The 144179-nt window shown below is 35.1% G+C and overlaps 2 pseudogenes; one reads left to right on the forward strand and one right to left on the reverse strand.

Moving 5' to 3' along the window:
* Positions 1-335: 335 nt before the first annotated feature.
* LOC117025598 (RNA-binding protein with serine-rich domain 1-like) lies at positions 336-972 on the reverse strand (annotated as a pseudogene).
* A 26157-nt stretch (positions 973-27129) lies between these two features.
* LOC117025599 (sorting nexin-19-like) lies at positions 27130-110289 on the forward strand (annotated as a pseudogene).
* Positions 110290-144179: the final 33890 nt, after the last annotated feature.

Below are 144179 nucleotides of genomic sequence, written 5' to 3' on the forward strand. Positions count from 1 at the left end.
AATGGCTTATTTGCTGCTTCCAAACCTGACACCGAGAATTTTCTTTCCTATCCATCCTCCTATGGCTTGAAAAGTGACAAAACTGAGTTGGATGCAGTATGAGTTACAGGGCCAGAGTTTCAGTGGCCCAGCTAGGGGTGGGAGTTGGAGCTAGAGCTCCTGTGGCTGCTGTACAGCCAGGCAGGGTTCTGCCCAGCAGAACAGCGCAGGGTGGCCAGGCAGGAGGACTGTGTCACCGGGAGCACAACCTTCTCCACATCTGCAGGGGTGACCTGGCACATGGGAAGCAGTGGCAACATTCTCCTGGGAGGGCTGCATATTCTGGGGATGTGGCCTCAGCAGGGTCCTGCCAGGAGGCACAACAGCACAGCACTGGCCGTGACCTACTGGCCACCAGTTTATCCTCCATCTACTTACTTCACCTTCTGGCCTTCACGTGGGATCTCAAAGTCCACACCTGGCTTTTGGATTGATGAGGGGTGTGTCCTTTCTGTAGGAATGCCAGACATTTAAATTTTCCACAGGTGGAGAACATCTCCATGATGTGTTTCTTGTCATATTCCTGGTGAGCCTCCCAGTGGGGGTGGGTGGGTACAGGAGAAGGGTTCCCCTTTTCCTTTCCTTTTCATCTCTTTTGAGTGGCTTGATTTGGAGTGGAAATGTGTCCTGTAGTCCTGTCTGTGCTAAGAAGGATTCGGAGAGCCGGAGCGCTGCTGGAGCAGTAGCTATGGGGGGAAGTGTTGGAGCCAGAGCTGGTTGCAGAGCTGGTGGGAGGCCTAGAGCAGCTGCTCCCTTGGGAAGCACTGCACCCCCGTCGGGTTTTCTCCCCGCCACATCCTTCTTGCTCCAAGTCTTGGTGGCATCTTTCTCTTTAGAGTGTTCCTTGGTAGGAGAAGAAGCTCTAGTGCTGGACTTCATGATATTTTCTTTGATTCCCAGCAAGTTCTCCTTCTTCTCTCCTGATAAATCCATTCTCTCTTCCAAGGTGTTCAGAGCAGCCATGGCAGCCTGACTTGTTGAACGCTCAGTTACAACTTGAGTCTGAGAAGTGATTCGCAGTTGATTGCAGTTTATGCCAAAGTGCAGCAACGGCCCAGTCCAGGCGCCAGGCCTTGAGTGCCTGCAGGATCTCCAGGATTGCGGTCTTGGGTCTCCAGACAGGAGAGGGTCCCGGCGGCCTGACTGTGCCTCAAGAGTAAATGGAGTGAGGAGCCCTGTCTTAACTCACGGGAGGTCACACCATTTCAACCCAGTGTTTTTTATTCCTTCAATCTTTTGGTTATTTGCATATATTTAGTATTCCATTCAATTTAGCATTTCTTTTGACTTCCTCTAACTTTTTGTATTGCTGTTATGTTTTAAGTTTTCATTCTAGGGATTACAAGAAGTGCTCCTCATGATAATTAGCTTCCTTAATTAATTATAGTTTACTTAAAAGTAATACTCTCTACCTGCATTAACTATTTATTTTAGCATAGCAAATTGCTCCAAAACTTAGCATTTTAAAATAATACATCTCTATTATCTCACAATTTCTGTGGATAAGGCAACTAGACATTGATTGGCCAGTTCCTTTGTTTCAGTCTTGCAGGAAGCTTATGAGTTGTCATTCTGGGCTGTAGTCATCTCAAGGCCAGATGAGGAAGGGTCCTCTCAAGCTCACTCACATAGTGTGGGATGTATTCATCCTCACAGTGTGAGCACTTGGTAGTACCTCCTTCTTCACTCATTATTGATCAAAGATTCAAGTTGTCTCAGCTTTTGCTACATGGACCTCAACCATAATATGACACCTTGTTCTATCAAAGGGAGCAAGCCAAGAAGACAATAGAAAAAGAGGGCGAAAGGAGAGAAGGGGGTGGATGTCACCATGATATTGTCAAGATTTTTGATATTTATTTCAAACATTCTTCAAAGATATCACTTGTTTTTCCACTGTTATAGATGTAGTACAAAGGGACTGCAGGCTCTCTAGTTCATCAGTTCTCCAAATCTGCTTTTTGATGAGCTAGCACATATTTCATCATGCTTCAGAAATTTATACTCACGAAAAAGAATATCCAGTAGATATGAAAAATAAGTCAGTTTTTCATGGCCAGGGAGAGTGCCACATTGTTTTTCCAACTTTGGGTAAATTGTCACAGCCTTCATTTACACTAACCCATTCCAGCATGAACTTTAAATCCAAAATATTTTCTTGCTGTTATCTAAATCAAGTATGGATGAGACTCCAGGTACAATTCATTTTGCAACAAAATTTCCCTCAATCTGTGAAACTGTAAAACCAGACATCAAGTTGTCTGCTTCTGAAATACAATCTGTGGCAGGCATTGGATGGACATGCACATTCCAAAAAAAAGAAATTGGAAGATAGGAGCCATGGGTCCCAAGCAGGTCTCAAACATAGCAAGGCAAATTCCATAATATTTTAAGGCTAATGAATAATTTTCTTTAGCTCCAGGCTCTGTCCTCCAAGCCCAGTAATAAACTGAGTAGAGCTAAAGAAAATGTCAACAAAGTTGCATAATACAAGGTCAACACACAAAATCAGTAGTATTTCTATATACTAGTAATAGACAATCTGAAATTGTAATTAAGAAAATTGTTGTATTTATAGTAACAGCAAGACAATAAAATACTTGGAAATTAGTTTAACCAAGAACATACAAAATTTGTACACTAAAAAATATACAAAATATTGCTGAAAGAAATTAAAGTATACCAAAATGAATGAAATATATATTGTATGTTAATGTACTAGAAGAATTAATCTTGTTGTATGATTACTCCCAAATTAATCTCCAGATTTAACTTATCTATTAAAATCTAAACAGCATTTTACTTTGTGTCTCTCTCTCTTTTTTAAAAAAATCAATGGAAAAGCTGCTGCAAAAATTCATATGGGTTTCAAAGAGACCGAAATAGCACAAACAATTTTGAAAAATATTTATCAAGTTGGAAAATTCACACTTCCTGATTTCCTAATTTACTACAAAACTACAGTAATTAAATCAGTGTTGCCTGTCAGGATGCTGGAAATACAGGTCAAGGGAACATATCTGAGAACCTAGAAATAAATCCACAGCAAAATAATGAACTTGGACCATTACCTTATACCATATATAAAAGCGAACTCAAATGTACCAAAGACCTAAATCTAAGATACACACACACACACACACACACACACATATATATTATATATACACATATACATACATAAAATATACCTATGTATATGTATATATATAATATATATGTATATGGGTGTGTGTGTTTTGTATATATATATAATATACAAAAACCTTAAGGAGAAAACACAAGAGTAAATCTTCATGATTTTGGATTTAGGAAAGTTTATTACATATGACACCAAGATCATGAGCAACAACAACAGAATATATAAATACATAAATAAATAAATAAATATATAAATATGTAATATAAACATAATATAATATATAAATATATAATATATAATAAATATATAATATATAAATATAACATAAATATAAATAAATATATAAATAAATAAATTTTGTACATGAATGTTTATAAAAACACTACTCACAGTAGCTAAAACTCACAAAAACTGGAAACAACCCAAATATCCATCAACTGATACATTTATAAACAAAATATGGTATATCCATACTGTGCAATATTATTCAGCCATAGAAATGAATGAAATACTGATGCATGCTACAACATAATTCATGAAAACATAATGCTAAGTAAAAGAAGCAAAGCACCAAAGGCCACAAATTATATGATTCCACGTACATGAAATATACAGAATAGGAAAATTCATGGTAATGGAAAGATTAGTGTTTTCCACTGGCTAGGCATGATGGGCCTATGGAATGATGCCTAATGGGTTCATTTTGGGGTGAAGGAAAAATTCTGGAACTACATAGTGCTAATAGTTATATACCATTTTGAAAGTACTTGATGTCATCGAATTGTATTGTCAAAATTGCTAAAATGGTAAATTTTGTGCTATGCGTATTCTTGCCTCAGTGAAAAAATATGTACATAAAGAAATTTCACTACTAAATCCTCACTATAGTTGAAATTTTTAGAAAATATTTTTAGCTGAATGACAGTCAACTTACAATGTAAAACAATGTAATACAGAGTTAAAACAATATGTAAAGGAGAATGTTATCTCTTAAAGCCCATGTTAAAACATAAAAAAGTTTAAAAAAACACAAAATTTCTACATCAAGAGTCAAGAACAATTAATTAAATCCAAAGAAAAAATAAAAAAGAAAATAATAAAGGTAAGACAATAAACCAATAAAATAGATAAACAGTAACAAAAATTAATGAAGCCAAAATTGGTCAATTAAAAAAAAATTATTAAAATTGATAAAGCCTTAGCAAACCTCATCAAGATAGAGAAACCCCAAATAACCTGTAGTAGAATGAAAGGACATCACTACAGATCCTCCAACATTATGTCAATGTATTTGAAGATTTTTTTTATGAAATGGAAAAATTCCCTGATCACAAATAAAAATAAACACACACAAAATGAAATATAAATATTGCTATTGTTTTAAATTATAAGAAATTGACTATAATTAAAATATTTCTCATTCAGATAATTTCACTGGTAAATACTTTTAAAATTTGAGGATAAAATAATTTCAGTCTATCAAAACTTTTCTAGAAATTAGGAAGACATTCTGCTTAAATTTATTTTATGAGACTTGCATAATCTTGGCATCAAAATTTACCAGATATTATGAAAAAAGTAAAACCACATCTCTCAAATGAAAATAAATGCAAAAATCATTTCAAATATGAGCTGTTCTGATACGATGATATATTTAAAAAGGAGATAATTTATTATTAACTACTGGAACGTTTTTTAAAAATGCAAAGTGGTTTATAATTTGAATATTAATTAGATACAAAACATGGAGGAAAAAAGAAAAATCACATGTGTACTTTAATAGATGCATAAAACACTTTGATAAAATTCATCATCACTTGTTTATCATAAAAGATTATCAACCAAAGAATAGATGGGAACTTCTGTAATTGGATTAAATATCTGGGAAACAGTGTAAAGCAAAAATCATGTATAGGATGAAATACTGAATATTGTTCCCTTAGAGGCAAGACAAGGGTATTCCTATAACTACTTGCATTCAGTGTTTTGTGAGACACCTTGGCCACTAAAATATGATGAGGAAAAGCAAAAGAAAAGTTATACTGTGTGGAATGAGAAAAAAAAATTGTCATAATTGCAGATTACATAATTGTGTACATAGAAACAGCTGCCGCCTGAAAAAATTACAAATTATTAGATACAATAAATGAGTTTAGCAGAGCTAATATACAAATGAGTTCAATACACAAAACTTAATTGCATTTCTATATATCAGTAATTAAAAATGAAATTAAAAATATCTCATACAAATGGCATTAGAAATACAACCTATTAAAAAAATGATGTGCAAGAATTCCACACAGAAAACTTGAAAACATTGCTAAGAATCATTTTCAAATAACTTACTAGAAAAGAATGTGATGTCTCTAAATTGGAATTTTAAATTTTGCTAAGATTTCAATTTTCCCAAAATTTATCTGTAGCTTCAACAAATCCTTATAGAAATCCCATATTTTTTCTAGTGATTGACAGATGACTTTACAATTCATATGGAAATGTAAATGCTGAATATTAGTCAAAACAGTTTGAAGAAGAATATATCTGGAAGTCTTGGTCTACTAGATTTCAAGACACTACAAATTTACAGTAATAAAATTATAATATCAATGCAAGGATAGACAAATAGAACAATGGAAAAAGATAGAAATTAGAAATCAAGAAATTGACCCTGTACATGTATAATCATTTGCTATACAACAAAGTCACCATTTTAAGGCCAAGAGAAAAAAAAGTAGTTATTTACACAAATCATGCCAGATCAACTGGTTACTATATGAAAATTTTTAAAAATCTTGATTCTATACTTATACTCTACACAAAATCATTCCCAGCTATGTTAAAATATATAAAATTCTGGAAAAGACAGGAAAGCATCTATATGACCACAGTGTTAGTTAAATCATTTCTTTAACTGGATACAATAATACTAATAATCATCAAATAAAATATTTTAAAATGCACTATTTTAAAATGTAAACTTTTGTTAATCAAAGACACTGTAAAGCAACAGAAAAGAGAAACCATAAACTGTATGCATATCCATAATACATATATCAAAAAATGCCAAACTTTTTAATTTGATGTAAAAAATTATATCAAAGTATAAGAAAAATATAACTGCCTATATTTTAATAAATTGAAGACTTGAACAAGCAATCCACACAAGTCAGTATTGAAATAGATTGTAATAGATGGTAACATTTTGCAACTAGTGGAATGGTTAAACCTGAAAAACAAACGAACAACTTTTATATTACAATTTAAAAAGGAAAATGAACAAAATCCAAGGTTGGTAAGAATGTGAGGCAACTAGGAACCTAATATAATACATAGCTACTTCCTCTATAGAACACAATTTTTATAAAACACATTTTAGCAATATAGTATAAAATTAATATTACCATATTACCAGCAATCCCACTCCTAGAAATATATCAAACCAAATAATCACATGAGTCAGTCAAAAGATATGAACAAAAATATTTATAGCTCCCAAATTATAATACCAACAAACTTTCAGTAACCTAAAAACCCACCAACAGAGCAGATACACAAATTGTGGTATATCTTTAAAATGAAATACTACACAGATTTGAAAAATAATGAACCAATCTACACACAATAGTATAGACAAATGTAATACATCATGATAAATATAATAATCCAAATAATGGAGTAATAACTATGTGATTCCTTTATGTGATGTTGAAAAACAAGCCATATCTTCTTGATGAAGATGTACTCATATATTCAAAAGAATTCATAGATAGCAGAAAAATAATTCAAATTATTCTAAATTAAAGGAGGTAGTGACTAGGTGTATCATTTCTATTCTTCATGCAACCATCATTTGAGCATTTATAGGGGTTTTAAGCACCTGATTACACAAAACATTAATAGCTTGACAATGAGGTAATTAAATAAATTGGAACAATGGTGAGTAGTACAATTTGCAGTCAAGACCTTAAAAGGTAGCCCTGATCCCAGTTGGCAACAGCTGAAAATATCAGAAGATTTAAATCCTTATCAGTTCATGGTGCTTGTGGCAAAAATGGAATGTCCCTTAAGAGGTTCTGCAAGATTAAGAAGCTTGGATGTTTCTAACTCTACCTGGAAAGAGGTATTTAACCAGACATAGCAAGAGGTATTAGCTATGGTATAAACTCCTCCCTGAACTGCAAATAATCTAAGGCAACTGTATTTTCAAGGACTGCTGGAGCCAGGGAGTGTAAAGATATTTGTTGAGTTCTGATGACTATAGAGGCTGAGCAGGCTATTCTGTTAACTGTTCTGGGCAGATTTCACATCATTATATCTAACTGAGCAGTGCCAAGGCCAGTTCATGAGCCTGCAGAGGTGAAGTAGGAACTATTATTTATATATATGTATATATATATATATATATATATATATATATATATATATATATATACACTACTTTTTAACCATTTTTGCCCATTCTCTTGAACCTGATATAGTGTTATTACAGCTTCTAGATTAAGGTAGGTGCTCTAAAGGATACAACTAATTGAATTTCTAGGTTCCAGAATATTGCTGGTTTATACAATAAGAAGCCTGTCTGCCAGAAAGTCATGTCTGGTTCAAACATTTCCTGAATCAATGATTGAGAAGTTAAGACTAACTGCCAATGAAGACAGATTCTTCCCTAATTGTCAGATAACAGTTTGATCTTTTCTATCAAATTAAAATTTCTTAGTGAATATGACCAAATCTCATTATTTTCCTGAATCCTCTATAGTTCCTACTAAAGTATAGTGGACATGAGTACCATTTGGTGGATACATCTGGAAAAGGAAATTTTTTCTGCCTCAAAGAAAACACTAATCCATCACATGGCACACTTTAACTCCAATAACTTGATTTACAGAATCATTAACCTTTACAATTTCATTAAATGCTATCCATACTAATAGATATTTAAAATGTTGGGCTTCTTCCCTCTGACATCACATGAATTCATTTCAATTTTAAATATTGGCATGAGGTAGAAAATGAGGAACTCATAAGGCAAGTAATCTTCAGAATACTGAACTCTACTCACTGCAATTAGCCCTGGGAGTGAAATAAGAAAAGTGAGAGCCTTAAGCTGGCAGACCGACTATTGTCGAGATATTACTCCTTTATGAAAGAAATATTCTTATATTTGAAATTACCCCTTGAATATTCAGTTTAAGGTGTTAAGAAAGGGACAATATGCATTTTAAAATTTTCATAAAGATTGTACACATTTTTTTTAGTCATCCATTTTATCTTACCTAGTTGCTCTAAGTCACTCCAATTTGAAATACAGGTCCTTTCCTCTTGAATAACTGATTTATATCGGGGTTAAAAATCCTTCTAGCAAGATAAAAAAATGATTCACATTTAAAATAATGCACATTTCATAAACCAGCAGCACTTCATTCTACCAGGACTTAAAAATTTTGCTTCATTGACTGGTCAGAAATAAAAGAAAATGAATGTATGTCAAAAACAGCTCCTTGTACAATGGAAATATGAAGATAAGGTCTTCACAATTAGTCAGAGGGTTTCCTTAATAAGGCAGGTTTGTACATTTCCAAATCAAGTCATCTATTTTCCGATAATGATTTCAAATGGAGACAATCGATGTTTACCAAGAGGAGTAGATCTTACATTAAGCAATACCAAGGGAAGGGCTTTAGGCCAAAGCAAAATAAAGGTTTAAGAAATTTTGCCAATTGAGTTTTCACTGTCTCATTGGTGTGTTCTACAAAGCCATAGGGGTGTGGATGATCAGCACAATGGAAATGTTGCAACTGGTCAATTTTTGGACACCTGGTGTAGAAGCAGTGTTATATAGTGGATTTCCTAAATTGCTATGGGACTCTGGGGAATTTTCAAGCAGAGAAAAATCTTTTCTCAAAGTATTTTTGTTACTATTGTGGCTGTAGCTCTTCAACATGTGAATGCTTCTCTCCAATAATAATACATACAAATCATCACCAGTCCATTTTTATCCTTGAAAAGGGGGACAATTGGATTAAAACCCACTTTCCAAACCTCAAATAAGCCTAATTAGTTTCACTTCCCCTTTTCATAAAGAGTATTTCCTTTACTTTAGTTATCTATTTAATCGTGGTAACATTTAAAGACTTTACCAGCAATTATAGAAATTTAAATGGTTAGTCGCAAAATTTAGCTTTTTTAATATTAAGACTATTTGGTTTACCCAAGCAATTAAAGACCTGATGATGCAGAGCACAGGAAATAATTTTCATAACACATGAAATCTTTACTTTCCCATGATAATTTCTTATTAAGAGCATACCAATAGTACAAGGAAAACTTTGTCCTTTTAACAGGAAAAAAAAAAAAGAACTCTAAGTTTGCATCAGACCACTTCTGATATTCAAATTGACTTATTTAAATTTATTTTAATCTTATTTAGCTTGGCCATATATAAAATTACTTTCCCAAGATCCCTTTTCCACAAACCTTCTACAACTTTCCTTGTCCCCCATACTTTGTCTTTATTAACTCACTCAGGAACAACCAATGTATCTTAGAACAAACCATTTTCCTCCAGTTCCCTCAAAAATGCATTTCCATGTCTTAAACCTCCCTTCACTGAAAAGATGCATCATTTCCTTCCCAATTAGTTAGAATTTCTAAACTTTAACAAAGTTAACGTGTAGTGACAACTAAAAGTACATAATCAGCATTCTTTAGATTGGTAAATTCATGAGTCTCTCTCATAACCTCTAGAAACACAGGTCTTTTACTGGCTAATATATTTCATAATTTTTAGAAATATACGCTTCCTCAATAAAGAATAAACCATTTTCATTAACAGATTCAAATGCATCTTTTAGTTTCTCTATAAGTAGTCAATAGTAGATAAATGTAGACTTATTTAATAATTAATAATTAAGTATTTTATCTTACCTGGTAATGTTTTATATACTCAATGACTATAACTTGACTCATCATTTAACTTAACTTGGCTCTAAGGTTTCAAGTTACCAAAAGATTTTGGAAACTATTTGCTGAAAAGTTCACCCACAAACTCTTATCTCGTTTATATATAGTTAAATAATTTGTTTTTAACAATTATATTTAGATTGCTCCTGAAGATTTTAGAGATTTTAAAGACATTCTTTGAAGTTATTTTTTTTGCTGACAAATTTTGTAAGAGGAAATGTGAGCTTTTTAGACTAATAAACCAGATAAAATGAAAGCTGTATGTCCCCATTATTTCTCAGTTTTGATAATCAAAGGCATGACCATTTTAATCAAATCAATGGCATTAAGCTAGATTTATTTACTAAAGACTAACCTTAGATTATGTGCACTTGAAAAGCATTTTGGTTAGTTTCTGATATTTCTCCAATTTTTATTAATACACATTTTTAAAGTAAATTGAATAAATTTCTTTTATAACCTAATTTTGAAATTACAAACCAATTTTGGCACTACTGGCCAGTGGTAGAAATATGCCATATCTATAATATACATACACAGACACCCATAGACAACAGACACACAGACAGAGATCTCACAGCTTTAATTTTACAATGCTAGCTTTTGTGACCCAGGCGCAATATAAAACTCAGACGAAAAACTGGATCCAAACTATGTTTCTAGCAGATGGACAAAGTTAAGGTTTTGCTCAGATGCCAAAGCTTTTGCATGCTGTAAGAATTCCTTTAAAATCAAAGAATAGATTCTATTGTCTCTGTGAGTTCTGAGATATTCTCCTTTAAGGAAGCCCTTTAAGGTAGACTTATCGACAAAACCAAGCAAAAGATAGAACTAGAAAGCAAGTGTTCACATTATAGTTGTGAAGCTCAGAAAGTAAAGGGAACAGCTTCAGAAAGCATGATTTCAAAGGGGCAGATTTTCCTAGAGGAAGATGTTGCCGAGGTGGAGCCTGAGCGAAAGATGCTGGTTGCCTCATGTCTGGAAACAAAGAAGACGAGGGATGGAAAGAAGCCTCAGACTCCGTATTAGGTATAAATCATCTTGGGTTATTTGTGTTCAAACAAAACTACTCAACTGTAACTTTAAGAAAGGTTACCCACTTGCACTCACCTGATGAAGGCATCTCTTCAAGTGCACCTTAAGTGTGAGTGTCCTTGCAACCCTTATGACAGGTCCTAGTCCAAGCTTAAGGGACAAGTTCCACCCACCATATAGACCAAACCTGAATATGGATGAAGGCTTCTTTCCTTGGTCTGGAAAACCATACGGACCAAGCCCTAACCCAAACGAAGGTTAGTACCTTCTCTGAGGTACTCAGTATAGACAAGTGTAGATGAAATAACTGAAATCTGAATCGCCGACTTGTAAACAAAAGAAGACAGAAATCTTTGAATCTGAGTCTCTCACTCAGATGATATAGAGAAGCTGTTGAGGACAATTTTCCTTCATTGGCTGATGTGAGCTTTTGTCTGTTCATTTTTATTCCTTTATTTTTCCACACAAGAGAATGCCTGTGAAGTTCCCTCCCATACATGAGAGACTTCATGCGAAGTATTAGTTAGCTTTTAGTTACTGTTTATTCCCCCACATGAGAGACTGCATTTGGGGTTCCCTCCTGCGAGAGACTGCACGTGAGGTACAGGTTAGCTTAGGGTTAAGAAAATTTCTCCCTTGTCTAGTTCTCAGCAGGAGAGATATAGGAAGATTTTGCTTTCTGTCTGTGTTGCACACATCAGGAAATGAGGTGGAGAAGTTACTAAATTATATCAGAATGACGTGACATGCATGTTGCCAAGCTTTGGAAGGCCTTGGGCCAAAGGCCCAAGGCGAGAACAGCAGGTGTCGTTTGTCCCAATGAACTGGACCCTCCTCCAGATAAGCAATATTCTTATCACAGTAACTGCCAGACCCTCCTGGAACTGGCCATTCCTGGAGGCGGAGGCAGGAACAAGGAGCTTGGCTCTATGGAACATCTGAATAAATATATAAGACAGACCTCAGTTGGCAGTGTAATTTTCATAATTTTGTCGTTTGTCATTGGTGATTCTCCATCATTCTAACATTTTGAAAACTTCCAGCAACATGCAGCTTACAACACCAGGAGAAGCCCTGACTTCCAGCTGAGAACCTGGTGAGGTCTAGCTGGTTACCGACCTCTCCAGTGTTTTTCTCCATGGTTAGCTTTCTTGAGAACTGTTAGTGTTTTGAAACTTGCATGCAGTTTGCAGCTTGCAGCATCGGGAGACACCCTAACTTCCAGCAACAACAGCAGCAACAGCAACGGCAACAGCAGCAACATTCTTGAGAACTTATTAGCACTTTAGAAACTTGTATGCAAGTTTAGAAACAAGTTTGCAGCTTGCAGCATCAGAAGATGCCCTAACTTCCAGCAACAACAACAACAGCAATGGCAACAGCAGCAACATTCTTGGGAATTAGGGAGACCTGCTGCAGACCTGGCAAGGTTTTGATTCTTGACCTTTTCACTTGTTTTTTCGATGGTTTGGGGAGTTTTGGTATCTACTGTAATAGTTGCTATCCTATAGTTTATTACTGCTTTTGGATACTCCTTATTGATGTTATTTGTGTATTTAGCCAAGTGATTTTTGATCAATAGTAAACATATGTTAGGATCTCTTATGTACACTCCTTTGACATGACATTGTTATCGATGTATGCAGTTTAGTCTTAACCACCTTTACTTTCTGTCATTAGCACATACTTTTAAGTGACTTTGTCTTTTGCTATTGCATATTGCTAAATAAATTGATTAGATATTGCTAAATAAATTCATTAGTCCTACTCTAGTGTGTACCTCCCTCTTTTTTCCCCCCCGCTCATCATTACAGATGAGTGGAAGCCAGCAAATAGGAACAAGGATGCTCAATTAAAGGCCAGAACCTCAACCAAAGAGGAAGGTTAGGATCCAGGACTTACCACCAAAAACTGGAGCCACCACAGGAGATGGTAGTGATAGTCTCTTGCCAGTACCTGGTGTGAATCCATGGAGGTGCTGAGAACTGCAGAACCATCACTCTATAATCCCATTGCTGCCACCATTAGTGTAAACCAAAATTAATGTTTAATATTCCTAATAAAGCATAAAAGCATTTATTTAATCAAAAAGGAGCTGCAGCCCTGGAGACACAGATTCAGGTAGCAATCTTAATTGTGTTCCACCAAGACAAAGGAGAGGCAGCCTTTTATAAAAAAGTACACACCCAGGTTCTCAATTAGGTCCATTTTATGTAAATGAGGTATCCAAATTGTGTAGCTCTCATTAGACAGAGCAGGTCTCAGTCTGTAGGCAGAAAGATAAAACCAGAGTTTCCCTGCAGTTGTTGACTCAGACAGCATAAACAAGCAGATGTACTGCAGGAAGTCAAGAGTTCAGTGTGAGGTTTTCTCAAGTATACCCAGTACACGATGATAGTTTGTCAGTACATGGCCGCTAGACTCTTATTGTTTATAAAATCTGGTCCCTTTGTTGACCATGAGGAGTCCATCTCAGCAGATAACTTCCTTCTCATCAAATGAACCTTTCCTCTGGGGGGTACAGACATACATGAGACTAGATCAGTAGTTCTCAACCAGGGGCATTTTGGTCCTCAGTAAACATTTTGCAATTTCTGGAGATTTTTTGATTGTCTTGACTGGGAGCAGAGCTTGCTACTGGCATCTAATCAGTCAAAATCCCGGGTTGCTGCTAAACATCTTATAATGCACAGGACTGCCCCCAGGACAAAAAATTAACTGAACCAAAATGTCAATAATGCCAACATTGAGAAACTGGATTAGATCAATGAGTGACCTTGAAGTAAGATGAAAGACACAATTTTGTAATCATGTCTGAGCAGACAGAAACAAAAACACAATGTACAAAACACAAAAATAACTAAACTTTCTGATTTACCAACAACTTGAAGGACTGCTACATTACCAATTACAGATCTAGTTCCACTCCATTCTTCTTGTCTAATAAATATCAATTATTGATATATAAAATCATGGAATTGCCTCTCCTGCACCTGACATCACTCAGTTTAGAGGAAATTCTGCTTCTCTCTCACAAATCAGGTAAAGTAAGCTCAAATCCTATAATACGCCCTTCCTACTACTGTCACTGAAAGGTGACATGATTCCCTATAGTGTATGTTGTTCTTTGCTGCCACAAGCAAAAGCCTAACTTTGAGTGCCCATTTGTGTGTTCCTACTTTTGGTCCTTAGCTGGTGACCACTTTCAGTTTCTGTGACTTTTGGTTGACTTTTAGAACGTTATATTTGTAAGAGAACCTTATAGAGCAGCAGAATATTCCTCTTTGGCATAGAATTATTTTTAGCTGATTATTGTGAGAAAGAGCAGAACAGGAGAAGCTCTGGAAACAAAGTAGAAGTCATCCTCCTTTTATAAAAGACATTTACATTTATAAAAGGAATTTATAAATTTACATTTTTGAAGATGTCTCTCATTCTGTACTAAAAACAGAAAGGTGGCTAAATCACAAGAAACTTACTGATGGATAAAGTGGGTGCTTAAATCTGCATAACACATCTTACTCTTGTTTACCATGCTTGTCCTAATCATCTCCCCATAAATGGTCTCCTGCATCTTTCTTTCTTTTGTCTTTAGCTGAAGATGACATCTAAGCTGCAGTTCTAAGCCACTTACCAGAGCCCCTCTTTTTTCCCTGGGTATCTCCCATGTACACATGATATACAGTATACAAGTTAGCACATTTTTGTTTGTTAATCTGTCTATTATTATAGGGGTCTCAGCCAAGAACTCTGAAGAGTAGAGGGAAAATTATGTTTCCTCCCATGACACATAAAGGTTTTCTTCCAAATATGGAAAATGTCACTCAAGATGAGCTATATCTGCAGCTGTTTGCCTAGAAAGAAAAAGTATTCAATTACTGATCAAACCATCTGGACTGAATCTAGATGAATTAGTGGTTAATCAAAGAAAATATTAAGACTTTCCTTCCCATTAGATTTGTTCCATTAGTTTAAGGTTTATACTTCTGTAGGGTACTTCTTGAGCAATTCTTTAATTACCTGCCTCTTGTTTGTCTCCAGATTAAACTGTTAGGTTCTTAAGGAAAACAACTGTGTTACATTTAATTTATCTTGTGTCTAACACAGTGTTTAGAACAATTTAGGACATGAATAAACGTCTACTGTTATATTTTAGTTATAATTCTAGTTAAATGTTCATTTGTTACTCCCAGCAGTATTTAAGTGCTTTTACAGGCCAGAATATGTTAAACTTTATAGTGCCAAACATAGGGGTTTATTCTTTTAGGAGACAAATAAATTGTCCTGATTGACTTATATTTCTGTACAATTGCATGGTATAATTTACTATCATGCTGAAGAAATTAATGTGATGACATTTGAGTGTAACCACAGGGAACTGGAAATTTAACAAGCCTCATCCTTAATTCATAATTTCATTAAGGAAATTGTTGAGCACTATATGTGCCACACACTCCATTTGGATTCATAAGTTAGGAATGGAACCATAAATAGAATTACCATTGTCTTCAAAGACCTATGTATAATTTTATATGGGAGTGAGATATAAGCAAGTAAACTAAAAATCACAAGTGAATAATGCATGCTAAAATACAGTTAGTAACAATTTCTATGGGAGAAAAAGTATAGTACATTTAACCCAAGGAGGTAGGAATGTGCCAACCAGGAAGGGTCTTCTAGAGATGTTGACATGCTAATTGAATTGTTGCTCCATGTAAGCCAATAAAGAATAAGTTTGTGCATTCCAAATAATGAAAAGTTACCTTCAAAGTAACAGAGATGATAAAGAGGGCATGGTACTTTTAGTGAAATGTTAACAGAGTTAAGTTTGATATATAAGGTAAAGGAGGGAGATGGGCTGGACAGTTAGGCAGAAATGGGATCACGATGGGATATGTGCCATTTAAATATGTTGAATTATATCTGGAAGGCAAATTTTTACCTGTTTAATTGAAAGATTGTGCAAAGTCCCATGGGAACGCACTCTTCAAGTCCCATAAGCTAGACCTCTCCAACACTTACTATTCAGCCTTCTTTCCTAGAAGAACTTAGTTAGCTTCTGAATTTTTACCTTTTTTTTTTTTTTTTTTTTTTTTTTGTATATTGCCAGAGGGAATGAGACAATGTGGATCTTTCAGAATAAAATGCCAGGCATGTAGTTAACTTTCACAACAAATGTTCCATTTGGTGTTTCATTAGAGAGGAAGCATTATGATAGGAGGATTTACCTCAGATCCTAATCTGATACAGTATGTTAATAGAGGGAGTGAAACAAACAAAAACAAAAACCCAAAAGCCTCTTTTCAGATTCAGCAGTGAGTGACTCTGGGAACAGTATGATGGACCTTCTTGAACCCCAAGCAAAGTAAATAAGCTCATGATATTTAAGTCCCTTAGCTGTAAACCCAAATGCTCAAACTCCCAATTAAAGCAACATCACCCATTTGCTTCTGTTTCCTACACTAGTTTTATTATAAAATTCCTACAAGAGTGCTAAATTGTTGGGAGCTTCCTTCATGCCTGACTTTCAACACTAACCTTTAGGCTATCAAATTGCCTAAATAAAGTACCATCAAATACTTTTAGGGTATTATATTGCCTAAATTATGAACCATAAAATATCAACAAAAAATTAGACTTCAAACATAATTGCACCCTTGTATAATTTGTAGAGAGAACTTTCTATATAACATGTTTTATATTTATTGCAAAGTTGCTGAAACATATTTCATATGATAGCTCACTTCTATTTGATTCAGCAAAAAAAGAGCTAAGGGCTCTTTTCCTATTATTTTATCCTCTAAGCCCAGAATGAGGATAGGAAATGCTTTCTGTTAACTAGTAAGATGGGCTGGGCTGGGCTGTGACTGCAGCAATATCTTGAATTATAGCGATTTATCCTTTTATTGCTAAAGACCTAGTTATAGACTTAACTGTATTTCCCCAAAATTAACATGTTGAAGCCCTTATCTCCAGTGTGATTATATTTGAAGATAGGTCCCTTAAGGAGGTAATTAAGGTTACATGAGGTCATAAGGGCGAGACCCTAATCCTATAGGATTAGTGTCCTTATAAGAAGAAGGAAAGACATGAGGGTGCTCTCTCTCTCTCTCTCTCTCTCTCTCCACACTTACACAGAGGGAAGGCAATGAAGAAAGTGTGTATCTATAAGCTAGGAGGAAGAGACTCACCAGATACCAGCCATATTGGCACCTTGATCTTGAACCTCACCTCTAGCACTGTGAGACAATATGAGACAATAAGTGTCTACTATTGCTTAAGCCACCCAGACTACGGCATTATGGCAGCCCTAGCATAATAACATAGACTTCTTCAGTGTGGGGCTGAGACAACTTAGGAAAAATGTTGGAATGCTTTACAAAGACCCAGAAGGTATCATAAAGGACATGATTAAATACCTTTCTTTAGTCACTGCTGTAGGCAGCTTATAAGATGGCCCCAATAATCCCGACATCCTAATGTTCACACCGTTGTATAATTCTACCCCACTTTGAGTGTTAACTGGATCTAGTGATTCATTTCTAGTGAATAGAATGGGGCAGAGGTGATAGGATATCACTAGCTTAGGTTTGCTAGATTCAGCAAGCAATAATTAGAATAACCAGTTAAATTTGAATTTCAGGTAAGCAACGTTTTTAGTATAAACATATCCCATATAATATTTCAAATGTATTTATATTAAAAATGTCATTTATCTGAAATTCAAATTTAATTGGGTATCCTGTATCTGACAACTCTAAACGAGTTCAACTAGAAGATGAAAGAAATGATGGAATGCCGCTTTCAGGCTTGTGTTACAAAAAGATTGTGCTTCCATCTTGGTTGCCCTCTCTCAGGCGGAAGTGAGTTGCTTTGCGTTGATATTCTCTACAAAGAGATTTTTTTGACAAGTAACTGAGAGATGCTTCTGGCCAACAGACACCAAGAAATGGAGGCCTGGCAACAGACATGTGAGTGAGCTTGAAAGCTGTTACTTCCCCACATCAGACTTGAGATGACTGATTCCCTGGCCAAGGTCTTCATTACAGCCCGCCTGAGTCAGAGGGGCCAGCTAAGCAGTGCTCCTCGTCCTGACCTGCAGGCACAATGAGATAAGTATGTGATGTTTTGAGCTGCTAAACTTTGATTAATTTGTTGTGCAGTAATAGATAATTAGTACAGTAACTGAACCTTCCCAAATCAGTCATCTGATTTCTTCTTTTCTGAAAAGCAATGGGAAGACTCTGCAGAGGTAACACCATGGCACCCTGAACATGCTACTTCTCTGCTAGGACTCCCTGTTTTCACTCCAATCCTTCCTCCTCTTTACGTGGTTCTACAACTGGTTTTACTTTTGCATACAGCTCAACTAGCACCTCTTCCAGGAAACTTTCCCTGAATTTGAAGGTCCTCCTTATACATATCTGTAACACACTTTACCTAGTCTTATTGCATCTACTACTATACTGTATTGAAATTTCACTTCTTTCCCCTTTTGCTCTCTCACTGGTTGCAAGTTTTCGCCTAATACTGTGCCTGGTACTTGGTAGATACAAATAAATCATTGATAAATAAAAAGGATACAAGCAACATTTAAAAGGAAACAAATAGTTTTGGCCAGACTCGCCCAGAGTTTTGAAGGAGGATGAATCCTAATTGTGTTCCTTCTGGTTAAAATATAAGGAACATTCATGGGTGAGCTGTCTGGGTGTGGAAGCTCTAGAAGGAGACTGGATTGAGTAGAGGACTAGGAGAAACCACGAAGGGTTACTGCTTCAGCTTTCCAGAAAGCTCAACTTAAAATATGAGGAAATGGTATATTTGGTCAAAATATGAGCCAGATGGTCTGATACCGAAATCTAAATCCTGCATCATAAGGCAATGTTGCCTTGAGAACATTTATTAAATTGTCTGTAGCTTGGCTTTCTCATCCTTAAAATAGAAGTAATGTGGAGAAAAAAAAAAGGTAATGCATAGTAAGAGTTTAGATCATTTACAGAGTAGGCTAAATAAAAATTCCTATTATAAGGAATATTACTGTGAATATATATATATATATATATATATATATATATATATATATATGAAAATATATATATGAAATAGTATAAGGATGAACAGTAAAGCAACGGAATGGACTATGTCATCATAATAATAGTAATAGTCATCCAGCCCTTGCTCTATATGGAGCATATGCTATGGACTTCACATGTATTAATGCAAGCCTCATACCTAACTCTGTAGTAAGTATACTGTCTTTCTTGGTATTGCAGACGATTTAGAAAAGCACAACATAATTAAGTATAATTTGTCCAAAGCCACAAAACTAGTAAATGTCAGAATTAGGACTTGACCCGACATAATCAAGATTCAGAGCCTGAGCTATTTATCACTTCACATACCCTGTCTCCCCTGAGTGGTCAGTTTCCATTTCCCAAAGACATTCTAACATATGCTGCCTGGTTATATATCTCATTTATCTCACCCTACTAATAGGGCCTCACCCAGTTACACTATCTTCTAGGCTCTGTACTTCTGTAACAATGTACATAAGTATGATTTAGGGTCTTGTAGGCAAAAGAGGAGAATATAGGGACAACTATTGATCTCAGTAAACTCATTACTTTCAAGAGTTTAAGGAAATATCTATCTGATCATTAGCTTACTGCTAAGCTAACTGATCAGAGAATTCAATGAGCATACATGATTAAGAATACACATATTAGTTCAGAAGCAAGCAAACTACAAAATCAATAACAACTCAACAGCAAATGATAACAGCAACAATCCCAAAGGCGAGAGAAGAATTTGATTTCCCATATATATTTCACAGTATTATATAAAATGTTTAATTGTTAATAAAAATCATATAGTCTGCAAAAAAAAAAAAATTGGCAAAATTAAAAGTATGGACCACACACAGTAAAGAAAACCTATCAATTGAAATTGTACTTGAGAAAGCCAGTACTTTGGACTTACTGGAACACAGCTTTACATCAGTTATATTAAATATGCTTCAAGAGCTAAAGGGAATAATGTATAAATAATTTTTAAAATGTATATGAATGATGTCTTAAAAATAGAGAATATAAATAAAAATAGAGATTGTTTTTCAAAAGATCAGAAATTCTGGAGTTAAAGAGTACAGCACTGAAAAGAAAAAATCAGCAGAGGGACTTATCAGCAGATTTGACCAGGCAGGAAAAAAAAAAAAAAATCAGTAAACTTGAAGATACATAAACTGAGATTAACCAGTCTAAAGAACAGAATAAAGGTAAATGACCAGCACAGAGTTTCAAGATATCTGGGATGCCAAGGAGCATATCAATGTACACATAATGGGAGCCCAGGAAAAAGAGAGAAGACAGGGAGGAGCTGAAAGAATATTTAAAGAAAGAATGGCCAAAAAAAAAAACACACCCTCTATATTTGAGGAACAATAATCTATAGATCCAAGAAGCTCAACACTCCAAGTAGTATAAACTGGAAACTATCTACACCTACGTATATCATGAGAAAACTGTCCAAAGCAAAAAACTCAGAGAATTTTAGAAGCATCAAGAAGAAAATGACGTACCACATACACATCACCTTCAATACAATTAAGAGCTAATTTCTCACCAAAACCACGGAAGCTGGGAAGCAATAGGAAGACATTTTAAGAGTAGAGAAAGAAAAATTGTCAACCAAGAATTTTATATCTCCTAAACCAGCTTTCAAAAATGTAGGCTAATTTAGGACTTTCCAGATTAAAAACAAACAAACAAAAAACTGAGAGACTAATAAAAAACAAACAAAAAAAAATTGAGAGACTCTGTCACAGTGAAACTGCCTTATAATAAATACTGAAAGGTTTTCTTCTGACTAAAATGAAAAGACACTAGAATGTTGACTTGAATTCCCATGAAATAATAGAGTACTTATAAAGGTAACTGTATAAGCAAATACAGTATAAATGTATGAAAGACACTATAATGTGCTTTTGATTTTTGTTCTATCAGATTTAAAAGAAAACAGCATAAATTAATAATTATAAATATGTGGTTATGGGCATACAGAGTATAAAGATATAACATGCAAAAAGGAGGAAGAACAGAGCTACACAGGGACAAAGATTTTGTATAGCATTGAAATTAGGTTGGCATTAATTCAATTAGATTGTTATAAATTAAGGTGTTCCTTGTAACCCCAGGGCAATCACTAAGAATGTAACTATATATATATATATATATAGTAAGATGAATAAAAATGAATTAAAATAATACCTTAGAAAGTATCTATTTAATGTAATTAAACTTTGACCGTGCATTGAAACCCATTTCTCAATTATTCTCTTTTTCTTTTTTAACTACTTCAATCCATAATGAAACTGGCATTCTCTGAATACTGGTTGCTGCCTTCAGCTCTTAGAGCCATGCAGCTTAACAAATAAGAGTCTGATACAATGCAAGGAGACTAGGCTTTGGAGATACAGGGATCTGATACTCAGTTTTTCAGTTCTTGCACTCTCAGAGGAGTTTAGGTTAGCCCAAGGCTAGGTACATTGTCTCATGGGCTGGTAATTTAACGTCTCTTCACTGAGAAATGAAGTTAGTACTCTTGACTGTGCATGTTTGGAGAGGACTAATGATAGTCAAGCACATGGCATATGGTAAGAAGCCAATTGTATTGTGACTGTGGTCTGACTGTTATATTTCAGAACTCATTCTTGCCTTATTCCTATTCCTAACCTTTCATTATTTTGAGTTCTATCAATTACACCAAGAAGAATGCCCATTAGCTTCCAATGACTCACAGTACATATAGGTGTTTAATTTCCCCGGGAGGCCTTGCCTCGGTTGGTTTCTTTGATAATAACAACAGTGGCAAAAATTCACGGTGGCATATAGAAGTTTGGGTGGAAGATGGAATCATGGAATCCAGGAGGATTTGTTCCTAAGGATTAAAAATAGCAGCTAAGAAATTAAAATCATGTGTTTCTAGTTAATTTGCAAAATTGCATTCTACCTATGGACCTTTATGTGCAATGCAGAGAATTACTGTGTTGAGAACATAGTAAACAAGAGTTTTCACATGCTTAAAAGTAGGTTAGCCCACTCATTTCACTCTTATTTAATAAGGTAAACCCAGCATCTAATGAGTAGAAGCTATTTAACAATCATAGGGGACAAATTGGAAATACAATCAAGGTATTTGCATTCCAACTTATGGACTTAGTCAAGTCTTTCCTTTTTCGATAACTCAGCTAAACCCTTAAATCATATGTTGATAAAATATTAAGATTGAAGAAAAAAAAAGCCTTTCACTTGTATGATATAGGAAAAAGGTAAGAACTTTTAAATGATTGCAGCTAATGCTGAGGACCATTAAAAATGTGGTTGGGTTATATTCATATTTCTCAAAGGACATTTAAAAGTAAATGATTTTATTACCCCCAAATGGGTTGGATAATTAATTATGTATCTTACTGTGATTTATTAATAGGTGCTGAGTATTAAATAACATCAGCCCTTATCCACAGGGAATTAATTTGTACTCTGAGCAACCAGAAGGAAGAAAGATATGAAACGAATGATGTTTCAGTAGCAAATGAAATGAGCTATAGTAAATTACATAAATAAAACTATTTTAAGCCTTTCCTTAAGGTGTATTTGTGTCTCCCCAAGGTAGATTGCTGTGCTCTGTTCCTGTGGGAGGCCAGACGCAAGAGAACATTGATTACATTTTCAATAACCTCGAGTGCCTCATATGCATCTTGTGATATGTTATACTTTAGTAACTGAAATGAAAAACAACCTGGTAAAGCCCATCACTTAGCACCGCTTCTGCACTGGGAGGGGCCAGAGCTCCAGACTCCTTTTCAGTACCACAGATGTAAGAGACTTTAACCCTTATAACCTCCCTTATAACCCTTATAAGGGAGAAGTGTAAGAGATGCAAGTTTTGGCAAATGACCTCAAAATTCTTAGTGAAAGGTTTTGTGCATGTTTGAGTGGTAAATGAGGTGACAGCTAAATGTTGAGGTATGTTGATACAAAGCCGGGTGTCAAGATGCTTCTTAATGGGGATGCCAATCCCAGCATGAAAGGCCAGCCATTGATATACTTAGACAAGTAATGAAGAAAATAATATTTAATTGGCAACTTTTCATCTCCCTTTTGTCTCTTCTCTTTTCCTCATGCTCAGAATTCTCCATGCTACCCCCCCCCCCACACACACACACACTGGTTACCTAGGTAAGCGGCTATTCTGTTTACCATTCTTTTATTTTTCCAGTTCATTGCTGACACTTTCCTGGGCAGGAATTTACTTATACTGAAGGTGTTAGATGTTAACTAAGGGCAGCCAGCACATCGTGGTATATCATGAATTTGCCTCTGCATGAAACTTCAGGTATGATGCTCGATTGCAGTTTTTGCACTTTAAGTAAGAAACAACAAAACCTACCAATCAGCAACACGGGTTTACAATCAGAAAAGCTAAGGTTGAAATATTAATTCTGTCATCTGTCATTTACAAGTTGTATCCTGAGACGGTGACTTATTTCACCTGTTCTTAAAAATTATTGAATTTATTGAGAAATTACTATGTGACACACACTGTGATAAGCACTTCATAGGAGTTCATGCAATCCCTATAACAACCTACTGAGTAGTATTAGTCTAATGTCTGTTTCACAGATAACGAAGTGAGGCTTAGAGAGGTTAAATAACTTGCACCTGCTTATGAAACTTACAGTGATGAAGCTGGAGTTCTAAACACTCTTGTGTACATAAGCACCTTACACTCCTTTTATACCAGCACTATTTCATCCTTATCAGGCAAATGTGGGTAAGAATGCTTCTTTAACTATTTTGCTGTGAACTTTAAATGACATGATGTGTTCTAGATACCTTAGAATAGCTTTGGAACATAGTAGCCAGTGATTATATACAATGCCTAACATCTTCTAATTTTCCAAATTCTCTAGATACACAATGAGTTAAAACAAAACAGCATAATAGCTGGGAGTGGGGATTATATTATACTCTAAAAGATTAAAAATAATGTAAATATGTTACATTCACTTGTATAGAATTAATTTTCACACGATTCTTCTTTTAAGTGAAATATCATTATCCTAACTCTATAGATTAGAAAGATACATTTTTGCACCTTCAGTATGCTTTAGGGTTTATGATAAATCTTCGGGGGGTAAAGTTCAGCTTTTGTAACCAATGAATTTATAGGATAGTAGAATAAACAGAAAATTTATTTTAGATGCTATATATTAAGTACTAAGGTTGAGATACGTTTGCTTAAGCATTATAATACAATGCAGAGATGCTCAATACAAACTTTGAAGTTAAAAGAAGCCTTACAGGTGGAAGTAGGGAACCATGAGTTCTAGAAACAGAGATACAAAAAAATAAAAAAAAATAAAAAAAGGTATTCTCTACAGAGGGGAAGGCTATTCAAATATAAATACTTGACATTATGGTAATTGAATATGGTAAGAGAAATAGTTTCCTGATCTGCTGAAGAAGGGTGGATCATAGTTTGTAATTTTAACAAGCTAAAATTTTGATAAAATAATGGGGATCCTTTAGCAATGGCAGGATGATATAGGAAGGATTGGTGAATATTGGTTGACTTTATTTTCCAAGCATCAGTTATCCATCTTTATAGTAACAGATCTCTTATTTTTCAAAGAACTCCACTGTTAATCTCTATGACTTCTATCTCAGCTCCAGGGATTGTCATGTAACCAGGGCTAGGCAATCATAGTATCTTATCCCATTGGTGACAGCTCATAGGTCACAAATAAGACACTGGTAAACAGGAATCAGCAAGATCCAATTGTAAAATTTTGAGAATGTTTGTATGAGAGAATCTGTATTTTTCCAGTGGGGCTACTAAGGAAGTCTAAAATTGTCGGTGCCAAATTAAAATTAACAGGAAGAGTTTCTGTCTCAGAGTTGAGCCACTCGAAAAAATAAAACAAAATAAAAACACCATTGCCAGAGAGCCTGCGCTTAGGACACTGTGAGCCAATGAAGTCCTCTCTATATTTACCTGTGGACTCCAGCTATTGCAACTAATTAATTTAGTACTCAGAAGTAAGACTAATTTTGTATCACCTTTAAAAAGCATTCTGACTAATAGAGAAGACTAGCAGTGTATGTTTTAGCTGCCACTTTTAAAACAGATGGCCTTAATTCATGTAAACAAGAACTACTGATGGGTTTATATATTAGATCATAGAGGTGAAAAGCTCTTTGACAAGAATCCTTTAAAAAATGCAATCACATCTAACTTACAAGATAGATATTCATAAAATATGTACTATTCTCTTTATCCCTCTGAGGATATAACTAAGTTTCCCTTTTTCTATGTTATAAATTATGTATCCCAGCAAGTAGAGGTGTCTTGACCGGCAGTTATCCTCAAATGCTTTACTGCCTTATCAGCAGAATATCACTTCCCTTCTCACAATCTAAAATTTGACTGTTTGCTAAACTGAAAGAAATTGGTCTCTGTTGTGTCCCATTTAATTCAACAAACAGTTGTTGGTCTGGGTCACAGGATCTATGATAGATGTGGGGTACTAATACAGAAGATGTTTTGTGCCCTGCTGCTGTTCCAGTTCACCGGTAGAGAGCAAACAGGTAAACAGATTTATGATGTATTAGGAATATATATACAAATGCAATCAAGGCGGACTTACCTACACATACTAGTTCAGAGGAGGGTGAGTCCTACCAGTGAGGAGTGAGGGTTCAAAAGGACGATTCCATACCCTTCAGAATTACAGAGAATGTGTTGTTTTCACTTACGGTATATCAATATGAATCTCAACTTATCAGCATTATCTCTGGCTTCCTAAAAAAACAGAATTACTTGTATCTTGTATTAAATCCTTTTTCTCTAAGTTATTATAATACAACAAATACTAGGTTTAAACTCTTCCTATTTTATCATTTGTCAAGAAAAAAGGATAGTAGGTATGAAGAGAGGGACAAAGATCTAAAACATTCCTAAAGATTCTTCTGAATTTGCTAAAATTCAAAGCTTTGCTGATCCATTGTGATTCTTTCAAAAAAAAAAATGGTGACAAGGCAAAAATTGGAGCAAAATTTTACCTTAATTTATGGAGTCATACATTTTTTGGAACATAAATAAAATTCTAAGGGGTGAAATATTTAGTTGGCTATAATAGGATGTTTAATTTTGGTATTCAGATTTTCCTTTAAAAGAAAAAGAGTTATTTTAAAATTGTTTGAAGTGACAGAGAGAGGCCTTTCTGAACTCACGGGACTTAAAACTGCATACCGTAGTAGCAGGACCTTGGGTTAGAATTGTAATCAAGTCCAGCTCTCCTGTTGATCACTTAATTACTCTGAAAGTTCTTTCCTTCATTTTAAAATTTTCTCTCCTAGTTTACACTATTGTCTAGTAGTGCTGTTTCTTAGATTCCAGTAGTGGATTCAAAACATTTGCACATACTGTGCTTTTAATGACATTTGGCTCACTATTTAATATATTTTATTTTTGAAATGTGCTGAAGTTACTATTGACATTTGTTTCATCATTATTTATCACAATCACCATTTGGTGTACTTAGAAATAGTCAATCATATTTATAGATATTTAGCTAATACTTTTATTTTAAAAATAAAACTGTCACTCTTTACACAATGCATAATGGAACATACATAAAAGGCAAAATAATATATTGATAACGTTTTGAAATTAATGTTAATGCAGTGAGGTCACTGATAAAAAGTTAATATAAAATTTTCACTTTTTATATATAAGCAACTACAACACGGAAAAGAAAGTATCATTTATGATAGCATCTGTAAAAAATAATAAATAGAAACCTTGTCTAAAATGGAGTTGAGAGGGTAAAAGAGAGAACTCTCACGCACCAGGCTCTCACTGCACATTACTGATTCCAACAGGAGAAGATGTACATTGACTCTCTAACAGGAAGTGATGCTCCTTTAGTAACTCAGCAGGTGGAAGAAAAGATTCCTCCTCTTCCAGCAACAGCTCAGTCTATGGGAGACTGCCATAACTCAGCCAATGAAAAGTCACTGAACTTCAAACTTGCAGTTCCCTCCAGTGGATTCTTTGTTTACAACAGCTCCTCTCAGGTTTGTTTCTTTCCTTTGTTTCTGTGGACTTATTCATGGTTCGCCCTTAGACCTCATGTCCCAAGTAATAATTCTTCGTTGTTCCCAAATAAGCCCATTTTGCTGGAGAAATATCTGGCTGTCTGTTTCTTTAAGATCAAGACATCAAAATGTCTAATTACTGAGAATAAATCTAAAGATATACATTCTAAATCTCTACGGCGCTAAACTATATGACATAGGTAAAAGATATTAAAAACCTAAAAAGGTGAAAGTATATATGATGTTACAGTATTGAGGGACTCAATAGTAGAAAGATATCAATTTTTTCATAAATTGATCTATTAATTCAATATATCAATACATTTTAGCATCTTTTAAAATGGACATGGCAAACTAGTATTACAATTTATGTAAAATATGTTACCTTTGTATCTGGCTTCTTGTACTTAGCATAATATTTTTAGATTCATATAAGTCATTTCATGCATCAGTACTTCATTCATTTTTATAGTTGAACAATATTGTATTTTATATATATATATCACAATTTGTTTTATCTATCCATCAATTGATAAGCATTTGGACTGTTTCCACTTTTGGTTACCATAAATAGTACTTCTAAAAACAAGCATGTATCTTTATGTCTTACTGTTTTTTCATTTATCTGTACATATATCTAATAGTAGAATTAATGGGTCATATGGTAATTCTATGTTGAACTTTTTGAGAATCACCAAATTCTTTTCCACAGTAACCGAGCCATTTTAGATGCCTGTTAGCAATGTATGCGTATAAGGGTACTCATTTCTCTTTCACTCTCTCTCATATTTTTTTACTATTAATATTATATTAATTCTAGTGTGATATGGTATCTCATTGTGGTTTTCATTTCTTTAATGATTAATGATGTTCAGAAGCTTTTCATATTCTTATTGGCCATTTTTATGCCTTCATTACAGAAATGTTTGCTCTAGTCTTTTGCTCATTTTTAATAGGATTGTTTGTCTTTATCTTGTTGAATTTTAGTTATTTACATATTTTGGATAGTAGGTCTTTACTTTATACACATAAAATATTTGAAAATATTTTCTCCCATTCTTATGCTGTCTTTTGAGATTCTTGATAATGCCGTTTGATAAACAAAAGTTTTTGTTTTTTGTTTTTTTATTTTAGATGATGTTCATTTTATCTATATTTTTCTTTTTGTTGCCCACGTTTTATGCCTCATATCCAAGAATACATTGCCAGATCCAGGCATTCCATATGAATCTGAGGATCAGCTTTTTTTTAATTTTTTACTTTTGCAAAATGGTCATTTGAATCTGATACAGATTGAAAATTTCTATGAAATATGCAGAATAGGTAAATTAACAAAGACAGAACACAGATTGATGGTTGCCAGGGGACTAGGAGAGGGGAGAATAAAGACAAACTGTTAATTAAATTTGAAAATATTTTGGAATTATGAAAATGTAGTTGCATAACTTTGTCAATGTACTAAATGTCACTGAATTGTTCGTTTTAAAATGGTTATTTTATGTTATATGAATTTTACCTCAATACATTTTTAAAAATAATTCAGAAATGCTAAATTGAATAAGATAATCTAAAAAAATAGAATAAAGTTGAAAGACAGACATTATCAGATATTAAGACTTATTACAAAGCTCCATAATGAAAAATGTGATGTTAAAACAAGAATTAAAAAATAAACCAATGGCATAGAATTGTCTGGAACTAGAAATTACACATTTAGTCGAAGAGCATTGGAGAAAGCCAGCTTTTTAATTCATAGTCTTCAGTGAACTGTAGGTCTGTACTGGAAAAGGAAATCAAAAAGAACTGATCCTATATCATATTATGTGTAAAAATCAACTTCAGGTGAATTTAAATACAAATATAAAAGGAAAAATAGCAAAGGTTTTGAAATTTAATATCTCCCATAGGAAAATGTTTCTTAAATGGAAATCTGAAAATATAAACAAATTGAATTGAACTGAGATTAGTAATTTTGTCTGTCAAAAGATCAGAGTGGAAAACAGGAAAAGAAAAATACAAAAGTAATAGAAAATATATGTAATGCATTTAACTGACAAATAATTTGCACGTGGAAATTATAATGAACTATAGTTTAATAGGAGATTAATGAGGCTACCAAATAGAAAAAAATGAGCAAGAAAATGCATTTTGTGTTTTATAAGCTAATCCTGCAAAGAAAATAAATATATGAAAAATTCTAAAGCTTCATTAGCAATCAGAGAAATGTAAAGTAAAGCAACAGTGAGATACAAATGCCTACAATAGTATCCAAAATTAAGAAATAGAAAATATCAAGTTTTGGAAAGAATGTGAGGCAACTGGAATTACACTCTGCTGAAGGGATTGTGAATTTGTATAATGTCTTTGGAAATCTGCTAGCAGTACCTTTGAAATTTGAACATGTGTATTACTTATGTTTCAGCAATTTTACTTCTAGGTATATAATCAACCGAAATATGTTCACCAAAAGATATGTGCAAGGATGTTCATTTCAGTTGCTGTTTGTTTTAGCTAAAAACTAACAATGGACCAAATATCCATCAATAGTAGAAGCAATAACTAATTTGTGGTATCTTGATAACTTGAGTTTTACACAATATTGAAAATAAATGCATTGTTATCTTAAACCATATGGATGATTATTGCGACATAATTTTGAGTGAAGGAAGCCAGCACCAAACAGTGCTGTTCTGGGATTTCATTTCTTAAATGTTCAAAAATAGGCAGAATTAGTCAAGAGTGTTAGCAGTGAGGCTGGTGTTTAATTTAACATTGGGAAAATAGAGCGGCATAGTGATTGAAGAGGATGTAAGGAGGACTTTGGAGGTCATGTTCTAGGTGGTAGTTACTTAAGCTTGCCTTGTGATAATCCATAGATCTCTATTCTTACGATGCACAGTTCTCTGTGATTGTGTTATAGTTCAATTAAATGCTTTATTTTAAAATGTTGATCATTGATAAATACATTAGGATCTCTTTAATAGAAATGGTATTACATAAATAAGCACTGAATTGAATGTCAACAGTCACATACTTTTCACAGTAGTCTGATAGATTTTGTAGATGTAAACTGCTTTATCAGATTCTAATGTTATACACATTCTAGCATATACTAATCATAGCAATAAACTAATTTAAATACCTGTATTGTTTATTTTGACTACATTGGCTCATTTTCAATTGGTTTGTTGTCAGAATTTTCTTGTTGATCTCTTCTTGATTCTTAATTATGCTTTAAAAATTATGTTTGATCCTGAAACTAAATAGATTAAAATATATGTATGTGTATATATATATATATATACACATACATACATATACATATACACATATTGTTATTCCCAAAATTATGTTTCTACTGGAAAACACATAATTCTAAATTTCTGAATAGACAATTATCACAAAGTATATTACGAGCTATAGTAAAATGAAGCAAATATACAATAAAGAAAAGAATATTTTCTATAAATTCATGGTTTGGTAACTGAGTAATTTATTAAGGTGCTCAGTCATCTGTGTCTGAAAAGATAAATGTGGAAATGATGTTTCTGACTTGGAAAAGTGCCAGGAATAGTGACTGGTTTATTCTCATGCCAGGCAACTCCCATGAGGGGAATTGAGTGTTAACATCACAACTCACATCGGTTACTCAGACAAGGATTCCATCATATACCCCTGTGAAATGGCTAATTATCTGTACCACAAGATTCGTTTCTGATGACATTTCAGAGAGTGCTAGCACATTTAAAGTGACACTGAAATACCTAGATTTTTTGATATTTGGAGCTTTAATTTTAATTTGGAATCCAATTAATATCCGAAGTGAACTTGAGTAATTTCCAGTTAACAAACTGAGGCTTGTAAAAGACGGAAGTTATTGCTAACTGGAAGTATTGAAGGGCTTGTCTTTACGCAATTAGGTTGAAAATAATATTATATTGCTCACTTGTTTGATTAACCTTGGAAACAGACTATTTCATCCATTGTTTCTAAACTTGCAGGTATCATACTAGTTTGCGCTGCTTTTTTAAAACAAATTTTCCCTGAATTAAAGTTTCCTGATTTTTATAATAATTTTGCAAAGCAATCTTTCTATAACAGAGATTTTTGAGTCTCTTCAAGACACTGCATAATTATTTCTGTTTAATTAATCATATATTAAATGCCTGTTAGGTACCAGGTCATGGTGAGGGATGGGAGAAACAAGAAGATGATGATGTTATATTCCCTTGACCTCAAGAAATTCATTATGATTACAAAGACATTTATGTATGTATGTATGTTTGTATGTGTGCATGTCCATACAGGCATGTAAAAATATATGTATGTGTATACACACACACATACATTTATGTATATCTGTGTGTATATACATAGATATACATCTATGCAATATGTCAATATATACAAAAGTAGGAAAGATGATTGAATAAAAATGTTGGCTTGCTGTTTTACCCACCATTTATAAACGCTAATTTAACTGAATACATTACAATGATATCTGCTCTTTTTAAAGAAAAAAATAATCAAACCACAAAGTAATATGAAGAGGAAAGCAACAAATTACTTTAAATGCTACCGTATAGAAGTACTCTTTGCTAAAATGTGGTAATATGTCAGTAAGAAACAGAATCCATTTCAGAGAATTTAAGTACAAGGCATTTTATTAAGAATCTTTGAGAAAGCTGAAGAAAAATTCTAAGCTGAATGCCCAGCCACACAATAGAATTGCATGGCCAGCGGAGGGACTACTTTTGTCCACAGGAAGAAGAAAGTAAATCAGGAAATTACCACGACAGGTCCTTTTTCAAAACAATGCCCCTTATATCAAGGTGGGCATTAGCAAATCAGAGGCTGCATATTACCTTTGTCTCCCACACTACTTAGTCCCGAATCAAAATTTTGTCCAGCTGTCTTTCCTTCCACTTGACTCATTCTAAATCAAGGTCTTGGATCTCGTGTGCTACGACTGCTGGGTAGAGTCTAAATCATATTTAGAAGCATATATAAAAGCATATCTGTAATACAGAGAATTTTATCTTTCTCACTTCTCACTTAAATAGGGTTGGAAATACTGTTGAATAAGCCAACACACTGGTCATAAGTGTAAGCATAAAAGGTCAATAAATGACTGGATAGATGGATGTATGGGTGGATATGTAAAGAAATATTGATAGGTGAGTAGGTAGGCAGACAGATAAATGAATAGTAATGATTAGCAAAATGAAAGCATACTATGCATTTTATTTCTAATAAACTTATTAAAGTTAATTTCACTTGAAACTTAAAGAAAAATACAATACAATTAAATATAATGCTAAATTTAAGACAATTGTTTCTTGACCATAAAAGAACAAGTCTTCTAAAAGAAACTTTGAAGGTGGAAATGAGGGGTTATACATAACTTTAAGTCGTTATACATAATTCTAAGAGATTAAAATTATTTGGAGGTAAATTTTATGATTTATTTATAAACAATATACATTAACTTCATGTTATCGAAGACAAAGTAAAAAAAAATATACATTTTTATGAAACCTCTTGAATTTTCTTGAATATATTATATAACTAGAATTTTATGCAGGTTTATATTTGCATTCTATTCTATAAGGCAGACTACCCCAGCCATTTAGTCATTTTTAATTAAGCATATTTAGCATAAAGTAAAAGACGCATACCCTAGTGGCTGCTTTAATGAGTTTTGAGAATATGTACACCTATGAAGCCACCACCATAATCAAGATATAAAAATTTCCCATGTCATCCCAAGAGTGCACTCTCATGCCCTTTTGCAGGACAGCCTCAATTTTAGCGCCTATGTAGGGCAGTCTCCAATACGTTTTCTTGTTACTATAGTCAACTTATACTTTTTCTATAATTTTATGTAAACAGAATTATGCATTATCTCTTTTTATAAATGGCTCTTGTTCCTCAGTCTAATGTCTTTGAGATTCACCCGCACTGTTACAGCAATCAGTAGTTAGTGCCTGTTGATTGTTGAATAGTATTCCATTATATGACTACATTTCAATTTGTTTACCCATTTACCTCCTGATGAACATTTAGGGTGTTTGGAATTTGGGGCACCTAGAGTAATGCCTATATAAATACAATTCATACATAGGTCATTTTTTTGGAAATATGCTTTAATTTATCTGGGGTAAATATCTAATTGTGTAATTACTGAGTGATACGCTTATACTATACCTAAATTTATAAGAAACTGTTTCCAAACTATTGTCCCAAGTGATAGTACCATTTTATTTCCCTCATAGCAATGTATGAGCATTTCATTGGTCTACATGTTTTCCATCATTTATTATTTCTACTCTTTTGAATATTAGCTGTTTGGGGGGCATGTGCAGTGCTATCTCATTGTGGCTTTAATTTGCATTTTCTTGAAAACTAATGATTTTTAAACACATTTTCCTATCCTTATTGGCTTTTTATAGGTCTTCCCCTGTGAATTGTATAAGGTATATGTAAATCTTTGACTTTTGTTTTTAATTTTGTTCTGTATTTTCCTATTGAGTTGTATGAGTTCTTTATCCAGTCAATATATTATTTTTCCATTGTGTGTCTAGCCTTTTAAATTTTTTAATGATGAATTTTGATAAGTAGAAATTTTGATTTTAAAAGTCCCATTTTCAGTTTCCTCTTTATTACTATTACTATTATTATTATTATTATTATTATTATTTAGTTCTTTGGGGTAGAAATCTCTAATTCAATGTGATAAAGGAATCTCTCTCTGTACCTTAAAACTTGATGGTTTTAGGTTTTACATTTAGAGTTATAATCCACTTTTTGGTTGAGATATAATTGACATATAACATCATATTAGTTTTAGGTGTACCACATTTTAGTTGATACATACTCGTATGTATATTTCAAAATGATTACCATAGTACATTTAGTAAACATCAATCACCTTAAATAGTTAAAATATTTTTCTTGTGAAAAGAACTTTTAAGATTTACTGTCTTAGCAATTATGATCCATTTTGAGTTAATCTGCTTAATATAGCTCTCCATGCCTAGGTTCTTTTTTTTTTTTTTTTGACACATGGATATACAATCTTTTGATTGGAGCTTTTAATCCATATACATTAAAAATAATTGTTGATAGATATATAATTATTGCCATTTTATTATTCATATTTTTAATCTTTTCTTTCTTCTTCTTAAATAAGTCCCTCTAAGATTTCTTGTAATACTGGTTTGTTGTTGATGAACTCCTTTAGCTTTTTCTTGTCTGAGAAGCTCGTTATCTATCCTTTGATTCTAAATGATAGCTTTGCTGGGTAGATTAATCTTGACTGTAGGTCCTTGCTTTTCACTACTTTGAATATATTGTGCCACTCCTTTCTGGCCTGCAAAGTTTCTATTGAGAAATCAGCTGACAGTCTTATGGGAGCTCCCTTGTACAAAGAAAAAACTACTTTTATCTTGCTGTTTTTACAATTCTCTATTTGTCTTTAAGTTTTGGCATTTTAATTATGATGTGTCTTGATGTGGGGCTATTTGTCTTCATCTTGTATGGGACATGCTGCACATTCCTGGGTTTTTATGTCTATTTCCTTTGCAGGTTATGGAAGTTTTCATCATTATTTCTTCAATTTCTTGCTCTCTCTCCTTCTTCTGGTACCCCTATGATATGAATGTTGGTGTACTTGATGTCATTCCAAAGGTCTCTTAAACTATCGTCACTTTTTTAATTCATTTTTTTTCTATTTCCTCTCCTGATTGGGTGTTTTCTGCTACTTCATCTTCTAAATTGCTGATTCAATCCTCTACTTCACCTAATCTACTATTGATTCCCTCTAATGTATTCTTCATTTCAGTTATTGTATTTTTCATTTCTCACTGGTTCTTTTTTATATTTTCTATCTCCATTTTTATGTTTCCTATCTCTTTTTGAAGTTCTCACTGAGAACACTGAGCATCCTTAAAACCAGTGTTTTGAACTCAGCATCTGGTAGATTGCTATCTCTATTTTGTTTAGTTGCTTTTCTGCAGCTTTGTTCTGTTCTTTTATTTGGGATATGTTTCTTTGTCTCCCCACTTTGGCTATCTCCCTGTGTTTGTTTGTATGTATTGGTAGGGCTGCTGTGTCTCCTAGTCTTAGTAGAGTGGCCTTATGTAGTAGGTTTCCTGTGGGGCCTGATGGAGCAATCAGGTGCTCCAGGTGTGTCCCTTATGCAGGTTGTGTGTACCCTCCTGTTGTAGTTGAGCCTTTGTTGCTGTTTGCACATCAAAGAGAGGGAATTGACCATTGGGCAGATTGGTTGTGAGGATAGGCCATGACTACAGTGGGAGAGCTATTGTGCAAGGGTTAACACATGAAACAGGATTTACTTCCGCACTGCTCTGCTGCCTGCTCAGTCTGTCTTTTGGATTTGTTGTTCTCAGAGGTGGCCAGGTGGTACTCTGACTTTGTTAGAAGCCAGCCATCAGGTATGCTGGCCCAGAGCTTCCAAGGAAGGGTTCTGCTGCAGGCCAAGTTCAGCCACAAACTATACCCTGCCTGGGGCCACCTGGAATAAGCTACAAAGCAATCCTCAAAAGGCTGCCACTTGTGCTGGGCTTGGAAGTACCTGAGAAAGGCTAAACTATGACCTGAGGCTGACTGCTGCCAATGCTGGGCTTAGCAAGTGGTACAGGGCATGTTGAGGCCAGATGCTGCTGCTATGGGTTTTGTGAACCTTTGAGAGATTTTAGGAAAGTCTACAGCATGAGCCAAGACAGATTGTTTATATGGAAAAGCCACGGGAAGCATCTTGGGTGGGCCCACAAGTTGGGTGGTGCAGGGTCTCAGAGAATCACCAGTGCACGGTGAAGAATGTTAGGCAGTTTGATGGATACTTGGATATGGTGACTGACTGTTTCTGCACACCAGAAAAGGGGAGGGCTTAAGGAAAGAAACAATGGATTCTGTCAGGACTTCTCTCTGGGAGAAAGCTGCCCTTCCAGCCCTTGCCCTGAAGCCAGGCAATTCAGTTCCTCCCTGTGTCCTTGACACCTTTCAAGCTGCTGCCCCGGTGTGGGAGCTCAGAGAGAGTGAATCTGTCAGTGAGTATGCCCATGTGCAGATCCTTTAAGAGGAATGCCTGAGACTCCAGAGGTCTTCAGTCTCACTCAGCCAAAATCTCTGCTGTTTTTCACAGCCAGAAGTTGTAGGGACTTCTCTTCTTGGCACTATAACCCGGGGCTGGGGAACCTGGTTTCGGGTTGGGATCCTTTGCTCCTCCAGGAGGACATATGCAGCTGAGATATCCCTCCTGATTTTTAACCACCACACACAGGTATGGGACCATCCCGTTCTGAGTCTGCACCGCCTATCAGTCTGGAGGTGGATTGTTCTGTATGTCCTTAGTTGTAGGATTTTTGTTCAGCTAGACTTCAGGTGATTCTCAATAATGTTTGTTCTGTAGTTTAGTTGTAATATTGATGTGGTCATGAGAGGAGGGAAGCACACTGTTTACCTACTCTGCCATTTTGACCAGAAAATCCAGGATACCTTATTCTTGATTAATAATGTAATATTGCTATATTTGGAAAGTGTATTTTGCATGATTTTAATTTCTGGGAATTTATTAGTTTGTATCTTATGACCCATTATATAGTCAATATTGGTGAACATACATGTGAATTTGACAATATTGTCATTATGGTCTTACACAATTATCATCTACATCCAGTTAGTTGGTATTATTGTTCAAATTTATATTCTCCAGAGTCTGGTCCTTTTGATTTTAAATACTGAGAAATATGTGTTTAAAACCTCCAGCTATTATTGTGGATCTGTCACTTCCTGTGTTAGCATCTCTCAATTTTTATTTAATAATTTGCAAGAATATTTAGTACTAATGTGTATTTTTGAATAATTGATATTTTCATTAAAATATTATTACTGTCTTGGTATAATTATGTTTTCTTGAACTATTTCTTTGTTATTAAGAGATTCACCCCATCTTTTTATGTTTATGTGATAGAACTTTTGCCATCTTTATTCTTTCAACCTATTTAGGTCTTTACTTTTTTTTTTCTCAATTACAGTTGACATTTAATATTATTTTTTCTGGATTCCATTACATATACGTGTGTGTGTGTGTGTGTGTGTGTGTGTATGTATGTATGTATATGTATATATATACATATATATATATATATATATATATATATATGTATATATATACATATATATATATATATATATATATATATATATATATATATATATGTTTATTTTCAGTTAGAGTTGACGTACAATATTACATTAGTTTCAGGTGTACAACATAGTGATTAGACATTCATATAACTTACAAAGCAATCACACTGATAAATCTAGTACCCATCTGACATCATACATAGTTATTACAATATTATTGACTATATTCCTTATGCTATACCCTACATTCCTATAACTACTTTATAGCAACCAATCTGTATTTCTTAATCCCTTACTTTTTTTCAGCCCCCAAGTCCCCTCCCATTGGCTAACCATCAAAATATTTTCTGTATTTATGAGTTTCTTTCTGTTTTGTTTGTTAATTTTGCTCTTAGAATCCACATGTAAGCACAATCACAGGCATCTGTCTTTCTCTGCCTGATATATTTCACTCAGCACAACATCTTCCAGGTCCATCCATGCTGCCTCAGATGGCAAGAACCCATTCTCTTCCATGACCAAGCATTATTCTATTGTATATATGTACCACTTACTCTTTATCCATTCATCCATCAACAGACACTGAGGCTGCCTCCACATCTTGGCCATTGTATACAATACTGCAATGAACATATTGATGTACATGTCCCGTCAAAATAGCATTTTGGGTTTCTTCAGATGAACACCCTGAAGTGGAATGACTGGGCCCTTCATTGTCTCTTCTTATAGCCTTTGTTTTAAAGTCTGTTTTGTCTAGTGTAAGTATTACTATCCCAGATTTTTTTTTAAATGAAGTATGAGCTTTTTTCATTCCGTTACTGTCTGTGTGTGTCTTTCAATTTGAAGTGAGTCCCTTGTAGGCAGCGTATGTAAGGGTTTTGTTTTCTTATCCACTCAGCATCCCCATATCTTTTGATTGGAACATTTAATCCATTTACTACATTGAAAGTAATTGTTGATAGATACCTAGCTATTGCCACTATTCACACACACACACACACATATATTTGTTTTTTTCTTTTTTCTCTTAAAGAAGTCCCTCTAACCTTTCTTGTAATACTGTTTTGGTGGTGATGAACTCCTTTAGCTTTTTCTTGTCTGGGAAGCTCTTTATCTGTCCTTCAATTTTAAATGATAACATTACTGGGTAAAGTAATCTTGATTGCAGGTCCTTGCTTTGCATCACATTGAATATTTCAGGCCAATCCCTTCTGGCCTGCAAAGTTTCTGTTGAGAAATCATCTGACAGTCTTATGGGAGCTCCCTTATAAGTTACTAGTTACCTTTCTCTAGCTGCTTTTAGGATTCTCTTTTCGTCTTTAACCTCTGCCCTTTTAATTATAATGTGTCTATAATTAAAACTATAACTTTAATTATAATATACCTATTTGGGTTTATCATGTTTGGAATTCTCTGCACTTCTTGGACTTGTATGTCTAAGCAAATACAAGTCCTAACCTTCACCAGGTTAGGAATGTTTTCAGTTATTATTTCTTCAAATAGGTTCTCAGTCCCTTGCTCTCTCTCTCTTCTCCTTCTGGTTCCCCTGTGATGTGAATGTTGTTATGCTTGATGTTGTCCCAGAGGTCTCTTAATTTATCCTCATTTTTTTATTATTCATTTTTCTTTTTGCTGTTCCAGTTAGGTGTTTTCTGCTACCTTGTCTTCCAAATCGCTGATTCAATCTTCTGCTTCATCTAGTGTGCTGGTGATTCCTTACAGTGCTTTTTTCATTTCGGTTATTGTATTCTTCACTTCTGACTGGTTCTTGTCTATGGTTTCTATGTCTTTTTTAAAATGCTTACTATCTCTTTGTTGAAGTTCTCACTAAGTTCCTTAAGCATCCTTATAACCATTGTTTTGAACTCTGTATCTGGTAGGTTACTTGCTGGAATATTGTCCTGTTCTTCCATTTGGGATGCATTTCTTTGTTTCCTCATTTTGGCTGTGTTTGTTTCTATATATTAGGTGGATCTGCTATGTCTCCCAGTCTTGGCCAGTTGGCCTTATGTAGTAGGTGTTCTGTGGGACCCAGTGACGTAGTCTCCCTGGTCACCTTAGCCAGGTGCTCCAGGAGTATCCTTTGTATGGGTTGTGTGTGCCCTCCTGTTATAGTTGAGTCTTGATCGCTCTTGGCAAGTCAGTCATTAAGACTGACACTTAGACTGGCTGTGGGGTTTGGTGACATCTACAGCTTACAGGCTGCTGTGCAGGTGGTTTACCCCACTGAGTGGATTCATGTAAGTAGGTTCTGGGGTCTGTTGACACCATCCTCTGTGTATGCTGCTTGTGGGGCTACTTGGATGGTGCTATGTTGTGGTCTGAAGCCAACTTCCAACTATGTTGGTTCCGGGGCCTCTTGGGAGGGGCTGTGATACAGGCCAAGGTCAGCCACTGCCTATGACCAGCTGGGGGCTACCTGGTAAAGCTATATAGTGATCAGTGGTTGTTCGCTGCCTATGCCGGAACTGGAGGCATGTGGGAGATGCCATGCTGTGAACTGAGGATGGCTGCCACCAGTACCAGGTCTGGGGTAGCTCTTCAAAAAGCCAGGATACCCTGAGGCCTGCTGCCACCTCCCTTAATTTTCAACCACTGATAACACCTTGTGCAGTTCTGGAGTTGGGTGAGTCAGGGTCTCAGGGAGTCACTAGAGTGGCAAGAATTGTGGTCACCAGGTTAAGGTAAATTCTGGTTGGTGCCAGTGCTCAGGCTGGAGTGATTCAGCAAAAGCCTCAGAGTACACTGAGGCCAGTTGCTGCCCATCTGCGGCCTGCCACTCTCTGATAATTTCCAAGAGAGAGTGCCATACGCCTGGGAATGGCTGCTAGCAAAGTGCTTCTAATGGTGTGGAATTTGGGTGGGATGGAGTCTCAGTTGAGTGAGCAAGGTGGAACAGCCTATTTCACCAGGCCAATCAGATTCAGATTTGGCTTGTGGGGGGCAGGCTCACATATTCGCTGCACAGGAGAAGATCCCCTCACAGGGAAAATATCAACTGGTCTCCAGTCCTTCTCCCATTATCATACACTTCAGTCTGCACTCCGTATGTCTCCAAGGCCCCTCGAGTCACACTGCGCCTCCGCTGGAAACCAAGGTAATTACCTGCGAGCAAGTGAACCTGTGAGCAGACTGTTTAAGAGGATATCTGGGTTTCCAGCAGCCTTCTGTCCCACCCAAACAGTCAGTATCACCAGTTTTTCACAGCCAGATATTGTGGGGGCTCCTCCTCTCAGAACCAATATTCCTGCTTGGGAGCGTGGGTGGGGGGCTGTGGTCTCTTGCTCCTCCAGGGGGAAGCAACACAGCCTAGAGACCGCTCCTGATTCTCAACTACCACACACAGGTGTGAGGCCCGCTCTGTGTCTCCACCCCTCCTTCCAGTCTCGATGTGGCTTCTTTAAATTTTTAGTTATAGGACTTCTATTCGGATAGACTTCAGATGGTTCTCAGGGTTTATTGTCCTATAATTTAGCTGTAATTTTAATGTGTTTATGGAAGGCCGCAGACACAGTGTTTACCCACTCTGCCATCTTGGATTTCTCCTCTCAATATTCTGTGTCTTTACTTTAATGTTTATTTTTTTGTAAGAAGTATAGAGTTTGGTCTTATGCATTTAAAAAAAAAATGTTTTTTCCTTTATTTCAGTTCTGTTTAATCCAGCCAATAATTTTTGCCTTTTATTAAATGTTTGATCCAATTACATTGAATGTAATTGTTGGTGTGCTTATATTTGCATTTCTCATATTTGTATTTGTATGTATTTGTTACCCCTTTGTAGTGTTTTCGTTTGTTTGTTTCTCTTCTCCTACCTTGTTTTGAGTAAAATACACTTTGTGATCCACTTTAATATTTTTATTGAGTATTTTTCTTTACATTTTTACATTATTATTATTTTATCAGTTGCTGTAGAAATTATAATACCTTCAAGGTATAAAGGGGTGTCTTTAGATAATATACTATCTTCTACACAATGTAAAAAGTTACAGGAATATACCTTTGTTGACCCATTTTCATCCTTTAACTTCTGTTGTCTTAAATTTTATTTTTATAACTACACTAAAAACACTACTATATATTTTTATTATTTTTATGTTAATTACTCAGTTGTCTTTTTTAAATTTAGAGATATAATTATAAAAGGGCGTTTTATATTTAACAAAATAGTCATTGTTTCTGCTGTTTTCATTTCATCTTGAGTATCTGGATTTTTTCCTGGTATCATTTCATTTTAGCTTATAATTTTTATTAACATTTTGTGTTGTGCAAATGTGCTTAAAAAAAATACTCTCAGATTCTGTGTATATGAGTTTGATTTAATTTTACCTTAAATTTTGAAGAATGTTTTATCCAGAATTCTACTTTGACAATTTTTCAGTTTTTCCCCCTCTCATGATTACCTTCAGTATTTCACTCTGTTACCTTCCAAACACCTTTGATTCTTGTGATGGGTCAGCCATGCTATCATTGTTTCCCTGTATAAAAAATGTGTATTTTTCCCTGGAAGATTTTAGTATCTGCTTTTGTTTGTTTGTTTGTTTAATTTACAACCATTTTCCTAATGGTGAAGCTCTGTGTTGTTTTTCCAATCTCATCCACTATTTTGGGTACCTCTGATGATATCTTCTATCCGAAAACTTTTGAAAAGGATATGGCAGATGTCATAGACCCCTTAAAGTTCTTGAGGACTTTGTAGGGGTTCTTATTTCCTCTCTTGCCCCATATTCATTATTCAGTGATTGAAATACTAGAATTCCAGGGGAGGTTACCTCAACTCTTTTGCCCAACTTTCAGTTTCCCTCAACTGAAAGTAAAATGCCTCTGATGGATTTCTTTCAGTTCTCCTGTTGTCCCTCACCCTTATTTGGGACTTCATAATTGGGAGAGGTTCCCCATGCCTCAGGGGAGGTGTCTTTTAACTGTTCTTTGTAACCCAGCTACCTTGACTACCCTCTGCCAATGCATTCATTGAAATTGACTGGTGACTACAAACTTATTCTGCGGGTGGAACTCTTCTGAATTCAAATCTGTCACTCCAGCAGACGTGTGATTATTAAATTGTGATCAAAAATTAGCTTTTTGTTACCTTTATTCTTCTATTCATTTACTCATCCATTCATTCAACAAATATTTTCTGAGTGTCCATTTTCCTCAACATGACTGTGATGGTATAACAATGTGCAAGATAAAAATAACTCTGGCTTTTAGAGGCTTAAAGAAAATTGGGTAATAATAGCTTTCAATTTAGCACTTTCTTCATGACAGCTTTCAAGGAATAGTGAAACAAGATAGAAATGAGTATCCTGAAATTCCTTGTACATGGCATTGTCTACAATTGGTTTCCAAAAATAGGCAACAAATAAATATTCATAGGTTTGTGTTGCCTATGTAATGATACTATAATTAAAATATCATGTTTTCATGTGTCAGTAAATATTCAATTCAAATTATGTTTCCTTATTCTCCAGGATGTGTGTATTGTATCATTATATATTAATTTTGTGATGTACTTTTTATAATTGGCAGGATTTAGTTTCATGGAGGGGTTTCTTAGTGTGTTCCATCTACATTCATTCACCTGTGATCAATAGCCTGTGGTAACTGAGGTGACCAGCTATGGTTCGTACTGTGATCTCCCTCACCAACAGATTTCTTCATAAATTCTCTGAAAGCGTATCTTAATAGACTGTGTATAGATACCAGTGTATAATGTGAAATGTCTCCCAATGGTATTGTTCCTCAATAAATATAAACTATAATATAAACTCTAAACCATAATAATGATGCTAATGAAGAGTGTAGCCCTGGTGCATAAAGACATGGTTGGTGTTTCACAAATTAACTCTGGTGACTGGATTGATATCAGCAAAATGGCACAGTAGGCAGTTCCAAGCTCTTGTCTCCTTGCAGAAATATTGAAAAGCAAGCAGAAACTGTCAGATCCAACTTCATCAAAACTTTGGAAAATAGCCAAAGATATACCTTATCCAACTGTATGATGCATAGAGAAAAAGGCAACTAAAAATGGGTAGAAAGCTTTGTGGCATTGTACTTTCCCTTGCCCTACTCCTTCTCCAGTTTGCAGTGGTCTTGGTTGAATCACTGATCACTGGCAGCTTATTTTCCCAGTGTGTGACCCTCCTCTCTGGTTACAGAAGAAGCAGAGCAGATCTCATTCACAAATTATTATTATATATATATATATATATATATATATATATATATATATATATATGTCTGTTCTAACTCATTTGGGGGCTACTTGAAGGACTGACACAAGGCACTCTTCTCTGTTTAACCTAAATGGGAACTCAGATTTTAATATATACATATATTCACATACACAAAAATTCATGAGTAGGATGTCTGCTTTAGGATAAGTATCAACTCTGCTCTATGAAACTTTGATTGAATTTTAGTGGAGGGGTTTTCAGTGGAGCCAACATTTTGATAGTTCTGTTATACATAAACTCTATCCATTCATTCATTTAATTATTAATGAGATATTCATCAACTAGTTATATTTTGCTACACATTTCTAAATGCTGGTCATAAAATAATGAATATGAGAGTTTCTTTCTTTCCTTGGAGTACTTACAGCACTATGGAATGATTCATACATAAGTCAACTGTTATCATGAAGTATTCTAAGTGTTATGATACAGATAGTGGTAATAAAATAATTATATGGCCCAGGTACCGATCATACAGAATGACTACCAGTTGTAGTACTAGAGTGAGTCCATGTAGGCCTCATGTAGTTGTGTGATTTGAAAGCAGTGTGGCATATCCTGGGAGAGAGGATATCCTCCTTCACTTGGCCAGGAAGGACTAGGTTGTCATGGTGGGTCACTTGTAGAGCTTGAGGTAACAGTTATTTATCAACTGGCATAGAATTCTCTCAACAATTTTCCAGTCAATATATGTCTTCCTGGATGCACGAATGAATGTCAGCCCTAGAGAGAACTAAGCAAGTTCTCCTACGAAATAGAGTTAAGACACACAATGGGGGTCAGCAGGTTTTACCATGAGTATTACAGCTGTGGTAAGGCATAGGCAAGAAAGATTCACATGGAAAAAGAAGAGTGTCCACATCCAGTGAGTTGGTGGTGTGCACATGCAAATACACTGGAGAGAGCATTGAGTGGTTAAATACAGCTGGCCTGGAGTGCAATACGTGTTGGAGAAAGTAGAAAGAAGCCCATCAGGGAAGCTTCATAAAGGTCTTGTACAAAAAGTTAAATTTATTTTGTAGGAAAGAAAAAGTGTTCAAGAATTGACTGAGGAACTGATATATAACATTTGCCTCTCAAAAATATCACTTTTAAAAACATATAGAGGGTAGTTTGAAAAAAAGGAAGGGCAAAGTGGAAGCAAATGATCTATGATAAAAATCCAAGTGATATTTATCATATTACAATATATAAATGTATTAAAGTAGCATGCTTAATTTATACCTTAAATTAATACAATATTACATGCTAAATTTATTCGATAAAAAAGAAACACTTCATTAAAACAAATTTAAGTGAGAAAGTCTGAGGGACAAAATAAAGACTGGAGATGAAAATGAGAAAACAGAGTTTAATAATATTGAAGCAATGTTAAAATATTTTATTTAAATCAATTATTTTGGTCAAAAAAAAATACACAGTCTCTAATCGGTGAGACAAAATACATTACTTATCCCTATGCCATTCTTATACTAACATACCTCCCTGATGAATTTATAATGTCCTCTAACCAATAGCGTAGGTTTAACAATTGCTTTATGAGAAATGTTGTTTGAGACTTGACAAGATGGTGTACTACAGGAAATCATCACTTGGATAAGTGGGCAGAATGATAGGAAAGTGAGAGCTTGTTTCACTAGGCCCCAGAGACCTGTTTGGGATTATGAGTTGGAGAGTTATAGGTCTACAGCAAATCTTCAGGTGGACTATAGAGTCATATATCTGTCAAACGAGAAGAAACGACACGAGAAGACAGGTCTGTGAAAGTTTGACCTGTGTGTTAGGACATCTGGGGGAAGTTGGCCCCAAATAGGGGTATTCAGCAGAGAACAAAATGATCAATGTAGTCATGAAAATATTTGAACATTTTTTTCATGGGGACAAACACATAGCTGAGCAGATTTTGAAATACAGTAGTACCTCGGTTTTTGAACGTTTCCGTTGACAAACATTTCAGATTATGAATGCCGTAAACCCGGAAGTAAGTGCTTTAGTTTTCTAACATGCTTTGGGAAGTCATGTGGCTTCCGCTGAGTGCAAGATCCTGAGGCTTGGCTGTCCGCTGTTTGTCACCATTTAAGAACTCGAACAGTCTTCCGGAACGGATTACGTTTGAAAACCGAGGTACCACTGTATTGTATACGAAACTTAGGAATTGGAGGAAGCCTGCCTGGCCTTACCTCTGCTTTTTCTATATAGTAGCCATACAAGGTAGGATTGATTACTTAATCTTGTTGACCCCAAGAAGGAATATACCTGTCAAAAAGCACACCCTGTAGCTGATTGGGCCCAAATTCATAATAAGTCTAACAACTTTGTTTACAGTGGGCCTCTCATACATGCTGCTTTTCAGGGAAAAGCCACAGACTGGCTGCCAAGCTTCCTGCATTGTGTTTCTGCCTTCTGAGCTGACCCTTATAAAGGAATTCCTGGAATCATGTTTTGACCAATGGGCTGAGACCTGTCCCTCAATTGGATCTGCACAGCTATGACCTCATTTCCATCTTTAGTGACTAGAGTGGCTTCATTATGACCAATTAGGATGCACAATTCTGACCAATCATGACAGTGCTATGTGGAAAAATCAAACTGCAAAATTGGGCTCCTCGTTTGCATAAAAATGGACCAATCAGGGACCAGGGCAGGCATTTTCTCTATATAAGTGGGGTTTCCCTGGGTCTCAAGGGAGTGTGCTTTCAGTTTCCACTGGAGGCTGTTTCTCCTGTTTGCAAACTACTCACCTAAATAAAGTCTCTCCTTTTACTGCACCACAGACTGGGGACTCCTGTTGGCATAAAGTTGGTGTCAGCGACCTTTTATTGACAATCTCTTTGACTTTCAGTTTCTCATTTGCAAAATGGGTACATTAATGTCTAATATGTCTCATTATTGTTAAGGTAAAATAAGCTACTGTATATAGAGGTTCAGCATTTACAGTAGGGGCACGTGGAATAAATCAGTGCTTGTCTTCTCTCCCCCTCAGCTCATCTCAAATCCAACCCACCCAACGTCTGGCTATACAATGCCTCTTTCTGTGGTGATACTGGTTTATTTAAGTTTTTATAGAGTCCGGTTGTCTTAACTCAGTATGTAAGTACAGTATTTATAATCACCTTGTAGATTTAGAAATTAAAACTTAGGGACACCACTTGAGAGATAGATTTGAACTTATTATAAAAATGGCTTTTAGTAGTAATCTTTAGTCCACTCTTTTTGACATGTTAGCCCCTGACTGCTATGACTGAAGGGACTTGTGTTGATTCTTCTTTATCGGGAGTTCTCTATAATCTGTCCCAGGAGGCAGCTCGGTGTCTCCCCATCTTTAATGTACACGTGACTCCACAAGCAAACCCCAGAGAACGACAGGCTTCACTAGGGCTATGAAAACCCCAATCAATTTAAAGACAAGTGGGAGAAATGTATGTATGACAAAATCTGTTAGAAATTCTCATCTGTCATAGACTTACATCTTTACAATTAAACCATTGTTTTCATTTTGTTAATTACAGAGCAAGTTACATACACAGTATGATGCAAAAAAAGACTTGAACCTAGAGCTCTTTAATTATAAAGTCCATGGTCACACACCATATATATCACTAAATTGGGTCTGTGATAAAAAGACAAACTTTCTTAGTGTCCAAGAAGTAATAATCCGTGCAATGTCCAAAAGACAGTCTGTCTGGTTTATCAGAACTCCTAGTACAATTAAATAATATAAAATAAAAATAACTATTCTATTTTTTTCACTCAGTGTTCAAAGACATGATTCATGAATTATAGCAATAAAGTGGGAATTATATAGACATCTATAATATATCTTAAATAGGTATCTAAAAAATGTGTATGTATGTGTGTGTATATATATATATATTCATAAGCTTACATAGATAGCTAACCTCTAAACTTGTATATATATATATATATATATATATATATATTCCAGCACTTATACAAATATCTAGCTCACTAACTTACAGTGACAGTTATCTATTTCCCTAAGCTTATATAGATAATTATGTACCTGTAACTTAGATATTTATACCCTTAACTTATATCGCTATCTATACCTCTAATTTACATAGATATCCATAATCCTATATTTATATAGATGTCTAAACCCTTAAGTTATGTAGACAGCTATGCTCCTAATTTAAATATTAGGTTGTTGCAAAAGTAATTGTGGTTTAAAAGGTTAAAAATAATTGCAAAAAATGCAGTTACTTTTGCACCAACCTAATAAATAATAACATTCTTAAAAATATAGATATCAAGGTATCGAATTAATCTACACCTCTCAAATCACATGGATATTTAGACCCTTAAACTTAACTATGTGTGTGTATTTGTGTGTATATATGTATATATGTATACATACATATGTATATATGTATACATGTATACATATCATGATGCTACAGAATGTATCCCCCCAAATTCACATGTTGAAGCCTAACCCCCAATGTGATGGTATTAGAAGGTGAGGCTTTGGGGAGGAAATTAGGTCTTGAGAATGAAGTCCTCATGATAGAATTAGAGGTCATGTGAGAAAAGATAGGTCATTGTGCTCCTGTCTCAACGCATATATACATATATATGGATAGCTATACCACTAAACTTATATTAATATTATTCTAACGCTTTCATTTTTACAACTTTAAAATGGGGAACAAATTCAGTGGCAGGAAATGGATTTCCGTACTGTAATATTCTTATATTAGAAAACAAATATTCTCATTGATGAGTAGCTATACTGTCACTTAAAAGAAACAGTTTAAAAGTCATGACTTCTTTTTTTTTTCCTAAAGCTCATAATTTCCATCTGCATAACTTTCATCCCATTTTCCCATCTGGTTGGTCCAGATGGAATATGTTGCTGTTATAGCACCATCTGTTTTGGAAATTGACTGATATTACTTAGATTAATAATTAGATGAAGATATATAACAGTTTTGAAAAATCACCTTGTGGATATGACGACTTTGTTTGGGATAAGTTTTGATTTGTGACTTAATTAAATACAGCTCGGGCTCTCCATTGAATTTGAATAATTACTTATCAGAGAAGGAAGACAGAGATGTGGTCCTGAGTCTCCTAGAAAAGGAGGAAACTCAGGAGGCTATCCTAGTCACAGAATTCTCCTCCTTCCTCACTCCTTCCTCTCCGCCCACACAAAAAAAAAAAAAAAAAAAAATTGTTGGAAGAAGGCTGAGTTCGCTCTCTCAGGGTACATTGACAAAAACTAAGCAGCAATTACTATGTGTCACTTCAAGTCCTGTCTGTGCACTTCACAAAAGTTCTAAATTGGCCTTCTCTGGGATGACTCAGCGTCTGAGCAATGTCTTTAGGAACCTGGGCTCCCCCATCTTTCTTATTGGCCATGAGTGTTACCTGGTCTCTGTTTCTAGGTTGGTTGTCTTGTGCCCATAAGGTGGCTGCTGCCAAACTCTGCCTCATGTGTTCTCGTAACAGCTTTGCATGAGGGAAAGTTATTCCCAGGTACTGTTCTCCCTTTTTATCAAGGAGTCAACTCCTTTCTCAGAAGCCTGTCAGCAGACTCACCTTACATTTTACTGGCCAAAAGGGATTCCATTCTTACTGTTAAGCCTGTTATAAGGACTCCTATGGTTGGTCTGGGCAATCATGATTCACTCTGAGGCTGGACACAGTCACACAGATACTTGAAATAACACATCCTTATAATAACGGCAAATTGAACAAAGGGGGTGCTCAGAAAATTTAGCCTCTAAAATTATTCAATTTGTTTGGAAGGCACATATATTCAAATACTAATTTTTCTTTTCACAAAGCTCTTCCTCATTCTGCTAGATGGCACTGTCTTCTAAAGCGTTTTTAGAAAACTAAACATTGGCTAGCCTTTTCTAAGTCATGAACTGTCTCAACGCAGTAAGCTGTGAGCAGCAGGGCAACAATCCAAAAAGAGCTAAAGTGGTTTGTAATGCTTAGAGCATCAAAAGTTGACAGCCTCTAAGATAGCCCTTTGGATTAATACCTTGGGTTTCTGGCTCGTTTGAGAAAGAACAGAGCATTTTTTTGTGGATAATCACGATGCTACAGAATGTATCCCCCCAAATTCACATGTTGAAGCCTAACCCCCAATGTGATGGTATTAGAAGGTGAGGCTTTGGGGAGGAAATTAGGTCCTGAGAATGAAGTCCTCATGATAGAATTAGTGGTCATGTGAGAAAAGATAGGTCATTGTGCTCCTGGTCAAAGGGTGGTCATCTGAAAACCATGAAGCTGGTTCTCACCAGGAACCAAATTGTCTGGCAGCTTGATCTTGGACTTTTCAGCCTTCAGAACGATGAGAAATAAATGTTTGTGTTTTAAGCCACCCATTCTATGGTACTATTAGGTTGGTGCAAAAGTAATTGTGGTTTTTGCAATTATTTTTAATCTTTTAAACCACAACTGCTTTTGCACCAACCTAATACATTAGCTCAAACTGACTAAGCTACATTACCAGAATAATCATAGAAAGGCTAGCTGGTCATTAGCTGGTCACTCCATGCACTCAGAAACACATGAGTCATTTTCGCCTGGGCACCAACCTCGCTTTTTGTTCCTACTAGTGAGTTGTTCAGGGTCCCATTGTATCTCTGACTCTGGCATCTGGCTGTCCCTTACTTCCCAAGCAACCTTCAAAAACCACAAGTTCTAGTTCCAACAGTTAAATGTGCATGAGGCAAAGCCACACAGACGAATTTTGGACTTTAGGTGACAACAAAATTTGAACTTTGTGTTCTTGCATTTTTGTCTTCTTTCCAGGGCCAATATATAAAGAAAAAAACTATAGATTCATAGAAGTAGAAAAGTCTCGACAAGTTTCTATGGTAACATAAAGATGTCAAATCTTGTCATCATTAAATTACTATGGGCTACTAGAAGATATGAATAAGCTCTGTTACTATCAATTGATTTTCAGATAGTCTTGCATAAGATAAATCAGTTTAGTATTTTTAAAACTTATGTAAAATAAGAGCTAAGTAATTTCTATCTTCAATCATTTGGATTTGTTTATTATCAAGGAATATTGAAGGGAGATCTTTTTTCATTCATTGGCTGCAGCTCTGGAAAATCCCATTAATAAGTAAGTATTTCATACAAACAAAACATTATTTGGGCAGCTGCACACTTTCCATTTCTTTCTAGTTAAATGTCCTTTCATTTATTCTGATTGTATTATGGATACATGTTTCAATTAGGCACTAATGACTTTAACAGTCCGGTTCAAAATCTGGTAACCTTTCAAAGGGAGAAGTATACCTAGAAAAAGGCAGTGTGAGACAGAGTGGAGGAGAGACGTGAAAGGTGCTGTTAGAATAACACCAGGAAATGACTTTGTTAAGTGTTTGAAACTAGATTTATTGCACTTGATTTCAATGGAAGACTATCTGAATAAATACATGAGATATATAAATTATAAACTTTTGGAGATGGAAGAGATCTGAGAACTCATGTGTTCTATTTTCCTGCATTTTGTATATTAATAAATTGAGGTACAGAGTGCTTGAATAACTTACAAAAAATAATTCAGGCATTTTCTGACAGAACTTTGTCTAGAAACTTGAAGCTTCATTCACCATTCTTTCCATAACGCTATAGTACATCTGAATAAGAAAAATTGATGAACCACTAAATAGATTTTATACCTTCCCTTGTTCATATATTCAGCAACACTTGCAGAAATTATGAACTTTTTCACCTAAACCTCTCTGATGCAATACAGTCACACATACAAAATGACATTCATAATTTGGAGATAGTTATAGTTTCTTACTCATTCACCTCTTCACTGAGCTAAGTCACCCCAATAAATCATTGCTACAGGAAGAAGCTGTATTTCTTCTTCTTCTTCTTTTTTTTTTTTTTTAGTAATTCCATGTGAATCTCGATGTCCTATTATTCTACAGGATCCAAAAAACCATCTCTACCCTTGTGCAATACAACTGGGAGGGCAGATTCTGTTTGTTCACAATGGATTCAGAGAAGTGTATTTTCAGTTTATACTCATATATTTTTATATCCCAAATTAAGAGAATCACAAGTTTTTTGTGTATACAATAATGATATTGACTAAGAGTATTCACTCACGTGTAACTATCCTCTTCTTCTGGGCCAAGAAAATACAGGCATATTTCAGAAAAATTGTGGATTTTGTTCCGACCACCATAATACAGTGAATATTGCAATAAAGCCAGTTGTAATTTTTTGCTGATGGAGGCTCTTTCCTTCCATGCGCAAAAATGCAGCATCTGTGAATCATAATAAAGCAAACCATGATAAGACAAGGTATGCCTGTATTACACTTCCCCTCTGTGGGGACAGAGCCCCCAAAAGCAGTTTCCAGGCTCTCGGCCTCACATAGAAAGGTGCTGGCTCAGGTAGTAAATGGCCATCGACTGTGATCAAATGGCCAGCAGCTGTGGCTAGTTGGCCGTCAGCTGTAACCAGTGAGCCATTAGCCATGAATATAACTGCTGTAGCTAGGCTAGTAGCAAAAAGAAAAAGGGGGGAGCTAGCAAGAAGATGGTGGCTGAGCCTGCAAGTGGCGCAGTGAGGGTTGAGAATTGTGTGGCTCCTATTTCCTGTGTCTCCAACCCAGCCACCAGCGAGAATATAGTGGTATGACTTCTCTACCTATGGCTCCGTGGGTGTTTCTTTTTGGCCTAGCCATATCCTGCGTTTTTGTGTGGGGAGCGGGACCAGAGACCCTGCCGGGCGCCCCGCATGACACCCTCCCTGTTGTTGTTTGGTGTAGCCATGCGACAAATTTCAGATTATGGGATTGAGTGAGCATGTGCTATATCGTTTCTGTAGGCAAGTATTTCACAGACTATACGGTACCCTTCTACACTATTTTCCCCAGTTGTGTCAACTGAGGAGGTCACAGATTCCAAATAATAAAGCCATAGTGTCATGGAGATACTCTCTGCCTGGGTCTTTGAGAAGATGAATGGTCTATCTAAATAGCTGTGGCCAACTTTACATGAGCAGAAAATAAAGCTGTAAGATTTGGAGGTTCTTTGTTCTTACAGCATTATTTAGCTTATCCTGATTAACAGGCTTTAGTCAGAATGTCTTGTCTTTGGCCAGGATATTTTTAATATTTAAATTTGAAAGAGTAAAGTTTGGTCATTCATTTATTTAACCATTTATTCATGAATCTGTTTGATTTCAAGCATTTTACTAAGCTTAGGCACTGAGAAGAACATAATTCATCTATGACCTGTAGTGCTTCACGATCTGGGGCAGAAAACAAACAAAAATATAATAGAGAGATAGATGCTAAAAATGAGGCATGAACCCAGCACTCCAGTTGAACCAACAACAATAAAAGGATCTTCCTCGAAGGCTAGTATGGCTTTATGGAAGAGTTGACATGTGAGCTGAAAAAAGAGCTGAACATGAATTCACTTGTTGGGTAAAAGTAGCCGGGAGGACAAACCACAGAGAGGAAATAGCATGCATAGTGACACAGAGTGAGAAAACAACATATTTTAGCAAAGCATTCTGGCATGGCTAAAATGAGGAACATCATTAGAGATGAAAGGGCCAGATCATGGAGGGTTTGTGTGATATACCATGAAATTTGGTTTTGTAAATTTGTGTTGGTAGTACTGTTTACCTTGACTGCCATCTATGACAGATTTGCAGTGGATACCTGAATCTTTGAGCTAAGATGGATCCTAAGTGTGTTTATACGTAATCTTTAAACTATGGGAGAGGATAGCAGTAGCACACATGATCAACTCTTTGCAATGAATTAGCATCAATTTAATACTTATACATATGAGAGTAACTCACTTATTGAAAACCACACGAATACTCAGGTTTTATTTCTCATTTCATGAAAAAACAAATCCAACAATAACCAAACACACTCACAAACCCATACACACACACACACACACACACACACACACACATACACCACACACTCCCAGAGACAGTTCTATAACTGTTAGATCCATGAGAGAATGAGACAGAATTCTGATCTAAAGTCTGAAGATAGAATACCTCTTTTCAAAAACAATAAAGAAAAAGAATATGGTCCTCAAGAGATATGTAGCCATTTCCTTCTTTTTTTGGCTCTCCAAAGTAGAAATATATTTATTAAAAAATAAAATAAAATAGGAAAGTGCAAATAAGAACATGGGAAAAATACCTGGTGTCCGAATGTCACGAATCAGGAGTAACTGGCATTAACAATTGAGGCCCTCATTCCAGAGAGTGTTCTATGTGTAAACACAGATGAAAGATTGCGAGATGAATGGTCTGAAGATCAATGTGTTGGGGATGCAAAAGTTGTGAGTATGAAATTCTATACTTAGCTATTGCATATTTATTTACTGGAAGTTTTACTATTTTATGGGACATTACTAGATGGAAAACTTAATGGCTACAATGCAGGCAATAAAACTAATTGCCATAAACCTAACAGGTTGTCCATATAATATATCCATTCTGCAGATTTCAAGAACTGAGAGGTTGTAGAATCAGCTTCTTTTTTCAGGTCACACAGCAAATGAAGACAATAATATAATCCATGCATGGCTTAATGTTATATTTTACTTGCCCACGTGGACTATGTGGTACAGATCTTTGTCAAACCTACTGCTTTGAGATTTAGCTCCACATATGCGTATAGAGAATTTATTTCTGAAAAACAAAAGAAACATTTGTCTAGGGAAATCATTTCTTTCTAAACAGACTTTTAAACCATCACAAGCTGAGATACCAAATCCTTATCATGTATTTTCCTTTAAAAACATAATCTATAAATATAAACATTGAATCTAATAAAGAACATCTGGATTGCCTAAGTAGACCACTATTTATTTGATTAAATCATATAATGATAGACTTGAATGATTTCTATATTTTGTAAATTATTTGGGATATAATTATTCTGATTGAATTTCAATAAATGGTTTTTACAGGTTCCTAGCTTAATCTTGTCTTCTGAAAATCAGTTGATTCCAAATTCCCTCTTGGTCTGGACATGTGAGAGGGGTATATATAAAAATTGAGAAAAAATCAACAATGGTTATCAAGAAAAGGGCAAGAGTTCCGTAGGATCTATCCTGGCAACCAGAAAGCTCAGAGACTTGATTTATACATAAAGCTACTATTACAAAATGGTTCCAACCAGAGCATTACAACACTTAAAAAAATCCAATATTTTGAGATTTCAAATAAAATATATTTGTCAACAATTTCCAAATAATCAATGTTACTGTCATAATTTACTGTTAAATTTCATATTGTTCTAAGACTATAATCAACTGAATTATAATCTTACATAAAGATGTAATGAAAGCAATTATTATCTGACTATTTTAATACACAACTATAAAGTCACTTGGATTGAAAAAAATACTTGATAGTTCATATTTTAAAGACTGTCAGAAGAAGCATAAGAGCAAAGGGTCAGAGAGAAGTGTCAGGGGAAATCCAGCTCACCATGGCTGTTTTTTTTTGTTTTGTTTTTTTTTGTTTTTTTTTCCTGAAGTCCCCGTAGGCGTCTTCATTTAAAAGGACAGGGAAAGGAGGTGCCAACCAAAGGCTACATTGATTTGGCATATGGCATCTTTCCTTAAGCAAATAATTCTGGGTCACTTTAAAGGGTTATTCACTAACTAATAGGAAGAAGATACTGTATTATATATTTTACCATTTAACCCCCGCCCAAATGCAAGCTTCTTGAATTGGATTTACTGCTGCCAGGATCTCTTATGGTCCACAATATGAAGCAAATTTACTTTCCTAATGCAACTTGAGTAAATATATGTCTGGTGGGAAATATTTTATCTGATGGGATCTCAATGAAAATTTTTATTTCTAAGGTGGAAGGAATGTAAATGGCCAAAGAAATATGGCTATAATAAGATATATATTCTAGGGAAACAGTGAAGATACAGCAGCAGCCAAGAGAGAATCAGGAATTGACTAAATTATGTTTATAAATAAAAAAAAAAAAGATGACAAGAGTCTTAGTAGATTTGTTTATTTGGAAAATGTAAATGCCAAGAGATTTTTTTGGCATTTCTATATTTTTACTTTGGAATAGAAATATTAACTGTAGTAGGGTAAATCACAGAGGCACGAAAAACCTACAGTAATGTACCTGTGAAGTGTATAAAGGCATCTAAACTTCTCAGTAAAAATTCAAGGAGTGTGCACTGTAAGGTGAAAAATGATCAATTTAACCTCAAATTGAAAGTATAAGAGAAAAGAGAGAAACTGTAACAGAGAACAAATGCAAAGTCCCAGCCAACCAGGCGGGGAATCCCTAATCCAGCTGGCTGGGAAATTTACTCCCAGTTTCACAGGACTCCATGGTGTGCAATTAATGTGTGGTGTGGCCCCACCCTGCAGGGTAGGCTCCGGTCTAGGGTATCGCAAGACAAAATTTCCATTCAAAGGAAACTCTGAGGTCACAAAACTATACTCCTAGACTGAGAAGGAAATTGGGCAAGCACTTAAGAGACAAAGCAGAGCAATGAAGGGAAATAACAGACATCATTCCGAATGACTGAGTTCCCATCAATTCCTGCGGGTGCTGCTGTACAGCACTCTTCGCATTCTCAAAGGCTTCTCACAGAAACACTAGGCATCAAACTCAACATAATGAGTTAAATAGAATATGATATCCACCATGATGACAATGATAAAAATTAATGTAATACCACTGAAAATTTTGCATTTTAACAGAACTTTTGGCATTCAAAGCAGATATTAAATTTACATTTTGACATTCAAAGCAGATTTTTAAATTTATGTTTTTATTTCATTTTATAACAGTTCTGTTTGGAAGGTAGTCTCAAATAAATTATTCTAGGAAAATCAACTTACTGGAGGCCAGAGGTAATCTGAAACTAATGAAGTGTCCAGTATGTTTTGCTATGTCTTATGTCTTGTTGAAATGGTTCCTATTAGCAGAGTTAAAATGACTGAGATTTATCAATTTAAACAAATAATTTTTATGAGTGTAACATATGTAAGATTATGTGCTAAATCATGAATATGTAAGGATAAATATGAAATAGTTCTTCTCATCATATCCAATAGGGGGATAATGTACACGTACGGATTAGAATGCAATATTAATTTTTGTCATAGATGAGATGTAATTTATGGAGGTGATACAGGAGGGAGTGATGTTTACTCTTGCAGAGCAGAGGAAAAATCAAGCATTTTTTGGAGGTAGGATTGCTTTAAAATGGCATTTAATGTTTTAGAATCTTTATAAGGAGTGGCTATTGATGAATTTTCTATTTGATGACTCCTTGAAGTTTAGTTAAAGATACAACTCAATTTAATAAACACGTAGTGAATTCCCACCCACTACAGCAGACACTATAAATGCAAAGCCAAGTGGATGCCCTCGTGAAGATTATAGAATGGAAGAAGATAATAGATACAGGAGCAAGTGTTCAAAACACATGGCGATGCTCTGATAAAGAGTAGCATTGTGTGCTGAGGGGCCCAACAACTTCAGTCTGTAAACCCTTTGAACTGAGAGATCATGCGGAATGGGGATCAGAAGAACTTATAAGAGGATGATATCTAATATGAGTATTGGTTATTCAATAAGATTTAGCCAGGATAAAAGAATGGGGCATTGGGTGGGAAGGGAAACAAGATGGGTGGGTTTGGTGGTTGTAAAGGAAACATCCCAGGCAGAAGAAACATGAGAATAGAAAAATGACCTGCCATGAGGAATATAAGGAAACAGCACCTCTACACGTAGATGGGGCTGGAGGAATTGAAGGCTTGTGACGTTATTGGCAGTTGAGAGACACAATAACCTTAGGGTTTCAAAGAAATCACATGTGCTGTCACATGAAATTTGGTCTGAAAGGAATATCTGAAGCACAGGAGAAGATAGAAGTCTATTTTAGACATCCAGGTGAGAGCTAATGAGGACCTGGGTAGGGTAAAAGTAAGGGATTAAGAGAACAGATAATCAAGCAATATTTTCACAAGAAATTGATAAAACGTCATTACTGTTGGGGGAAGGGGAAAGTTTACAACCTAGCCAACTTGGTGGTTTCACATTAAAGTAATTTAATGCAAAAATAGCAACATCTCTTTGCTTTTTAAAAACATAAATTTCTACCCATACAGCATGATTCTCAAGGTGCTATTTTCCTCAAATCATCTGTAGCCAATACGTATATCTACCTATCTATCTATGTATCTATGTATCTATGTATCTATCTATCTATCTATCTATCTATCTATCTATCTATCTATCTATCTATCTATCTATCTATCTATGTATCTATCTATGTATCTATGTATCTATGTATCTATGTATCTATCTATCTATCTATCTATCTATCTATCTATCTATCTATCTATCTATCTATCTATCTATCTATGTATCTATCTATCTATCTATCTATCTATCTATCTATCTATCTATCTATGTATCTATCTATGTATCTATCTATGTATCTATCTATGTATCTATGTATCTATCTATGTATCTATCTATCTATGTATCTATCTATCTATCTATGTATCTATCTATCTATCTATCTATCTATCTATCTATCCACTATCATCTAGCTATCTACCATCTAGCTTCCGTTTAAAGCTTTGCTTTATTGCCCCTCAAACAAAAATACAATTCTAGCAAGTTTTGTTATCACTTTTAAGCACTGGGGAATAGACCTTAAAGCTTACCATTTCTTGATGATATGAAGTAGTCATAGTTTTAGAAGCTTTGGTACTTATTTGTCTTAGTTATTTGAATATTTCTCCTTTCTCCTTTAAAAAAAAAAAACTTTTTCCTCAGAAGGTCATGAAAATAGGTGAAAGCCATTCATAAGGTTAGGGAGAATTTTTGCTCATTATTGATCTCTTTAATAAAAATTGTGTTCATTTTATAGATATTTATTTTAAAGGTTGTGCTAGTTCAGATCCCCTGGGAAATAGATGCTGAGACAGAGTTAAAAGTGCAAGAGGTTTACTGGTAAAAGACACAGTGGGAGAAAGCATAATTGGGCATTGAAAGCTTTAAAAATGCCATGTAAATCTGATATCTGTAAAAGAAAAGGTGGATAACAGAAGCAGACATCAGTGGGGAGGCCCTCATTGCACAGTAGAAAGTCCTGTGTAAGACAAAAATGGCCAGATCCTAGAGCCTCTATGTTCTCATTGCTTAAGGGCTGCCCGAGAAGAGTGTGGCTGCAGTTTTAAAGCTGAAGAAGATTATCACAGTTTAACAGCAAGTCCTTCCTCCAGCAAAAGCTCAAAGCAGGACCCCCTTGTCTTCTGCTGTCCACCCTCCTTTGTGTGGATCCACATCTCCAAACATGTTTTAGGGGAGCAGATTCCCCAGGATACCAGGAGGACTTTGTTTCTGAGGAGGACTTTAAAAGGAAACCTAGGGGGATGAATGACATTCCAACACTGAGTAGGTCATGGAGACTTAACTGGTCCTCATTCATTTCCTTCCCTACAATCCACTCTAAATTCCCCTCTTCCTCACATTTAAACCTTTGATGGTCTCGTAGGCTTGCCTAGTGGTGTGACCCATAGTAACTTTGGGGCCAGTGTGAGTCCTGGTAACCATTTCCTTCTCAGGTTAGTGTATCAGTACTAGTTCATTTCACAGTTGGGCAACAGAATTGCAATGGGCACTCAAGTGGATGACCTGAGGACCACATATACTTCTTCTTGCTCCCTTTGTGTAACAGTAGCCCCACTTCCTTCAGCTAATCAGGGTCCATTACCCTGTCACCTTGACTGCTGGTCCCTGGACAAGAGGAGTTCAAAGTGCCCTGTCAGCTGTCCTTTATAGTTCTATGAGACTCTTGCTGTGTCCTTTTGCATGAGCACACTTCCTTTAGGGACTAGTGTCCCTCACTCTGCAGAACCCAGAGTTGTGGCTATGGGAAGCAAAAGTCATCCAATGGGTCATTGGCAGTGATGGTGAGTAGTGCTTCCAGCCACTTGACACATACACTTTTCCCAACAGGTCACAGTGCCACGTAGAACTCAGGTTCAATGAGCACATTGCATCCTAGAAGATGCTACCCCATCCTCATGCAGTATTGCCTCTTAGATTTCCCCTCCACTATGGCTTCCATAGACCATTCCAACACTCTCAGGGTGCTTTTTAATGATGTGTCATACAATGCAACCAGTTGAGCCTATGGCTATTGACCCAATCCTATAACTCCTTCACTGTAAAGATGGCTCCCTTGGTCAGTAGTTATGTTATGTGGGAATTAATGCCTGTTGGCTAGGAAATTTGTCAGCCCTGATAGTGACCACGACCGAGGTTCTGTATCTAAGAAAGCCAAACCCTTACTAGAATAATTATCTAGTAATTATCTAGTAATATTGGTCTGGGAAAAATAAATCCCAGACCAAAGAGGCCCATTGATGTAAACTTGCAATAAAGTGGCCATTTGGTCTCCCCAAGAAATAGTAACATTCCAGGGCTCATACTGGATTCCACTGGCAGGCTGGCCACTTAGAGGTGACAGCAGCTAGAAGAGCCTTGGTGAGCAGGGAGTCTGTACCACTGGGGCCAGTCAATTCATATGTGTCCAACATGGCATTTGGACCTAGCACACAACAAAATCTTGTACTACTAACTGACAAGTAATTTTGTCTTTTTGATTCTTAGGTAAACTTGTTAAAGTTTTATTAATTCTTTTTCAAGAACAGATGTTGTTTCATTGATTTTCTCTATTGTGTTCTTGTTTTCAATTCCATCAATTTCTGCTCTATTTTTCTATTCCCTTTGTTCTTCTGCTTGTTATATAAGTTTGATTTGTTCTTCTTTCTTTGGTTTTCTAAGACAAAAGCTTACAGGTTTACTTTAGATCTTCCCTATGTTTTAATATGTGCATTTAATGGTATAAATTTCTATCTAAGCACTGCTTTATATGAATACCTCACTTTTGGTAAACTGTATTTTATTTTAATTTAGTTCAAAATATTGTTTAAATTTCTCCTGAAACTCTTCTTTGACCAATGGGTTGTTTAGAATTTGTCTAATTTCCAAATAGATGGAGATTTTCCAGCTATCTTTCTTTTATTGATTTCTAGTTTAATTCCACTGTGGTCTGACAACATACTTTGTATCATTATCTTTTCTTTTGTATACGTGTGTTTTATGTCCCAGAATATGATGTTGATGAGTGTTCCATGTGAGCTTGAGAAGAATGTGTATTCTTCTGGTTTGGAATGGAGTGTTCTATAGCTGTCAATTGTTCCAGTTCATTGATGGTGTTGCTCAGGTTGTCCACATCGTTTTACCAATTTTCTGCTTGTTTAATCTGTCAATTACTGACAGAGATGTGTTGAGTCTTCAACTGTAATAGTAGTTTTATATATTTTTTCTTTTACTTCTATCATTTTTTTACCTAGTATATTTTGATGCTCTCTTGTGAGCTGCATACATGTTTAGGATTTTTATATCCTCTTGGAAAATTAACTTTATTTATTATTTTGCAATCCCTCTCTTCATTCCTTATAACCTTCCTTGTTCTGACACATGCTTCATAAAAAGTTGATATAACTACTCAGTCTTTCTTTTGATTAGTATTAACATGGTATCTTTATGTTTCCTTTACTTTTACCTTACTTGAGTCTTTTTTTTTAAATAAATTTATTAGGATGATATTGATTAGTAAAATTATATAGGTTTCAAGTATACAATTCTATAATATATCACCTATATATTGCATTATGTGCTCACTACCCAGAGTCTGTTCTCCTTCCCTCACTATATATTTGATCCCTTTTACCTTCCTCTACCACCTCCCCACCTCCCCTTACCCCCTGGTAACCACTAAACTAATATGTGTGTCTATGAGCATTTGTTTCTCTGTTTGTCTTGTTCTTTTGTTGTTTTCAGTTTTATACCCCACATATGAGTTAAGAGACAGCTCAACTGAAAGGATAAATATAGACTCAAAGTGAAAGGGTGGAAAATGACTGAGCAAATGGCATTCAGAAAAAAACTGGGTGTATTCCTACTTATATCTGACAAAACAGATTTCAGAATAAAAAAGGTAACAAGAGACAAAGATGGACATTTCATAATGATAAGGGGACAATACAATAAGAAGACCTTACTCTGAGTCTTTATATTTAATTTCACCAATTTCTTATAGACAGTGTGTAGTTAACCTTATTTTTAATATACTGTGATAATCTGTCTTTTAATTGGTATGTTTAGACAATTGTCATTTAAAGTGATTATTTGTACAGCTGGATTAATATCTATTATCTTTGAAATAGTTTCTATTTGTTACATTGGCTTCTTCTAAAGTTGTTGATAATTGTGTTCAAGGGTTAACATTCAGTATATCAATTTCTCTTGATGAGAAGATGACACTTTCTTTTTCTTCTGTAGCATATGCTTTCATAACTGGTACTTGGCAAATCTGTCTCTTCTACTCATCTGGGAGCTTCGTGGTGGTAGGGTGCTTAATTTATTCAATTTCAGTGATGCCTGTCTGAGTGCCTGTCAGTCAGCAAGTTCTTAATAAGTGTTTTTTTTTGAGTGAGAGAAAAATATATAAAGAATCAGTGCTGGGGGACAGTGTGAGGCAAGTAACAACATATAAAGAGTAAATGAGAATCAATATTGATAACAATAACTTTTGAAAATAAGATATTTACCATATATTCTGAACTATAATGAATGGCCTACGTACATTGCCATTTAATTGACATAAAACTTTCGTAATAACATATAGTTGAGGTTTTGCAAATGTTAACAAAAACTGTTCAAGAGCGCACAGGTAACTTTTGTTGCCAGGACCCACTGTAAGGTTGTTAGGCCTCCAAAGATCAAACTAGTTCCACCAAAAACCTGCTCAAATGTGCTGAAATGTTACTCACGATGCTGTGATTAACCAAATATCTTCCTAAACCCATTATTAGCGTATTAGTTTAAATGCTCAGATTTTGTAAAGAAGCCACTATCAGCAAAGAATGTGCTCATTTTCTAATTCAGGGATTTTTTATTTTTTTTATTTTTTGGCAAGACAACTCTTATCTCCAATTCATTAATTATTTTCTTGAGATGAACTTTTTCTTCATTTTTCACTAGAAACCCTCAAGGAGTGACATAATGTCCCCAAAATATATTATTGTACATGAAATCCACACTTTTGATGCTATTGGAAAAAAAAAAAAAGTAGAAATATTGTGCCAGGCAGGAAATATTTTCTCAGATGGCCAAGTGAGTAAAATATTTATTTCTACAGGGGAAGAACCACAAGCAGGAAGAAGACATACAGCAGCAATAAAAGGTGCCTCCCATGAAAGGCTTCATTCACATCGGCATAAATGTGGCCAGAAACAGAATAAATTTTGTATAGAAATAAGTAAAGGGAGAAATGTGCTACTATATTTTTCCGAGAGCAGTATACTCCAGCAATTGCTGACATCTTTCTGTCCATCAGCAGATTTTGAATTTCAGTGCAAAAACATCTGGATGTAGCAATGAGGATCAGAAGAGAAAAGCAGTACTGCCAGACAATTCTAATTTTAAGATCACATCTGTAATGAGCAGGGGATAAATAATTGTGCTCAGTGCAAAAGTCTAGGAGCTAAACAATCATCCATCCTTATTTGTTGTTGATTTGGGGGCTCAGCATTCCACTTGTCAGAGCCTCTGACATTTTCATCTATAATATGGGGGAAAGATGGTTGTGAGGGTTATATGAGAACACATAGGAAACTACCTGGCATAGAGACGGACACATAATGGATGCCCAATTATGCCTGTGCTTTTCTCCTCAATACTAGGGGAAAAAATCATCAGTGCAAAAACCCGAGGGTATTCATGCTGAAATAGCACATACGAGTGTTCTCACTGTTCCATTCAATGCACCATCTTTTGGGGGTGGTTATTAAGTGCTCTGTAATGTTGTGGAAGCAGCCTCTCAGAAGCCCCCTGGTGATCTCCAGCTCTTGGACTTCATGCTCTTGCTCAAGAACTTCCTCTTTAGTGGGGCCTTGACCTAGTAACTGTCATCTAATGTATAGAACACAGCAATAATATGGGAAGTCACTTTCAATTTTAGATTATAAAAGATTTTAATATTCCTATTGTTCGCCTTGTCCAGTCTCTAGCTGGTTGATTGGAAAGCAAGCCAGATGCCGTGTCGTGAGCTGCCCGATGTTGAGGCCTGTACGGCCATGGAGGGAGGCCTCCAGCGAACAGCCAAGTAGGCACAGAGGTTCTCAAGCAATAATCTGTGGGGACTAGAATACTTCCAAGAACCAAAGAAGTAAGCTAAGGAGAGAATCTTCCTTGGAATCGAGCTTTGAGATAACTGCAGCTCTAGCTAACACTTGATTGCAGCCTGTGAGAAACCATGATTCAGATACATTCAGCTGGGCTGTGCCCAGATTCCTGACCCACATTCTGTAAGATAATACATACATACTGTTTTCAGCCAATACGTTTTGGGGTAATTTGTTCCATAGCAATAGATAGATAATACAACTCTTATTGGTATCATGGGGGTGCAGAAGAAAAATAAAGATAATAATAAAAGAGCAAATATACTTGAATGGCTATTATGATTCTAAAATGTTGCTAGAGCACATTTCTAGGCACATACAGTCCTGAGCCTCATGTTGCTGAAATACACCCAGACTGTGAGATGGATGGAGTATCAGTATTCCTTAAAGAAGCAAGGCTGGGTGTAATTCTAGCAGATAGACAAAGTGAACTTATTATTTTGAAATTTGGTATCTGAGTTTACATTGTTCAGTTTCTTCTCTTCTGAAGCTTTCCAAATCATTATTATATTGTTGTCTCATTGTTTTCTATTTTTTTGGTGTTTTCTTTCATTTTTTAGCCCCTTTATTGAGGAATAATTGATGCATAAAAAGCTATGCCTATTTAATGTACACAGTTTGATGAGTTTTGGGATAAGTATATACCCCTGAAACCATCACCATTATCAAGGTCATAAACATATCCATCACCTCCCAGTGTTTCCTCCTGCTTCCTTTATTATTATTGTGTGTGTGTGGTAAGAGCACTTCAGATAAGATCAACTCTCTTAGCACATTTTAAGTATAAAATATAGAATTGTTAGCTATAGACATTATGCTGTATAGTAGATCTCCAGAACTTATTGTTTCTTTTATTTTTTTAATTTATTTTTTGTTGAACCTGTCAGTAAAAATATCATTAAAGTTGATCCTATACATAATATCAAGTCAAATAATCAAAATAACTTTTGACAAAGCAATATATTTTCATTCAAGCTACACAGGGAAATTATTTTGATTGTGCGTATATATAAATGATGTGTGTACTGATGTGTGTGTTTGTATAAGTGTGCATTTGTGTGTTTAATTTTGGTGCTATCATTATAGCTCCAAATAACAAGGTATGTCTCTATTTTTTAACTAACTGATTTTTTATTTTTATTATTATTTCAGTTCACATTCAAAATTATTTTATATTAGTTTCAGGTGTACAGCATTGTGGATAGACATTTATATAATTTACAAAGTGACTCCCTGAATTAGTCTATTTCTTGCTGGTTAACATTTAAAAATCCTTAATGACTATTGGTTTTAAAAGAGAAACACTATAATATAAGATTATTACAAAATACTATTTTATAATACTACTATATAACTATATAATACATGAATCCTAGTATTACTGTTTTCAGTTGATTCATGGATTACCCTTGTCACTTTAATATGTATATTAAGTTTTTATGTGTATATATTTATACACGTATATATTCAGTAGTTTTCAGGTTAATAGTCTATGTGTGTTTTATATGTATATAAACACACACACACACACACACACACACACACACACACTATTAACCTGAAAACAATCAAAAATATTTTTTTATTTAAGTATAGTTGGTATACAATCTTACATTGGAAGATATTTCTTCTAAAACATAAGAACAGGCTGGAAAAATGTGCAGAGAATTAAAGAATTTCACAACAAGAAACAAAGTGTCACAGCAGATATATCTTTTATTTTAAGACATGATAAAATAGTTGTGCTAAAAAAAATAGTTTTGAATCATTGACTTGATTAGCTTTGGTTCTTCTTCTTTTTTTTTTTTGCTTATTTTATGTATACAACACAATTTATCCAATCTGTTCCTAAAGGATTTGCAGACTAATTGTTTCAAGTTCTGGACAGTACATATTATGAACATTTTTGTGTATATGTCCTCATGTGCAGGGTCATACATTCTTTAGAACATTATCTAGTAATTGAATAGTTGCATCATAGAGCATGTATATATTTAATGAAATTATATAGTGCTGAACTATGATGTATAATGGTCAAAGTCGAACCAATTTGAATTTCCACAGAAGTGAATTATACATTGAAAGATGTCATTACTATACATCTTTCTTAATACTTGATTTTTGTCAGGATTTATTTTTTATTTACAAAATATTTTTGACAATCTGTATGTAGTGATATTCCTTGTGATATAAATTTTTATTTCTTTAATTATTAATGTGGCTGAGCACTTTTTCATATGGTTATTGTCTACATTAAGGGAGTCATACAGGGAGTTTTCCCTTTAGCAAATGTCTTTTGGTGCCATTTTATGTCTTTATCCAAGTAGACTTCTATCTTTTTTAATATATTATTCTCACTCTTTTTGATATTTTGTCAATCAAACTCTTACTTTTATTGTAGCATAATCCACTACTCTTTTCTTTAGGTTAGGGGTTAACCTTGCTTAAAATATTCTTTTCCAGTCTAAGATCATGTAGCTGTTCTCCTTCATTGTTTTCTAAAAGCTTTGTGATTACCCTTTTCATAGTTGAGTCCATAATCCGCCTGAAGTTGGTTTTTATGCATTGTAAGAAGAAGGGATCAAAATTCATTTTACTGAAAAACAGAGACACTTGATTTTCCCATTACAAATCATTCAGGAATAAAAAGAACAAAAACAATATCATTCCATCCATTGCTCTACAATGCCACTTCTGCATATATCAACTATTTATTTGTATTTGTCTATTCAAGGCTCTTTAGTCTATTTCATTGGTCAGTTTATTTGTTCTCATGTGAATATTGCTCTCTTAATTACTGTGCCTTTGTTATGAATGTTAATATTTCGTGGAGCAATTTTTTCATTTTATTCTTTCAAAATGATATGTCTAGTTTGATTCTTTGCATTTCCATATAAAATGTAAAATCTGCTCCCCAGATATGCATACTCACATCAATAATAAATCCTTATTTTTTCATAAGAACCTCATCTAATTAATAAATCATATAGAAATAATTGCTTTTTATCCAATAATGATTTATGCAATCTACCAGCAATGTATATCTCTCATTTATTTAGATGATAAGGTAGTTAATATTTGATATTCATTCTCACATTCCTCTCTGCACTATTGCTATTTTTAATGGGACGTATTAATGGATACTTGACAATTTCATGCTGTTAACAGTCACACACACACACCCACACACACACACACACACACACACATTTTATTATCTAACCTATAAGGGCTCGTATATGGCAATAAAATTAATTTTTGCACTTTGATTTTTATTCATCAAAACTGTTAAATTTTAACACTGTAACTATTATTTCTTTGGACTTATTATGTACTTGAATTACTTTATCTGCAAATAACAAGATATTTTATTTCCTTTCCAATGTATGCCTTTCCTCCCTTTTCTTAGATACGTATTTATTTCCATTGGGTATTTCAATTATTCCAGTTTTGGATTTTTTAATTTCCTGTCACATATATTCGACAGATAGAAAATATATGCTTGACTTATTTGTTATTTTTATTTATTTTCTTCATTTTCTAAATCTTTAACTTTGTTTGCAAGTATATGTTCTGTTTATGAATCTCCATGTTGTTTTTCTTTTCTGTCATAATTTTTTTCTTCTACTAATTTTCTCTCTTCTTTTTCCTCACAGCCCAGTTCTTCATTTTGTCTTGTCCTCTCCTCTCCTTGTTTCTTCACTCCTTCTTTGTGGTCCATGAGATCATGACTTCATTGAATATTTTATGTTTGATGAATTTTTTTTCTTGATTAATATTCATCGTTTGGTTAATTTTGCTTTGCTTTTAGAATTTTTCATATAATATCTTTCTGTTGATTCTTTGCAAACTTCTCCAATTGACTTATTTTCACTCGGTTGGATTTTCCATTATTAGCTGTCTGCAGCCGGTTTCAGAGTTCTGGGAGGTATGAACACCCAAACAGGTCTCACAGCCCTGAAGATCTTTCTCTGCTACCTAAGAAACAGATTACTTCTTGCCAACATAGTTCCCCTGTGAGATTGCTTGAGTAAGCTCATGTTGTATGATACTATGCCCCAGAATGTTTCTGCCCCAGACTTATGCTCACCAGTCCAATCACTGGCCACCGCAAATAAGAGACATAGCCAATACACTTCAAGGAAATCCCCCAGCCTCAGTGTGTTTTTGCTGAAATTTTGTGATAAGTGGTTCTCGATCCTAGGTCCTCTAGATGTTCAACATGGCCATTTTTTTGTTTTATTAAATTTATTGGGGAGACATTGGTTAGTAAAATTACATAGGTTTCACGTGTACAATTCTATAATGCATCATCTATATATTGCATTGTGTGCTACCGGAGTCACTTCTCCTTCCATCACCATATATTTGACCCCTTTTATCCTCTTCTATCACCCCCCGCACCCTTTACCCTCTGGTAGCCACTAAACTATTGTCTGTGTCTATGAGATTTTTTGTTGTTTGTTTGTCTTGTTTGTTTGTTGCTTTTATTTTTACATTCCACATACGAGTGAAATTGCGTGGCCCTTCTAACCTTCCGCTTCCCTCAACCTGCCCATCGTGGTTTCTGACTGATTTATACACGGCTAATTCCTGCTCCAGCGCCAATTATTTCAGGCATGAGCTATAGATGTTGTATTTCAGGTCGAGCCATACCTTTAGGGTTTTAATTACCAGTCCAAAAATCTGCAACTACTGGGTCCTCTTAGTTTTTCTTATTCTTCTCCTTTGTGTCTTCCATGAATACAAGCATTTACAAAACTTTTAACTCTTCAGTTTTTCATTGAAAATAGATGTGTGTTGTTTTTAAATCTCTCTCTCTCTCTCTCTTTCTCTCATTTATCTATCACCTCTCATCTATCTATCTATCTATCTATCTATCTATCTATCTATCTATCTATCTATCTATCTATCTATCGTCTATCTATTGTCTATAATCTGGCTAGCTAGCTATCACATTGCTTATTAACTGTCAAGGAAGAGAAACAAGGGTAGAAAGACTATGTTGCTGCTATGTTTTACCATTGGTTAAGACTTTTATTAAAAAAACTCACAATTTTTATTTGTTATTTTCCTTGATATGTCACATTCCTATAAATCATTTTTAAACACAGTATTTTAAAGTAATGTGAAAAATTATATTGTGGATTCTCACAAATGGCTTTATTTTGTTTTACCAAATCCTTTTTAATATTAACAGTATTCAGAGTACTTTCACTTCCTATTTAAGTTACCACCTCATCTTCTGTGTTTTCTCTTTATTCCTTTTAACTTTAGTCAGTAAGACTCTATTCATATCCCTTACTTTCTTTATCATACCCATCACTTGATCCTTATTACTCGCTTCTTGTAACTTCAATATATTTTCTTAGAGTATGAATGGATGACAGAAAACCTGATATACTGCAATAAATATATTAAAACATTTATAGTTAGTCAATTTTTTCTCTCTATTAGTTAATGTTTTATAAGCCAGGCAATCAATCATTAAGGACCAACTCATGTGCATTTACTTCTTCATTCTGGCCTCATTTATTTAGTTAAGGGCAGTGTTCAGAGGAGATATTGGCATATCCAACTGTATTTCATAAGCAAATTAAGGGTACAGGTTTAAGTTGTGATTTATTTATTTATTGAGTTACTATTTATTTATTTACTATGATAGATTAATAGCTAACTAAGACAGTTTTACCAAGAATATTCATAGATGACATCTGTATCCTTGATAGAATTCCTTTCTTTAAAAGGCACAGAACAAAAACAATTTTTGCTATGAAGAATTTAATCACAAATCTAGAGTTCTAAGCAATCCCAGGCTTGTTTTTTTGTCGTTGTTGTTTTTCTTATGTTCCATCTGTTTAACCCAGTCATTCAGAGACATCATTTATACTTTTCAGTCTTCCAGTCTCCTTCACACTTTCCATATCAATCTCTTTAGCTTTTAAAACCCTTACTATTTTGGCCCCTCCATCTCTAGCCAACATTTTCCATCAGTGTGTGATCAAATGCCTCGCTGCATCAACTCCCATAAGTTTGCATAGAAACACAATGCCCCTTTCTCTCTTTATTTACACTGTAATATCTGTTCAGCTTTCATTTTTACCTGTACATCGAGGTATAGTTCAAAACTTATCAAAGCTATACAAGATTCCTGGATTAAAAAACACCATTTATCTTTACTTCCAAGAGTACTTGTTACCTCACACTTTCTAAACTATGCAACACTGCAAGATTACACCCTAGTCTGAAAATCGAATGCACTGCATTCTGAATCATGCTGTTGATGATTGCTTATATTCTCAGTACAATTCAGAAAACATAATTTTAGTATCTACCATGTTTCCTCCAAAATAAAACCTAGCTGGACCTTCAGCTCTAATGCATCTTATGGAGCAAAAATTAATATAAGATCTGGTCTTATTTTACTATAAGACCGGGTCTTATATGATATAATATAGACCAGGTCTTATATAATAAAAGGTATAATATAATATAAGATGTATTAAAATAAGACCGGGTCATATATTAATTTTTGCTCTAAAAGATGCATTAGAGCTGATTGTTCAGCTAGGTCTTATTTTCAGGGAAACAGGAAAGTACATGTTGACCACTGACTTAAGACACAGAGGTGACCAAATATCGTGGGTTCTTGGTTATAGGAAACCCATCTAAAACTGGCTTAGAAATATGAGTCTGACAATTAAGTTCATGAACTTATTGCAACGATGTTGCTAACATTTTTTGATATCAGAGGGATTATTCATGACGAATTTGTGCCAACTGGGCAAACAGTTAACAAAGTTTACTATTTGGAAGTGCTGAAAAGGCTGCATGAAAAAGTTACATGACCTGAAGTTTTTGCCAACAATTCATGGCTCTTGCTTCATGACAATGCGTCAGCTCACACGGCACTGTCTGTGAGGGAGTTGTTAGCCACTGAACAAATAACTGTATTGGAACACCCTCCCTCCTCACCTGATCTGCCTCCAATGACTTCTTTCTCTACCCAAAGATAAAGGAAATATTGAAAGGAAAACATTTTGATGACATTCAGGACATCAAGGGTAATACGACCACAGCTCTGATGGTCTTTCCAGAAAAAGAGTTCCAAAATTGCTTTGAAGGGTGGACTAGGTGCTGGCATTGGTGCATAACTTCCCAAGGGGAGTACTTCAAAGGTGACCGTAGTAATATTCAGAGTTAATTATATAGCACTTTTTCTAGCAAACTTAATTGTCTGACCTCATAAACCCGCATGTATATAGGCAACTAATTTTCAACAAACGAGCCAAAGACATACAATGGATAGCGACTTTAATAAACGGTGCTGCAAAAAATGGAAAGCGACATTCAAAAGAATGAAATTAGACACTAGTATCTGACACAATACACAAAAATAAACTCAGAATGCATTAAAGACTTAAGTATAAGACCTCAAATAATAAAATACATAGAAGAAAACATAGGTACTAAACTTATGGACCTTGATCTTGGAGGAGGTTTTATAAACTTGATCCCAAAGGTGAGAGACATCAAAGCAAAAATAAATTAATGAAACTACATCAAACTAAAAAGATTCTGCACAACAAAAGAAATTATCAACAAAACAAAAAGGCAACCAACCGAATGGGAGTAGGTATTTACTAACAATACCCGTGATAAGCAGCTAATATCGAAAATAATGTAAAGTACTCATACAAGTCAACAATAATAAAAAACAATCTTATTAAAAATGGACAGAGGACCTAAACAGACACTTTTCCCAAAAAGACATGCAAATAACCAACAGCTATATAAAAAATACTCAACTTCACTAGCTATAAGGGAATTGCAAATCAAAACCACAATGAGGTACTACCTCACACCTGTTAGAATAGCTATTTTTATTAATAAGAAATAACAAGTGTTAGATAAGATGTGGAGAAAAAGAAACCCTCATACACTGCTGTTGGGAATGCAAACTGGTAAAGACATTGTGAAAATCAATATGGAGATTCTCCAAAAAAATTAAGAATAGAGCTATTTTATGACCCAGCAATCCCTCTGCTGTGTATCTACCCCAAAATTTTGAGAACATTTATTCATAAAGATATCTGTACCTCTGTGTCCATAGCAGCTTATTCATGATAGCCAAGATATGGCAACTATCTAAGTGTCACGGTGGATGACTGGATGATTTGATAAAGAAGAACTAATACATACATACAAAAAAATGGAATACTATTCTGCCATAAAGGATGAAATACAGCCACTTGCGATGACATTGATAGAACTTGAGAGTATAAGGCTAAGCAAAATACGTTAGACAGAAAAGGACAAGAATCACATGGTTTCATTCATATGTGGAATATAAAACAGAAAGCAACAAGCGAACAAACAAAGCAAACAAAAACACTCAGACACAGACAACAGTATGAAGGTGTCCAGAGTGGAAGGGATGTAGGGGGAGAATGAAGAGGATAAAAAGGGTCAAATATATGGTGACATTGGGAGACTGGCCTCTGGGTGATGAACACACAATGCAATATGCAGACAATGTGTTATAAAATTGTACTTGAAACTTATATAATGTTACTAATGAATGTCACCCCAATAAATTTAATATAAATAAATAAATAAATACAACTTTCTTAGATGAAAATGGGAATTTAATGTCTCAGTTAATTGCAAGTTCCCGGGATAATTCTAGGGTCTCAAATGATAACATCAGTGATTTCTTTATTAAAATGAATATCAGGATGTTTAAGTATAGTAATCAGCATTTTCAGTTAGCATCCCATGTGATTCTCATAGAAATAACTCAGACTTTATACAAGCTGTCACACCTTTGGCAATTGTGAACTAGAAAATAATCTCTAAGACCCCTTCCCATTCTTACACTGACGAGTCTATCTAGGTTGATCATTTTATCATTGTAATTAGATTGAAAGTGTTTAATGTGAGTAATTGTGTCTTGTACTTCTGTATCCTAAACAGTTTACTACATTTGACACACACACACACACACACACACACACACACACACACACACACAAAGAGTTCAGTAAATACTTAAAGCATTTGCTAATGCTTCAGTAACTCACTATTAAGACAATTAGGTAAACTGATATATAGAAATGTCAACAGAGGAAGCAAGTGCTATTTATTATTATGGGCCATTTTGGGGGTTGGTGAGACAACACACTTCTTAAAGAACATTTAGTGGTAACATTCAAACTTTTAGCAATGAGTGTATTATTATCTAAGATAATGCATCTGGTCTGTAAATAGTGAGAATACTGCTCATTTTTTATCTATCTGCCAGTTAGTTTCACAGTTCTTCACATTTAAGTAAATTTATTTCAATTATCTAAATAAAGTCTTAAGTAGATGTGAATTCCAAACTAACTGTGTACAGCTTCCATTAGCACTTAAAAATGTGTCAGCCTGACTCCAGTAGATATTTGTTTTCTTTTCTTATTTTCTAGTATCCCAAAATACTTTCTGAGTATATGCTGAATATTCTAGACTATGAATAAAGAAGATGGTGACTTGAGAATTTCTTTTTTCTTGTAACTCCATAAAATTGAGTAGATTACAGGAATATGTCTAATTATCATTTGGGTATTTTGAAATGATTTACTAATATTTTAGATGTGCAACCATAACATAATAGGCAGTAAACAAGGACATATTGAATTCATATTATGTATTTTGCCGTCATTATAATAATTTATTTAATCTGAGAAATCTGAGATTTAATAGCCTTAGATACATTTTACTTAAAGATCAACTGTTCATGACCAAAGTATTTTCACAATTTGCTATTTTTGATAAATTGTATTTTTACTCTCTGTGTACTATAGTAGCTAAAAAATGGTTAATCTAGAAATTAATATGAAAGAAATCACTATCAATCATTGTATCATGTCCCTAGGTAATCACTATTGACATTTGGTGTACATATTCTATATATAGGATATTTATATAATTAACACTACATGATATTCTGTCCTTATAATTCACATTATAAATAATATCACCAGCATTATTCTATGCATAATTATCTTATTATTATGCATGATATCAATGTATGTGTCTGTCCTAACTCTTGGTCAAGACTGGCATCTAGTTGGAATTTAAAATATAACTTGTCCTCTATCTCCACGTGGAGTTAAAGAGAAAAATCCAAAATATTTCTTCTTTAGGTTAATTCTAATTTCTGTAGATGGATCTATTGTCAAACCAATCTATCTACTTGAATGGACTACACAGAGAGTTAAATATTAATATAGAGCCAGATTCTGGCATTATACAGAACCAGATATAGATCAGAGAAGAGAATGGATATGTGTACCCATGGATGAGAAGCAGATCCTAAAATATTTTCTTGTAGCCAAATGTGTGACCGTTTGTGATACAAGAAAATGTTGAATCTAAAAATTAGATGTCTGGCTCATTTGATACCTGAAACTTATTTTTAGATGATGATGATTATGATGATTTTAAAAGCATGTAAGTAATATTTGTATAATATATGAAAATGAAAATGTAAGAGCTTTGAAATAATTTTGGGGTTGGAGATGATCAAATCTATCTCCTACCTTCTTTGCAATTGAGAACATTTTAACACATTTTTTTCATTTTCTTCTAACAAGATGTTCATATTCTTTGATGCTAGATTTTTTTTATTATTTCAGGAATTAGAAAATTTAAACATAATGCAGTGTATGAAAAATAAATATTAGCAAACACTTACTTAGCAAATAGTTCCTATCTACTTACCTATCACACTGGGCCAAGGAGGCAGTTGTTTTATTTTATCCTTGAGATCTAACATTAAGCCGAGTTGAGGTGCCCACAATTTACACTCCTGCCACTCCTGAGAACATGTCCTCAGTAGCCTTGCAGTTCTCAGAGGCAAGTCCCCTCAGGACCAGTCTGTGTCATTCCCACAGGGTCCCAACTTGTCTATTGTCATGTCTCCAGAGTGCAGATTCTGGCTCACCATCCAGGGCTGTGATCTCTGCTTCAGCCCCTCTGAATTTGCTGTCATTCTGATCCTCCCTGGAGATTTGTGTTGTGTACCTGGAGTTCCCTATTTCCCAAATTTCACATCTTCCCTTGTCTCAGTGGAGGTTCCTCTGTGGATATTCAGTCCTATGGGATCCCGTTCTTACACCATCTAACACACTCTTTCATGAAGGATTTGGGAATAAAATTATGAATCCTCCACAGGAATCAATATATATAATCAATGCAAACAATATTTCTTTTTCCTGTTCTTTTTGGCTAGCAGTTGGTGAGGCTGATTAGTTTCCTTCTGCAATCACACATAAGGTCACCTGAAATCACACAGCTGCAACTCTGTGTCTTGCAAAGATTATAATGCCGTGACTTGCCAAGGATAATCCTCACATCGTACAATTTTTTTCTGGTGAAATGTATCTACTAATCCCCTTTCCTGATTAATTATAACCTTCAGTTTGGTCCTTGATTTCCCCAAGGAACTTTGCTTCTGTACTATGGGACTCTCCTCGTAGGGCTTATGATAAATACCCCTTATTCCTCAAGGTAACCTTTTAAAGTCTTATCATCTGACCTCCATGACAAGGTGACAGGGTGCAAAAGGGAGGTCCTTCTGGAACCACATGAATGCTCAGTAGAGCCTGACAGGCTGGTTCTTCTTCAACATGCTCACCTTCCCAGGCTACCCCAGGGAAGCACAAAGGAGACATCACACACCATCTTTTCTGGACATATTTCTAAAAGTGAAAATAGTCAGTAGCATTATCTGGACACTTGAGAGTGAGTTTCCAGAAGGTGCATTATTGCTGAGATTTGAGTTTTTGTTTTCTTGCAGATACCCTGGTCTTTTAAAACGAAGCATCTTTGTCCTTTAAGCATGTCAGCCACCTGTCGGCTTCACTCAGATCCCACCAAATGGGTTTGGGATGACTCTTTCTATGTAGTGTTTCCCACTCTGAGGGGTTGGCAATTAAAAGTAGATGCTGATATTCTGATAAAAACAGTGATAATAAAAAATTGTCCCCGGTAATATATGGTTTCATCAGGCATAATTGTTAACCTTGATAGCTTGGGTCTTTTCCAACTTGAGCAATTATATTTTTCAAAGTCCAAGTTCCCCAGATATTTTCTAATTGAGGATTTATCCTTCCTTTTGTTCCTAAAATCTGTTCAAGAGTTTATTCATGACAGCAAGGCATTCCTGACCTGTGATTTATGAGGTAGTCAACATTCTGAGAAGATAGCTCTTCTTTGAGCAATTGTAGTGGGATTTAAAGAGGTTATTCTACAAAGTTAATTTAAGTATATTGCCTATTGTTATCTGATGTTTATGATACCACTGAAATTCAAAGATTTGAGAACAACATAAAAGCATCTTTAGCATGAAAAAAAATGATTACTTGCATGTAATGCAGATGGACACCAGAACTTCCAGCTCCACAATACAGCTGCATAGCAGAAATGCAAACCATAGCTTCCTCCCAAATGCTTTTCACAGGTTAAGATGCACAGGGTATATGGAGTTGGTTCATTTGGTGTGTCTGTCACAGTCTCAATAAAGTCTCATATACATAAAGCTTTAGTAAGCCTTACAATAATATATTCTATTACTTATACTAATATTTGTTTCAGGAGATTGAATGGCCTATCAATTGGCTGAATTAGCTATAGATTTATCTTCCCTCTTTTGTTTCCACTATTAATTCCTTTAGAATGATATACTTCACAATAATATGATCATAACACTAAAATACCATCAGTTGGACAGTTACTATATTGCAGAACTGAGTTAGAAATGCTAAACATATAATCTCATTTGATACATACAGAAACCCTCTTCAATAATCAGTTATTTATCCTGATTTTATAGATAGAGAAACTGAGGCTTCAAAGGATAAGAAACTTGCTCAAGTTACACAGTTTGCAGGTGACAGATCAAGATTTCAGATTATATCTGTTTGACACTGAAACTTGTACTTATAACTGCTATGCTACTTGCTTCTCTTCCATATCTAGAAATATGGCTGGATCCAAGCTTGATTAAGAAAACAGACAAACAAACAAAAAAGAGCCAAACAGTATACTGTTTGTCCACACTGGACTGGGGAGTTTAGTTAGAATGCTTGGTTGTAACTACTACCGTGACATTTTGAAATGTTTCTCAAGTTTAAAAAATGTAAAATCTCGTGTGTTTATTTTTATATTTATAAAACACCAAGGCTCTGTGACTATTTTTATAAACTCTCAACACTCTTACACTAGAAATTATTTTTATGACAGTCATTTGGGGCCATTAACTGTGATCAAGAATCTTAGCTGCAACCTATATGTACCTTGAGAAAAATCGGGTGGCAGTTTATGCAGATGGTCACTTTAAGAGAGGTATTTAACCCAGGTCCCTATTCTTTGAACAGAGAATTATAAAGCGGCCACCACTCAGTGCTTCTTCCATTCTTTTTGGAATTTGCAATAAATTAAAAACTGGGTATTTAATTATACTATAAGAAGAGTTTCTTAATTCAGAAATCTTCATGTGATGGTAGAATCTGACACAAGTGAGACACATGGAGAATTTTCAAGTTTCCAAGGGAGATAATTGCCTAGTTTTGAAATTTTTAATAAGCCACACCAAATAAAGATATGGCTAATGGGATGACTATAGCCTAAATAGAGTCAAAATGGCCATGGAAAAAAATCTGGCTTCCTAAACAGGACCCTATTCATTAGACCATCGCTGCTTCCTCAGAAATATCTGATACATTGCAAATGAACTTCTTAGTGTCACCAGGGACATCTTTGGCATCACTGTTAGCCAGCTAAGAGCAGGTCTCCTGTGCATGTCTTCTGTGTATCAGGGTCTCGATTAGTTATACACAACGCTTATTTTCCTGATAACCATCAAAGTTTGTAACTATTCCTGTCGTTAACATATGATATACCCTAGGTTCTAAGAGATTAAGTGATATTCTCAAGGTCACACAGGACAGTAGGTAGCACTTCTGTCATTTGATTTCTATCTAACCACACAGCAGCATCAACAAATTCATGTGCTTTTACTTAACAATGTGAAGAAGCAATGTTGGTCAAGTATTACATGTCTTTGGAATTACACTAGCAACTATATGTGCACATACCTTCATTTAATCTCTGTAGCATATTGCTGAAGTAAATGTCATTGTACTTTTATGTATGCAAAAATATTTGGCTGCCTGAAAAGACCACCTAGCTTCTAAGTGTCAGTAGAAGATTTGAACCAAGGTTTGCCTATCTGCAAAGCCTGTATTTACTCTACTAATTTCTCAAGGGAAGTCACTCTATAAATAGTCTTTATTGTTTTCACAAAATGTTCTTTGTCACCTACAGTGGTTAATGCTTCACAAAAGATTGCTAATCCACCTTGGCAGAATTTCTCCAACAATAAATACAAATACTTGCCTACTAAATTATTGTCTTAGAAGATATTCTAAAGAAGGAAGCTTAGAGCAATTAGGTTCACATACTTCTGGAATTGCAAAGAATGAAATTTAATTGTTCATCAAGTCAAGAATGATTCGGGATAGATTAATTTCCTAATATCTCACTTCAGTATATTGGGTTTCAAGTATTTCTCAACTCTTCAAGGATTGTCAGCTACATGTTGCTTTAGGTGAAACGAGCAAGATGATTTCCTTCCTAATTTCTAACTTTATTTAAGTAGTGTTCATTCTGCAAAAGTCTACATATCTCCTAAGGCTGAACCAGAAAATACAACACGGTTGGAACTCTGCAAATGAAAGATCTGCACTGATATAAATTGTTCAGATAGGGAATAGCACAGGGCAGGAAGGAATAACCATAACACTTTTACAGTTTTTATTTTCTTTATTTGGAACTCTGCCTTTGGCTGTGAAAGACTCCACAAATATTTACTGATCAGTGTCTCTGTATCAGATACTGTGATATATGTTGGAAAACAAATGAATAAAATTCAGTCCTATCTTAAATCCCTCTACACACTCATCACAGCAAGAAACAATGTGTATGCATGTACCTCGGGGGTCTCCTCATGCTGTGCCCAGAGGGTCAGTGTGTTTTTCCAAAATCCAGCTACAGTTCTGGTCCTCAAGAAACGGTTTAATTTCTCAGGAGGAAAGCAGATCATTAAATATATGAAGACGGGGCCTCTACTTACAAATCTCTAATTCTATGACACTCATCATTCCCTGGGGTACCTCCTGATTTTTTCTGCTATTAAAATGTGATTGCAAGGGGTTGTAGAAAGCACTTGGTTTCAGGGCATGAGTTTTAATTTCAACTCTTATACCAACGCGTTGTATAATCATGAACTAATTACAAATCTCTGAAGCTTGGGGTTCTCCTTTGAGTAATGTCTAGCTATCTCTTACCTCACAAGATTGTTGTGAGAATATAAAGAAATGACATATGTAATACTGTTTATGCAGAGGACAAATTCACTAGTTGGCAGCTTCTTAATAAAAACAACAACAACGGACTTCTAAATGGGTGAGAAGGTAATCAGGAAAACTTTTGGCTCCTTTCCAAGAATGAGATCCTATGATTAAGGGAGGGACATATGAGCTTTTCTAGAGATTTGCATTTATTGGTGTCAAATCTCAATGCATTCAGTAAAAGCTATTTTCCCCTTTTTTCATTTGAGCCAAAATAAATATCCTTGTGATTTTTACCTATTGATCTTGGTTCAGAATACAAACAGTCCATTCTTTATTTCATCAGGCAGCTATTTGAAATATCTAAAAACAGTTTATATTGAGTCACTTATCTTAGGAAATCTTACTTTATACATATATAGGCAGCGTGAGTAAACTTATTTTCATTTTCCTGGATATTTAAATAAAATTTTATAAATAAAAGTAATTCATCTTATGTTTGTGATGTTCACATTCTCCTACAGATAAAATGTTTTTTGTTACACATTGAGATAGAAAAAGAAACGCAATACTTTTAAGAGAGAAGAAAAATGGCTTCATTAACTAAGAGGGAATGATGGTGATCAGTCCCTTCTGTCCTAGGGAGAGAGAGAGGAAGGCTTTGTGCCTGTGCAGGACGCGGGTGAGATGACTGAGAATGGGATGGGGCCCAGTGGAGTGAAGGGTCTCTTAAAGGAAACATAGCAAACTGGAGTGTTTCACCAAAGGCTAGCTCTGCTCACAAGGAGCTTGAAAATGGGCATCTCATCTGCATTTAAGAAGCATGAAACAGACACTGAAACAATTTCAATACTGAAAATGCCTTCAGAGGTCATCTGTCCAGTAAGCCCCGAGTTTAGCTGATGATCTGAACTACCAGGGGAGTCTTTCCAAATCCATGCTCCTGAGTTTCGCTGAATATTGCTGAACAGGGCACAAGGATATTTTTGTATCAACTATGATTCTATGGTCCCAGTGATTGAAACTGACTTTGGCTGACTTTAGCAGAAAGGAATATATTGAAAGGATAGATGGAAGGTCTTAGATGCTGCAGATATGCTAAAGAGCAAAGCTTGGGAAGCAAGCAGTGACAGAGAACAGGGAACAGGACTACAGGGGACCCCCTTGAGCCAATCTGGGAAGCACTGCTCCTGAACCTCCAATGGTGCTGTGGCTTCGGCTATGTGTCCATCCCCTAAACAGCTAAGGATGCTTAGAAAGGTGATTATCTGTCCTTCTCTGATTCTGCAACAGAAGTACCGTGTTTCCCCGAAAATAAGACCTAACCAGACAATCAACTCTAATATGTCTTACGAGCAAAAATTAATATAAGACACAGTCTTATTTTACTATAATATAAAATAGCATAACATAACATAACATAACACTGGGTCTTATATTATTTTTTGCTCCAAAAGATGTATTAGAGCTGATTGTCCAGCTAGGTCTTATTTTCGGGGAAACATGGTATATAGTAGATTTACTTTGAGAAACAAAGAGAGTATATTATCTCGAATATGTAATAAGCCCGAATGTAGAATCTGAGTTTGGTACAGCAATTGTCTCTATTTTATTATTTATGACATCTTAGTTTATTTATGACACCTTAGTTTGATCATGTGCCTGCTATGTTCCAGGCAACATCTTTCCACACCAATAGCAATGGATTGATCTTGAGACAAGAGAAAAAGGTGGCCCTAGATTTTTCTCCTCAGAAGCCTCCATTTTTTTGAGATGAAACTATTTCCCTGAACTTTCTCTCCCCGCCACTCCCATTCAAAAGTTTCCCCTCACATCTAATTGTCCAAAGCTGAATTACATGCCATTTCCTAAGCCAATCACTGCAAAATGTAATGGTGTTGCCATTGTGGCGATATATCTTGAACGTTTCCTTCTGGGTTGGGAAAGGGGCCACCTTCTCTAACATGGAGGGTACCACTATTTTAGGAGAATCCTGTCTGAGTTCCTAGAGACAAAGGCAGAGATTGGCTCATAGGTAGGCAATGAATTGTTTCTGCCAAGGCAGGAATTACTTATGTCTAAAAGACATTCTAAAGCTGAGCAGCCAAATAGACACCCACTGGCCACCATTCTATTCTTTTTAAAGTCCCCTGGGTGATTCTTTTGTAGCCAGGATTTCCCTGTTGTTTGTCACACTGGCTTTTGTAAGCATATAGCTAAGCCATTCTTCTTTTCTAAGAGAGAAAATATGTTCAGGGACCAGACATAATCCAAGGACATATATAAAACAATATAAGGACAAATATTCAATTCTTGTGAGTTTGGACTGGCATTGTTTCCATGCCATGATCATAACAGGTTCTATTTCCAGAATACTCTCTTAGCATCAAGCTAAGTAATTTACATTCAATGTCTCCAATATTCATAACCACTCTGTGGAAACACTTCAAAGAGGCACTCAGCGGTCTTGTCCAAGGCTGCAGCATCAAGAAGAGGTGCAGCTGGGGCTTGAACATATTTCTTTAAGGATGCAAAGTTTATTTCTGCCACAGAACATTGGTAATTTTTAAAAAGCTTCTTTTCCCTGCAGAGAGTAACCTTCTTAATGCCTGATAGGACATTAAATTAATTAGCTGATTTTAAAGAGTGGTGTGTATGTGTGTGCGTGTGTGTCTTTGGCCATTCCTGACATGGTCCCTCAAATTATACTCAGCTTTTTTTTTGTTTTTGTACACATTTTTTTGTTTTGTACACGTTTTTGTTTTTGTTTTGTGGCTTCCTGAGTCCTCGTCTCTGTGACATCAAGGAGGCTGCTGTTTTTTGTACTTCTTGTCCTGACAGCCTATTCACTAAACGAAGGCCCTTGCCCTCAGGCATATTTAAAATATATTTTTTAAAAAAAACATTGATCATAAAATTTACCTCATAGTTAGTGAATAGTTAGACAAGGATAATGAATAGTTTTGTCTTTAAGAGGAATAGTATAAAGGAGGGAATGAGATAGGAAATGGGCTGTGACTTGCGTGTAAAAAATAAACTACTGAATTGCTTTAAAAAACAAACAAACAAACAAAAACCCAACCTGTTACAAAACCATGAAGGAGGCAGTGTCCTCAATTTTTCTTTCGTATCACATGTTTTCCAGCACCATTCTCCTGGCCTTGATTAATTGATTTAGGTTATTTCCTCTTTTCTGTCTCAACAGCAGAGAGTGGGGTTCTAATACATTGGTGGCTCTTCTCTTGTTACATGTGGCAGGTATGTGATGCTTTCACTACATCATCACCACAACTTGGTGGGCAGGTCTGAAATCAGGGGGAAGTGTGACTTGTAATCCAGAAAATTAATTGAATAGAATATTCATAGAATATTCACCATTTAGGGTCAATACTCATCAAAAAAAGACAAAGTCCAAAGTAATAAAAGAAATCAGTCAAGAGAACTATCTGAGCTGCTTGTTTAAGTCCCAATCAATAATCACAGGTGCTGTATTAATAATGGATGTGAAATTTGACTTTTTAACAAAGGTTGCAGGTGATTCTAAATTCAGGCACAGTTAGGTACCACTGTGACAGAGAGCAGTTCTTACAGAGCAAATCATGGGTGATTTTAGTTTTCCATTTTGTAGGTAAGATGACAAAGGAGAAATAGGAACTAAGGCAAGAGGGTTATAATATTCTCACTGAGAAATTTTTTAAAAATTGCATACTGTGTTGCATACTGTTGTGTTTTTTCTTTAAGAAATGTATTTAAGAGAAACATAATATCCCAGTGAAACATTTGCTACCCTTAAAAAGAATGATGGGATAAGCATTTTTTGTACACATCTCCTTTGTACTCATACAAGAATTTCTCTTAAGAGAATTGATATGTCAGATCCAGGATTTGTTTATTTTCAACTATTGGGTATATTGTGAAAATTGTTGTCTAGGATGTCAGAAGCACATTTAAAATGTGAGTATTCATTGTTCTGCAGTTTTACCAGCATATAGTATAGTCAGACTTAATTTTGTCATTATGGAAAGTGTCAAATGGTATCTTATGCTATTGGTTTACATTTCCCTGATTACTGCTGATGTAGACTTTTTTTGTGTGTTTATGATTGTTAGAATTCAATTATTTGTGAACATCTTATTTATAATCTTTTGTCTCTATAGTTTCGTATTGATTTTAGAATTTGAATATAGTTAATATCAATTTCTTTTACTACATATATTATTTTGATTATATGCATTATACTATATAATTTGTTTTGATTGTACACATCTTTTTCCACTTGATGGTTTTTCTTTAGATGTTTTATGCTGTAGTTTATATCAAAGACCTTTTAAACTTGAATGTAGTCAGGTTTTGAATCTTCCTCTTTCAGATGTGTGCTTTTCCTGTCTCACTTAAGTAATATTTCACTAGGACCACAATACAGATACATGTTATTCAAAGTTTAATACTTATTTAATATGTATGTATTTAATCTACATGAAACATTGTTCATTATAATATGGGATATTATTTCTAATTCATATTTCTACATGTTTAGAACCACTTTCTTTCATTTATTGAATAGTTATTTCTTTCTTCAACTGTTTGATCTTCACTGGCATCTCAGTAACATATCAAATCCCTATGTATTGGTGGGTATGGTTCTGAGCTCTTTATTCTAATACTATATTTTAACTTCTTCCCACCTTCCACTGAGACAAGCATATTTTCTTAATAACTAGGGCTTCCCAAAAGTCCTAATGTCTCATTGAAAGAGACTCAGCTCCTCCTCCTTCCCTTCCCAAAGTCTCTTAACAATTCTTGAACATTTAAACATCCATGAGAATTTTAGGATCATAATATCAAGTTCTGTGATTAAATCCTGTTGAGATTTGGGTTGGAATTTCATTAAAGATTAATTGGAAAAAATTACTGTTTATAATCTTGTTTCTTCTAATGCATAGCTATGGCATGTTGCACATATATTTAGATCTTTTTTTCATGACTTTGAAAAAACAAACAAACAAAAACTCCTAGGAGAAAATGTGTATTCTTTCCCTCTGTTTTGAAGATATTAATTGTATTATGACTGTGAAATACAAACAGTGGTCATGACTACTTGAGACTAAAGGAAAAAATAAAGGAGGAGAGGCTTTTTAAAATACAGATTGCTATAAAAGCACCTTTGCCCAAAATCTAGTTTACATCCCCCATACGATTACTAGTCAAGGGCTAAAGTTTTAGAATGGAAGCTATGAGGTCTCTGTTTGTATCTGTCTGAATGTTTCTGTATGTCTGTAGATATACCAGAGTGCCACAAAAATGTATACTAGTGGGCACTTTGGTCAGCATTGCTCAAGCAGTAGTTTACTGTAATCAGAAGTGTCTGGGAGCTGATGGTAACCACTTTGAGTACCTCTTGTAATTGCAGAAGTCAAATGTGACTTGTATTCATCTTTTGTTATTGACATATATTGAGTATTACAATTTTAATACAGTTTTCCTTTCTTAAAATGTGTCTACATTGTTTTTTGGCACCCTCTGTATATGACGCATATGTAATATTTCTCTATCTCTGCAGGGTATTGCCAAAATTAATTTCTCAAGGAGCTCTATTTAATTGGCTTAAAGTTAAACATGTCTTAATATCAAGAGTGTACTTATGTAAAACCAACTTAATTTTCTTTCATCTGCTACAAGGACAACATTTTCTTGGACTATTGTTCTATTCTTGGTAAGATTGTGAACTTTTTTTTTTTTTTAATTTAACTTTTGTGTACTATGAAAACAAATATTCTGTGTTTTACCAAAATAATTTTCTGTACTTTGTGTTGTCTTTATCAAGCCTTTGAGTACTTAAAAAAAAACAAAACAAAACCTGAGTCTTCTCTTTTAAAACAGTTAGTTGATTTTACAACTATATAACTTCCTATATTTGCCTTTGAAGTCTTTAATTGTCACTTTGGTTAAATAGATAATTAAATATTGTTTCACAATTATATGGGACCCAATTTAATCAAATATTTTAAAACCTTTTGATATTTTGATAAACTGTCTCAGAAGCAAATTCTAAATGAAGACTTGCTGACCTTGAGTTAAGTTTGGGATTTTCCAAAGGGTTCTGACAACATCTGAACAGATTTGTTCTGTCTTCTTATAAAAAAGAGATATTAAATTAATTAGCTTATTTTATATGTTAAATTGCATGGGAAACATTGTCAAGTAATAAGTGATACTAAACTTTCTTTAGGGTATATTTGTATGAGTTTCCTAAAATCTGATATGTACTGGTATAATGGTATCAGTCATAATTCTAGTTATTATTTTAAAATGTATGTATATCACAGAAACAACAAATTCTCTTGTCAATTGCACTATAATGAACTCTCATCAGGTCCTTAATTATGGCCATTTTCAGTCTTTTGTCATTTACAGGCAATTATTGTTTTGCTCTGGCACTTTTACAAAAATGTTCCTGCACAAGTGCTTTATCTTCAAGGACATTCGTATAATGACTCTGACAAGTACAGGTTTCTGATAACTACGGTCATTTTTCCTTCCCATGAGAAGGGCAAAAATGGATTTTCAAGTTCTTCCCCAAGTCTACCTACATAGCCCTACAATATGTCATGGCATGGGAGCCTGAGACCTGTCTCCGTTCTCTTTCCCCACATAAATAAAATGGGCCAATTACATTCATGATATAATGTCGACATGAGAAGACTTGCCTCTGCTGTAGGACGCTGTGTAGATTTTGCTGGAACATCTGCAATGGAGAGGAGAATCAGTGACATCACAGAAATTTAAGGCCTATGTGCCACCATAATGTTTTGGGGAGACATTTGGTTGTGTAAGATACACTTTGTTCCAGAAGCTGTGATTGATAAGGTGCAAGTCTATCCATCTCCTAAGAATGTGAAAGAGCTGCAAGACTTTGTAGAGATTTGAGAGTTTTGGAGGACTATTAGTCCTTCCCTTATGACACCAGAGGTTCACAAGGATGTCCAAGGATGGACTCAGCCCAGAGCAGCTGTGAACGGTTTCTTGTCTTTGCATGAGAAAGAATTCAAGAGTGAGAGAGGCACAGGAAAGCACAGGAAGTTTATTAAAATGAAAGTACACACTTGAGAGGGAAGTGCAGGTGAGCTCAGAGATTGAGTCACACAAAAGAAGTGCTGACCTGGGGTAGTTATACCTCCCGGGGACAAGTTTTGGTAGTAACATCCCATTGATGTGTCTCCTCATTTTCCTCCCAAGAGGTGGGATCTTTAGTTTACTGCTCTTTCTTCCTTATTTGGCACTTCTGGAACTGTCACAGTATCAGATGCATGATGGGAGCTGTACTAACTGCAATATAAATGAGATTATAATAGCATTATAATGAGCTAGAAGTCAGGTCCCAGTTAAGGGGATTAGCCTTGGCTGGATGCAATTGGTTCCTATTCTTCTCTAGCTGCAGGTACTGGATATGGTCACTTGTTAGTTGTGTAACCGGTGAGGCTCCTCACATTGTACCCTGGAGGGAGTTGTCAATTTCCTAGTATACCTATCCTGCCTCACTTATACTCCCTGGTAAAGAAAGGACACAAATGGTACTGGGGACGAAAGAAGCAAGCTGCATGGAAAAGATAAAAAATACTAGTAAAGCAGATTAACTTTGCACATTTCCCACACAGGGCTACAATTTCAGTTAGATAAATCCGTGATTTTGGATGGTACGGGTTAAATGCGGTGGCAAAAATAGAAGGGGATATTATCCTTAGGATTTTGGTTTCAGTTCTGGACCGGGGCAGAAATCCAATATACCCCCGTAGAGCAGCAGTTCTTGCTGTGTATACAGTATTCCTCCAGGTACAGCCTCTCATGAAGGAACAGAATATATGGTAGGAACTTCCTTTGCTGTCAAGGACTGGGTTGAGAAAATGTTCCATCAATTCACCTCTGCCATGGCTCAAACTCCCACTTAAGTGGCATCCTTATTTGCACCAGAGGAGCACCCTGGCCTCCAGACCATTTTCTCTAGAAATGTAGTGGCACTAGTTCCTGTACAGTATGTAGATCCTCCAAACATCCTGGCCCTACCCTGGGGTGTCCCTGTGGCCTGTAGAGAGGAAGTCTGGGAAAATTCCTGCTAATGCCTGATATGTAGATTCCTGCAAACGGGAGGAAACCACAGCAGCCAGTGGGCTGAACTCAGCCATTTTGGCTGATGCTCACTCATGAGCCCGGACCCTTAACCCTTTGCGCTAACAATTGGGCTATTCTGAAGGGATTAACCCCATAATTTGGACTGTGGGAGGCCAAGGGGTGGAAGATCATAAGGCCTTGTGTGGTCAGGATATAGGCAAACCAGTTGGGTTTGCCTGCAAGAGCCTGAGGCAGTACTTACTGATTTCCATGTCTGGCTCATAAGACAGTGACACCCCCTGGCAATCGGAAAGCTGATGCCCTAGCACAGGTAGATGCTCTAGCAACTGACCCCTCAGTAGATGCAGCAGATTAGATGCATATGAGGAGTGGCCACCATAGCACCCAGATGGGATGGCAGGTTGCCAAGGGTGATGATGGTCCTTGGAATATAGTGCCTTGGTTAATGCAGTAACAGCATGTCTTGTGTATTCCAAATGATGCCCAATTACTAAAGGAGTCTGGGACCATCACAGGAGATCCCGAGTGACAAAGAGTGACAAATTGAATATAGTAGCCCTTTGAGTGACGGTTCTAACTATGCATTGGTTTCTGTAGACATTGCATCTGATATACTCACAATTTCCCGTCTCTACGCAAACTGGGCTGTCACTATTAGGAGACTAGAGAAGCTGAGAACCATGTACATATACCCTCATTTAATAGACTGTGATCAGGAGTCACATTTCAAAGGTGATAATATGCAATTCTGGCTAAAGAACATGACACTGAGTGGAGGTTGTTTCTCTCCTATAACCCACAAGTGGCAGGGTTGGTAGAAAGAAAACATGGAATATTAAAGCAGCAGATTAAATTACCAACTGGTAAAATCACCTTGGCTGGGTGGACAGATACTGTCCCAGGCTTTAATACATTTGAATGATCAAACACTAGGGCCTATTGCTCCATAAGCCACGCATGGGACATTTACTGAGACATCCAAACATGTAAAGGTTGGAAGTCACAAGAAACAGCCATTGCCCCAATTCTCATTGAGGATCAGTGTGTAGGCTGCTGAGGACACCAAGCCTCATTGTGCCTGGGAAAACTGTTACCTACCAGAATTGTCAATGAGATGGCCCATCAGAATGGGTGAGTTACTTTTCACCCCCGGGTGAGGTGAAACTACTCAGTCTCCATTGGTATCCTGTTGACCTGATACAAGCTGGACCTGTTGAAATACACTCTGCCTGAAATGAAACAGGCACCATTAAAAGAGCGGGAAAATGGGAGTTCGGGTCTAGCATATCTCACCCTCCGTCCATCTCCTGATGCCTGACAGTGTTGCCTCCCCTGACCAACATGTATGGTTTGCACAGCATTGGCACAAACATTTGGTGACCATCTATGTCCCCTCCGTGGATCTGTAGGTCACTATAGCACACACATAGCCTTTACAAAATTCACCCAAGAAATCTTAAATGGCAGCCAACAAAACCTGTCTTTACTGAACACTGAAATATCTCTATGAGAAAAGCTGCCCTCCAAAACCTGACGGCTGCACACATTATAATGGCTTCAGGAAGAGGCACCTGTGCCATTATCCCAACAGAATGTTGTGTGTTCATACCTGATGGGTCTACTAATGCATCATTCTACTACATCACATGAGGACCCAAGTGAATATCCTGAGAGATCTGACCCCCAACCTAGGGATTTAATAAATCAGCTGTTCAGCTCATGGAGTTCTTGGTTTATCCACTCACCTACTAAATGGCGTCTTGGTTGCTTCCAGGTATTGGGGATTATGGATAAAACAGCTGTGTAATTATCCATGTGCAGGGCATTGTGTGGACTTAAGTTTTCAACTCCTTTGGATAAAAACCAAGGAGTTCTATTGCTGGATCATACACCAAGAGTATGTTTAGTTTTGTAAGAAACCACCACAGTTTCTTCCAGAAGGCTCGCTCCATTTTTCATTCCTACTAGCAATGCATAAGAGTTCCTGTTGCTCCACATTCTTGCTAGCATTTGGCATTATCAGTGTTCAGATTTTGGTCATTCTAATGGGTGTGTATTGGTATCGCAATCTTGTTTTAATTTGCATTTCCCTGATGATGTATCATGTGCAGCATCTTTTCTTATGCTTATTTGCCTTTTCTATCTCTTTTGATGTGATGTCTGTTCACATCTTTGGCTCATCTTTAAATCAGGTTGTTTTGTTTTCTATTTCTTTCTTTCTTTGTTTAATCAGAAGATCATTTTCATTGGCTTTGCCTCTTATGAGATGAGGAGTATGTAATGGGAAATCAATTTTGAGCTTGTAAACCTTGGTCTATAACTGATCTTTAACATCAATAATAGTGTATTATCTATTTATAATTTTAAATATTTCCATATTTACCATCTTCATTAAGGATTGGACATTTCTCTTAAAGTAAAATTTTCTGATGGTCACACATTTGCACATATATACATATTGTAATCTATGTGTATCTCTCGTTGCTTTATATGACATTCCTTTATAAGAGATCCTTGATATTCTTCCTGTTCATGCCCTTTTACAGCCATGATAGACTTTCTTATTATTTTAAAAGCTATATAACTTAGAATCTTTAAAAATTAGATGTCATTTGTGGTTCTATAAATTCTGAGGTAGCTTGAAAATGTCAAGATGTGTTTGCCATAACTGAAAAGACTGACATTAAAAACCACCTGTTCCTTTCTCCACTAGATTGGTGAAATGAGTTTCTGTGCTCTATATAAACCTGGGACAACATATACTTACTTAATATAATCTTGAGCTATATCCATGAAGCATATTAACTTCTGAAGGATGACAAATTTCTCAAGTTTCTGTTAATGAGCTATGAACTGCCTTTTTAGGTTACCTTGAAACTCTGTAGAAATCATGCCCTGCATACAGAATGAATGCTAAAGAAAGAACAACTAAAGTGACAAATACACTAATGTGTTTTTTTCCTGTTGAATTTCCCCATGAATCATAAAGAGCATTACTCTGCACAGATGCAGATTTGTGTCTGATACCTACGGAAAATATTGGTCTGAAACATACAATTTGTCAGGCATTTATCTGTCAAATTTTGGTAAGATGTTTAATATATTCATAGATCTATATTTATTGAGGAGTATAGGTATACTTCTTTTTGAATGTTTACATCCAGTTAGACGGGAATGTCAAACTATCATTTTTATAAATTGAGACATAATTGACATATACAATTATATTAGTTTCAGGTATAACCACATAATGTTTTGATATACGTATATATCAAATGGTCGCCAAAATAAGTCTCGTTAACATCCATCACCACACATATTTAAAAATGTTCTTATTGTGATGAAACCATTTAAAATCTACTCTTTTAGAAACTTTCATTTATGTAATAATGTTATTATTATTTTGTTTATATTACTTTACCATGAGTAATTTAATTTATAACTGGAAGTTCAGACATTTTTAGCTCCTTTTATCCTTTTCACTCATTTCACCCACCTTCCCCCACCACACACACACACACACCCCACTTTTGGCAACCACCATTTTGTTTATCTGTTCTCTAAATCTCTGAGGGTTTTTTTTTTAATTTGTTTTTTTATTTTATGTATAAATATAAGTGAGATGATACAGCCTTTGCCTTTCTCTGCCTGACGTATTTCATGTATTTCACTTAGCACTATGTCCTCAAAATCCATCCATGTTGTTGCAAATGGCAAGATTTTGTTCTTTTTAATGGCTCAATTACATATATCATATTTTCTTTATTCATCAATCCATTGATGGACACTTAGACTGTTTCCATACCATGGCTATTGTAATTAATGTTACAGTGAACATTGGGGTGCATATATCTTTTCAAATTACTGTTTCTTATTTCATCAAATAAATATCCAAAACTGGAATTGCTAAATCATATAGTAGTTTAGTTTTAATTATTTGAGTCACCTCCATACTGTTGTCCATATTGGTTACACCAAATTACATTTTCACCAATAGTAAACAGGGGTTCCATTTTCTCACATCCTTACCAACTTTTGTTATTCTTTGTCGTTTTGAAAGTTAGCCCCTCTAACAGATATGAGTTGATATCTTATTGTGGAATAGATTTGCATTTCCATGATGGTTAGTGATGTTGAGCACCTTGTCATGTACCAGTTCACCATCTGTTAGTCTACTTTGGAAAATTATCTATTCAGATCCTCTGCTCATTTATAATTGGATTGTTTTTCTATTGATATATATGAGTTCTTTATATTTTTCAGATTAAACCCTTTTCAGATACATGATTTGAAAATATTTTCTTCCATTCAATAGTTTGCATTTTCATTTTGTCGATGTTTTCCTTTGCTCCGCAGAAGCCCTTTTAGTTTGATGTAATCCATCTTGCTTATTTTTCCTTTTGATACCTTTTCTTTTGGTGTAAAACCCAAAAAATCATTGCCAAGACTGATATCAAAAGGCTTACTGCCTATGTTTTCTTACAGGAGTTTTATGATTTCAGGTCTTCCCTCTGCAATCCATTTTGAGTTAGTTTCTGTGTATAGTATTAAAGAGTGGCCCAGTTTTATTCTTTGGCATGTGACTCTGCAGGTTTCCCAACATCCTTTGTTGAAGAGACAGTTCTGTTCTTATACATTCTTGGAAATTTTGTTGTAAATTAACTTAGCATATATGCTTGGGTTTATTTCTGAGCTCTCTATTTAGTTTCACGGATAGGTTTGTTTTTAGGACAATCCCATACTATTTTCGTTGCTATAGCTTTGTGATATAGTTTGAAATCAGGGAGTGATACCTCCAGCTTTGTTCTTTTTTTCTTAAGATCATTTTGGCTATTCCAGTACTTTTGTGGCTCCATACAAATTTTATAATTGTGTGTTCTATTTCTTTATAAAATGCCATTTCAATTTTAATAGGGATTATATTAAATCTGTATATTGTTTTGGATAGTATAGATATTTTGACAATATTAATTCTCCCAACCCATAAGCATGAATGATTTTTCCATTTACTAAAGACTTGACCATTTCTTTCATCAACATCATATAGTTTTAAACATAAAGATCTTTCACCTGCTTGGTTAAATTTATCCCTATGTATTTTAATATTTTTAATACAATTGTAAACGGAATTATTTTATTAATTTACCTTTCTCATAGTTTGTTATTACTGTTTAGAAATTGAACACATTTTTATAATTGATTATGTATTCTGCAATTTTACTGAATTTCTTTATTTTTATTATTATTATTATTATTACTATTATTATTATTTTGGTGGAATCTTTACTTTTTTCTACATATAATAATCTGCCTATAATGACAGTGTTATATTTTACTTTCCAATTTGTATGTCACTTATTTCTTTTTCTCGCCTAATTGCTCTGGCTAAGACATCCATTACTACGTTGAATTCGGAATCCTTGTTTTCATCTGATTTTAGAGGAAATGTCTTCAGCTTTTCACCACTGAATATGATGTTAGCTGTTGGCTTGTAATATATGGCCTTTATTATGTTGAGGTATGTTTCGTCTTTACCCACTTTGTTGAGAGTTTTTATCATAAATGAACGTTGAACTTTGTCAAATGCTATCTATCTATCTATCTATCTATCTATCTATCTATCTATACATATATATCCATTGAGATGATCATATTAAGCGGGTGCAAAAGTAATTGCAGTTTAAAAGGATAAAAATAATTGCAAAAACCTCAATTACTTTTGCACCAACCTAATATGATTTTTATCCTTCATTTTGTTCATGTGATATATCACATTTATTGATTTGTAGATGTTGAACCATCCTTGCTTCCCTGGGATAAATCCCACTTGATCATGGTGTATGATACTTTTAATGTATTGCTGAATTTGGTTTGCTAATAGTTTGTTCATTTTCTTACGTTGAGATTTATAAGTTCTTCTATATTTTGGAAAATAAACTTTTATCAGATATGTCTTCGCAAATAGTTTCTCCCAGTCTGTGGTTTATCTTTTCACTTTCTTGACAGTGCTTTTGCAATGTAGAAAACTTTAATTTTAATGAAGTTCAACTCATCTTTTATTTCTTTCATGAATTTTGTCTTTGATGTTGTATCTAAAAAGCCATCACCAAAACCAGAGTCATCTAGTTTTTCTCCTATGTTGTTTTCTATGAGTTTTATAGTTTTGAATTTTACATTTAGGTCTGTGATATATTTTGAGTTAAATTTTGTGAATGATTATAAGGTCTTTTTTTCATGTAATGTCTAGTTGTTCCAGTACCATTTGTTGAAAAAAAAACAACTATATTTTCTTCATTGTATTGCCCTTTCCTCTTTGTCAAAAATAATTAACTACATATTTGTGCGCCTACTTTGGGCTGTCTATTCTACGCCATTGAGCTATTTGTCTCCCCAACACCCCCTCCCCTCCACCCCAGTACCACATTGTCTTGATACCATAGCTTTAAAAAAGTCTTGAAGTAGGGTAGAGTAGTATTCCAATTTTGTTTTTCTGTTTCAATATCGTATTGTTTATTTTGGGCTTTTCCTTTCTATATAACCTTTAAGATCAGTTTGTTGATATCCACAAGATAACTTGTTGGGATTTTGATTAAGATTGCATGGAATTTATAAATCAAGTTGGGAAAAACTGACATCTTGAGAATATTCAGTCTTCCTATCCATAGACATGAAAAATTATCTTATTTATTTCTTTAATATTTTATTGGAGCTTCATACTTTTCCTCATCTAGATATTTTATATATTTTGTTATATTTATACAAAAACATTATATGTTTTGGGTGCTGATATAAATAGTATTGTGTTATTAATTTTAGTTTTCACTTGTTTATGAAGATTAATTATTTTACATATAGTTTTAAATAGAGAAGACAGTGGGCTCTCCCATAAAGATAAGCCAAGAAAAGACATCCTCTCTTTGCATATTCAGAAGGAAGACATCTGAATGCATGATCAACATCATTGACAATAACCATCTTACGTTTTGGGGCATGTTCATAATTCTTTGAAGACCTTAATCAAATGGATTCACTACTCTTTATATCAGCACACATTCTTCTATCCTGGCATTCTATGGTTGTATGATTCCATAAATATCTGTGAGGAATTGAGAGTGTTTTCAAAGAATCATGTTATTTTTAAGCAATAAAACTTAAGAGTAGCCACTGTACCATGGTGATCTCCACCAAACCCATAGATAGATGAACTAGCTATTTGGATTTTGTTCTGTGCTTGGAAGCTACCTGAGCAGATGAGGTGATGATTAAATAGCCCCACATTGATAATGGCTTCCTGATGTACTTCTTAGTGAATATCAATATTTATGCACTTGTCCCACCAACCTCTGTCTCTCCCCTGCCCAAAGTAATTGGCTTTGAGTTATACATTGTGGAACTTAGATCCACATGGATATAAAAAGATGACTAAGCTTTTGTGTTTAATTTAATAAATAGAATTACATTTTCTTATTTAATTATGTAATAACAAGAGTTTTATTTTACAAACACAAAACGATATTAATATTATGGAAGAAATAAAATATAAAGGATTTCTTGATTAATATGCAGTTTATTAAGCTTGTTCTTATTGCGCTTTCAAAAATACCATGCATAATTTTTCTTTCCTTTTAGCTATACTCTATTAAGTATATATTTAAATTCATCATGGAAAACAAGGAGAAATTTCTTAGGGTTTTCATTTTTGTGATCAAAAGCATTTTTAAATTAATCCTGGCATCTCAATGTAATGATGATGAATATTATTAATTTAACATTTTATGCCTTATTAGGGACATGTTTATAGAGAAATATGTCATATGTGGAAGTACGTTTTTTAGATCAAAAGGTACAACTCACCTTCAAAGGTCTTTGAATTAAGGATTGCTATTAAATCATTTATTTCATTATATTTATGTTTTCTTTTTTAATATCAACCTTTGCTAATTCAGATGATATATATATATATATACATACACATATATATGTATATATATACATATGCATTTTTTTATAAGAGCACTTCTACAGCAATAATCCATTTGTTGTTTATTTTTTTTCTTCTAGTGAAGTTACAATTGAGAAATGGCCCTCATCAAACACATTCAACTTTAGTCATTTCACACTCTTAGTCAGCAGAGGTTTAAATAATGCCAAGTAGTTGTATACTTGACTGTGATTTGGGGGTTTATATAGAGCTTTTCTTGGACACTTGTTTTTTTTTTTACTGTTCTCATTAAGTGATTGGGTGCAAAAGAGAAGGTGGAAGATAAGTTGCTTCTTAGATGAAGTGGGAGGGAAGAAGCAGGTTGGAAGTAAGCAGAACCTCCTGCTTACCAGAAGGCCCATAATTGGATAAGTTTTTCTGGACTTCCTCTGCTTCCAGTGGCGACTAGTATTAGCTTCAGAATTTATGTGTTCTTAGAAAACTCCTTCAGGGATTACTCAAGATCCCTTTCCTTAAACTCCCTCTTATAATATTGAACTTCCCAAGGGCAGGATTTGTTGTTTCTCACTCATTTTGTATCTTTAATGCCCAACATAATGCCAGGCACAAATAAATCTGACTATATTTTAATTAAATGTTATTTAATTGACCTCTTGAATTATGCCCAAGGAGTACCTTCCAATGCCTGATAATTCACCACCACTGACCAGATGGTAAGTTGTTCTGTGATCATCATGCTTCAATCAAACACTTGCTATAGGCATTGCTTTAGTACCTGTTCTCTAGTAATCCATAATGTTTCTGGAAATGAACCATCCTTTATCATACAAGGCTCTTCTTCACTCTTAATTCTCCAGCGAGAAAAGTTGAAGGCAGCTGAAAGATCAAAAGAAGATAAACCCAAGGGAGGCCCAGGCCAAGCTTTAGATAGATATAGCTCATATGTATTCATTAAGGCTCTTAATCAAATAACATTTCTTGGGTATTTACCCAACCAGCTCAGAAAATGAGGGATATTTGCAGAAGAAGAAATAGGCTTTAAAGTCAAAGCCCAATTATGTATTTTATTGGCGTGATGACTGAATAAATTACTTAATTCTAAGGATCTCATCCTCTTCATCTTTAAAAGAGGAGTAATGGTAATTGATATAGAGTATTATTATGAAAAAAACGTACCAATAAAATAATGGCTATGAAAGAATATCCTGTAGTATTGTTGTTGTTGTTGTTGTTGTTTTGTTTTTTTCATTTCTTGAGTTCTCAAATTTAAACTATAAAGTAGAAATTATTATGTCATTTATGTAGGTGAGTTAACCAAAGCTTAAATTACATAACTTGTTCAAAGTGAGTAAAATGGAAACAAAGCTGTGGTAGGTACAGGGATACTAAGCTTTGCTTACTGAGATATGTACTTCCGAGCTGCTCTTACACAAAGTGATGAAGGAATAAATATTGGGAAATAAAGAACAATTCATTCCATCATTCCATGGACATGTACCAAGCCCCAGCTATTTATTCTGGAATTACAGAGAAGAAAAACAATTATTACAATTTTGTCCCCTTGAATTAAAGAAGCCCTCAATCACCAGCAACGGCAATTTTCCGAGGTTATGGTCCTTTGAAAGAAAGAATTCAGTCAAGAGACAGGAATCAAGCAAGCAGCAGACAGCAAAGTTCATTAGCAAAGCAAATATACTCCGAGCATAGCGCAGACTGACCCGAGGGTGGGTAGCGGCCCAATGTCTCTGGGACCCTGGCCTATAGATGGGCTATCCTCCTCCTTTCCTTTTCCAGTTTTTCTCTCCATTCTGCACGTTTCCTTCTTCCTAGTGTGTCACACTAGCCCAGGTCTCTGTTCTGGCTTCTCGCTGCAGTGGGTCTGTAACAGGATGCTGATGACACTACCGTTTACCTGTGGGGGCCTCCTAGTTCCTTCTCCTCCTGCTCATGTCTACCTTACTACCTACTCTGTCAGATCTAGAGTATGGAAGATGGTGGATTGCTTTCTGGAGAAAACAAAATGAGATGTGTGGTTACGCAGTAGTAGAAGAAAAAGTGATGAGATGGAGGGGGCAGTACTGAAGACAGAAGCAGTTCAGTGGTACTCACACCCTGGGACGGAATTCAGGAAGTGGTCTGTATACTGTGAATTGAAGTGTCACTCAAGGCACAGGTTCTCAGGCCCTAGGAAAGATATTTTACAGAAAAGCCTTTGGGCTATTTCTATTGCTATCATATGTACATTTTCCACTCTGTAATCAGAGTCATTACATCCAGAATGGGAATTTAATGGTAAAGTTGTTTAATCACTTTCACCATTAAAAATTCTTGTTTTACTTTTCACATATATTATGATAATAACTTGTTGAAGAGCTGATCAGCTTGGGAAGGATGGCACCCGTTTTCCCTTACACATAACCATTAAGAAACAAGCCTGGGCCCACATAGTTGTCTGCAGGACAGTTAGCACTGCAGTCGTGCTCAGTGCAAGAACTCTGCTTCCACCTATGCTGTCCCCGAGAACAAACACCCCTTCCAACAGTATGGAGCAGCTTGTTAGGTAATGAGCTCCCAGTGATTCTTTGTTCATCACTTCACAGGGAACTGTCCCCAGCAGGAGTCTGGAAAAGGGCCCTTTAGGAAGTTCAGTTCATTTCAAAAGCACTTCACATATACTACACCATTGCTTTGTTGACTCATGGGCATCACACATTTTGTGCCACTGCTTTGTCGAGTCATGGTTATAATGGAGGTGATTTTAATGCAAAATGCTTTGCTTTCAAAAGTGGTATCGTGGGGCAAACTGATTGGTTCAATGTGTTGGAGCAGAAGCAAACATCTTAATTTCTTGCTTACAGGGAGGAATTGAGCTCCTTTGAAGGCAACGTGACAGCTAAAACCAAACAGCTTCCTTTACATCAAGCCCACTGAAGTGCCTTTATTTTGTTTTCTTTCTTTATTGTTCTTTGCACAAAACTTCCAATTATGAGCAGTATCAAATGCAACTCATTTTGCTTTTTAAGAGGATGTGAGACAGACGACCAACTTAAGATCCTGAAAGTGCCCTGCTTGTGAGGCACTGTGAAAGTGAACTTTTTTTTTTCCAATAAATAAAACAGAAAACCCAATCCAATTTTTTTAGAGTCTGAACTTATGAATCCTTGAGTCCAAATTACACTCCCGTGTCTCAGTTTCTTCCTCTTAAAATAGAAAACAGCAATAAATGAGAGAATACATACAAGGTATTGGGAATAATGCCTGGCACAGAGAGATTCTCAAAAATGTTAGTTGTTGTAATTACTATTCCTAGCATTATTATTTCTTCTTCATCTCTGTATTGTTGGGACTTAACAATAAATAAAATTTAGATGAATCTAGAAATGAGAGAGAAAGAAAAGAGTTGGGCAATATGTCAGGTTCTTGATTCTTGTACCATTGGTCTTTGTGAGGGAACTTAGTAGAACAAATAGTTGTTTGGCATGGAAGAATTGAAGTTTTAATATTGAATTTGTAAGTAAAGCTTTGTTTTACATCTAAATCGGTCTAAGAGCAACTTAGCACACTTGCTTAGAAGAACTATTTGGTGACTTGTGAAAGTCAGTGATTCTTAATTACATACACCCACTTCAAAAAACAAACAAACAAAAAAAAATCACTGGATAAAAGAAAGAAGGAAAGAGAAACAAAAGAAAAAAGGACAAGAAACCAAACTAAACAAAAACAAACATAAACAAACACAAAAACACTATTCAAAAATAAAAGTAGGAAATTTGAACTCAAGAATAGCGTAGAGTATGTTATAAGAAAAATGAACTGTAGGTTTTCTTTAAAAATTCAGAACCATGTTTTCTAACTTTTGAATAAAAGCTATCACTTCTCAGTTATAACTTAACACTTACACATATATTTGGAAAATACTAAAAAAAGTGTGAAGAAGGAAGATAAATTTTAAAGTCTTTCTGTTGTTATTACCAATTCAGGTATGTTTTCTGTATACACAACAATAATCACTTAGCGTAACAGTTGATGCCCTTTCTCTCATTTCCTATTGGCATTGTTCATGGCATGGTGCTGTTTTCATCTAAGCTTTCAAGTGGTTTATAACCTACCTTTGAGTGGGCAAGCCATCATTTCGTTTAGTTGGTACATTTTTTTAAAGATATATAAGGTTTTTTTCCCCAAAATTTCCATGTGCACGTTATAAAAACAAATTTATTTGCCTATTAAATACTTCACAGAGTGAAATAAGACTGTGTGGAAAAAATAAATTCATAGCTTAAAAAGTTCATCCTTTAAAAGGAAATCATCGCATTTTTAAGAGATGCAGAAACTGAGTGGTTCTATTTTCACTTCCATTTGTGCAGAGAGACCCTGTTCATCTCCAAGCTCCTCAATGAGTAACCATAGACTCTTTCCAGGGTGAAACATAATGTAACCATTTCGTCTACATTCTCCTACCAGCCAAACCTTTAACAGACCACAGCAAGTCACACTTCAGCATGGGGCATCCACAAACAGATCCGTGACACATTTACCATTAAGTGCAGTGATAAATCATGTTAATTCATAAAACACAGACATTCATGTGTTTGAAATTTTATTTTAGCAGATGAATTTCTTAGATACCTTAGTATGGAATTGTTAGGCTCTTGCATGTTTTTAGCCTAGGCTCTGTAATTTAAAACCAGCTCTAGAGATGTTTCTATAGAATTGACAAAGACCACCCTAGAATAAAGAGACGTCTACTACTTTGATCTCAGTGGCGTGATTGTCTCCATATACCCTTCATGTATTTACTATTAAAATCCATTTTTATTCCTGACTTTACAAAATGAACCCATTATTCTAAAGTTAAATGTGAATTTTCCTTTTTTCTTTTCGATAATGTACAAGGTAAAATGCCCAGGATAATATTACATCCAGAGACATTTATTGTATGTGTCTCTTGGACACAACATACTGCTGGATGGACTCTGTGGAATAGAGAACAGAAAAGGCAGACATGTGCCCTCGAGAAGTTAGTTTATATAAGGTGTATGAATATTATACAGACAATACCTACTCTAAAAAAATACTATTGTGGTTTGTTCCTGTTTAGAAAGTGAGTCCTTGAGTTACAAGGATTTTGCACGTCAGAACTTAACCCTTCCAACCATCCTCTAGTAACAGAAAATCTCAGCCTAATAAAGTGTATATGGGAAGAAGAAGGGCATGACTGTCAACAGAGCATGTACAGCGCTCTACGAGCACTGCATACCATAGAGTTCCAATATTCATTACCTAATTTTTTTTCACAACCATCTGATGGAATTACGGTAAGTCTGTTTTGCAGGTACAGATGAAGACATTGAAACTCCAAGATGTTTAAATAATCTTGTTCAAGGAAGGTAAAAGTAATTATATAAACTTGACTTGGTTATTAGTTGGAAAGTATTGAGAAAAAATGACATTTAATTGTACAACACTATCAGAACAAGGCAATTTTGTACCTTTTTTTTTAAATTAAACTTTATTGGGGTGACAATTGTTAGTAAAGTTACATAGATTTCAGGTGTACAATTCTGTATTACATCATCTATAAATCCCATTGTGTGTTCACCACCCAGAGTCAGTTCTCCTTCCATCACCATATATTTGATCCCCTTTACCCTCAACTACCACTCCCTCCCCCCTTACCCTCTGGTAACCACCAAACTATTGTCTGTGAGTTTTTGTTCTTTCATTTGTTTTGTGCTTTTGTTGTTTTTGGTTTATATACCACATATTAGTGAAATCATGTGGTTCTCTGCTTTTTCTGTCTGACTTATTTTGCTTAGCATTGTACTCTCAAGATCCATCCATGTTGTCACAAATGTTCCTATATCATCTTTTCTTACCACCGAATAGTATTCCATTGTGTATATATACCACAACTTCTTTATCCATTTATCTATCGAAGGGCATTTTGGTTGTTTTCATTTCTTGGTCACAGTAAATAAAGCTGCAATGAACATTGGAGCACATGTGTCTTTGTAGATAAATGTTTTCAGATTTTTTGGGTAGATATCCAGGAGAGGGATTGCTGGGTCATACGGTAATTCTATTCGTAATTTTTTAAGGAACCTCCACACTGCCTTCCATAACGGCTGCACCAGTCTGCATTCCCATCAACAATGTATGAGGGTTCCCTTTCTCCACAGCCTCTCCAACACTTGTTACTATTTGTCTTGTTGATGATAGACATTCTGACTGGGGTGAGGTGATACTTCATTGTGATTTTTATTTGCATTTCTCCGATGATTAGTGATGTTGAGCATTTTTTCATATGTCTATTTGCCATTTGTATGTCCTCTTTGGAGAAATGTCTCTTCAGGTCCTCTGCCCATTTTTCAATTGGGTTGTTTGTTTTTTGTTGTTGAGTTGCATGAGTTCCTTGTGTATTTTGGATATTAGCCCCTTATCAGAGGCACTGTTTGCAAAAATCTTCTCCCATTCAGTTGGTTGCCTTTTTATTTTGTCTGTGGTTTCTTTTGCTGTGCAGAAGCTTTTAAGTTTGGTACAATCCCATTCATTTATTTTAGCTTTTACTTCCCTTGCCTTTGGAGTCAAATTCATAAAATGCTCTTTAAACCCAAGGTCCATAAGTTTAGTACCTATGCTTTCTTCTAGGCAGTTTATTGTGTCAGGTCTTATGCTTAAGTCTTTGATCCATTTTGAATTAATTTTGGTACATGGTGAAAGATAGCAGTCCAGTTTCATTCTTTTACACGTAGCTATCCAATTCTCCCAGCACCATTTATTGAAGAGGCTGTCTTTTCTCCATTGTATGTTTTCGGCTTCTGTGTCAAAAATTATCTGTCCATATTTATGTGGTTTTATTTCTGAGTTCTCGATTCTATTCCATTGGTCTACGTGTCTGTTTTTCTGCCAATACCATGCTGTTTTGATTATTGTTGCCCTGTAGTGCAAGCTAAAGTCAGGGAGTGTGATACCTCAAATATTGTTCTTTTTTCTTAAGATTGCTTTGGCTATTCCGGGTCTTTTGTGGTTCCAAACAAATCTGATTTTTTGTTCTATTTCTTTAAAAAATGCCATTGGGATTTTGATGGGGATTGCATTAAATCTGTAAATTGCTATGGGTAACATGGCCATTTAAACTATGTTGATTCTTCCAATCCATGAGCATGCAATGTCTTTCCATGTCTTTGTGTCTTCTTCAATTTCTTTTAAAAATGTCCTATAGTTTTTAGCATATAGGTCTTTCACAGCCTTGGTTAAGTTTATTCGTATGTATTTTATTCGTTTTGCTGCAATTTCAAAAGGAATTTTTCTTTTATTTCTTTTTCTGAGATTTCATTGTTAGTATATAGGAATGCAATGGACTTTTCTACATTGATTTTGAAGCCCGCAAATTTACTGTATTTGTTGATTGTTTCTAATAATTTTTGTTTATATATATAGCATCATGCCACCTGCAAAGAGCGACAATTTAACTTCTTCATTCCCAATTTGGATGCCTTTTATTTGTTACTCTTGCCTGATTGCTCTGGCGAGGACTTCCAACACTATGTTGAAAATCAGAGGTGATAGGGGACAGCCCTGCCGTGTTCCTGAACGTAGAGCAAAGGGCTTCAGTTTTTCACCATTAATTATGAGACTAGCTGAGGGCTTGTCATATATGGCCTTTGTTATGTTAAGGTATTTTCCTTCTATACCTATTATATTAAGTGTTTTAGTCATAAATGTATGTTGTATCTTGTCAAATGCTTCTTCTGCATCAATTGATATAATCATATGATTTTTGTCCTTTATTTTGTTTATGCGATGTATCACATTGATGAATTTTTATGTTGAACCATCCTTGTGCCCCGGGGATGAACCCCACATGGTCGTGATGAATAATCTTTTCAATACATTGTTGCATTCAATTTGCTAGAATTTTGTTTAGGATTTTTGCATCTGTATTCATCAGAGATATTGGTCTGTAGTTCGCTTTTTTTGTGTTGTCCTTGCCAGGTTTTGGTATAAGGGTAATGTTGGCCTCATAAAATGAGTTAGGGAGTACGGTCTCTTCTTCAGTTTTTTGGAAGAGTTTGAGGAGGATTGGTATTAGATCCTCTTTGAAGGTTTGGTAGAATTCCCTAGTGAAGCCATCTGGTCCCGGACTTTTGCTTTTGGGAATGTTTTGGATGACTGATTCAATTTTGTTACTGGTGAACGGTCTGTTTAGATTTTCCAGTTCTTCATGATTCAGCCTAGGAAGGCTATATGTTTCTAAGAACTTGTCCATTTCTTCCAGGTTATTGAATTTTGTGGCATATAGTCCTTCATAGTATTCTTGGATGATCTTTTGTATTTCTGTGGAATCTCTGATAACTTCCCCTTTTTCATTTCTGATTTTGTTTATTAGAGTCTTCTCTCTTTTTATCTTAGTTAGTCTAGCCAAGGGTTTGTCAATTTTGTTAGTCTTTTCAAAGAACCAGGTTTTTGTCACATTAATTTTTTTCCATTGTCTTTTTATTCTCTATTTCATTTAGTTCTGCTCTGATTTTTATTATGTCTTTACTTCTGCTGACCTTGGGTTTCATTTGTTCTATTTTTTCTTGTTCTTTAAGGTGTAATGTGAGGTTTCTTATTTGGGATTTGTCTTGTTTCTTGAGGTCCACCTATAATGATATAAATTTCCTTTTTAAAACGGCTTTTGCTGCATCCCAAAAATTTTGGTAGAATGTATTTTCATTGTCATTTGTTTTTGTGTATCTTTGATCTCTCCTCTAATTTCTTCTTTGACCTGGTCGTTCTTTAAAATATGTTGTTTAATCTCCATGTATTTGTGGTTTTTCCTGCTTTCTTTTTGCAGTTGATATCCAATTTCAAAGCCTTGTGATCAGAGAATATGCTTGGTATGATTTCAATCTTCTTAAATTTGCTATGGTTAGTTTTATGTCCCAATATATGGTCTATCCTTGAGAATGTTCCATGTGTACTAGAAAAAAAATATATAGTCTGATGTTTTAGGATGAAGTGCTCTATAATTGTCAATTATGTCCATTTCATCTAATGTGTCATTTAGGGCTGCTATTTCATTATTTATTTTCTGTTTGGGTGATCTATCCTTAGCTGTCAATGATGTGTTTAAGTCCCTAGTATAATTGTGTTTTGGTCAATTTCTCCATTTAGTTCTGTAAGTAGTTGCTTGGTATATTTCAGTGCTCCCTGATTGGGGGCATAAATATTAAGGACTGTTATGTCTTCTTGTTGTATAGTCCCCTTTACCATTATGAAATGTCCATCTTTGTCTCTTGTTACCTTTTTCACCCTGAAGTCTGTTTCATCTGATATCAGTATAGAAGTATAGCTACACCTGATTTTCTCTGGATAAGATTTGCTTGAAGTGTCAATTTCCACCCTTTCACTTTGAGTCTATGCTTGTCCTTGTAGCTGAGATGTGTCTCTTGGAGACAGCATATGGTTGGGTTTAGTTTTTTGATGCAATCTGCTAGTCTGTGACATTTTGTTGGTGAGTTCAGTCCATTTACATTTAGGGTGATTATTGATATGTGAGGATTTCCTGTCATTCTATCTTTAGTTTTCTGGTGAGACTGTGTCTCCATGTTTCTTTGCCTTTTTGTTGTTGTCTATTATTTTTGTGTCGTGGTATTCTGTTATGTTTACCTCTGTTTCTTCTTTTATTACAGTATATATTTCAGTTCGGGATTTTTTATTTTGAGTCGTTACCCTTAAGTTTATGTAAAAAAAAGTTTTATATTTAGAGTATTCCATTTTCTTCACATGCTTACTTTCTCCATTCCCATATTCTGGTTCAGGCCTTTCCTCTCCCCCCTTTTTATGTTTTGGTTGCCACAATTTGTCCCTGGTGATGGTGGTCGAATAGGCTCCTTTAGTATTTCTTGTAGTGAAGGTCTTGTATTAGAAAATTCCCTCAACTTCTGTATGTCTGGAAAGGTCTTTATTCCTCCTTCATAGATAGAGGATATCTTTGCTGCATATATTATTCTTGGCTCATAATTTCTCTCTTTCAATAGTTTGAATATTTGGTTCCACTCCCTCCTGGCTTGTAGAGTTTCTGCTGAGAATTCTGATGATAATCTAATGGTCTTTCCTTTGTAGGTTACTGTCTTCTTTTCCCTGGCTGCCTTGAGGATTTTTTGTTTGTCGTTGATTTTAGACAGCTTCAATACAATGTGCCTTGGAGAAGGTCTGTTGGGATTGAAGTAATTAGGTGTTCTATTTGCTTCTTGGATTCGAGGATCCAGTTCTGTCCACAAGTTTGGGAAGTTCTCATCAACAATTTGTTTGAATATATTCTCTGTTCCCTTCTCTCTTTCTTTTCCTTCTGGTGTGCCCATTATTCTTATATTGCTCTTTGTGATGGAGTCAGAAAGTTCTTGTAGAGTTCTTTCATTTCTTTTAAGTCTCAAGTCTCTTTCTTCTTCCATCTGTGTCATTTCCAGGTTTCTATCTTCGATGTCACTGATTCTTTCCTCCATCTGGTCAACTCTACTACATAAGCTGGTTATTTCATTCTTAATTTCTTCTATTGAGTTCTTAATCTCCAGAAATTTTATTTGGTTCTTTTTTTTAAATTTCATCTCTTTTGTAAAATGCTCATGTTGTTCTTTGATTGTGTTTCTGAGTTCATTAAACTGCCTTTCTGTGTTTTCTTGCATCTCGTTGAATTTTTTCAGAACTGCAATCTTGAATTCTCTTTCATTTAAGTCATATATTTCCATATCTTTAAGTTCCTTTTCTGGAGACTTTTCACTTTCTTTCTGAGCTGTCTTGTTGCCTTGGTTATTCATGGCAATTAATGATTTATTATTTCTCTTCCTAGACTTCTACAGGAGTGGGTTCTGCAACAGGTTGATAGGAAGAGGTCTTTCTTTTGTTTTCCAGTATGTGTTTTTAGAATGTTTTATTTTCTCTCCGACTGCAACCTTTTTCTCTCTCTCGCACTGTAGTGTTATGTTTTCTCTGCACTATTCCACCTTCTCACACAATGGGGAGATTCCCTGGAAGGCAGGTTTCTCCTGTTAACAGTTCGCCTGGGTCATAGGGCACTGCATCCGTGTGGGGATGTCGGGCTGCGCCCGACAGTGCGGCTCTGTCTCCGCTTTTGAAGTTCCAAAACTCTTCCTGTACCAGATTCAGAGCCCGTATGTTTCAGCAGTTCTGTTTACTCCTGCAGGGATCTGCTCAGATAGGTGGGGCCAGGGGTGAGGTGAGTATTGAGAGGTGGCCCAGAGCAATGGCGGCGACCACCACCACAGCCGGTCCTGCTTCCACAGCTCCCTCCCTTCCGCCGGAACTAGTGGGCTGTTTATCTGTGTCTCAGAACAGCAAATATTCTGTTCTTTTGATCTGACACTGCTACTGTTCTGCTTCTAGCACCAGGCAGGTGGGGGCGGGGTGAGCTCTGGGAGGGTAGGGAGGGGGCGGCCAGTCTCAGTGCCTAAGGCTTCCGTTCTCTGCTCGGCAGTGAGGGCTTAAACCACCGTTTTCAGCCTTCTTCCCTCAGTCTTTGCTCCGAGTCTCTGCCGTGAGAGTTGGGTTCAGCCGTGTTATATGCTGCCCCCTCAGCCCTGTGGGCCATAAGAGGAGCCATAGCAGTCCGAGTGCTTCCCTCTCCCGCAGCTGCGGTAGCTCCGGGATGCAGCGAGCTCGGAGCACTGAGCCAGGGCTGCGTCCTGCGCCCGACAGTGCGGCTCTGTCTCCGCGCTTCTCCCTTCCCTCCTCCCCTGCTCACGCCATTTGCCCATCTTTAGGTGAATTCAGTAGTGAGACTCTTCATCTTGCCTGTCTGCTGTGCAGGGAGTCCTTTGTGGAGTTATAGTTTTTCAATTTATTGTAAATTCCAGGGGAGATTTCCAGAGACTCACCTCACACCACCATTTTTATCATTTTGTACCTTTCTGCTAAATACCAACGATGATTAATTATTTCTGATACTATCGTGGTACTTATGTAGGAATGGTAGAAATAACAAGTCAAACTAGATAACCAATGGATGGCAGGAAAAAGGGCTTCATCAATTGCTAGGACCTATGAGTAGTCCTAAGGTAACTAATAGTTCCTGATAAGGAACTAGAACACCGCTATGCTTACAGAAATATTACAAAGACAACAAAGAAAGAATACTCCTATAGCATGTATTAACATTTTTAAAAAAATTCATTTATTAATTAAGAAAGTTACTTAGATGCCAGAAAAACACACATCCAGAATTTGTCTGTTGAGTCATTTTAGACCTTTCAGTTTATGAATTTGGGCCTCAAATTTTTTGTTTATAAAATCCAGGCATTGGTACAGATGAAAATTCCTTCAATCAGCAAAACAATGTTCATATTCCCACAACAGACAGAGAACCTCACATGACTTTGTATCTTCAATCTAGAGGGTATCTTCATAAAAGAATAAAATAGGAAAATTGGTGGAGATAGAATCACGGGCTTCTAATTGTGTTAGGCAGTGTGCCTCGTAATTTACATAGAGCATCAAAATCAATCTCACAGAAACTCTATTAAGTCAGTACTGCTACCTACATTTAGAGAAGAAATTACTGAAAAAATATGGTTGGGTCAGAATTTCAGCAAGTATGTTTCAAAGCTCAAGAAAATAAATGAAATAATAATGGTAGACAGGGACATGTCAGATTACAAAAGAATGTGCACTTAGTGAGTGCAGGAAAGTGTAGGCTGCAAAACCAGAACTTTTCAAAGTCCCTTACTTGAGTTTGGAAATGAAGTAGCTCAGAATGAATCATGTAATAAGGATTAGGAAATTGACTCTTATTCTAAACATCTTTGCTCCTTCAGTTCCAAATTTGGAATGCTTCCTTGGAACTAAAAGTACCATTCTATACAGACATGGCTCATTCTACCTAGTAAAATGTCTTTTAATTAATCTTACTGAGAGTTAATTAAGAATTGGATGTTAGTCCTCATGCTTTCCAACATGTCTGCTTTGGCCTTCATGTTTTTTTTTTTTTTTTTTTTCTAAATTAAAAGAAGTCTTCACTTTCAGTTTGACCTCATCATGCTCAAGCCCCACTTGATGTTCTGCCAGATAGGAAATAAGAGTTTGCTGATATCAATCATTTTACTGCTTTGGAAAGAATCGCCATTCATTTCTGGGTTCATGTTCATTAAAGTCTATACAAATTTCTCCATATAAAGATTTAACTGATATTCTTAAGAGGAAAATTAAGTAACATGATCAGTAAAATATTCAAGATATTGCTTAAAGATGAAAAATGTATCACTGTACAATAATTTTCATTGAATACAACATTGTAAAATAGAGTCAATTCTATAGTCTAATGGTGAACTTAAAATGTCTTTTAATGTGACATGAAGTTTAAACAGTAATTAGAAGTTTAAAACTATTTGAGGACAAAATTAGCTGCTTTTGGTTACATGAGTTAGAGAGACTGTTTTGAGAGACATTTATATTGATAAGTAAATTAACATAACAATTTATGGCAGAGATTTTCACAATGACAGTCTTTGAATTGGTTTGTGGGAACAGAAGAAATAAAATGTGCCTTCAACAAAACTTAGAAGGAAGTCCACCTCTCAGAATTAAATTATTTATTAATTTAATCATTTCCCTCTGGAATTATTATTTGATACTGGAATTTGGAATTTGAGGTACGTGGGGAGACATAGAATGGAAAGGTTAGCAGTGAATATGGCAGGAATAGCAGTAAAGGTCAGACGGCAGAGCTTAACATTATTATGAACCTTATGAACCTTACTAAGCACTGGAGAGTCGTGAAGTCATTTGTCAATGAAACACTGGAGAGTAAATGGATGAATGAAGGAATGAATGAATGCATTTGTTTCATTTAGGTATCTATCATTTAACAGCTCCTCCTAACTGGGGACTTCTTCCCTGTTATGAATAGTATTGGTGGAAACCATTGCCCACATCAGGCAAGAAAAGTAGTTAATGCAGTGAGATCCTCCTTGGCTTGGCTAATCAGATCTACCCGACTGGGGCTTTGAATGTCAATATAAGAACATAAAAGTATTGGGAGATTTGGGATACAAAGCCACTGTGTTACAAATATTGCGTGCAGGTAGGTAGTAAAATAGCAGTAGTGACATATTAGCTACTGGAAACACAGCCAGCAAAAGCCTGAAAAAAAGATCCTGAATAAATCCCCAGAGGATGTGTGGATGGTTACTTGTCATATACAGCATATGCAGCTGAACCCAAGACAAGACCTCAGTGATGGTGATCCATGCACAGAGACAGAGTTAGCTAGCAAGCTCTGGATCTGCACCTTTTGCTGCTAATGGAAAGGTAGAGACAGCTATGTATGGAAAACATGCAGAAAGTTCTTCATCTTATCTTTGGTACACTAATTCAGAGGTGGCTAGAGGTGCAAGTAGCTAATCTAACATATCTACAGCACTGGATGCAGTACCTCTGGCTTCCTCAAGTGCCCATCTGGCCTGGTGAAGTTTTACCTAAGTATCCATGGCCTGTAAGGACTCAAGAGCAGAAAGTGGCTGATGAGAAACAGGCTTTGCAGAGCCTGATGGGTGCCCTAACAGATATTGTTGTAGAAATCCTTGGGATGCGCTGATGCCAGCTGAACTGGAGTCTAGTCTTGGAGTCACGACAGCAACCGCTCGTCAACAGGCATCTGATTTACTGCCTTCGGGACATCATACTGGAATTATTGTCTTTCAGTTCCTCTACCATAACCAACTCTGCCTCAGATACTGCAGGCAAACCTGAGGAAATCGGCATCTCCCCCTAGCCGTACGTTATTCACCCAATCTTCAAAGGTTGGGGAAGGAGAGTTACTCTGCCCCAAGACACCAGTCAGGAAGCCTGTGCCCTCTGAACTGGACTGTAGCTCAAAAGACCTGGGTCTCAGTGCCACAGTTCTCCCCTCCACCCAGTCCTACTCCATTTGTAGCAGGTAATGTGGTGGTGTATGCACCAATTTCACGCATATCTATTACCATACCTTTAAAGTAAAGTATGTATTACAGTGCCTGATTTTTTTGCTGCAGAGTATTTTGGGTTATACCCATTTTTCTACTCATCTTTTTTCATTCTCCTCCATTTATTCTGTAATATAGCTAATACTTATATTCAACTATTTGTTGTTTAAGCTAGCCAGATTCATGCACTTAAGAACCCTGGTTGATTTAGCTTTGAGCAAGGGACTGACTTAATTTGTGTTCAAGAAGTTTTGCACTCCGGGGTGTTCTGGGATAGACTGAGACTGAGTCCATTCTATGACATCAGCACATAAGCAGTGGCATTTGGGAAGGAGGAGAGGATGGATTTTTATATGAATGTGTAACTACTCTTTTTAAGTAAACTCTATTGGATTTTAAACAGGGAAATGTTCTTTGTGGTCTATCATCAACCATGTCTGGTCATAGATGAGGCACATAGTACAAGATGTTGTACAATTAGGCAATCACTTACAGATTTTTAACATGCTTATTAATTCACTAGATTGCTGAAGAAGTCACACATTATTGGCACACAATTTGTGAAGCCCTGGCCTGAAACGTATGATATAACAGTAAGGCTGTCTCTAATTTTAGGGAGTTAGGTTTAGGTTTCTATTTAGAATAGAGTGGTGTCTGTGTGTGTGTGTGTGTGTGTGTGCATGTGTGTGTGTAGGTAGGTGTTCACTCACATCATGGTATAGATATAGAAGAGTTTGAAAAGATAATAGCTTTCAAGGACCTAAAAATAGTCACAAATAAAAGATTCTGTTCTTAAGAAGCAAGAAAAGATCATAAAGTCTGGATTTGTTTCCCACTAGCAATATCCTTACATAATACTCCTCATGGCTATGGTGGAAAATCTTTGCATACTAAAGAAAATGCATTTTTCATGCCTTTACTATAAATAGTGACTATATGGGATGTTGCTATAAACCAGAGTCTTGATTGTCCTTTTTTTTTTCTTCTGTAACACACAAGAAATAATGAACAAAAGTGAGATTCTCTTCCATGGGCACATTCAAGTTTATGCACTGCATCTAATAATGGACTATCACTCTTCTTCAAAGAAACTGTATCCATATCTACATTCCTGAGAGTGACATTATTATGGACAAAATTTGTTTACCTATTATCTCTCTATCAGCTATCTATGTATCTATCATCTATCTATCACCTATATATCTATTTATCTACCTATCATTTTATCATCTATCTTGTTATAAAAAATATATATTCATTCGACATTCAAATAAAACATAATTTTTAGTAATAAAAACAGTAGCCCCATGTCCACATTTCCATGCTCCCAATCTGTCTGTTTAAAGTCCATTACATTCAAATATATGTTATTGACTTATTTCTTTTTATTTCCTCTGCTGTAATTTCATGAGTAATTTGGTAAGTTAATGTGACAAAGTCTGACATATTGGTCATAATTCTTTAGCTTTTTAAGTGAATCATCAAAAATGTCAGTATGTTAACCTGTTCTTAGCAATTAAAGATTTGGAATTAATCTAAAACCAGAATGTTCTGTATCTAAATTTGAGAAACGATCACCTACAATACTGAATCTGTGCTGCTTAGATCCCATACACGTTGGACATTATTAGAACAAGTCCCCTGTATTATATTGTTTGTACACACACACACACACACACACACACACACACACACACCCCAGATGCTCCCAGTGAACATATGCACAATCCATGGCCCATACATTATGCACTGTCTTACTTCCATGCCTTCATTTATGATTTTTCTCTTTATTTGTCATACTCACAGATATTTCTTTAAGTAATCTGTCCACTCAAGGCCCAAATCAGATCCATCTCTTCCACAGAACTTCATTTAGCTATACAAATGTACTACATAATTTCCTTTCTCTATAATCTTTTAATAGTAATATTAATAAAATCACATGCTTATTATTACAGTTATCTTAGATACTCAATAGTTAAAAGATATACGTGGTATCTCTTTTGTCCTTTTACTCTTCACAACAATCTATGAACCCAGCATGAGTGATCCCATAAATAGATGAGGAAACTGAGTTATGGAGATATTTTAAAACTTTCTCTGTGATTCCAGAGCTGAAATTAGAATTCAGCTAAACCTGAACTCAACATCTACAGTTGATACATTCAGGAACCTTTCCTTTGCTGATGCTAATTTACTTCAAGGTCTGTGTTATCTTCTCCACTACAATAAATTTTCTGAAAAATTCATACTCTGACTTCTGATAAATTGTTTAATGTTTCTCAATTTTGTGCGAGTCTTCCAACCAGTGCCTTGAGGGCAGTGTATCCTACCAAATGATTAATGCATAGTAGGGAGCTCAAGAAATACATGTTGAATAAGCATTTATTCACACTACAGGACATTCCCTGAATGCTTGATATGAAAGGTTAAGGCTGCGTTGATTCCAGACTAAAATAACTGAGGAAAAATTCAAAATTCAATAGGCATCACAATAGAAAAAAAGTCAAATAAGGCTGTTCATTTTTTTTGGTTGTTATATAGTTCCTGAATTCACCTGCAATATATTGAAGGTAACTGATAGTATGAATAATGGTGTAAGTCCAGCATCTACAGTTTTCTACATCTTGTTCTGAGGATTTTATTCTGAGCTTTTCCTTTTTTTTTATGACTTTCAGTTTCTGAAGATTGCTTTGTTTGGCATAGTTTGGTAAGATTTGACATATTATATTTTTTTAAAAGGAAAAAATGTATTCCAAAGGATCTGTAAATATTATTTGTTTGGTCTATAAGAAGATTTTGTATTAGTGTGGGGTCTAAAAATGGAAGAAAGAAAGCTCGTTTACAACATAAACACACAGGAGCTAAAGTCCCTTTCGACATAGAAAGCCTTGTGATTGGTGGAGTATATACAATTATAAACTCAATTAATAAATCAAAACACATCTCAATCACCCCAGCACGCCACTTTTAATGGGCAATACATTCCCCAAGAAAGCAACTTCTCTGCTAACAATATTGAACCAAATCATCAAAATTCAAAGACGAGTCTATAAAATGCAGAATTCCATCAGCAAATTTCACAGTGGGCTGCAATGTGTAGATTAATGGCAGCATGTCAAGTATTTTAAATGTATGACTCCGTTGTTGAAATGCATGTGATGATTAGTAAAGTATTTGGCCTGAGCACTAAAAGATATAAAATAAATTAAAGTCATGACGCCTTCTGAATTAATAAAGCATTTGGTTAGGCTGTATTGATAAATCACAAGCACAGATTTAAAAGCCCCATAACTGAATGCATTTCCCCCCAGACATGCTGCGAACTCACACTGGCCTCTCCGTATGGCATCTTCCTAAATGAGGATCTCTGTGAAAGCGCAAATGCTAAGTCTCTGAAGAATCTCAGAATATGAACATTCTGGTTTAAGCCTTGAATATAAACCAACATCTATAATTGGTGTCACTCATATTTCTTTAGCGTTTCAAAATGAGATTTTCCATCTCTAAGCCAATTTTAGAACTAACTTTCACCTGAAAGGAAATTTTCAATATTTTCCTTGCAGCATGTCACAAAGAATGTTGTAGCTTTGGGTATTTGACACCAAAGTTAAACAATACACACCACTACAGAAACAATGGACTAAAAAAATCCACTTTCACTTTGGTTATTGGTATATTTTATTGGTGTATATAGGAGGTGAAATGAAGAATCATCAGCATGTTCAGGGCAAAGAAATCCACAGGGTCTAGGAGATTCACCTTGTTCTTGAGTGACAGGCTTGGGAAGTGAAACTGCAAAGATAGTTAGGTCATAGTCTCTATTGCCCAATGGCAACTTTGCACAGTAAGGAGACATAATTTGGAGGGGTGATAGAAAATCTTAATTATTAAATGCTGTCTTTTAGAGCTAAGCATTTCCAGTAGGAAAGTCACATTACATTAGTTTCTCTGGGGGATTAAATTGTATTCATGGTTTGTTTGTCAAGGCTTGCTATCTATTTCAGAGGTCCATTCAATCCAGCACCGGAAGTTAAATCAGATGTCAGGTATTTTTGCTCTGAAAATATAAAAGGAAAACCATGGTCATTGCCCTTTAGGACCCCACAGTTAGAAACCTGAAAGTTACTTACAAAAATAACACAACATGGAAAATGCTATGAAAAGGATAAGAGCTAGATGCTATGTGAGTAAGTAATGTGGAATCTAATTGGATCTGGATGGTGCATGAGCATCAGGACGTTTTCCTCACAGAATCACTACAAATGGGTCATCCTGGACAATGAAGATATTTCTGGATGAGGATGTGGAATGAACAAAGTGTTCTTACGTAGAATGAAGGATATTTAGCTTGTTCAGAAGAAGACACTCGGCTACAAATGGAAAATATTTTACAGCATGTCTCTTTTCAATTATTTAAAATTGGATTAACCTTTTCCCATTTAGCTCTACATTCTGTAACAACTTCCACAAAACAAAATAAACTATTTCAAAGGCAATGAGCTCCTCATCAACAAAGTTGTTTAGGTGTTGAATGACATCTTGGAAAAGTTTTTGAAGGGATTCAAGCTTGGTAGTCTGTATTTCTATGACATTAGTGGAATGTTTCAAAAGGGACAACTAGTCACTGAAAATCAAATTTAGGGCTGTTAGAATCCAGAGTGTACTCATTATGAATCATGGTTCCCTTTTACCATAGAATTTTTAGTATCCCTTTGCAAAGAATACGTAAACATCTTATCATATATGTAAACACCTTGTCATATACATATGTAAATCCCTTGTCTTTGTCCCAGATAATGCAATATGTGTTTTCATTTATGTCCCTATTTATCCTTCTGTTTAATAAATTAGTTTAGATTAGACAAGTTAGTTAATTATTTTTGGAGGCAAATGATTTGAGCAAAACAAACTTTTTGATGAGAAATAAGACGATTCACAACTGGCATATCCATATCAAATAAAATGTGTTTTTGTTTTTAATGATTGAAACAGAAATAAATGACTAAGGAAGAAAATATTGGGAAACACTAAAGGAACATGTATGCAAAATTTTTCTTTTTAGTCCTGATTAACAGCTACTTTTTCCCCCAGGATATGCATTTTAACTTGTCATCAACAAGTTTCCATATTGCTTATATATAACTTTTTTATTTTATATTATACAATAATTATGTTCTTTATAATTAAGCATTATTGAAACAGGCATTTTTAATAGCTATACAAAATTTTTCCTACATTTGTGCCATAATTCATTTAATTAATCCCCTTTGTTAAAGATTTGAACTATTGACCACAATGTAAGCAAACCTTTATTTCAAACAGTATTTTTAAGCTTAACCAATTAAAACTATATTTTTGAATTTCATTTTACTTCAAATTGTAGAAGTACTAAATGACTGCACTCTTATAAATATCAAGATGACTAGAAAATAAAGTCCGTTATCTTTTCTAGAGGTAATAATTCTCAGGTTGTGAGGGACCATTCATGCCAGTTTCTATCTGCTGATCTGGTGTAGTTCTTGATGTAAGGGTGACATTTTCAATTCATAGAAATGTACTAGTTTGAATGATAAACCATGCAACCACCTTAGTTAACAGTTAAAAATGTAAATGTGTATTTCTTTTACATTTACATATTTGCATTTATATATTTTTATGTATGCAAATTTCAATATATATATTATTATATATACTTAAACAACTTATTTAATAATGATATTTCTAAAATAACTTTTCATAAAAAAATATATGGTTCAGACACATTCCTTTTAACTCCTTTGGTATTCCTGAATGGAGGTGAACAAAATTTATTAATACAGATGAGTAATAGTTTCCCAATTATGATGATAAAGGATACTTTTTAAAAGGGAATAAATGGTTTGTACAAAACTAAAGTAAAATCTTGTCAAAGATTTTCTTTAGTTCATCAATTAATGAGACCACTAAGATGTGAGGACTAGTTGAAAGCATTCAAGACCCATACACACACACACACACACACACACACATTCAATTGGTCAAATGTGCCCAAATGAACTTATAGATATATACAAAATTACAAAGTTGGTCAATATTTACAACCCCCATGGATACAAGTCATTTGCACTTACCTGTAAATAAATCATTTACATTACTATCAGTTCTCTACAACTTACAGGGTTTTTCAAAGGCAATGACTGGCAGAGACAACATGGAAGATGAGCTAGACTTTCCTGGAGTTATTGTTTATGCTCATTTCAGAGTCTTTCACAGTTTTCTCTGCCAATAGAATTTTAGATTGTATTCAATATATTTGTATTGTATGGAATACTATAATCCAAGAAACGTTTTTGATATGTAGCATTTTCTCATGTGGACATACGTTTTTAATATAGAAGTAGAACTGCTATGTCAAAGGGTCAAATTCCTTCCTTCTTCCCTTCCTTCTTCCTTTCCTTCCTCTTCTTCCCTCCCTTACTTATACCACTTCTCCTTCACTTAAAAATACTGGATTTATTATTATTTTTTCTTTAATTAAGTCATTGTTTTGATTCTCATTACCTCAATTACTAATGAGATTGGGCATTTTTTCATATATTAGTTAGCCATTGGAATATCTTCTGTTTAAAATTTTTGTTATTATACTTTTTATATTTTTATTTATTTTGTATTCATTTGTTTACATATTTTTGATAATAATTATAACCTTGTATATAAGTTAAAAATATCCTCTTGCATTTGTCAGATGTATTTTTTTAAATCTTCAAAATTTATCTTTTTTATTATGGTAAATATATAATTTATCATTTGAACAATTTGTAAGTTTACAATTCAGTGCCATTAAATATATTCCCAGTGTTGTGTAACCATTGTCATCTATACCCTGATTTTTCATCATCTTCAATGTAAACTCTGTACTCACTAAACAATGACTTCCCTTCTCTCCCTTCCCCTTTTCCCAAATTCTATTCTACTTTATGGCTCTATGAATTTTTTATTCTATGTACCTCATATAGTTGGAATCATAAAATGTGCATCCTTATGTGTCTACTTTATGTAGCATGATTTAAAGGTTTATCCATGTTGTAACATATGTCAAATTTTATTTATTTTTATGGGTGAGTAATAATATTATATTGTATTATACACTACATTTGATTGATCCATTAATCTGTTGATAGACATTTGGATTTTCTTCTACTTTTTGGCTATTGTAAATAATACTACTATGAACATGGTATAAAAATATGTTTGAGTCCCTGATTTTGATTCTTTTGGATATATACCTAGGACTGGCATTGCTGGATGAATGGTATTTCTATGTATAAGCTTTTGAAGAACTGTTAGTTTTCCACATCATTTGTACCATTTTACATCCCCAGCTTCAATGTAGGTGCTCTAATTTCTCCACATCTTTGCCAACAATTGTCATTTATTTTTAATAGCTATTTCCTTCCTTCCACTTACTTTGGGCTTTGTCTGCTATTCTTTTTTCCCATTCCCTTAAGTGTAAACTTAGATTGTTTATTTGAGATTTTTCTTGTTTCTTGAGGTAGGCCTGTGTTGCTATGAACTTCTCACTTAGGACTGATTTCACTGTGTCCCATATATTTTAGGTCACCGTGTTTTCATTTTCATTTGTCTCAAGGTATCTTTTGATTTCTTCCTTGATCTCATTGTTGACCTATTAATTGTTTAGTAGCATGTTATTTAAGCCTCCATGTGTTTATGTGTTTTTTTAGGTTTTCCTTTGTAATTAATTTCTAGTTTCATACCATTACAGTTGGAAAGGAGTCTTGATATGATTCCAATCTTCTTGAATTTATTGAGACTTGTTTTGTGACCTAATATGTGGTATATCTTGGGAAATGCTCCATGTGTTCTTGAAAGGAATGTATATTCTGCTACTTTAGGGTGGAATGCTCTAAAAATATCAATTAAATCCTATATGGTCTATTGTATTATTTAAGGCCACTGTTTCCATGTTGATTTTCTGTCTGGAAGGTCCGCCCATTGGTGTCAATGGGGTGTTAAAGTCCCCTACGATGATTGTATTACTGTCGATCTCTCCCTTTATGTCCATCAATATATGCTTTACATATTTAGGTGCTCCTGTATTGGGTGCATAGATGTTTACTAGAGTTATGTCCTCTTGTTGGATAGATCCCTTTATTATTATGTAATGTCCTTCTTTGTCTCTTAGTATAGTTTTTGCTTTAAAGTCTATTTTTTTATATAAGTATTGCTACTCCAGCTTTTTTCTCATTTCCATTTATGTGAAATATTTTTTTCTCATCCCTTTACTTTCAGTCTGTGTGTGTCTTTTGATGTGTGTGTGTGTGTGTGGGGGTGTCTCCTGTAGACAGCATATGCATGGGTCTTGTTTTCTTACCCATTCAGCTACCCTATGTTTTATGTTTGGAGTATTTAATCCATTTACATTTAAAGTGATTATGCATAGGCAAATACTTACTGTCATTTTATTATTCATATTTTTTATCTGTTTTTTGTTTGTTTGTTTTCCCCATCTTGTTCTTAAAGAAGTCTCTTTAACGTTTCTTGTAATACTGACTTGGTGGTGATGAATTCCTTTAGTTTTTTTCTTGTCTTGGAAGCATTTTATCTCTCCTTCAGTTTTAAATGATACCTTTGCTGGGTAGGGTAGTATTGGTTGTAAGTTCTTCTTTTCATGACTGAATATTTCACTCACTTCTGGCATGTGAAGTTTCTTTTGAGAAATCAGCTGACAGTCTTATGGGAGCTCTCTTGGAAGTAACTAGTTGTCTTTGTTTTTAAATTCTGACATTTTAATTATGATGTTTCTTGATTCATCTCTGCGTTTATCCTATTTATTCTCTGCTTCCTGGCCTTGTATGTCTACAAGGTTTGGCAATTACATTTGTGAACTCATCCTAGAAAAACTGCTACATACCTCATTGCTAAATGTCACTATGGTCTTCTTTGAGGTGACTCCCCTTGGGAAGCTATGCACTGAAGGCAGCGTCTAGACCACCCTTCAAAGCAATTTTGGAACTCTTTTTCTGGAATGGCCATCAGAGTTTTCATCGTACTATCCTTGATGTCCTGAATGTCATCAAAATGTCTTCTTTTCAATAGTTCCTTTATCTTCGGGTAGAGAAAGAAGTCATTGTGGGCCAGATGAGGTGAGTAAGAGAGGGTGTTCTAATACTGTTATTTGTTTACTGGCTAAAAACTCCTTCACAGACAGTGCCATGTGAGCTGGTGTATTGTTGTGATGCAAGAGCCATGAATTGCTGGCAAAAAGTTCACTTTGTTTTTGTTCTAACTTTTTGATGCAGCCTTTTCAGCGCTTCCAAAGAATAAATCTGATTAACAGTTTGTCCAGTTGGTACAAAGGCATAATGAATAATCCCTCTGATATCAAAAAAGGTTAGCAACATTGTTTTGACTCTTGATTTGCACTGACAGAAATTTTTTGGTCATGGAGAATTGGCTGACTTCCATTGTGTGCTTTGACGCTTTGTTTCAGAGTCGTATTGGTACACCCATGTTTCATTATCAGTGATAACAAAGTCCAAAACATTGTCTTGCCTCTCCAAAAGTTCTTGGCAAACTTTGACTCTCCTTTGTTCATCAGTGAGCTCCTTTGGGACTATTTTTGTACACACATTTCTCATGCTAAGCTTTTTGTTTTTGTTCGTTCGTTTGTTTTTTTAGTTTCTGGTGTACTAAAAAATGTAATAGCTAGATATTTACACTCTTGAACATGCCCAATCTCATCCTATGCCAAGATTTTCAGTTAAGATATTCCTAACTGTTTCTCTATCAATGTTTACTTGGTCTGCTATGCTTCTCACAGTCAGCTGAAAATTTTGACACACAATTTAATGAGTTTTTGCAATATTTTCATCAGCTCTGCTCGTTACTGGCCGCCCTGACCTCTCTTAATCAATGATGTGTTTTTCTGTCCCATCAGAAAAAAAGCATTCAGTCCTTTTGTAAACTGTAGTGTTCTTCATGGCGTAATCCCCATAAAATTGGACTAACATGTCCCTGATTTCACTTCCACTCTTACCAAGTTTAACAAGAAATTCAACGTTTGCTCATTGGTCTAATTCAGCTTAGATATTCTCGTGATGGCACACAAGACATGCAACAACAATAAATAACACACTCAGCAAGACATCGCCACATATCGACACAAACACATCTGTGAGACACTGATATACCAACTTTATGAAACCTTACCGAGCTGTTTGTAGTCTGCCAATGTAAGTGCAAGGTGGCAAGTTAACAAACTTAGTTGTCTGACTTCCTATTTCCCTAAGCTCATGAGGGAAAAATTTTCAGTTATTATTTCTTCAAATAGGTTCTAATTCCATTGTTCCCTCTCTTCTCCTTCTGGTACCCTTATGATGTAAATGTTGTTTGTTTGATGTTGTCCCAGAGGTCCTTTACACAAAGTTCAATTTTTTAAAAAAATTATTTTTGTTTGTTTTTTCCCCAATTGAGTGTTTTGTGCTATCTTGTCTTCTAAATCACTGATTCAATCCTCTGCTTCATCTAATCTAATGTTGATTCCTTCTAGTGTATTATTTATTTGAGTTGTAGTATTATTATTTTTCTGACTGATTTTTTTTTATGGTTTCTATGTTATTCTTTTTCTTACTCTCTTTGTTGACGTTCTCACTAAGTTCCTTGAGCACTGTTATCACCAGTGTTTTGTACTTTATCTCTGGTAGATTGCTGCCTCCATTTCATTTAGTTTTTTTCTGGAATTTTTTTCCTGTTCATTTATTTGGGACATGTTTCTTCATTTCCTCATTTTGGCTGCCCTATGTTTTTGTTTCTGTGTATTAAGTAAATCTCCAATGTCTCTCAGTCTTAGCCAGATGGCCTTATGTAATAGGTGTCCAGTGTGGTCCAGTGGTACAGTCTCCTTGATCACCTGCACTGTGTGTTGAGGAGGGTCCCTTGTGTGTGTTGTGTATATTGTCCTATTGTTTTTCAGCATTGATTGCTTTGGGTGCATCAGTGTTTGGGACTGACTCTCAGGCTCTCTAGTTTTGGCTAGAGAGGATTGGCTATGCCCACACCTTATTTGCTGCTGTGTGGATGCAGACCCCTCAGAGAGGGATTCTCTCAAGGGGCTCTTGTGCCTGTTGAAACCATCCTTTGGGTTTGCCACTTTGAGGGCTAATCAGGTGGTGCTCTGGTGTGGTCTGAAACTGATGTCTTGGTATGTTGTTTCTGGTTCCTCTTGGGAAGAGCTCCCATGCAGGAATTTCTGACTTGCCTGTGACCTGCCCAGGACTACCTGGTAGTAGCTACAAAGTTATATGCAATTGGTTTCTGCCTGTGCAGGACGTACAGGCATGTGAGGATAACCTCATTGTGAACCAAGGCCAGCTGCCACCCGGATTAGGCCTGCAGCAGTTTAGCAAACGGCCCAGGGCACCACTAGGCCTGTTGCCACCTGAAAGAACATCCTTAGGGGCATGGACCAGGCTTATTGTCCTGGTGTTGACAGTGCCTCTGGTGATATCACCCAAGTTGGGCAAAGTGGGGTCCCAACGAATCACTGGGGTGGGGAGATGGTGTTCATAAAACTAATGCAGATTCAGTTCTTGTTCCAGTGTCATACCTGTGGACACTCCACAAAATACCCAGAGAATGCTACAGCCAGCCATTGCTCACTTTGGGCCTGCAGATTCCTGAGCGCCACCAAAAGAAAGTTGCACTGCCAGCTGGGGCTGAAAGCCTGCTACCAAAATTTCCCAGGAGGTTTCACAGGCTACCCTAGGCCATCCACTTCTGGGAAAGGCTTCCACAGCTTGGCTAGCTTCCTGGAAGCTGAGATTGTCTCCAGCAATACTGCACAAGCTGGGTAGGGCAGGGTCCCAGGGAGACACCAGGGTAGTCCATGTGTGGAGTTCACCAGGCCAGTGTGGTCTTAGATTTGGCCATGTGGGGAATGGCTCAACACAGGAATAATGGCACCTGCCTGAAAGCTGTATGTGAGGTGGGTTCCATACAGGGATAATAACGGCTGTCCTGCTAGCCTTTGCCTGGCAGCCGCACACCTCAGTCTTTCCCCGTATGTCTCTGGCAACATTTGAATTGCTGTCCTCCACCAGAGCCCAAGGTGAGTGATTGCAAGCCAGTGAGTCTGTGTACAGGCCTTTGAGGATGATATCTAGGTTTCCAGTCACATTCCATCTCACTGGAATGGGCAGAATTCTTGCTGATTTGCACAGCCAGATGTTGTGGAGACTCCTCTTACCAGCATAATACCCTTGGGTTTGGCAGCCTGGTGTGGGGCTGGGACACTTCATTCTTCACGGGGGACCTCCACGACCAATTTGTCCCTCCTGATGCTAAATCACCAGCCTGTTTTGCTTCTTGGCCTCTTCCACCAGTCTCAGTGTGGCCTCTTCTTTATATCTTTAGTTATAAGGGTTCTGTTCATCTAGTCTTCAAATGATTCTCAAGGTTGATTGTTCTATAATTTAGTTGTAATTTTAATGTGGTTATGGGAGGTGGCAAGGACAACATTTATCTATTCCATCACCTTGAAAACTCTTTGCAAAAGTTCTTATTTTTGATGAAGTCCAATTTATTTACTTTTTCTTTTGTTGTCTGAGATTTTGTTTCCACACCCACAAAATGTCAAATCCAATGTCTTGAAGTTTTTCCCACTTTTTCTTCTAATAATTTTACAGTTTTTTCTCTCTTCAGTTTAGGGTTTGATCCATTTTAAGTGAATTTTTTAATGCGGTGTGGAGTAAGGGTCCAACTTTATTCTTTTGCACAGAGATCTCCAGTTTTCCCAGCACCATTTGTTGAAAAGAATGCCATTTCCCAATTGAATAGTCTTGGCACTCTGGATCAAAATCAATGAACTAAATATTTAAGGATTTATTTACATGCTTTCTATTCTATTTCATTGGTCTACATGTCTGTCCTCACATGAGTACCATGCTCTTTTAATTATTGTAGCTTTGTAGTAACTTTTGAAGTGAGAAAGTGTGAGTGCTTGAACTTTGTTCTTCTTTTTCAAGAATAGTTTGGCTATTTTGGGCCCCTGGCAATTCAATAGTGGATCAGTTTATCCACTTCTGCAAAGGAGGCTGCTGGTATTTTAATTGGCAGTGCATTGAATCTTACATCACTGTTGCAAGGAGATTTCAAGATGGCGGAATAGATAAATGCTGTGCCTGCCACCTCCCATAACCACATTAAAATTACAACTAAATTATATTTTAACAATGTTAGGTCTTCCTATCCATGAACATGGGGTGTCATTTTATTTATTTATTTTCCATTTATTTATTATTTTTCATGATACGTTTTGTAATTTGGGAATTAGTATGCATCATTTTTTTCTTTATGGTTTCTAGATTTTATATTGTACTCATGATGCCGTACTTTAACCTATTATTTACTAAATAATATCTGTTTTTTATAATTTCATATAATTAAAAATATATTGTTTTTTACTCCATCTCAATTTTTTTCTTTACTCCATCTCAATATAATTAAAAATATATTGTTCTTTACTCCAACTCAATTTTAACATATAATTAATATATGGATCTGACTTATTTTTCCCTAAATCCATGCTAATTGGTTCCCACAATACTTAATGACTTGTCAAGCTCATACCTACCATTTTAAAATGCCATACGTAATACATGCCATATTACTATACATTCATAGTTTGACTTCTGGATTCCCAATACAGTTTTGATCTACTTATTAATTCTGGGTAAACACTATGTTGTTTTAATCTCTCTGGTTTAGAAGTAGGTTTTCATTTCTGGTACCATAATTCACATTGTTCTGCATTATTATTCTCTCTCCTATTTTTTTCTCTTTTTTTTTTTTCTTTTACACTACCTTTGAAATAAGTTACATTCCTTTAAGAATTCTGCTGTTGTTATAGATGAATTTATTTTTTTTATTTACAATTTATTTAAAATTATTTAAAATTTATTTAAATTTGTTGAATTTATTGATCAAGATTTGGAGCCATAACATCTTTCTATTACAAAGTTTTTCCATTTAGGAACAATGTAACTTTTTTCATTAATTGACATGTTCTTTTTGCCTCAACTTTTTATATTTTATTTTGCACAACTCAATGGTTTACAGAATTTTGTTACTTTTTTCTTTTTGTATTTTATAGTCCTTTCTCCTTTATCCCTTCCTTCTTTCCCGCCTTCCTTCCTTTCTTCCTCTTTCCTCCCTTTTTCCTTTGTTTCTATTATTCTAAATGAAGACCTTTTTGATTAATATTTTCTATTAGAGATTGATCATTCTATCAGCTATTTGGTTTCATTTAGAATGACAATGATTTTTAAATGTTTAAGAAAAAAGGGGAAATTTAGGGTTGCACATCATTTAACACGCCAGTGGTTGTATGGTTTCAGGTAATGATGTAATCAGGGCTTTGAATATATTTATCTAAATCTAGTTTCTTATACTTCAATTTCTTCCATTTGGTTATTATTTATTTATGTGGTTTTCCATTTCAGGCAGCCTTTCTACCCATAATGACAATAAAATGGTTTCCAGAATGTCCTGGACCTTCAAACAAACTTATTCCATCAATCTTTCCACTTTCTGAAGCAGTTCTGGAACTCCTCTTTCATGAGTGTCTTTAGTTGCGCTGCCATGGCTGCCTCGATGTCCTGAATTGATTCAAACCATTTACCTTTCATGGTCATTTTGACTTTGGGGAAGAGCCAGAAGTTGCACAGATCCAGTGAACAAAGTGGATGAGGACAGACCATAATGTTTTTATTTGACAGATATTCCCATATACCAGAAGTGATGTGTAACACAGAGCCTTTATGTTGTGATCAAACAATACGGTGAATGCTGCTCCAAGTGCCGTCCCGTGGAAAGACGGGGATTTTCAATACAGGAAGTGGCGCGTGGAACTGTAACAGACAAGTTTCAACTTATTCAGTGCAGTCAGTCTGGTATGAGCTACGGTTGAGAGAAGGTGTGTTTTAAAGTGTGCCATAAATCATTCTCCATCATGATAATGCTCCGTGCCACATACCCCTCGCTGGACGCACAGCATGAACAACTTTGAGTTAAAAACTGCAGGCGAATCCAGTGATAGCATAAGCAATAAAATAGAGCAAAGATAGTCTTTGCAACAAATGGTTCTGGATCAATTGGATATTTACATGCCAAACAAAATGAATCTATACTCAAAACTTGCATTCTTCACAAAATGGAGCAGACTTAAATGCAAAACTATAAAACTCCTAGAAGATACTGTAGGAGAAATCCTAGATGACCTTGGGTATGTAACAAATGCCCCACTCTGGTGTCTGATTTTAGGGGGGACGATGCACGTGCGGAGAAATGGAGTGTGTACAGGAAACCTGTGTACCCTCCTCTCAATTTTTGCTGTTAATATAAAACTGTCCTAAAAATTTAGTTAAAAGAAAAAAAATGCCAGGTAACTATGAATCAAAAGAAAGCAACAAGCAAATTTCACATGGACTAACATAAGGGGAAAATAATTGTACATACTTCTAAAAGTAATACTTGATCAGCAAGTTATAGTAGTCATGAACATATAGTTTGTCTAACTTTAAAACCTACTATATGTCCTTTAAAACCTATTATATGTCAATCAGTAAGTGAAGAAATATGGTGAGAAATAGAAAAATTAAATGCCAAATGTGGCTACATAATTTTATACTATATAATTTAAAATATACCTGCTTAAACCCATTAGATCAAAAGACAAAATAAATAAAATATAGATTTGAATACTATGATAAATAATCTCTATCTAATATAATGGACTATACATTATTTTCAAGCAAGCATGGTTCATTCATGGAAAAGAAGTTCAAGAGACTGAAAAGAAAAAGAAAATACTTTTATTCATAATTTATTTTATTTTCATAATAGAAACCACACGAGTATCTTCAGTTATATTTCTAAAACTGGTAGGAGACTTTTGTTGCATTCAATATCACAACACAAATATCAATTCATTTTGTTATGAACAATAACAAAAAAATCCAGGAGATCATTCTGAGAAGCAAAGAGAGTTTTATTCATATGTGGTTTGCAAACCAAAAAGACAAAGTCTTTGGCATTAACTGAAAGTATGCGCTGAGGAGGGTAAATCTAAATTCTAGTTCAAATGCAACCTTTAGCCTTCATTGGTTACTGAAGATAAGAGAGTTCTGCTGCATGCTATCTGCAAATAATTATAAAACATCCCTGAAGAATAAAATGGATTGTTCACTAGATCAAGGTTTCAAAGGAGACTTTATTTGAAATTATTTTAAATACTTTGATTGTTATATATTGAGAATATTTGGCAGTAACCTTATCAGAATATTTATTGACATAATGGAGGACAAAGGGTGATATAAAGTAGGAGCAAATGAGGAAACTGTTTTATTTCAAGGTTCTCCACATATAGACACATAAAAAAGTCATATGACTTCTTCAGATCTTCTTGTTTTTTCCTAAATATATGGATTTTCAAAAAAATAAATAGCTGATTGGGTTTTCCTTTTATAGTTCTCTGTGCCTAGAACAGAGCCCATCAAACTATAAATATTTAAATATGTAGAGCAGAAATTAAAATAGTAACCACAGAAGCTATCTTTAATAATAAATAGGAAACATATATGATTGCTGAATAGTGGATATTTTTACATGACTCTTGAATGATTACTATTACTATCTATTTCTTATGAATATCCTATGTTCAGATATCTGGAAATGTTCAATGTCATTGGGAGAAACTGAATGATTCCAATAATATCCCTTAGAAAAATATGCTTGTTTATTATTAACTAATAGTACAGGTAAAGTGAAATGAAGTTTTTTAAGGATTTATTATAAACAATCACAGTATGACAGATACTTGGTTGTACTTATTTTTCTCCCTCTAATATTAAGATGATATTATGTCACAAAATTCCCCAGTCTTAAACCAGTCAATATAATTGCAGCTGAACTTTAATTGAATTGTTTCATCAGGCAAGATAAACCTATGGCTTTTGTTAATTAATGTTTGAAGGATATATGGAGGAGTGGACCATAGAATGAAATTACTTATTGCTAATAATAAGGAAATTACTTGTTGTACCTTATTCTTATCTAATTTATCACTGAACTCCAAAGAGTTAAGTATACGGCTTAACTCTTAATTGAAGGTTGGTGCAGGGTTAGAAATTCCATCCCCCCTCGACACCACACCCCGCACACACACACATACACACTTTTTTTTCTTTTTTTCAAATAAGACTATTAGAGTATCACACAGGAAAATTGTTAACATAATGTCAAAGGTTGGTGTTTATCTTAAATCAGAAATTGCATGACTCAATCCTTCAGGGTCACTCTATGAGACAGATGCAGTCCATGATGAAACTGAAAGAAAATGTGACAGAATGGGTATGACTTCAAAAGTTTTAATGGATTCTTTATAAGACAACCTCCTCTATTTTCTCCTGCCACATTCCTGGTCTCTCTCTGGCCAGCAATATATTCTCTTTTTCTTACCCACTTAATGCCTGTTTTACATAATTATAGCTGCTTCCATTCAGAGTTTCACCTAATATTTTGAGTACCAATTCTGTACTAGTAAACATAATAGTAGCTGTTTCTCTCTCTCTCTCCATATATTTAGATAGATATAGATATAGTTATAGATATATAGATATATATAGTGAAGAAGGTATTATAATATCCATTTTGTATAAATTAATGGAGATAGATTAACTTGTCCAATGTCAAATAGCTAGTGTTTTACAGAACCTATTATTTTTTTCACTAAGTCTGGTCTTTTTTTCCATAAAAAGAGTTGCTCTGTGTTTTGATCTTATAAAGAATAAAAGACAAAAATGATTGTACAAGCTACATAATTTTCACTTTAAATGAATGGTTTCTCAGGAAAACAAGGGTACCTCTCTGACAATGCTCTTCACAGAAGTAAAGAGAACTTCTATAGGTAAATACAGGATAACTTTATATCAATAAAATCTGAGTCTGTATCCATCCAACTATTTTGCCCATTCAGGCAATCATACAGCTACAAGCTTAGAGTTGGGACCAAATGTCACCTGCAACACTCAGCATTCTTTTTTTCTGGGTTTCACACCACTTTCTGGCTCTGTGCCTAAGCTTATGAAGCCCATATCAATTTCCCTTTTTCTACTATCATCATTTCTTAATTTGAACTCAGCACAGTCTACCATACCCTCCATTCAACACACATAGTGTGACCCAGACCTCCACAGCCCCCTCATGGACTCTGAGCCATAGGCTACACCACAGAAGCTTATACCCAGGGAAGAAGAGTTGGACATAGTAGGGAGCCATTTATCATTTTTATAAAAGCAATTCTGAACCTCTCAAGATCATTAGTCACACATTTCTGCTCATGCAAGGGGATTAAAAATTCCTTGAAGAAGTAACATGTACAAACTATAAAATCAATTAATAGGATTGGAGGTAGGCGTGGGAGACACAGACTAATTTCTGCATATATATCAATCAACCTTCTCTACCCACTACATGTCTTCTTTGGTTCTTCAATAAGAACCTGGTCTCCAAAAGGTTGTAATTCGCTCCTGGGACCCTAAACTTAATTCACTTTGTAAAATATAATCCTAGAAATAGAACTCCCCTTGAAAAAATAAATTATGAAGCTGAATAGTCCTATTTGTTAGGGAGGAAAGAGAAGTTCTCCCAAAGTCACATATTTGGCATGTAGCTGAACTCTCAGACACATGGAAAATCTTTACCCAGCATGGCAGATAGAGGTGGTCTGACTTTCTCTCTATTCTGTTGCTTAATGACCTTGGATAATCAAGAAAAAAACTTTTCTGGGAATTTGTAGCTACAGAAAAGGTCAACAATTGTCATAAAAATAGTTTATTTCATCCATCTCCTGTTTGATTTCTATTCTTCAATCTATTACTCCCACATTTTCAAAGGTCAGAGAATTTTGCTGCATTTGATCTTCAGTAAGTAGGAAGCATGCTTTTAAAAGGTACCATTTTCAGAACAGGTACAAAACAGTGAATCTAATAAAATTCTAGAGAGAATGATTACAAAGTCAGGCCTCAAAGGTTTGATTTACTTGCTAAAGAGCAGAGAGATAATACTTGTGGAATAGGAACAAAAACAATCCCACAATGAGAATGGCATGATTTTTTTTAAGTACCTAATAATTATCATATTTTTGAGACTTAATAGAAGTCAGCATGCAATCCTGATGATTTATGTGGCTCTCTCCCACTGTGATGTATTTCCATTATCCACACCAGTATTCAATTCTTAACCTTCTTGTTTTTGTTTTCCTTCTTCTTCCTGGAGATAATCAAGATATTAAATTCAGTAAATAAATTAAATATGTTTAACCATTAGAAAAAATTCTTTGTAAATCATGTGCTTTGTGAATAAGACTCTTGAACAGTGAGTAGTAATTCAGTGCCCCAAGAATCAATGTCTTACCTTCTTATTACGTAGTCACTTGCACTTATTTCCACAGAATAAATGTGCACATGAAAGGACTGGTAAACAGGGGGTAATAGGAACAACTAGTATAGGATCATAAAACAGGTATATAGTGGGGCGCTCCAGTACCTTGAAGAAGTAAAATGATTATTGTTTCTTTATTTTGAAATGTATTATATCTGAATCAATTATTTATTCATTATTTCATATACTTATTGTATCCTAAAGCTGTCACTCACTATTCTATTATCCAGAATTACAGTATAACAGCTAATATCTATTTAATTTTTATTATGTATCAGACATCTTGCTAAGGTTATATGTGAATCATCTTAATTAGTTTTAAAATTGTATTAGATAGCGCTATGACTTTGTTAAATTAACATTTGTGAAAGAGCCCCTGAAATCAGATGGTGAACCACAGTACAATAGAAAAAAAACATAAAGGGAGTGAAACAGAGACATTTACTGCTCACAGGTCCTGGAGGAAATGCACAGCATGCCTTGAGGGGCCACGTGGGGAAATGAAAGCAGACGGCTGTGGAGAGAGTTGTAGGACTTGGGTAACTCCGCTTTATAAGAGTCTACAAGAGGAGAGCTTTGAGATTCCCAGGCTAAAAGCCAGATGGGTCAATTCAAACAAACAAGAGAAGGTTTTTTTTTTTGTTTGTTTGTTTTTACTTACTTTTCAATCACAGTTGACATTCAATATTATTTTGTATTAGTTTCAGGTGTACAGCATAGTGGTTAGACATTTATATAATTTAAGAAGTGATTCCCCTGACTAGTCTAATACCCACCTGGTACAATACATCGCTCTTACCATATCATTGATTATGTTCTCTATGCTTTACCTTACGTCCCCATGACTATTTTGTAACTACCAATTTGTACTTCTTAATCCCTTCACTTTGCCCACCCAGCACCCCAAGCCCCCTCCCTCAAAAATGGTTTTGGTAGGCCACATAAAGATCTTACCTAAGAGGTACACAGGGAAAGGCCCTGGGAAAGGGGGAGACTGTTTATCACAAGTGGTGTGTTAGTATGTCATGTCAGGAACCTGCATTTACTGTGACTCTGTGGGTTGTTATCCAGGGCATGCACTTGTATGAGTAGCAAAGTCAGTGTAAGGCCCCGACAGGCAACTTCACCAAACAAAGTAGATGCCATCGCTGCAATACCAAAGAGGAGCTCAGCTAAACTCTCAACAGGCAGGTTGTATTGTCCTTATTTTTATTGGGGGAGAGAGAGAACCATACACATTTTGCAACTTTTTCAAGATCACATAGCTAGTGTAGAGTTGAGTAGTTAAAACCAGACACAAATTTATTTTATTTGTTTCCAGATCCCAAACATAACCAAAAATACCATCTCTATAATTTAAAATAAATAAATAAATAAATAAATAAATAAATAAATAAATAAATAAATAAATAAATAAATGCCTTCTCTCAAACAGTTCTCAAGACTAATGTAGAGGAAGTTATTTCTAAAGTAGAGTACTTAGTCCTGAAGGAAGAGAAGCATTTAAAGGTTCTATTGATGATTTGTAGTATATAAGACATAGTAGGGAAAGTGTGGAAATTGAATTTGAAAGAACATGGCTGTACGTAAAGAGGTCGGGGGTTGGGGTTACTATCCAAGATGTGTGGGGGAAAAAAGTTTGTGAAATATTTAGACAGAAATGCTCAAGAAGGATTGACTGAATAAATTTGAGAATATGAAGAGAGAAAACAAAGGAGAAATTACAGGAATTATTTCAAATTCCTTCCCCAATATAGGAACTAAATTTTTGGTGATATATTGATAAAAAAATTCTAAGATAGTAAATAAATATGTAGTCTAAATCACAAATTCTAGCTGAAATTGGGCATTTATCAAACATTTTCTGAGTGCTCATGGGAAAAACTTTAATATCTATCATATGTAAATGATATATTGTTGCTAAAGCATTCAACAGACAATTCAGCACAGAAAATGAATATGCAAAACTGGTTCCCTTTCCTTCCACAATCATTGCCAAAGTTAGTGCATATCTACGCAAAAATTTCAATATGTTGGATCCTTACTCTTCATTTCCATCCAAGAAGTATTTCTTGAGTATTACACTTTGTTCTACACTCTACAAATATAAAAATGAATGCGATTCAGCCCCCTTCCTTACCACATGTAAAAACAAAAAATTTACACAGTCCAGAAAACTACCATTTGCTGAACATCTACTATATCTTAGGAATTATGTAGGGTAGTGCACGTCATTCAGGGCTGAGTCTTCCTCATGAATGAAAAGGAAAATCTTACTATTGTCATTTTTAAGTTTTTTCTACATGTCTTGTAGTCCTGTGTTTTCTCTTCTCAATTTCTGTCTTCCTTTGACTGTTTTGTTAACTTTTGTAGTGATGCTTTGTTAGTTCTCATTTTCTTTTTGTGAAACTTCTACATGTATTTTTTTGTGGTTGTTAAGAGAGGTATATGAAACATAGTTGTAACAATCTATTTTAAGATGATAACTACTTAACTTCAGTAAGGTTTCCCCCCAAAAAAATCTATATTTTTACTTCTTCCCCTCATACACACTTTATGTTATTGATGTTGCAAATTATATTTTTGTATTATTTATCTGTAAACATATTTTATAGTTTTTATATTTTTGTCTTTTAGCTTCTATACCAGAATTAAAAGTGATTTATGCACCACCATCACAATATTAAGAGTAGTCTGTATTGCTCTAAATATTCAGCTTTAACAGCAAATTTTATACTTTCATGTGCTCTCATGTTGCTGTTTAGCATTTTTTCCTTTCAACTTGAAGAGCTTCCTTTAGCATTTCTTGCAAGGCAAGTGTAATGGTGATGGATTCCCTCTACTTTTGTTTATCTAAAAATGTATTTATCTTTCCTCCATTTTGAAAGGAAATTTGGCCAAATATAGTATTCCTGATTGACTTTTTTTCTTTAAATACTTTGAATATATCATCCAACTTTCTTCTTGCATGCAAAGTTTCTGTTGAAATTCCACTTATTGTCTTATGAAGATGCCCTTGTATGTAATGAATCACATTTTTCTTGCTGCTTTAAAAATTCTTCCTTAGTCTTTGGCTTTCAACAATTTGATTATAATGTGCTTTTCTGTGGCTTTTTTTGATTATCTTATTTGAAATCATTTCGGCTTCTAAAATCTGGATGTCCATTTCCTTCCCCAGATTTGGGAAGTTTTGGCCCATAATTTCTTTAAATAAGTCTTCTGTCCCGTTCTTTCTCTTCTTCTGGGACTTTCATAATGTATATATTGATCCTCTTAATGGTGTCCCGTAAGTCCATTATGGTTTCTTTCAGTCCTTTTCATACTTTTTTTCATTTTGCTGTTTTTACTGGATAATGTCAAATGCTCCGTATTCATGTTTACTGATTCTTTCTTCTGCTTTATCAACACTGTTATTAAAATTCTTAGATAATTTGTCAATTTGTTACTGCATCCTTCAGCTCCAAACATTCTGTTTGGTGATTTTTGATATCTTCCATCTCTTTGTTTCAATTCTCATTTTGTTCATGCATCGTTTTCTGAGCTCATTGAGCACTTCTATGAATGTTGCTTTGTATACTTTATCAAATAATTCATATACCTTTTTTTTTTTTTTTTTTTTTTAGGGTCAGTGTCTGAAAATTTATTTCATTCCTTTAATTGAACCAATGTCTACACTTGCCTCATATTCTTTGTAATTTTGTGTTGGCATCTCTACATTTGAAAAAGTAGTTGTCTTTTTCATTCTTTATGGATGGCTTTGTACAAGGATTGACCTTCCCCAGTCAGCCTGGCTAAAGATTCTGGAGGTCTTTCAAATCTTTTTTGTAGATGTGTCTTCTCTGGATGTGTAAATGTAGATTCTAATTAGAGGGATTATCCAGTCTCTATTCAAGAGCTCATAATCTTTTGTTCCCTCTAGTGTCTGTATATTGTTACCATGGGTCCTCTGAAAAAGTATTACGATAGTCAGTTCACTTTTGTTCTCAGAACCCCCAAGGCCTCTAGATCATGTTGGGTCTTCCTTTTCTCTGAGACAGGAGAGATAGAAACTAGTCCCTTGGGAAGCCTTCTGTAATTACATCCAGAATGTTGACACATGTTCTACTCTTCTCTTTCCCCCTGAGGGACAGGCTGCCACGCTGTACTGGCCCCTCTTCTGTACCACAACTCCTTCAGAGCAGAAGTATGCTGCCAAGCTCTGTTTTATTCTCAGTGTTCCCATTCCACCTTCCTCCCCCCAACACACACACAAAACATCTAGAGTACGCTGGGTCCTGTAAGCACTCAGAGGCAGAAGTTATGGAAACCAGTTCCTCAGGCAAATCCCACGGAGTCAGAATTTTGGACATGTGATCCAGTTTTCTTCTCCCCTGCTCAGGGATAAGCTAAGGGCTTGGCATTTCTCCCTGATTATGTGGTGCTGTTCCAAGAAGAACTATGTCAAGAAGATACCATACATTTCCCTACCGGCTTTAATGGAGCTGGTTTTGTGCTTGCCTAAGATGCAAGACCTCTTAACTTGTTCCTAGGTGTCTTATAATAGGAGTCAATTCATGTATTGCTATCTTTGAGAGATCAAGAAGGGTCTGAAGCTTCCTCTTCTTTCATATTGCTAACATCACACCCTCCACATACCACTAGAGCTGAGTCTTTCTAGATGAGAAGGCTCATGCAGGAAAGGTAGCTTCACAAAACAGTACTGGAACACAGTTTCAAGCACATTCTCTCTGACCATCAATACCCTACTCTTTCAATTATATCATATCACATGGATTTGCAAAGGATGGATAACTTAATGGCTTTACTTTAAGAAGGTGCTCAGATTATGGTTATCTTCCCTGCCTCTGTTCAGTTCCTTAATTGAAGTCCAGGCATTTACCATTTCTAGGCTTTCCAAAGACCAGCAAGCACTTAGTGGGAGAAGTCTGTGCGTTTTACTATCTTTCTCTGAAGACTACCTCTTACTCAAACACCTTGCTTTCTGCCCAGTGATTGTTCCACTCCAAAGCTCAACTTCACCAGGAGGCAACATCTCCTAGCTATCAACCACGCAGTGCATTCCCTAATAAACCCTCTTCTACTCCTCACAGCATCCCAGATTGGTGTCTAAAATTCTTTCCATTTGGGTGATTTTCTATTTTTAAAATTTACATTTTAACAGAGAAACAATAGCAAATGATCTGAATAAATGAGGTAGTTACCAGCATATAAAGAGGAAACTAATCATGTAATCAATTTGTTGATGGTTCCTTTGAATGAGGGGCTAGTCAGAGATGTGACAAGCAGTAACAGTGGAGGGTTGCAACGTGAAGCTGGAAGCTGGGTACAATGAGTTACCAAGATTACACTTATTCTGCAGTTGTATTTCTTGTTGTTTCATTTGTTCTTATTTTGTTGAAAATTAAAACAAAATTCTCAGGTAGTATAACTTGTTCAGCTTCATGCAGCTAGTTATGATGTGGTTGAGCTCAGATTTGAACGCAAAAAGTTGGCTCCATTCTGTGTTAAATAACATTTGATAATGAGAATGTCATGATATGTACCAGGCAAACTAAAAAAAAAAAAAAAAAAAAAAAAAAAAAAAAAACACAAAGAGAGAATGTCACACCTTTCATCTGAAGAAAAAAAACCAGACCAGAAAATTAAAATTATTCATGATCTGTTATGAATCAGGTGTTCTGCAATGTATGCACTTTATTTTATTAATCTTAATGTTACACCTTGAAGTAAGCATTGCTGTATTTTTATAAATAATGAACTAAAGTTTAAGATGCTACAGAACTTGCCAAATATGTGTTGAGGAACCAGAGGCACCACAAAGGCCAAAGACACATTGAGAATCTTTGTACAATTTTCTGCCATACCTATCATTGTTCCTTTGCACACTGGTCATTAAAGCTTTACTTTTTCAATACTGATTTTCACTGTTTTTGAACAAAGTTGAACAGTTTTTTAGGCTTTTTAAAAATGAAGTCTGAAGAAGGACTGAGGGGAATAGCAAATACCTGAACACCAAATGAGTATGATACACATCAGAATGGAGAATATTCTGACAGACAATGGGATAGAAGTGAAAATTTAATAGGACTTTCTTTTATATTGCATTTTATGCAGACCCTTTCTCTCATTATTTTTCATCTCTGGGATAAAATCCGACAAAGGAAACTGGCACTCTCAGTTTGAGGTAGATCTGGACTTGGCTGGAAAAACTTAATTTATATCCTTAAATGGTCCCATTACATCATGGAAATGATAATACTTCAAATACTCTCAACGAAATTTTGTCAGTAAATATTTGAAACAAATTCTTTTCATTACGACAGTTGAGAAAGTTTAGGGTTTTCAAACTCTAAATCAGCTATTATGCATGTTTCTTATCAGGGAATGTAGAAAGTTGGTATGGACTGGATATAGCTTTAAAAAAAGCAGACCATTAAACAGTATAACCATTTAACCTTGTTCCTAAATACTGCTTATCATTTATTTCAAACAAAATACCTAAAATAATATTAACTCTCAATTAACACCTATTTCTATGCAAGATATGTATCTCATTTCACTTTCATTTAGTAGGTAGAGGTAGATATTATATTCTTTAATTTAAACAGTCAAATTATATCTGTTTTATCTTATAAAGAAAAAAGAAAAGGTAGACATTCGTCCAATTGCCTTGGTTTACTCAACACCAAAACCACAGTATTTTCACTATACTACTCTGCCATCAACTTCATATTTTCTAGAAACAAGGTAATTCATTTTTATGCATTCACCTTTAATATGAATTGTTCCAAACTACAATAGTAGATTAATTATTAAACTTCAGCAGATATACAATAAATACGTATAACTGTTAGAAATTTAAATCCCTAGACTCCACCTGAAGAGATGCTGGTTTCCGATGGAGTCCCCATATTTGCATCTTACCAATCTCCCCATGTTACACTGGTCAGGAGGTCCCAGAGCAATTTACTACCTAAAGCCTGAGCAGAATTGACCTTGACTATATAACTACCAATTACTGAGCACTTTCAGGTTCTGGTCACTGTCTTAAGAACATTACAATATGTCTTCGTTGTGCACACTCAATCACACACCTAAACTCTTTCTTCATAAACTCTCTTCTGCCTGAAAATTATTCTACTTCCCATTAATTAATTATTTTGTCTTATGTTTACAGTCTGTCCCATTTCTCGCCTCCTCTGGAAAGACCACTTTGGCCATGTAAATCTACAACTTTCTTTGTTTTCCTGTACCAATGTCACATTTTATTCACTTACACATTTTATTATTTTAACACCCAAATACACTGTCATATTTTGAATGGTTTAGTGTGTGTGTGTGTGTGTGTGTGTGTGTGTGTGTGTGTGTGTGTGTAGAAAGTCAGCTGTGAAGAGGATCAGGATATGGCTTGCCATCACAGAATCATTCAGAACTGGAACATATTGGGATGTCATATATCAAGAGAATTCAAGTGAACAGATTCTGTCGAATAGCACGCTATTTGTGCTACTGCCTACGGGTATAAGAGACAAAAGCCTGAGGAACTAGACTAATTTGTATATCCATGAAAATTATTGACCGTGTAATGCCTTGAAGATCCAAATGAGACTATATACATTAGCACACTCACCTGGGGATATTTCTCACATTATATAATGTTGCAGGTTTAGTTCTTTTCTAAGACATACGTTGATTTCTATGAGTCTCCTTTATGATGGAACCTAACCCACTCTCTCTTCCAACCATATTGAAATATTAATATTTTCTGGAAACTGATATGGTAGTTAAATATACAGGCCTTGAGATATGTTGTTCATTGTGCTTCTAATATCTTCTACCTCTTTTTCACCATTAATTATGATATTAGCTGAGGGTTTGTCATATATGGCCTTTATTATGTTAAGGCATTTTCCTTCTATGCCTCTTCAACAAATGGTACTGGAAGAATTGGAAAGCTACATGCAAAAGAATTAAACTAGACTGCTATCTCTCACCGTGTACCAAAATTAACTAAAAATGTATCAAAGACCTAAACAGAAGACCTGAAACAATAAACTGCACAGAAAAAAAGATAGGTACAAAACTTATGCACTTTGGGTTCAAAGAGGATTCTATGAATTTGACTTCAAAGGAAAGGGAAGTAAAAGCTGAAGTAAATGAATGGGACTACAGTAAACTAAAAAGCTTCTGCACTGCAAAAGAAACCATCAACAAAATAAAGAGGCAACTAACCAAATGGGAGAACATTTTTGCAAACAACACTTTCATAAGGGGCTAATATCTAATATCTACAATATATCAGGAACTCAACAACTCAACTACAAAAAAAAAATTAAAAAAAATAGACAATCCAATTAAAAAATGGGCAGAGGACCTGGAGAGACATTTCTCCAAAGAGGGCATAAAGATGTCCAATAGACACAAGAAAAAAATGCTCAACATCACTAATCAGAGAAATGCAAATAAAAACCACAATGAGATACCACCTCACCCCAGTTAGAATGGCTATCATCAACAAGACAAATAATAACAAGTGTTGCAGAGGCTGTGGAGAAAAAGGAACCCTCATACACTGTGGTGGGAATGCAGACTTGTGTAGCCGCTATGGAAGGCAGTGTGGAGGTTCCTCAAAACATTAAAAATAGGATTACCATATGACCCAATAACCCTTCTCCTGGGTATCTACCCATACCCAAAAAATCTGAAAACATTTATCTGTAAAGATGTATGTGCTCTGATGGTCATTGCAGCTTTATTTACAGTGGCCAAGACATGGAAACAACAAAAGTGTCCTTTATAGATGATTGGATAAAGAAGATGTGGTATATATACACAATGGAATACTACTCTGCCATAAGAAAAGTTGAAAAAATGCCATTTGCAACATGGATGGATCTTGACATTCTTATGCTAAGCGAAATAAGTCAGGCAGAAAAAGTCGAGAATCATATGATTTCACTGATATGTGGTATATGAAACTGAAAACAACAAAGGAGCAAGACAAACAAGTGAAGAAACTAATATCTTCTTCCTTAACTATTGAACAAATTTTTTCATAAAGGACTTTTATTCTTCCTGTAAGGGACATAACAACATTGTTCCTATTGGGAAGACAACAATGAAATTCTATTTAATTCTTTTTAATTTAAAAACATAGTTGAGGTATTCTCATTGTCTTCTAGTGGAAATGTAAAATGGTATAAATACATTGGAAGACGGTTAGGTAGTTTCTGACAAAACTAAACATGCTCTTACCATACAATTCAGCAATAGAATTCCTTGGTATTTACCCCAAAGAGTTGAAAACGTATATCTGCACACACACACACACACACACACACACACACACACACACACACACAAGAAAACACCTGCACAAAGATGTTTATAGCAGCTTTACTCATAACTTTCAATACTTGGAATGAAATAAGTTGTCCTGTAGTAGGTGAATGACTAAATAAACGATGGTACACAAAGACTGGACTGTTACTCAACACTGAAAGAAAAGGGTTAGTAAGCCATGACAAAGGAGAAACATTAAATGCAATTTGTTAGGTGAAAGAAGCCAATTTGGAAAGGATACACAATGTATGGCTCTAGGTACATGGAATTCTGGAAAAGGAAAATCTATAGAAACAGTAACAAGATCAGTGGCTGCTAAAGGTTGAGGGGAGGAACCAATGAATAAGTGAAACACAAAGGATTTTAGAGCAGTGAAAGTATTCTTTCTGATACTATAATGATAGATGCATGTGATTACACATTTGTACAAACATATAAAATGTACAGCACCAAGAATAAAGCCTTATGTAAAACATGGAATTTGGGTGATTATGATGTTTCAATGTAGGTTCACCAATCATAACAAATGCACCGCTCTGGTAAAGAATGTCAATAAAAGGAGAGTTTATGCATGTGTGGGGGAGGGGATACACGGGAAATATCTATATCACCCTCTTCATTTTGCTATGAACTTAACACTAGTCCTAAGAAATAGTACTTAAATAATAATAATAATAATAATAATAATAATAATAATAATAATAAAATGGGCTGAGTTCAACTTCTGGGATGACAGTGTGAAGAGTTCTGCAGATCTACTCCACAGTAATCAAGCCCAACTGGTGGAAACTATGCAATAAAACAACCATTTAAAGGCTCTCAAAATTGTTGCAAGTGTATAGCAAGTAATATTTATTCACAAAATCTTAAAACTTAGTAAGAACAACAGGAATCTGTGGTGTTTGAACCACAATGCACTTTCAGTCTCCCCTCCATCTGCCCAACTCAGCTCGAAAGCATCTTCAGTCCAGACAGATTTAGCCAAGAAAACAGGGTTGCTTCCAGTTCAGACTAGTATAGCCAAGAATGCAGGGTTCCCTTCAGCTCCCGATCAAAGATTACTGAATCACACTTGGAGCTGGAGGAGCAAGACAGCAGCACGTCTCATCCTCTCCAGTTCTAAGTTGAAGAGGCTCAATTTCTGGTGAGTGTGACCAACAATTCAGGGGTTCTCTTTCTCCACCCAGCCTGAACCCATAGAAGAAACTCTTTACCCCAGGTGCAGTAAGCTGAGAATTTTAGGAAACTGAGACCCCAGCTCCTCCCCAGCTGACTCATAGGTCAGGGGTTCCACATTGAGAAAGGTAAGCTGAGAAGTTCAGGGACAACTGACATGCCTAGATTTGTAGCTAAAAGAGTCTTTGAAACAAAATCTCTCTTGGATCAACAAAAACTAGGAACACTGATTGTAAAGAGGCTGGCCTTATAACAAATACTAAAGGAACTTCTATACACTGCAAACGAATAAACCCAGAATCTACAAAGAAAAACAACAGAACCAGTAAAGGTAATTTTTTAATTGGAAAAGACAGTATAATTGCATATTTTTCTTCTTTCTTAACTAATTTAAATAGCAAGTGTATAATCTTATCATATATGGTCAAATGACTTTTAACAAAGGCATCAAAAACATTTAATATGCAAAGGACAGCATTGTCAACAAATGGAGCTGGGGAATCTGGATATTCAAATGCAAAAATATGAAGCTGATACCTTACCTTACCTTATATACAAAAATTAATTCAAAATAGATCAAAACCCTCCATGTAACATCTAAAAGTATAAATCTCTCTAAATATATTTAGGGAAAAACCTTTATAATGTTGGATTTGGCAATGATTTATTGGATATAATCACAAAAGCACAGAAAAAAATAGATAAATTAGACCATATCAAAGTTAAAACTTCTGTGCATTAAATGATACAAAGTACAAAGACAACCTATGGAAAGGAAGAAAATGTTTTCAAATAATCTATCTGATATGGGTTAATATTCAAAATATTTCAAGAATCCTTTCAATTCAACAACAAAATACCCACAACCCAATAAAAAATGAGCAAAAGACGAATCATTTATCCAAAAGAGGTTTTCAAATGGCCAACAATCACATTAAAGAATGTTCAAAATCACTAACCATTAAGAAAATGTAAATTAAAATAATAATGAGATGCCATCACATACACATTAGCATGGTTATTATTCAAAACAAACAAACAAAACCCCATAAAATAAAGAATGTTGGTGAAGATGTGAAGAAATTGGAATTTTTGTACAATGTTAGTGGAAACATAAGATGGTACATACACTCTAGAAAACAGTGTGGAGTTTCCTCAAATAATTAAATATGTAATTATTACATGACCTAGCAACTCTACATCTGGGTTTATACCCATAATAATTGAAAGCAGGGTCTTGGACAGATATTTGTACATTGGTGCTCATACCAACATTATTTACAGTGGCCCAAAGGTGAAAGCAACACAAGAGCTGTGAACAGTGGATGGATAAACAGAAGATAGTCTGTACATACAATGGAATATTATTCAGCCTTTAAAAAGGAGGACATTCTAACACATGATACAATATGGATGAATCTTAAGGACATTATACGGAGTGAAATAAGTCAATCACAGAAAGAAATAAAATTATATATGATTCTAATTACATGAGTACCAAGAGTATTCAAAAAATTCATATAGGCAGAAAACAGAACGGTAGTTTCCATGAGCTTGGGAGAGCAAGAAATGGATAGCTGTTGTTTAATGGGATAGACTTTCAGTTTTGAAATACTAAAAGAATACTGGAGATTGGTTGTACAACCATTTGAATATGCTTAAAACTACTAAATTGTACACTTAAAAATGATCGAGATGATGCATTTTATATTATGCATATTTTACCACAATTAAAAATTAAAGCATTTTTTAAAAACAAGATGTATATAATTGTATCATCAAGTCTATACTAATAATAACTGTACAAAGGAGATAAACAAGAGCAAAGTTGTATTGGCTAAAGTAACTTATAGCTTTTATAACTTGAACCTACAGAAATAGATGAAAAAATCCAGAAAACAAAAATAACAAGTAAATATAATGAATTAAATAAATGCATACTTACTCTTACTCCTTTCTTCATCTTCTGTAATCAATATGAAATTATATGACACAACAATGAAAACAATGTATTGTTGGGTTTGTAAGATATACGGGGGTGCTGCATAGATTCAATATGTAGTGGTATTAATACAAAAAGGGGAGATAAAGAGTTGTATTTCTCTGCCTCACTCTATTCTAAATGTGAACTTGATGCTGGTAACTTAAAACATATATGGTAAGACCTAGAGCAACCTTTAAGAAAATAGCTATTTAAAAAGTGAAAAGTATTAAAGGAATTAAAATGTTACACTAGAAAATATTCACTTAATGCAAAGGAAGGTGGTAAAGGAAGAACAGAAAAATGTGAGACATATAGAAAACTAGAATAAAAATGGAAGATGTAAATACAACCATATCAAAATTAACATTAAATGTGAATGTGTTAAACAATCCAATCAAAAGGTAGAGATTGTCAGATAGGATTAATGAAAAGATATGCTATGCTGTCAACAGGATACAAACTTCAGACACAAAGGTATCAATAGGATGATCTTTAAAAGATGGACAGAAATTTACCTTGCAAACAGCAACTGTAACAAACCTGGACTGGTTATACAAATATCAAACAAAATGAACTATAAAGCAAAGAAAGAAAAAAGTTAGTAATTACAAAGACTTATTTTTAATGATATAAGTACCAATCAAATGTGGAATTTACAACAAAACTATGCCTAACAGATATACAAAAAACATTCCACCCAACAATAGTAGGCTACATGTTCTTCTTTTGCTCACATGGAACATTACCAATCTTAGACCATATACTAGCCAAAAAAACAAGCTCAATATATTTAAATGACTGAAATAATATAAAGTATGTTTTCTGATCAAAATAGTATGAACTTACATATCCAAAAAATAGAAAAGTTTGGTAATTCACAAATATGTGGAAATTTAACAAACCAGTATTAAATAACTGGTGGAGCAAAAAAAAATCACAGGAAGATACTTTGCGATAAATGAAAATGAAGATAAAACATAGACAACGCATTGGATGCAGGCAAGACAGTGCTTAGAGTTAAATTTATAGGTATAAAATACCCACAGTTAAAAAAGAAGAAAGATCTCAAATCAACCACCATACTTCTACCATACAACCCTTGAAGAAGAGCACAATAAATTCAAAGGAAGCAAAAGAAAGTGAATAACAAGGATCACAGCAGAAATTAATAAAGCAGAAAATAGAAAAACAGTAGAGAAAATAAAAACAAAGATTATTGTTCATAAAGATCAACCAAACTAACAAATATTTAGCTGCATTGACCCAGAAAAAGAGAAAGACTCGAATTACTAAAATCAGAAATGAAAGAGAGACATTACTACCAGCTTCCCAGAAATAAGTTTGTATGGTAACATATTACGTAGCTTAAAGATGGCAAATATTTAGAAATACACAAACTATCCCAACTGACTCAAGAATAAATGGAAAGTCTTAAAATATATATATAATAGACATATTAAATTAATAATCAAATAACTTTTCACAAAGAAAAATCCAGGATCAGAAGATTTACTAGTAAATTGTACTGAATATTTTCAAAAGAATTCATACCAATTCTCAAATTGTTCCAGAAAGTTAAAGAGAAGGAACCACTTTTAAACTCATTCTATGAGGCCAGTGATACTCTAATACCAAACACAGAGAAAGATATTACAAATAAACGAAAAACAACAAAAATAAAAACAAAATACCTACCAA

The sequence above is a fragment of the Rhinolophus ferrumequinum genome, chromosome 8 (assembly GCF_004115265.2).
Source record: "Rhinolophus ferrumequinum isolate MPI-CBG mRhiFer1 chromosome 8, mRhiFer1_v1.p, whole genome shotgun sequence".
NCBI classification, from domain to species: Eukaryota; Metazoa; Chordata; class Mammalia; order Chiroptera; family Rhinolophidae; genus Rhinolophus; species Rhinolophus ferrumequinum.